This window comes from Onychostoma macrolepis, chromosome 12 (assembly GCF_012432095.1).
Source record: "Onychostoma macrolepis isolate SWU-2019 chromosome 12, ASM1243209v1, whole genome shotgun sequence".
NCBI classification, from domain to species: Eukaryota; Metazoa; Chordata; class Actinopteri; order Cypriniformes; family Cyprinidae; genus Onychostoma; species Onychostoma macrolepis.
The window spans coordinates 1,535,476-1,679,654 of NC_081166.1; the positions used below are offsets into that span (position 1 = coordinate 1,535,476).

At 35.0% G+C, this 144,179-nt stretch overlaps 6 protein-coding genes and 1 long non-coding RNA gene across 11 annotated transcripts in view; 3 read left to right on the forward strand and 4 right to left on the reverse strand.

The window, feature by feature from the left end:
- The window catches only part of LOC131550871 (A disintegrin and metalloproteinase with thrombospondin motifs 14), a 62,189-nt gene extending 37,811 nt beyond the window's left edge, over positions 1-24,378 (forward strand). For both annotated transcript variants that reach the window (XM_058793346.1, XM_058793347.1), the window contains exons 7-22: positions 1,064-1,169; positions 3,624-3,767; positions 4,789-4,921; positions 5,114-5,227; positions 6,293-6,441; positions 6,520-6,692; positions 8,556-8,689; positions 10,633-10,756; positions 12,259-12,339; positions 13,452-13,615; positions 13,695-13,860; positions 14,882-15,014; positions 16,488-16,695; positions 21,805-21,934; positions 22,557-22,652; positions 23,444-24,378. In XM_058793346.1, coding sequence (XP_058649329.1) covers positions 1,064-1,169; positions 3,624-3,767; positions 4,789-4,921; positions 5,114-5,227; positions 6,293-6,441; positions 6,520-6,692; positions 8,556-8,689; positions 10,633-10,756; positions 12,259-12,339; positions 13,452-13,615; positions 13,695-13,860; positions 14,882-15,014; positions 16,488-16,695; positions 21,805-21,934; positions 22,557-22,652; positions 23,444-23,886 — 2,498 coding nt within the window. In that variant the 3' untranslated portion in view covers positions 23,887-24,378. The remainder of the gene's footprint in view (positions 1-1,063; positions 1,170-3,623; positions 3,768-4,788; positions 4,922-5,113; positions 5,228-6,292; positions 6,442-6,519; positions 6,693-8,555; positions 8,690-10,632; positions 10,757-12,258; positions 12,340-13,451; positions 13,616-13,694; positions 13,861-14,881; positions 15,015-16,487; positions 16,696-21,804; positions 21,935-22,556; positions 22,653-23,443) is intronic.
- A 3,642-nt stretch (positions 24,379-28,020) lies between these two features.
- On the reverse strand, positions 28,021-35,281 carry star2 (steroidogenic acute regulatory protein 2). Of its 2 annotated transcripts, none has more exons than XM_058793396.1 (7): positions 35,201-35,281; positions 35,014-35,118; positions 32,495-32,631; positions 32,246-32,401; positions 29,387-29,571; positions 28,702-28,795; positions 28,021-28,284 (listed from the first exon to the last, which is right to left on the reverse strand). In XM_058793396.1, exons 1-7 carry the CDS (start codon positions 35,262-35,264, stop codon positions 28,195-28,197), a joined length of 831 nt encoding a protein of 276 aa, XP_058649379.1. In that variant the 5' UTR covers positions 35,265-35,281; the 3' UTR covers positions 28,021-28,194. The 2 variants fall into 2 exon arrangements, with proteins under 2 accessions (XP_058649379.1, XP_058649378.1); XM_058793395.1 differs by having other exon boundaries at positions 32,246-32,404.
- A 15,796-nt stretch (positions 35,282-51,077) lies between these two features.
- tbata (thymus, brain and testes associated) lies at positions 51,078-68,068 on the reverse strand. The gene is made up of 9 exons (XM_058793393.1): positions 67,944-68,068; positions 67,497-67,712; positions 65,376-65,531; positions 63,589-63,683; positions 61,509-61,673; positions 60,049-60,130; positions 55,658-55,811; positions 52,969-53,003; positions 51,078-51,181 (listed from the first exon to the last, which is right to left on the reverse strand). Exons 2-9 carry the CDS (start codon positions 67,705-67,707, stop codon positions 51,132-51,134), a joined length of 948 nt encoding a protein of 315 aa, XP_058649376.1. The 5' UTR covers positions 67,708-67,712; positions 67,944-68,068; the 3' UTR covers positions 51,078-51,131.
- Positions 68,069-70,968: 2,900 nt separating this feature from the next.
- Positions 70,969-80,904, forward strand: qrfprb (pyroglutamylated RFamide peptide receptor b). Its single transcript, XM_058793382.1, has 6 exons — positions 70,969-71,427; positions 74,730-74,888; positions 76,098-76,159; positions 77,560-77,799; positions 78,807-78,900; positions 79,986-80,904. The coding sequence occupies exons 1-6, from the start codon at positions 71,067-71,069 to the stop codon at positions 80,366-80,368; spliced, it is 1,299 nt and encodes a 432-aa protein (XP_058649365.1). The 5' UTR covers positions 70,969-71,066; the 3' UTR covers positions 80,369-80,904.
- On the reverse strand, positions 76,026-77,650 carry LOC131550911 (uncharacterized). Its single transcript, XR_009273658.1, has 3 exons — positions 77,539-77,650; positions 76,475-76,542; positions 76,026-76,164 (listed from the first exon to the last, which is right to left on the reverse strand). It is a non-coding gene; the product is annotated as an uncharacterized LOC131550911 (long non-coding RNA).
- A 1,083-nt stretch (positions 80,905-81,987) lies between the features above and the next one.
- On the reverse strand, positions 81,988-116,954 carry polr3a (polymerase (RNA) III (DNA directed) polypeptide A). Its single transcript, XM_058793334.1, has 32 exons — positions 116,802-116,954; positions 115,824-116,093; positions 115,510-115,645; positions 115,277-115,414; positions 114,395-114,566; positions 114,143-114,297; positions 113,790-114,029; positions 111,765-111,927; positions 111,475-111,611; positions 110,511-110,614; positions 109,997-110,138; positions 107,215-107,355; positions 107,066-107,135; positions 106,824-106,951; positions 105,312-105,450; positions 104,393-104,557; positions 102,702-102,874; positions 102,394-102,505; positions 101,299-101,417; positions 100,652-100,789; positions 100,189-100,359; positions 98,784-98,897; positions 95,765-95,851; positions 95,601-95,683; positions 95,183-95,353; positions 91,860-91,953; positions 88,964-89,056; positions 88,547-88,711; positions 86,161-86,325; positions 84,902-85,033; positions 84,666-84,798; positions 81,988-82,643 (listed from the first exon to the last, which is right to left on the reverse strand). The coding sequence occupies exons 2-32, from the start codon at positions 115,865-115,867 to the stop codon at positions 82,495-82,497; spliced, it is 4,173 nt and encodes a 1,390-aa protein (XP_058649317.1). The 5' UTR covers positions 115,868-116,093; positions 116,802-116,954; the 3' UTR covers positions 81,988-82,494.
- Positions 116,955-124,992: 8,038 nt separating this feature from the next.
- The window catches only part of LOC131550873 (zinc finger MIZ domain-containing protein 1-like), a 47,724-nt gene continuing 28,537 nt past the window's right edge, over positions 124,993-144,179 (forward strand). The window contains exons 1-3 of one of the 3 annotated variants that reach the window (XM_058793351.1): positions 125,025-125,124; positions 140,008-140,075; positions 142,297-142,398. The gene's annotated coding sequence lies outside the window, so the exon portion shown is untranslated. Of the gene's footprint in view, positions 125,125-140,007; positions 140,076-142,296; positions 142,399-144,179 lie in introns of all 3 variants that reach the window. The other 2 variants (XM_058793350.1, XM_058793352.1) reach the window with 2 other exon arrangements.

The following is a 144,179-nucleotide window of genomic DNA, read 5'->3' on the forward strand; positions in this document are numbered from 1 at the left end:
TTCGGGTTGCAGCCGCTTCTGCGCTTCTATATGGAGGCAATAGTGGAGAACTTGTGAAAATATGAACTAAGTTGCACATATAGAGAACAAAATGGGAAAAATAAGTGGTGTAAAAACACATTTACCGCTAGTAAATGTCACAAATACTTGAAATTGAGTTAAATGTGAAAATGTGAAGCAAGACTGAAATACAATTTTCTTGCAAAACATACTCTATTCTCCATTTAAAATGATCTTCATTTGTTTTTTTGTTTGTTTGTTTTTTTAATTGCACCAATGTTAATATTAAGTTTTTTCAAGTTAATTTCAATTACTTTTATTTATATTTTATGATGATGAATGAAATATATATTACCATTCAAGTTTTTTATTTGAAGGAAATTAATACTTTTATTAATCAAGGATGCATTAAATTGATCAAATGTGACAGTAAAGATATTTATAATGTTATAAAAGGTTTCTATTACAAATAAATACTTAAATAAATACTTTTATTCATCAAGGATGCATTAAAAGACATTTATAAATTAAAAAAATTCTATTTGAAATAAATGCTGCTCTTTTGATCATTCTATTCATCTGTGAGTAATGATGATGAAAATTCAGCTGCGCATCACAGAAATAAATTGCAGTTTACAATATATTCACATTGAAAACAGTTCATTTAAATTCTAATAATATTTTACAATTTTACTGTATTTTACTGTATTAGAAGATACTTTTGAATGGTGGTGTATGTTTATAATAAACAGCAGCTCACTTGGTTTTGGAAAAAAGCAGCATAGCAAGGAAATCAGAGAATGGCTTCTTTTTTGAAAAGTCATATTTAAAGTTTCCGTGATATTCCGTTGCTAACGGAACAGTGAAGTGATTGTGTCAAAAAATTGAGTTGGGTGTCCACGTTGTGTGTGCTGTTATGTGTTTGATTTGACAGTGACCCACGACTCTTTGAACGGGAAGGAATCTTAGACTTTCCAAATGAAACTCACCTGGCTCTGATCTGACTTCTAGAATGTCCCGCATTCCAGTTCATCATCGTTTCCCTTTGATCTCCGTCACCCAGGTTACGCCCCGGTAACGGGCATGTGCCACCCGCTGCGGAGCTGCACACTCAACCACGAAGACGGCTTTTCCTCTGCCTTTGTGGTGGCGCACGAAACCGGACACGTGTAAGTTTACATCTGCTTTTCAGTCCCGACTGTGAGCTTGCTATTAGTGTTTAAGATCGTGTAGGTAAAGCACAGCACGTTAGCATGCATTTACAGTAGTTGCTTGAGTGTCATTCAACAAGCAAGTTTGTATTTGGTGTAATTCAGCAAAAATTTTAATTGGCTAAAAATGTGCTCACCCTCAGGCCATCTGAGATGTAGATGAGTTTGTTTCTTCATCAGATTTGGAGGAATGTCTCAGCAATGGATGCTCTGCAGTGAATGGGTGCCGTCAGAATGAGAGTCCAAACAGCTGATAAAAACATCACAATCCACACCACTCCAGTCCATCAGTTAACATCTGGAGAAGACAAAAGCTGAAACAAATCCATCAAGACATTTTTAACTTAAATACGAGTCCATAATCCATAATAACGCTTGATCTGTGCAGATTTCTCTCCTGATTCAGTCCAGACCACTTTTTCACTGGAGGAAGCATTATTATGGATCATAGACTCGTATTTAAGTTAAAAATGTCTTAACGCTGGATTTGTTTCAGCTTTTGTCTTCTCCAGATGTTAACTGATGGACTGGAGTGGTGTGGATTATTGTGATGTTTTTATCAGCTGTTTGGACTCTCATTCTGACGGCACCCATTCACTGCAGAACAAGCGATGGAAAAACACATTTCTCCAAATCCGATAAACAAAAACTCATCCTAATCTTGAATGGCCACATTTTCAGCAAATGTTCATTTTGGGGTTAATTATTTCTTTAAGTTGCAATTGTGAAATGTTGCCTGCACAGATTAGTTTTGCATGCATTTTGTCAGCTGTTTGTGAAGAATGGCGATAAAGCTCTGCCAGGAAAAAGCTACTCATTCGGCTAGTTTATGAGGCATCATTTAGTGTGGTGGCACGAGCATGATAAAATACAAAAAGCATCTATTGTATGCCAAATATGCATGAAAAGCAGAAAGAAATGAGAAATTGCATAGCATGTCCATTGCATTATGATCAAAATTAGTTGAATGCACTCTGTAATTACATCAGAAGGAACATCCCTGGAGGACATGAACATAGTATGAACATGTACTGCTGAGATGAATGCTGCTCAATAGCGCCCCCTGTAGAACAGAGCTCTGCCATGAGAAAAACTGGCTCCTTTTGCCATTTTGCAAGATGTTTTATATTTTCCGGTTCATTCCAGGTCTTAAGTAACTCCTCTCCGCTCAGCCAGTTTGGAGAACAGACATGAATCATCTTCTGTTCTTCACTGTGGTCTGTTTCCTCATAATGTGATTCATCATCAGATTTAATGTTTGTTGTGTCTCTATGAACACTGACAACAGTCACATGAGCTGGAAGCTCTTGTTTCACAGTGAATTCATGATGTCAGCAGAATCCAGTCAGTCTCGCTCGTGACTGTACTTGCAGAAACGCTCTCCTTATAGTCGGATGTTCCTGCGCTGCTGGGAATGTTGAGTAGCTGCTTTAAGACTGTAGTTTATCAAGCTGTGTATAGTTTGAAGTGGTTTGAGTCACATAAACACTGTAAGACAACCACTTGACTTCCATAATCTGATGTATTTTGAATAAATCAGGATACTGAATGAACAGAACTCTACAGTAGGTTGAGACTAGAGGTTGTTTTAAATGATGAATTGATTGAGTGTTTCTATATGACTCATGGTTAAAAGTAAGATGGATTGATGAGCTCAGGTTTTATTAACGGCATTAAATTTTGATGTAAATGAAGATCAAGACAAAAACTTTTTTATTTTCTTATAATGCTCACAAATGAATAATAAGAATATTAGAAAATACAGTATAAACATTACTGTTCATTTTTTTTTAGGATTCATTCAATTGATTAAAATTAGCAGTAAAGGTGTTTATAATGCTACAAAACATTTTTACTTAAAACTGATTGTTCTTTTAAACTTTCTGTTCATCAAATCATTTTATCAGCATATTAGAATGATTTCTGAAGGATCATGTGACTAAAGACTGGAGTAATGATGCTAAAAATTCAACTTTGCATCACAGGAATAAAACACATTTTACAGTATTTTTACATAGAAAACATTTATTTTAAATTGTTTCGCAATATAACTGTTTTTACTGTATTTTTCATTAATAAATGCAGCCTTGGTGAACAGAGGAGAAAAATCTTGAAAGCTTACCCAAACAAAAAACTTTTCAATGGTTGTATAATTTAGCTGACAGCATTTGATTTGATCACAAATTAATGCTAAATGCAACTAATAAAATAATTGAAAAACATAGTAATAAACAACTCCTAGAAATTTTACACTACAAATAAGCTACACAGAAAATTCTGTGCAGGAACGAATCAGTGTGTCATTATATAGTCAAAATGAACCGATTCACTAATATGATTCTACCCAACATTACAGGACGCCCTGTTTGCTGAAACTGACCAGCAGTTTGCTGATTGTGTTGAATGTTTCAGGCTGGGAATGGAGCATGATGGCCAGGGGAACCGCTGCTCGGATGAGACCAGTATGGGCAGCATCATGGCTCCGCTGGTCCAGGCCGCGTTTCACCGCTACCACTGGTCCCGCTGCAGCAAACAGGAGCTCAACCGATACATCCAGTAAGAAACTGTTCCTTACATCTGCTCTGATCCTCAGTATCCATCGCTGAAGAGGATTTGGGAGATGAAGCATGAGTATGGAGTGAAAACGAGTAACATAATCTCTCCAGAGAGAAAGAAATGACATTAATGCCATTAAATCTGACACTGTGAACCTTTACACATCCTCATGTTGTTTCTTTTGTGTTCAACAGAAGAAAGTCATCTCTTATTAGAACAATTTCCACTAATATTAAAATATTATTTCATTGAACAATAGCTGTTAATATTTAAATACAACAATAGTCATTAAACTTTAAATCTCTTAATTAAACAATAACCATTGATATTTAAATCTCATAATTGAACAATGGCCATTGATATTTTTATAGCTATTGATATTTAAATCTCATAATTGAACAATAACCATCGATACTTAAATCTCTTAATAGAACATTGGCCATTCATATTTTATTAGCCATTCATATTTAAATCTCATAATTTAACAATAACCATTGATATTTTAATAGCCATTCATATTTAAATCTCTTAATAGAACAATAGACATTGATATTTAAATCTCATAATAGAACAATGGCCATTCATATTTTAAAATCCATTGATATTTAAATCTATTAATAGAACATTGGCCATTCATATTTTATTAGCCATTGATATTTAAATATCTTAATAGAACACTTGCCATTGATATTTAAATCTCAATAGAAAATTAGCCATTAATATTTTAAAAGCCATTGATATTTCAATCTCTTAATAGAACAATAGCCATTGATAAATCTCAATAGAAAATTAGCCATTAATATTTTAAAAGCCACTGATATTTAAATCTCTTAATAGAACAATAGCCATTGATATTTCAATCTCAATAGAAAATTAGCCATTAATATTTTAAAAGCCACTGATATTTAAATCTCTTAATAGAACAATAGCCATTCATATTTAAATCTCTTAATAGAACAATTGCCATTTATATTTAAATTTCTTGCACTGCAGAGCACTGATACCGCTGTATTTCTTTCAGCTCATATGACTGTCTTCTGGATGATCCGTTCGAGCTGAAATGGCCTAAACTCACAGAGCTTCCCGGGATAAACTACTCCATGGATGAGCAATGCCGCTTTGATTTCGGTGTGGGGTATAAGATGTGCACCGCAGTAAGTCCTCAAGCATCTTTCTATCTCTATATTTAGCTCTGATCTGTAAATATAGACTCAAGTTCAAGCAGTTTACGATGAGATGGGCAACATGAGCTTGTTTAATGTGCATCTGCAGAGCTAAATGTGGAGAAACCTATTGCATTTTGATGAAATGTGATTCCATGAGTTTGTCGCTCTCTCTTCCTCCAGTTCCGTACGTATGACCCGTGTAAGCAGCTGTGGTGCAGCCATCCTGACAATCAGTACTTCTGTAAGACCAAGAAGGGCCCGCCGGTGGACGGGACGGAGTGTGCACCGGGAAAGGTGAAACTGCACTGATTCTTGTCAACACCACCAAACAATTGAATGAAATTGGCATATCACATTTTTCACACAACCTTTATAAAATGTTTGTATATTCAGTCGGCTCAAGAACAAAATGACCTTGCTTTGGAGAAATCAGCATTTGGAAAATCTCACATTAGACTCTTTGGCAGCCAGCTATTTGTACTTGGAATCAAAACCAACCATTATCTAAATCCATAAATTGCTTTCTTACTCAGGCGTGTTTGCGAGCATCAGACTTTCATCAGATCATGACTACTGATCATATTTTAATTTTCAAATTACTTACTGTTGCTCAGAACAAAACCAACTTAAATTTGATCTCTTAATAAATGTATAATTTATCTCTTACTTGAATAATAACCACCAATATTTAATCTCATAATTGAAAATTAGCCATCGATATTGAAATCTCTTAATTGAACAATAACATTGATATTTCAATCTCTTAATTTAACAATAGCATTGACATTTTAATTACATAATTGAACAATAGCCATTGGTATTTTAATCTCATAATTGAACAATAGCCATTAATATTTTAAGATGAATTGAACATTAGCCATTGATATTTGAATTACATAATTGAGCAATGACATTGATATCTGAATCTCTAAATTAAGCAATAGCCATGGATATTTTAATCTTATAATTGAACAATATCCATTAATATTTTAAGATTACCTGAAAAATAGCCTTTGATATTTTAATTACATAATTAAACAATGACATGGATATTTGAATCTCTAAATTGAACAATAACATGGATATTTTAATCTCATAATTGAACAATAGCCATTAATATTTTAAGATTAATTGAAAAATAGCCTTTGATATTTTAATTACACAATTGAACAATAGCCTTTGATATTTTAATGTCATAATTGAACAATGGTCATAGACGTTTTAATTACACAATTGAACAATAACTATTGATATTTTAATCTCTTATATGGCTACGAATATGGTGATATGTTTAGGACACAGTGTTCATGTATAGTAATGATTGTGGGTTAGTGATACTAGTAAATGCGTGTGTTGCAGTGGTGTTTTAAAGGCCACTGCATCTGGAGGTCGTCTCATGAGCCCTACGGTCACGACGGAGGCTGGAGTTCCTGGGGAAAGTTCGGCTCATGTTCTCGTACCTGCGGAGGAGGCGTTCGGTCCCGCAGTCGCCAGTGCAACAACCCTGTGTGCGTTACAAACCTGTTTACACCAGCACATGAATGAGTGAAACTGCTCTGTTATTCATTTCCTCTCTGTCTCTGCAGACCTGCGTATGGAGGCCGTGATTGTCCAGGGTCCACGTTCGATTATCAGGTCTGTAATACAGAGGACTGTTCCGGCCCATACGAGGACTTCAGAGCGCAGCAGTGCGTCCAGCGCAGCAACAAATACCACAATAACATAAAACACACGTGGCTGCCGTATGAACACCCTGATGGTGAGAGAAATGCAGCTAAATCCATTTTTTTCACTTTATATATTAATATATTTATATTTTCATTCTGGAATTGATTTCCTGGAACTGGGATTCCCAAACATTTTTGTCAGCCGAATATCTTGAAGTAATTGAAATTAGTTAATATTTTGCTATTTTATCAACATTGTATTTTGTATATGTTTCTGCTGTCAGTTAACGGTCACATGAGGTGCAGGTAAACAAATAAAATATTCAAATATTATAAAATAATATTATAATAATATTATAATTATTCAATTATTCAATTATTTTATATTAAAGTATTATAATATTCAATCATTAAATTATGAAATATTATTCAATTATTAAAATATTATAAAATTGAACATATTATAAAAATAAAATAATTATTTCTTTTAGGCCTTTATTTCAATTGCTTTAATTTTTTAATTATTTATTTTAATTAGAACATTACATTTTCATTTACATTATCAGCTTTTCATCAATTCACAAACCACAGTTTGGAAACCCTGTTCTGGAGCATTTTAGCTTTATTTTTCTAACCTTAAAAAATCAAAAAGTATGTTGCTTGAACCATGGTGGTTTGTGGTGATATTTGAACAGAATTGTACAAAATACCTCCACCAATTAAATGTTTGGGGTCAAATTACAGTGTTACTTTTATTCATCAAGGATGCATTAAAAGACATTTATAATTTAAAAGATTCTATTTGAAATAAATGCTGTTTTTTTTTTTTTTTACATTCTATTAATCTGTGAATCCTGAAAACTAAATCTATCACAGTTTCCACAAAAATATTGGGCAGAACAACTGTTTTCAATGTTGATAATAATCAGAAATGTTTCTTGAGCAGCAAATCAGCATATTAGAATGATTTCTGAAGATCATGTGACGCTGAAGACTGCAGTAATGATGCTGAAAATACAGCTGCGTCACAGAAATAAATTACAGTTCAACAGATATTCACATAGAAAACAGCTGTTTTAAATTGTAATAATATTTAACATTTTTACTGTATTTTTGATCAATTAAATGCAGCCTTGACAAGCATAAGAGACTTAAGGGACTTTTTTTTTTCTTTAAAACAACTTACTGACCCCAAACGTTTGAAGGCTAGTGTAAAATTGTAACAAAAACATCTGTTTCGCTCTGATGTTATTTTTAAAATGTCTGGGGTATTTCTGTCACTTTTGCTGCCCGGTTCATTTCTGCTTCTGATGCCTGGTGATGAATTAAATCTCTCTGAAAGAGCAGGACTCACTGTGACCCTAAAACCACTGAATTCACCACATACACAAGACACTGAGTGGGACGCGGGAACACAATGTTCCTGGCAGAAACCAGATAGAGAAAATAAGGAGCCTGTGAGAAAGACAGACCAAGAAGCAGAGAAACATGAAGAAAAAATGCTCCATACATCCACATATACATCGATATACTGTGAAGGCATTAATTATGGTCACGTCTCACTATTCAACGCGGCTGACTCTCATTGTGCTTCTCTTTAGCATATTGATATGAGTCATGGCTCACCTTGAGACACATTTCTCTTTTGTACATGTCTCATCTGCATTTCATGAGCTGTGAACTCTTGACAGTGAGTAGGTGGTCATTTAGCAGACATTTCTACTCACAGCAGGACTTTAATTACAGATACAGACTATATGAAATGACTCCGGTCTTTTAGTTCATGTCTGCAGCTCATCTGCACTCACAGTCACTGTTATGTAAGCTGAAGACTGTTGGCCTTCATATGAAGAGATGAGCCCTTTGATATTCTCTGCTAATAGATCTACACAGGACTTTTTTTGTGAACTTTAAGGGCGAGATGTTGACGTCTCGTGGCTGTTTGTGTATTTCAGAGGCTCATAAGTGTGAGTTGAGCTGTCGCTCTAAAGAGACGGGCGAAGTCGTCTTCATGAACCAGGTGATGCATGATGGGACACGCTGCAGTTACACGGATCCGTTCAGCGTCTGCGCTCGAGGAGAGTGTCTGGTGAGAATCGTATCAAGCACATAAACACAATACTGATATCTGATTCATTCGCTAATACTGGTTCTTTTAAATCATTGCATCTGTTTAGGACGTTAAATATAACTTATTAAATATATTATTATTTATATAACTTACATAAATATATTATTGATCCAAATAAATAAATAAATATATTTTATTTTATATAAAACAACATATACTGCATGCATATATAATAGTCTCTTGTGCTCACTAAGGCCCCATTTATTTTAACAAAAATACAGTAAAATTGTCAAATATTTTTACAATTTGAAACAGCTGTTTTCTATGTGAATATCTGTTCAATTGTATTTGATTGCTGTGATGCGCAGCTGAATTTTCAGCATCATTACTCCAGTCTTCAGTGTCACATGATCCTTCAGAAATCATTCTAATATGCGGTAACACTTTATTTCAATAGTCCACTTTAGACATTCTACTAACAGTGAGTAACTTTGCAACTACATATCAACTAGCATTCATTATAGAATTAGTAGACTGTCTACTTAATATCTTCTAACACTTTATTTCAAGTGTATGTAAACTTATCCTACTAACCCTAAACCTAACCAAACAGTCTACTCTAAGAGTTAAGGTCTTTGCACACTGAGTCCGAAATACTAAATACTTTCGTCCACCATAAAAAAAATTTGGACCAGGTTAAATTTTCTGCGTTTTCGCACCCATAGCAAGCATTTTGACAGGAAAGGATGGCGAATACAAAAAAAAAAGAAAAAACGCACACTGTAAAAAATGACCGTGATATTAACGGTAAAAAACTGTGAAAATGCTACAGTAAAAACCTGTTAAATGGTTAACGGTAAGTTCCCCTAATATATACGGTGAAAAACTGTAATAGACATTTCAGACAATTTTACAGTGAAATACAATTTTTGGAAGTGAAAAAGAAGGTAAAATTTACAAGGAAAAAAAACGTAAATTGACGTTCCCAGAATTCCCTGCGTTGCATTTCAAATTTTGTTTGAATTTGATATTTTTTCTTTGAAATAACTATGTTTCTTCTTAGTTTTTTCTTATCAGTTATTTTTATTAGGGTTGTATGTTACATCTAATGTTGTTAAATGAATGTTTATTGCATATTTCAGTTTAATGAGTCTCACCATGATGGTGTTTAGTGCTTGTGTGAATGACACTGTGCACCTTCTATATATGTTATTATTTAAAAGCTGCTTGTGATGGGCTTTGGTTCATCATGTGACTTTCTCATCACCACCTGCTTTTGGTGGTCATCATTGTAATACAAAGGTACAAAACAGATTTCAGTACTTCAATAGGTTGGTATATTAACATTATCTCAGTTAATGAAATTACGGTATATACCTGTAAATTTAAGTTAAAACCGTAAAACCTAAAATGTTGCTACCGTATTTTTTACGGTAGAATTCCGGCAATTGCCGTTTTTTTACCATAAATTTTACGGAATTTTTTTTACAGTGCATACAAAAATTTCGGACTCAGTGTGCAAGGACCTTTAGTTTAGAGAATTAGCTCTGCTCAATATTTTTGTGGAAACCATGATACATTTTATTGTTTAGGATCCTTCGATGAATAGAACAGCATTTATTTCAAATAGAAATCTTTTGTAATATTATCAATGTCTTTACTGTCACTTTTGAGCAATTTAATGCATTCTTGATGAATGAAAGTATTTCTATCTGTCATAAAATAAAAATCTTACTGACCCTAAACTTTCAAAACTTGTTGAATATATGACTGCAACAAGTCTGTGAATGTGTTTTGAAGAAGTTTGTTGAAACGAACTTTACAAATAAATGTAGTTGCAGTGATTCAAACACAAACTGACCTCAGAGACACAGTATTGATTGAGCACGCCTTCTCTTCAGTGTGTCTGACCTGTTTAAGTATGAATGAATGAATCTCTCCTGTCTGTCTCTTCTGATCAGAACGTCGGCTGCGATAAGGAGGTGGGATCGTACAAACAGGAGGATAAATGTGGTGTCTGTGAGGGAGACAATTCACACTGCCGAACCGTCAAACTCACGCTCACCAAAACCCCGAAGAAGACAGGTACAAACTCACACAGAGAGCAAACACATCCAGACGAGCCTGACGAAAACACGTTTCATTATTTACGACAGTAGCGTTTACTTCAATCTTTCCCTTTGGCTCAAAAAACACACGCCTCGAGACAAACACAAGTCCAATTCATATTTCACTTCACTTTCTTTCTCTTTTTGTTTTGAATCTCTGAGCTGATGTTCAGCTCCTGCTGAGAGCCTGATTTATCAGAGAAAATGTGAAGTACAAAGAGTTTTATTTTACCACAGTAAAACAAACTCCTACTATTTGTGCATTTTGTAGTATATAGACTTTATAGTATAACTATTAAAACATTTTCATTAATTCATTAATAAATTTCATTAATACCGTATAGTGAAATGTTCTTTATAAATAAATAAATGAAATGAAATTTAGATAATACTAAATAAAGTAATATAAATATTAGGTCAAAAATTTGACTAAATACAAATTTAAATGTTGTCATGGTATCTAACTGAAGTAAAATATGTTTACAAAATTATTAAAAAGCATTTTTGTTAAAACTGAAAAATAAAGTATAAGTATTAGTTTGAAAACAAAAAAAAGGCAAGGCAAGTTTATTTATATAGCACATTTCATACACAGTGGTAATTCAAAGTGCTTTACATAAAAGGAAGTGAAATAGTCATTAAAAATAATAATCATCACAGCAATAAAAACAAGGAATTAAAAAAATTAATAATAATCATCACAACAATTAAAAACAAACATATAAAAATGTATTTAAAATGAATTTAAAACAGTCAAGAATAGAAAATGATTATAAAATACAATGCATAAAATAAATAATGAAAAAATAAAAAAATTAAAATGAAAAATAAAATGAGTTTAAACGGAATACTAAAATTACAAAAAACTGAAATAATTTAAAATTAAATCAAAATATTAAAAAAATAAATAATAAAAAAGGGAAAAAATAAAAATAGTTCATATTTAACTCCAAAGACATCTAAATAATGTGATTTTTTTGTTTCTGTCAAAGTAATGAAAATTTGTTGTAAAATGTGTTTATTTTTGTGAAGATTACTTCTTTAGTGCTAAAATAGGCTTCATTTGCTTTAGACAAAAAGTAATGTGTGATTTTGTGATGAAATATAAGCAGGACCTTTTCTACGTGAGGTTCATCTATCGAATTGTTTCTTGTCAAACATGTAAAGTGCCTCGGGCCAAAAGAAATACCTCTGAACCTCTGAATCTCCACAGCATCTTCATATTTTCATGTCTGGATGAATCTCACGAAAGCAATTTCACTTTAAAATCAGAATAATGAGATAGATCTTTTTGGCACAGTAGTGAGAATTTGTGTGGTAAAATGTGTTTTATTATTATGCAAATAACTTCATTAGTGCTAAATATGCCTCATTTGCTTTAAGCAAAATACAATTTATAATCTTTGCATGAAATCTGAGTGAAATATTGGCTTGTTTCTTGTCAAACGTGATGACTTGAGCTCTCGCTCTGTCTGTTAGGTTTGCTGAAGATGTTTGATATTCCTGCTGGCGCTCGGCACATTGTGATCGAGGAGAATGAAACGTCTCCTCATGTAATTGGTGAGTTTGTACCTGTGCATCTTTCAGTAGAAATCCATGCTTTTCTCCAGCGGCACAAACCCAGGGCAGCCATGCATCCTATTGAGACCAATTACTGCCTTCCCATCATGCTTTGTGTGCCATGTGTCCCCAGCATCTCCCAGCTTGGCTTAAGCAGTTTGTTCTAATGGTTATGTTTGTATTTCTTTCTTTTATTTGTAAGAAAGACAGTATGCACATGGGTTGATGTTGTCTGTGTTCAGAATAGCATACTATTTGTGTACTTTGTAGTATATAGACTTATAGTGTGGTATAGAGCAGTGTTGTTAACTAAAACCAAAACTGTGGTTTATGAATAAATGAAGTGAAATTAAAAATAAAACTGAAATAACAAAATATGCATATTAGATAAAATCTAAATAAAATTTAGAAATGTTACCTTAACAACTTACTGAAATAAAATTAGTTTAAATTGAAGTACTAAATTACTAATACTGAAATAAAAATTACTTGAAACAAAATAAAAGTATAAAAAAACTAATAAAAAGCAAAAAACATTACTAAAAATTACTAAAACTTGAACTAGAACTGTAAAATTTAAAATATGAACAAAAACTAATATAAGATATAACTAATATTGGATAATAGATATTTTTAAACAAAATTTAATTAAACATTTAAAATAGAAGATAAATATGTGATATACTGTAGCATACTACAGTTTGAAGCGTTTATCATTCTATAATGCTTGCTGTTTTTAAAAACTGCACAGTATCAGAAAATTACTAAAACTGAAATATAAACAAATGAAAACTATATAGTAATATTTAAAAAAAATACAATAAAAACTGAAAATATAAAAATTAATTCAAAATATTAAAAAACTGTAGCGGTATCATAAAATATTATAAGTAAATATTATAATTTTAAACAGAGATGATGTAATGTTGCATACTATATATACTAGTATATACTACACAATGTTTCATCTTCAGCCCTTCTCTGTTAAAATAATTTTCTCTGTTAATAAACAGAATCCCACAGATGCTGTTAATAGAGTTTAAGTCGTATTGAACCCATAATATTCCTCTAAAGATGTTCCTTTCTCTTCTGTCCGTGCATGTGTTCCTCAGCCGTTAAAAATCAGGTCACTGGGAGTTTCATCTTGAACGCCAAGGGAGAAGAAATCACGTCCAAGACTTTTATTGAGAACGGCCTGGAGTGGGAATATTCGGTGGCAAACAGCAAAGAATCGCTGAAGACCGTCGGGCCGCTGCACGAAGGCATCGTGGTGCTGGTAAGAGCGGCGTAACGCGGATGGAGTTTGATTGAGTCGATGCTGCAGGTGTTGAGTTTGAGTTTGTCGCTCTGAACAGGTCGTTCCGCAGGCCGAGGACACCAAGATCAGTTTGAGCTACAAATACATCATTCATGAAGATCTTCTGCCGGTCATCACCAACAACAACGTGCTGCTGGCCGAACTGGACACGTACGAGTGGGCACTGAAGAGCTGGTCGCAGTGCTCCAAACCCTGCGGTGGAGGTGTGCCATTCAACACCATCTGAGATTTATTACAAAAGTTTGGAATAATTACGATTTCTTATGCTTAAAGAAGTTTCTTATGCTTACTGAGGCTGCATTTATTTGATTAAAAATACAGTAAAATTAAAGCAACTGTTTTCTATTTGAACAGATTTTTAAATGTAATTTATTCCTGTGATGCAAAGCTGAATTTTCAATTATGAGAAAAAAGTTGCACTATTTTTTATTCCGCAGTGGAAAAAGAAACAATTGAAAAGAAAAGTCAGCACTTGAAGATCTAAACACGCAATTGTGAGAAAAATGTCCTAACTTCGAGATGTTTTTTTTTTTAATTGTTTAAATTTTTGTAATTTTGTTTGTGTTATTAATGTGTGCTGTGCTTTTAAGTATTAATGTGGTTGTATTTATGTCACCAGTGTCAAAGACAAATTTCTGCTCTGTGACAAGCAGAATGGACAATAAAGTTAAACTAAACTCAGCAATTGCGATTAAAAAGTCCAAACTTCTAGATGTAAACTCACAATTACGAGAAAAATGTCCTAACTTTGTGATTTAAACTCGCAATTGCGAGAAAAGAGTCAGAATTCCGAGACATAAACTCAAAATTATGAGAAAAATGTTCTAACTTTGTGAGGTAAACTTACAATTGCAAGTATATACAATCAGAATTACAAGTTGTAAACTCGCAATTGCGAGAAAAAAGTCTGAACTTAAAAATGTAAAGTCTCAATTGCAAGAAAAAGTCAGAATTACAAGTTGAAAACTCCCAATTGCAAGAAAAAAGTCAGAAATTTGAGATGTAAACTCGTAAGGAAAAAAAGTCAGAAAGTCGCAATTTACCATTTTTATTCCATGGCGGAAACAAGCTTTCATAATTTTTACTGTATTTTTGATAAAATAAATGCATCTGGGTGAGCAAAAGATACTTCTTTAAAAACATTAAAAATCATAATTATTCCAAACATTTTACCAATAGTGTATGAATGCACTTTGTAAGTACTAACGCACACGAGTTCCTCAGGTGTCCAGTACACTAAATACGGCTGTCGGAGGAAGAGCGACGGGCGTTTGGTTCACAGGAACTTCTGCGAGATCAGTAAAAAGCCCAAACCCATCCGGAAACGCTGCAACACCAACAGCTGCAGCCAGCCCACGTGAGTCCCGCACCAGCATTAAGAGTCACCTGAGACTAGACCAGTTTTCAGTAATGCGATATATCACGATCATATCACGATATTGTTATCGTGGGCACTTCAAAATGCCGTAAATAATTATTTATTTCAGATTATTCCGATTTTTGAATGCATTTTAAGAATACTTTTCTCATCAGCTGGTCACAATGCACAACACCGCTGTATGCTGCATCAAATCTCATCTGATGTAAACAAGCACGATGAGAAGCGCATGGCAGAACGAGTGAAGGAGACGCGCTGAATGAAAGCGCACATTCACTCTCTGACAGCAGATGGCGCTAAACAGCAGAAATGCAGCTGTTACCACGGAAACAAAGCAGCTGCACTACTTTCTGAAAAGTATTTAAATTATTTAAATAGCCGTTCAGATTTTTGTATTCGCTATGGTGTTCATCACAGCACTGAATAGCCTACTTAAATACTTAATAGGCTATTTATTTTCAAACTTTTTCACATTTTAATCTGGACAACAACATTGTTTGAAAATGTTTTGATTCTTTATTGTTCGGTCACACTTTACATTAAGGCTCTGTTAGTTAATATTAGTTAATTCATTAGTTAACATAAACTACCAACAAAAAATTCTTCATAACATTCATTAATCTTAGGTAATTTCAGTATTTAATAACACAGTATTTAATCATGATTAATCGCATCCAAAATTAAAGTTTTTGTTTACATAATAATTAAACACAGTACACATTTATATTATTATGTATATATAAATACACACACATACAGTATATATTTAGAAAATATTTACATGTATATACATTTATGTATTTATATTATTATATTTAATATTATATATAAATACATTTAATATATAAACATAACATATTTTACTTAAAAATATACATGCATCTTTTGTATTTATATATACATAATAAATATACACAGTACACACTCATATATTATGTAAACAAAAACTTTTATTTTGGATGTGATTAATCGTTTGACCGCACTAGTTCAAATCAAAAGTTGCAACTCTGTTATTTAAGCTAACATACTCGAGCTAACATGAACTAACAGTTGTATTCTTTAACAAAGAATAATAACTTCTGTAGCAAATATAGCTATTGCTCATTATTAATGTTAATGCATTAACTAAGGTTAACTAATGAGATCTTATTGTAAAGTGATACCTATTGGTCTTTATAATTCTTTTGCACTTCAGTCTGTGGGAATTTTTTTTTTACTGTATAAATATTTTTGTGTGTTGCTTTATTGTATTTCAATGTTCAGTTCTTTTTGTTACAAGAAAAAGGAAAATACTGTATTACGACACAATTTTACAACTAAATTTCAATATCGCGATAATACTGTTTACTGCAATAAATGCATTAGCAATTAATCGCAACATGAAAATCTGACACCGTCATATGCCTTCCTGAGACCCGAATGAAGCCTAACGAGGTGTGCGTTTGAGTGCAGGTGGGTGGTGGAGGAGTGGGGTCCGTGCAGTAAATCCTGCGGGAAGCTGGGATATCAGTCTCGTGTGGTCCAGTGCATGCAGCCGCTCCAGAACGGCACCAACAGACCCGTTCACACCAAATACTGCAGCGAGGAGCGTCCTGAGACCCGCAGAGCCTGTAACACCAGCGCTTGCCCGGCCCAGTGGAGGACCGGAGCCTGGTCACAGGTGAGGCTTTGTTCACAGGGTTTCTGGGCAAGTCATGTTTGGTGCCTAAAACCCCCTTAAAGAGGTCATATGATGTTGCTAAAAAGAACATTATTTTGTGTATTTGGTGTAATGCAATGTGTTCATGTGGTTTAAGGTTAAAAAAACACATTATTTATTATTGTTGCTCCTCTATGCTCCGCCTTTCTGAAACACGTCAATTTTACAAAGCTCATCATTCTGAGAAGCGAGGCGTGCTCTGATTGGCCAGCTATCCAGTGCGTTGTGATTGGCCGAATACCTCAAGCGTGTGACGGAAATGTTACGCCCCTTACCGTATTGTGATGCCGTGTCCCGGCACGACGAGACTAAAACAATAAAACCCATTATAAACGAGGCATTTGTTGCATCCAGTGGGGACATAATTACTGATTATAATGACTCATGATGTCTTTGGTAATGTTTACACGGCGCGATGCAACGTGACTCGTAAACATTACCATGTCTGCATTTCTGATTGGAGAATTAGAATTAGAATGCTTTATTGTCATTGTACACAAGATACAATGAAATTGCAGAGCTTCTGCGTAAGGTGCGTGGTACATAATAGACAAAAGAAACTAAAAAGAAATATACATGATACAAAGAGATGTACAATTAAAATATTTAAGCTAAGACAAGAGAATAAAGAGAATGAAAATAGAAAGAATTGCTTGTATATAAAAATAAATGAATAGTAAGTAACAGCTTGTTAAAATGATTATAGCACTGATATGAGGTAGACTTCTGGCTCTGAGTAAAACTATTACACAATATTACAAGTATTACACAGTGCACTGAAGGAATGGGGGTATAAAAACATTGCACTAAAAAGTGAAGATATTGCACTGGAATATAATGCTGCACTGCACTGAAGGAATAAAGATATAGAAAAACATTGCACTAAGAAAAAAAAAATGGAGATTGCACAGAAATATGATACACATATAATTCACATATTGCACTGAGTAAGATGGGAGGGGGGGTCAGTGCATGTCAGTGTTCACTGCATGTGTGTTCAGTGTGATTATAGCTCTGGGGAAGAAGATGTCCTTGAGTCTGTTTGTCCGTGATATGATGCACCTGTAGCACCTGCCAGAGGGCAGCAGGTTAAACAGGTGGGAACCAGGGTGAGAGTGGTCTTTTTCAATGTTCTGAGCTCTGCTGAGGCAGCGGGAGTTGTAAAGGTCCTTCAGAGAGGACAGCCAATGATCCTCTGCATGGTGTTAATGATCCGCTGGATTCCCTTGAAACGACAAACAACAAGTGCTACTCTACACAGCTCAAAACTTGTGGTTGAATAGTCAGTGGGAAATTCTTTAAATATGAAAACATACTTACAGGCTGTGAGTCAGAAGTGCCAGACTGTCCTTGCACAGTTGGAATTGCCCCACTTTATAGAAACAGTCTTTGAGCAGCTGGCAGGCTACTCTCTCCCAGGTTCAGGAAATAGTCCTCCGTTAAAATGCGCTGCACACACTCCAATATTTGTGTTGAACTGTTCTGGAACAGTGTTGTAAATACAACTTAACCACTGACTTCTAGTTGTATTCTCTTTTGGAAGCCCAAACAAAGTAGTTTCGCTTTCACAACGAAACACAGTGTCTCCACGACATGGTGCCGGCAGCAGCAACAACAATACAGCAAGAATAAAAGTCCCGCCTTCTTTCATTGCGTATACGTTTGGGCGGTGTTTTGCAAATCTCCCCACACCGTGACATAGACATGTGGGGACGCGTTTGAATGAGCCGTTTTAGGAGGGCGTGGACAAGTCTTAACTTTTATAAAGAATATCTCTTTGGGTTTGAGACTAGTTTTTAGGAAAATTTTAAATCGCTTCATATGACCCCTTTAATTGATGTAAAAATCACTGTAATGCTTTTATTATTAAACGGCAGCAACAGCAATATAGTAAAAGACAACAATAAATAGTTGCATTCATTAATTTTAAAAAAATTGGAAAAAAAAAATTAAATGTGAACATATTTCATTTATTATTTTCATTTGTTTACATTAATATAGAACGTGCATCACAGGTGTTTGTTTATAAGTATTTAATGGCTTTAAACACAAACTGATTTTCTTCCTCAGTAGTTTTTGTTTTCTAGTTGAAATATCTAAATATTCTTAAATTGTGATACATATACTTATACATATAATTTATATAAATATACTTGCATATGCATCATATAATTCTGTTTGGTTATATAGTTTTGCATTTATTTATGTTTTCATTGTTTTCATTTGGTTTAGGTTTAGTTTCTAATGTCTAGAAGTATACATTCTTGTATTATACTAGTAGTTCAATTTCTAGTATTGTTATGTTTAAAGTTATGTAATACAAATAATAAATTCCAAATATGTTATTGACATTTTGCATTTAATATTTATAATTCATAAGTTTAATTTATAACCATAATTTTTATATATTTTAATCAATACATTATTTCATTCTTAATTAAATGCATTATTTAAGTTTGTGCATTTTAGTTTTTGTTTTCATCAGTCTATTTTTTTATTCCTTAGTTTTCCTTTTCTCAGTACATTCTTAGATTAAGATACATTTATTTGATGTAAATCATATTTTTTCAAAATTAGCTGAGTTCATGCTAAGAACAAGAACATATATCTGCCAACTTGTTTTCCCTGGTAATTAAATAGATTTTTCTGACCCCTTTGACAGATATTTTAATTTTAATCAGTTTCTCAGAAAACAAGACTTGAATGATTTGCATCTCAATTAAATGTATTTTGAGTTAACAATGTTTAGATATTTGTGCTGAAAAATGATGAAATACTAAGAAAAACATCACTTTTCAAAATAATATTAATAATTAATAATATGAATTAAACAATAATATTAAATTAAAATATATTCATTTAATGATTTCCCTACTTAACTTTATTCTGGGGACATATTTGTACCAATAAATAATCTGAAAAAAAAATAAAAATCCCCAAAAAATGTGGGGAATATCCTTATTTTTTTAAGTTTTTGTTTTGTTTTCAGTTTTTTGTTATTGTTGTTGTTTTGCAAAAATGCAGAAAGTTTTCTTTTAGAGTTAGTGTGTTTGTTAGGTTATAGTACTTATAACTAGATATATTTGAAAACAGTGGAGGTCTATGGAATGGTGTGTGCGTGTGTGTGTGTGTGTGAGAGAGAGAGAGAGAGAGAGAGAGATTCAGACGAGCTCATTCATGAGAAATTCACAGAGCTGGAAGAAATGGTCAGCTTTGTGCTGGACTGAATGAGTGTTTCTGTTGTAAACGCTGTATATTTTGGAGCTCATCTGCAGACGTGGTTGTGAAGTTTAATGGTGTGGAAACTGCAGCACAATGGAGTTTAGACTAGTTTTGTGTCTTTAGTTTTCAAGCTTGAAATCCACTATTTTTTCTTGTGACGTTGCAAAACTGCAGCGTGAGGGAAATGACATCATGTGTAGAGTTTAACGACAGGATGATGAGAGTTCATTAGTTAAAGCAAACAGATGAAAGATTTCCTGTCAAAACACTGACAGTAACGACACTCCTCTCAACACGGCAGAGGATAAACGCTTAATATGACAAGCCATCACATACGCACACACACAGACACACACACACACACTGTCTGCATATAAGAGATAAGGAGACACTGAGAATAATTTAGATGATAATCACATAACAGAATTATAAGTTAAATATTTAAGTTAATTCGGTAAATACATTTAAATATTATTAAAATAGAACCATAAAAATAGGAATAATGAAAATACAATAAAATACATTTAATAAATTATATCTATTAGTATATATAATGTGCATTTATTATATTTGTATGAGTATTTATACATTTAAAATACTGCATGTTCACCATAAATCTGTTTAGTTATTTAGTTTGTATTTGGATTAGGTTTCATTTCTAAATTTTAGTAGTATACTTTTGTATTATTTTGTAGAAATGTTTCATTTTTTAATGTTTTGTAAAATGCTCCATTGTTTAATTTCTGGTATTGTATTTTTTAGGTGCTACAAATATGAAATAAATACATATACAAATACACTACTGATTTAAATAAATAATCAGCATTTAAGATTTATAATTGAAAAGTTTCATTTCTAAATGTAATCATTTTGTAATACATTTTTAAAAATTAAACTAAATAAAAAAATTAAACTTAAAAATTAATTTTAATTAATTAATAAACTTAATTTTTTTTATTATTGTTAAATTAGTATTTTATTGTTAAATAAAGTTTGAATAACAAAGTGTATGGTTCCAAATGCAAAGAGAATTTTTAAGTGGTAATATTTCTTATCATTAGTCCACAATTTCCTGTGAGTTAGTATTAATTTCTAGAAATGTCATTTTTTAGCTTCTATTTTTTAGTATTGTTATTATTTTTAAGTATTAAAATATTAAATATACATACATGTACACTACTGATTTAAGTTAAATCATTTGCAAGATTTGTAATTGTAAAATTTAATTTATGAATATAATCATTTTGTAATACATTTTAATTAGTGCCTTCAAACGATTAATCGCATCCAAAATAAAAGTTTTTGTTTACATAATATATGTGTGTGTACTGTGTATATTTATTATGTATATATAAATACACAAACATGCAGCACATATTTTACAAATATTTACCTGTATTTACATGTATATATTTATATTCATATAATTTATATCATATACAAATATAAGCGTAACATATTTTTCTTATATATATATATATATATATATATATATATATATATATACAAGCATGTGTGTGTATTTATATATACATAATAAATATACACAGTACACACTCATATATTATGTAAAAAACTTTTATTTTGGATGTGATTAATTGCAATTAATCGTTTAACAGCACTAATTTTAATACATTAAATAGAAATTATTTGAATTGTTAAATAAAGGGTAAATAACTATAGTTGTGTTTCTAAATGCAAAGTTCATTTTAAAGTGGTAATATTGCTAATATCAGCTCACTGCGAGTTTGATGTGATCAAGAATGTGGCAGTAAAACACAAATTCGCACCCAGACCTCCTCATGATCTGTAGGTGTTTCCTGTCTGAATGTGATGTGTTTCCTGTAGTGTTCGGTGAGCTGCGGTGAAGGGATCCAGCAGCGGCAGGTCATCTGCAGGCCGTCTGAAGGCAGCTCTGGACAGTGTGACGCGGACAAACCCGAGTCCGTGTCCGTCTGCAAGCTTCCTCCCTGCACAGGTCAGTCAAACACTGACAAACACCAGGACAAAAAGAGCATCTCTTACTCATTCACCTTGTTTTCTCCTTTTGGAGTTTGACAGCTTGACGGAATTAATGTAAATGTTTGTTTGAGCAGAAATTCATATGCTAATTTTTAGTGCTGTCAAACGATTAATCGCGATTAATCGCATCCAAAATAAAAGTTTTTGTTTGAATAATATATGTGTGTGTACTGTGTATATTTATTATGTATATATAAATACACACACATACAGTATATATTTACGTCTATATTTATATTCATATAATTTATATTATAAATATATTTCATATATAAACATCCTGAAATGTATGCATGCATGTGTGTGTGTTTATATATACATAATAAATACACACAGTACACACACATATATTATGCAAACAAAAACTTTTATTTTGGATGCGATTAATCGCAATTAATCGTTTGACAGCACGACTAATTTTATATTTATTTACACAGTAATTTTAGTCATTTAAGCAAAAGCTTTTTTCGGTTTTAAAAGGCATACATAAATTCAGATGTTTTCAAACTAGTCTATCTGACACTGCAGTGACTTCCTGTCTGACAGGAAATGTGACTTTGTGTCATTTTTTCCCCCAGGAGAGCCGTCTTTACCCAGTCCCACTAGAGATTTACTGGAGAATCTGACCACTGAGGAGGAGAAATCACCGGGAAACACTCTGGATAAAGTCTCTAGTAAGTGACTCGTCAATACAGACGCTGATGGATTATTGATCAGAGATCCGCTTCTGTCCGTTCTCTTATTTCCACCAAGCCTCTATTAATTTATTCAAAAATATAGTGAAAAACTGAAATATTATTATAATTTTTAAAAAAAAGCATTTCTATGTGAATATCTGTTCAAATGTAATTTATTCATGTGATTCAAAGCTGTATTTTCAGCATCATTACTCCAGTCTTCAGCGTCACATGATCTTCACAAATCATTCTAATATGCTGATTTGCTGCTCAAGAAACATTTCTGATTATTATCAATGTTGAAAACAGTTGTGCTGCACAATATTTATGTGGAAACCAACATTTTATTTTTCAGGATTAGATATTTTCAGAAATTAGAAATAAAAACAGACAAAAATGAAAAGAAATAAATACTAAATTAAATAAATATATTTTATTATATACAAATTGTTGTATTCATTTTATTAGTAATTAAATTGTATTCATTTTATTATTGAAAATCGTATGTTATTAATTATTGTATACTTTAATGAAATGAATGAAAACAAAGATAGACAGATATAGTTTATTACATTTATTTTATTGTATTTTTATTCGTCTTATTATATTAATTTCATTCAAATTTGTTTTATAAATATTATTAATTACTGTAAATGTAATTGTATAACTACTAATTTAAATAAATATATTAATATGTGTATTTTATAAAATGTATTTTATTGTATTTAAATTATTCCTATTGTATTTTATAACAATAAATTTATGTTTCTGTCCCGTCTCTCCTCCAGACGAGCCGTGTCTGGGTGATAAGTCCATCTTCTGTCAGATGGAGGTTCTGGCGCGCTACTGCTCCATCCCGGGTTATCAGAAGCTCTGCTGCGAGTCCTGTAACAGGAGGCTGGGTTTCAGTACGGTTTCTCCAGACGTTCATCCTCCCTTCTCATGGCTTCCGGATTTCACCTTCCCTCCTCTTCCTCAAACGAGTCCCGATCCGACTCAGACTCAGACGCAGACGTCTGTATCTCCGTCTACAGCGGCTCCGCTCCTCCACACCACTAAAGCAGCTAGCAGGAGACCTCGGCCCACTTCCTCCAGCCCTAAAGCGGACGAGTTCACTTCCTTTCCGGAGTCTGTCACCTCGCCTCTACCTCCAGACACACTCCAGATCCAGAACACCACTGCGGACTCGCTCGCCACGACTCACGGAACCAGGGACTCTCTGGTCACATGATCCCTCACTAACCGATCACACAGCAGCAACTGGTTACCTCAGAACGAACCGACATCACCCACAATCCTCTGCTCCGTGTGTGGAAACGGGAGAAACCACGAAGGTGCTGTTATTGAAATGCTTCCGGCTCAATCCATGCTGTTTTGTGTCTTCAGGACTACTAGCGTGTTTGTGGCTGTAGTACGTCATTATTCGCTCGTGTAGATCGTAGCTGTGTTATTTTGAGGCTAGCTGCGTACGTTTGCTTTGTAACTCTGATGTAGTTTTGTGATGGCTTTCAAAAAGAAAAATAACGCGTTCATTTCTGCAGTTCAAAATAATTGACATAACACTATTTTCCTTAAATCCTTTTGCCGTTTGATGTGATTAATTACAGAAACCTGTGATTAATTAGTGTGGAATACAGAGTCCCACAATGCACTTGACTTGAGCTTTATTGGGATTTTAATTTCTGTTAAACTCGTTATTTGACCTGCCTTCCAGAAATTCAGACATTTTACAGAATCACGATTAATCGCATCCAAAATAAAGTTTTAGTTTACATTATATATGTATGTGTACTGTATATATTTATTATGTATATATAAATACAATAAATACACACACATACAGTATATATTTTGAAAATATTCACGTTTATACATTTATATATAAATATATATATATATATTCATAATCTTATATTTTATGTTATATATAAATATTTCATTTGTAAACATAACATATTTTTCTTAAATATATCCATGCATGTGCGTGTATTTATATATACATAATAAATATACACAGTACACACACATATATTATGTAAACAAAAGCGTTTATTTTGGATGCGATTAATCGCGATTAATTGTTTGACAACACTAATATATATATATATATATATATATATATATATATATATATATATATGGAGAACTTTAATCAAAACTGGACTAAAAAAATAAAATAAATAATTTGAAGTTGAAGTATTAAAATTACTAAAAGTAACACTAAAATAACTAATATATATAAAACAGATGAACCCTTTAAAGTGAATTTGAAATATGTTAAAATAAATATTATATAAAATACTGTTATAGTACGTAAATAATAATACAACAACACTGGCCTGTATTCTATTTTGTTCATAGCCCTTAATGTATTTCAGTCGTATTTTCATACTTTTTGCTCATGTTAATGAAGCTGATCTACACAGATGTACTGAAGAGTTACAGAGCTAGTGTTCTCGTGGTTCTCGCCGCCTCCTGGTGCTCCTGATGTGACGTCACTCACCTGTGAAACAACAGCAACCACCTGCAGTCTGTGTGTTTGATTCTGTGTTTGTGAGCTTGCATCTGCTTCTGAACTGGGTGGTTTTGTATATACTGTAAATAGTTGCAGGTTTTCAAAGGTGCGAGAGCGTCAGGTCTGCCGTCTCTCACGTGGTTTAACCTAATTTCTGTATTGTATAGTACTTGTATATACATGAATGAGAGCTTTAAGTGTTAATATTTATTAAATTTTTAAGTTTTAGGATGATGAAATACATGAAAATATACACATTGAAAAGAAAAGTGGAGTTTTTATTTCAGATTATTTGTTTATTTGCACATTCAAAACAGATTCTCTGGAAACGTCAGGTTTAACCACCGCAGATGATTTTTTACTGGATTAAAAGGTAAAGGGTAAGAATATAATTTTATACATGAAACACAAAACTAACATCTGAGATTTCTGTTTCTCTAATTCCCTATCAGCAAACAGTATGATTAATATGAAAGCCATGAAAAAAAAAAAAAAGGTAATTGCAACTTTTTTTTTTCAAAAAAAAAAAAAAAATCTGAATTATTTTCTTTTTTATAAATATGAATTAATTGCAAGATATAAACTCAATTCTGAGAAAAAAAAGTCAGAATTTTAAGTTAAAAAGTCGCACCTTTTTATTTATTTTCTTTATTCTGTGGTGTCCAAAGACTAAAGACAAAATGCTTATTGACAGGGCATTACGTCTGATTTGTATGTATTAATAAAACAAATATTAATGAAACCATGATGCAATTTTAAAATGGAGTATCCAAATGTGTACTAGTAAGTCTGGGTTTTATTGCAGCAGCAGATCTGAACTGGTTTTGATTGATTATGACGTCTGGTGGGACGATGATGGATGCAGACGGATGTGAGGGAAACTAATCAATCTCCATTCATCCCTGCAGAAACTCAAGTTATTTTATAACTGTTCCTAAGTTCAATATAGATTTGTTTGCATTGATTTTTAATGTTTAAAAGTGCATCTGTAATATCAGCCAGCAGCAGAGCTCAGAGACACACTCGTGAATTCAGTTCATCATTTATACCCATAACATAAAAATTTACTGTGAATCTGCAGTTTTAATCATTTTGAACATTTTAAACTTTCATGCGATTTGAGTTAGTTGCACATATTTATTCAAGAAAGTCAAAATTATTCATTTTTAATTATTTTTAGTAGCATTTTTAATAAATGTTTTAATACAAAAATTAATTTTATAGTATATGTATAGTGTATAGTTCATCCAAAAATGATATTATAAACAGATCATATGATAAAATCTTAAAAAAAAAAAAAACTTTATGAAAAAGCAGCAGTGATTTAAACATTGGATTTAAATTATTTTGAATATTACTTTTTAATTATTTTTAAGCTTTTTAATAAAATAGTTTTTAATACAATTCTTTTTTATATTTTTAATTTAAAAAAAATGTTTTTTTAAATGTATAGTTCATCGAAAAATGCTGCATGATACTTAAGAGATTTGTGAAAATTATTGACATGAAGGTCGATGATGCATCTTTCTGTATTTTTCTCAGTGAACGATTCCTTTAAGTTGCTCTAAAAAATGAAGTGCTCTGACCCCGGAGCGTGTTATAGGTTCAGAGCTGATTATATTGTGGATTTGAGGCATGCTTAAAGTCCTTTCAGCCGATTGAATGGAGTCATTGTCCTCGGCTGATGTTCTTCAGCTCTCTAAAGGCCATTCTGCTGATTTTCAGAGACTATTAGAGATAAAAGTTCACTCTTGAGATTGTCTCTTTAGAGTCTCTTCAGCATGTCATTTGTCCTTTTGAAGTGTTGAATCCGCAGTGAATCACGTCGAGTCTGTCAGACGATCTCTGTCTGTGTGCTGTCACTGCGAGCTCGGATGTGTGAGTCTGCATGATAACAACACGTCTGGATGATTCCCAGCTGAAGGTTAAAGGAATAGTTCACCAAAAAAAATCATTTGGTCATTATTCACCCAAATCCTGTTTCCTTCTCTGCAGCTCATTTAAACTTTCATTATTGATTTAAGTATATGAAGTACAAAATCGGACGCAAAATACAGAATTAGAGTTATCATAGTTAACTAAAAAAAAAAAAATTATTGAAAAAACTTATTTTAGCAATTTGCCGAGGCAATATTTCTCATTTTTATTTAGATTAATCTGATGTACTAAATAAACTGAAAATTAAATTAAACAAAATAGACATATTTATGAAGAAAATTCAAATTTAAAAAATAAATAAATACATTACTAAAAGAGAAATCTAAATAAAATAAAATAAAAATGTGCAATATTTAAAAAATATATATATTAATAAAATGATAGAAAAATAATGCAGCTGTGAAAAACTTTTTATGGTCATTTTATGTGGTCAAATCAATTTCATGCGTAGTTGCTTATCTTTTATAACTTCCAGCTGAGTTTTTTTTTTAAGGGAAATTGTGAGATCAGTCGCAAAACAAACAAAAACAGAATTGCAAGATGTAAACTAAGAATTTAAAGCAAAAAGTCAGAATTTAAGTGACTTTACCTCAGAATTGTATTTGCGACTATGAAACAGTATAACAGTTATCTAAAACAATGTTTATATATATATATATATATATATATATATGTATGTATGTATGTATATAAGCTAGTAACATTAGGCAACAAAAACTAAAACAAAATTTTATTAAAAAATATATATATATATATATATAAATAAATGAGAAAAAAACACTAAAACTAATTCAAAATTACTAATACACTAATAGTTTAACTAAAATTAAAATGAAAACAGAAATATAAAAATAAAAAGAATACAAATATAAAAATGTAAAACACATATATAAATAAAATGACACTCCTGTGAAAAATATTTTTTATTGTCATTTTATATTGTCAAATCAATTTCATATAGTTCTACTCTGATAAGATGAGTTTGATACTGTTGGTCTGAGGTGTATGTTGCATGTTTGTCTTCCTATATCGTCGTCTGCCGTCGGTGTTGATGTCTGAATCTCAGCATCTGTTGTTTTCTGGGTTTTAAGCGGCCAGCCGGCGCCGCAGGTGTTTAGTGAAGTCCGCTTGTGCTTGAGGAAGAGCCTTGTTCACTAGTGACTGCGGGAGCCAACCCTGAAAACACAAGGACACGTTCAACACACGACTGCAGAAATACATCTGGGAAACTTCTACACTCAAAAATCAGTAGTAATATCAAAGAGTAAATTAAACCTAGACTTTAACACGAGTGAATTTTTACATTAAATTTTTACAGCATATTAAATCTGCTGTAAAATCTAGTGCTGTCAAACGATTAATTGCATCCAAAATAAAAGTTTGTGTTTGCATAATAAAATAAAACAGTTCACACATATATTATGTATATATTATTATTTTTTTAAATATATACATGTATGTGTGTGTATTTTTATACACACACACACACACACATATATATTATGTAAACACAAACTTTTATTTTGGATGCAATTAATCGTTGTGATAGCACTAGTAAAATCATAAATCATAATACATGTGCATGTTTTGTACCTTGACGTCCACGTTGAGCAGCCAGATGAAGCGACTACAGTCGGGTCGGTCCTGAAGCGGCTGCAGGATGATGCAGGTGGGACCGTCTTCAGCTCTGAACACAACAAACACCAAACAAACACTTACAGGCGGTCTTTACATCAGAAAACACTATCAGATTATGTCTGGTTAACTTCTAATTTACTACTAATTTCTAATTTAACTTCTAATTTACTACTGAAAAAAGTAAAACTGTCATCGGTTATTCACCCTCATCCATCCAAACCCATATTAATTAAGCTTAAATGTCTCATAAAAACAAAAATGGGTGGTGATTTATACTGTTGTGCTAAGAAAACATGAAAAAAGCGCAATAAATGTCGTGCATACGGCTCGTGCGCTAGTAGGCAATGTAGAGTCTTCTGAATTAATATTACAGCTTTTTGCGACAAACAGCTAAATATTAGTCTAAAAAATTCTCAAATCTCAAAGAAGTGGCGTTCTGATCATTTTGGAGGATAATAAACTCATTTTGCAAACACATTTTGCTTTTCACAGAAGAAAGTTAAGTCACGTGGAACAACATGAGAGTGAATAAATTAAATATTTTAAAAGCAAGATTCAGAATCGCTCATAAAGGCTGGATAAACGCATTGCGACACTTTAATGAATGTTTTGAACACATCCTCCATTGCTTTGTGTTTACCTGACAAACCCCGGCTGAGGCAGCAGAGACTCCAACCGCGTCGCGGCTCCGCCCAAATAAACACGTGACTCGCGCTTGGACCAATGTCTGACGCTCAGAAAGTCCCGCTGGCCAATCAGGTTTCCCGCCGTTTCCGCCGAAACCTCGTGTGTAACCATGGTGTTTCTGCCCACGTGTTTCAGCACCTGCAAAGGAGTTGGTTTACTGCTGAGTCGGACTTTTCTTATTTCACGGAAACAACGCAGAAAGAATCTAAACAGAACAAAAATATTAAAAAGTGAAATTTACGTTTTTGTTACAATCTCAAATGGACACGTCCCGTTCAACATTGCAACTCATGGTTCATCTAGAATTCCGAGTTTCCCACTTTCGATGAAAATTCCGATGAAAATGCATTCCTTGTATTTTCTGAGAACTCCAACTTAAAACGTTTTACTGCTTAAAACTAATTCAGTGCACTTAAATAAATGCATGGTTGCAAGTTATAAATTCCAACTCTTTTATTTAATTAAAATCTTTTTGGTTGGCAACATTATTTTGATTAGTTCTGTTTGCATAATTTTGATAATTACACTTAATATTGTGTGTAATGTAAACTCAAATTTAATTAAAGGCAGGGTAGGTGATTTGGTTCAAAAACATTTTTCGTTATGCTGGTTGAAAGTCTTTTCACATCCCGATAGTAATCACTAAGTTACGTGGTCTAAATTTATCTATAAGTATTTAAACATAAAATGTTTGTCCAATCAAAATGTTCGGTCCGAACGTTACAATAGGCTGTTGTGCCTGCCTGTCAAATATGTATTTGCATACCTCTGCTGCGCACCCTTTTTGCGCAGGCATGATACGTCATCAGCGCATTCCAGCAAGAATGAAAGGCACTATTATTGTAATATCATGTGCTTCGTACTGTAATGTTTTTACCTTTAAGTTATAATAACTTGATAAAATGTCTTGTTTTAAATAAATCAGGCAGTAGATTTCTAGTTCCCAGCATGCTTTGCATAGAACCAGAGAATTTTTATGTGTGTTTAGTGAAGGGAGAGATAATGTATGTTTGACTTGGGCATTTAAAAGAGTTTCTCTTATGTTGAAATTTTTGTTGAAGCTACACGAGGGTAAACATTGTAATGACTCTGTGAGCAATGATGCACTAATGCCAGTGATTAGTGATATCTTACTTCTTCATTCGATTTACATGCTACATGAGTTACATTTAGCATGTGTTAAGCTAGCTGTTGATTTTATGCTGTTGAGTATGTGTTTATGCTACAAAATAGTTCCTCTAACTCAATGTAGTTTGTTTGTTTGAGCATAATTTCATTAAAAGTTGTCATAACTCAAAAAAGATGCAAACTGTTAATTTTTGCGTTAATTTGGAAACATATCTAATGTCCCACTAATTACACTAAAAGTTAATTAATAAGGTATTTGTATACTTGCTGTATTGTGGTTGTGTCTATTGATTACACAAATTACACAGATTTATTTTGCCATTAAGTGTGTTGCAACAGAAATGCATAACGCAAACATATAGTTTGAGGAAGTGAACATCTCCGAGCAGAACGTCCAGATAGTCATCTAGTAATTATGACATGGATTGAACGCAGCATTAATCACAGAGCCGCTGACCCGAGGACACATGAACACGACCTGTTACATCATGCATGTTTAGCTTATTATCTGACAGACATGCAGCTGCTTGCAAAAGATATTTGTCTTAAGATGCACAAGTTACAGACAAACTAATTACATGCAAGTTCTTTCATTTTGGACTTTTCTACCATATAGTGTGTTTTCCAAATAAACGCCTTGTTTTTCTATCTGTTCAGTCTGTTTTCTGTGGCTTACAATTTATAATTTACAGCCATAGGTGTGGAGAATCAATGTATTAACTTATTATTCATAATGCAATATTTATGAATAATTTTCTTATTAATAAGCACTGCTGCAAGAATGACAATTAGAACAATTATAGAGCATCAAAATATAACACATGGCAATTTTGCCAAATATAGTTGAATTACAGTAGTATAGGCCTAGTATTACATCATTTTTGTTTCATATTTTATTTATATTATTAACACAAGTAGTCTTAAAAGTAGATGCTGTGTGACCCTCACGGAGGATGAGAGAAACCTCATCTACCTCTGATCTGAACACTTCTAGCTCTATTGATTTATCAAGAGAGAATATTAAACAGCGCTGTGTACTTGAGAGCTGCTCAACAAGCCAAAAATCATCAATCCAGAGCTCCTGACACTACATTTCATACAGTCAGTCTCTGCATTGGAAACTGAAGCTGTGACTCTGCTGTTTCTCCAGCTACAGGATCACTAACAGCTTCTTCTCTTATATACTAGATGTGTTACAAGAACAATGTTTTTGAAAGAGGTCTCTTCTGTTCACCAAGGCTGCATTTATTGATCAAAAATACAGTAAAAATTGTGAAATATTATTAATATATAAAACAGCTGTTTTCTATGTGAATATCTGTTAAACTGTAATTTATTTCTGTGATCAAAGCTGTATTTTCAGCATCCTTACTCCAGTCGTCAATGTCACATGTCCTTCAAGAAATCATTCTAAAATGCTGATTTTTATCCGATTATTATCAATGTTGAAAACAGTTGTGCTGCCCAATATTTTTGTGAAAACCGTGATACAATTTATTTTTTAGGATTCACAGATGAACAGAAAGTTCAAAAGAACAGCATTTATTTGAAATAGAAATATTTTGGAACATTATAAATGTCTTTACTGTCACTTTTGATCAATTTAATGCATTCTTGATGGATAAAATAGAAAATATATTAAAATATCATTGAAAAAAAGTAATAAGAAATAAGTATGTCTTACTTTGATGCGCCTGATGCTGGGGTTCCATTCGTGCATCTCCTCCATTCTGAAGAACAAGATGTCGTGAAGTTCCTCCGGAGACGCGTTCAGTTCGGCCTCTAATCGGAAAACCTTCCTGTTGCCCGTGAGAACTTTACTATAGATCACATCTCCATTCTTCTGAAGGAAAAAGACATTCTTAATTTCCTGTGAGAGCACATTCAGGAGATCTGCACACCAAGAGAACATTTTACATTCACAGACAATCACCTCGGCTGTCTCCAGTTTCCATCCGTCCTCAGACTCCACGATCATCAGAGCTTCCTCCAGAGCTGCTTCTCCTTGTTTCAGATAAAACACGTCCTCATCGGCCAATGCAGCCGCCCTCTGCTCTGCTGCCTCTGTCTCTGAAGACATTCATATACAAGTTATAGGATTTTGAAACTTTAAAATAATAATAATAATATACAGTCATGGCCAAAAGTATTGGCACCCTTGGTAAATATGAACAAAGAAGGCTGTGAAAATGAATCTGCATTGTTAATCCTTTTGATCTTTTATTTTAAAAATTCACAAAAATCTAACCTTTCATTGGATAATAAGAATTTAAAATGGGGGGAAATATCATTATGAAATAAATGTTTTTCTCTGATACACATTGGCCACAATTAACGGCACCCTTTTATTCAATACTTTTTGAAACCTCCATTTGCCAGTTTAACAGCTCTAAATGTTCTCCTATAATGCCTGATGAGGTTAGAGACACCTGACAAGAGATCAGAGACCATTCCTTCATCCAGAATCACTCCAGACCCTTTAGATTCACAGCTCCATGTTGCTGCTTCTTCTCTTCAGTTCACTCATGTTCTACAGGGTTCAGGTCAGAGGACTGGAATGGCCAGCAGAAGCTTGGTTTTGTGCTCAGTGACCCATTTTTGTGTTGTTTTTGAGGTTTGTGTTTGGATTATTGTATGGCCCGTTATAAGATTTCTAATAGAGTCAGTCACTTATTGATTTTTTGTCTGTTGGTATTTGATAGACTCCATGATGCCATGCGTCTAAACAAGATGTCCAGGACCTCCAGCAGAAATATAGGCCCACAACATCAAAGATACAGCAGTATATTTCGTTGTACACATGGGGTACTTTTTATCCCTGTGTTCACCAAACCCATCTTGAGTGTTTGCTGCTAAAAAGCTAATTTTTTGTTTCATCTGACCATAGAAGCCAGTCCCATTTGAAGTTCCAGTCGTGTCTGATAACTGAATATGCTGGAGTTTGTTTTTGGATGAGCGAGGAGAATTTTTCTTGAAACCCTCCCAAACAACATGTGCTGATGTAGGTGCTGTTTGACAATTTTTTTAAGGTTTTCTGACCCGAGACTCAACTATTTTCTGCAATTCTCCAGCTGTGGTCCTTGGAGAGTCTTTATCCACTCAAACTCTCCTCCTCCCAGTGCATTAGGACGATATAGACACACGTCCTCTTCCAGGCAGTTTCATAACATTTTATGTTGATTGGAAATTCTTAATTATTGTCCTGATGGTGGAAATGGGAATTTTCACTGCTCTAGCTCTTTTCTTAAAGCCACTTCACTAATTTGTGAAGCTCAATTATCTTTTGCTGCACATCAGAAATATATTCTTTGGTTTTCTCATTGTGATGGATGATTAAGGAATTTGGGCTTTGTTTTCCTCCTATTTATATTTCTGTGAAACAGGAAGCCATGGCTGGATAATTTCATGTTCATAATCACCCTGGAGTGCTCAAAATTGTGAATATGAATGGGAATATACTTCAGAGATATTTTACTCATAAGAATTTCTAGGGGTGCCAATAATTGTGTCCAGCGTGTATTAGAGAAAAACATTTATTTCATAATGATATTTCCCCCCATTTTAAATTCTTATTATTCAATGAATGGTTAGATTTTTGTAAATTTAAAAAAAATAAAAGATCAAAAGGATTAACAATGCAGATTAATTTTCACAGCCTTCTTTGATCATATTTACCAAGGGTGCCGATATTTTTGGCCATGACTGTATATATATATATATATATATATAATTAGGTATAAATATTTCAGATTCTGCAGTATTTCTATGTGAGTGATCTAATGTAAGTAAATGAGTGTGACTAATCATGTGACAGATTTTCTTACATCATTAAATCTGAAGATGCTTTTTGGATAATTTTAAGTGTTTATTTTTCTTACTCTGTTTTCTTATTTTTTTATTTGTAAGAAATTAATATTTTATTCATCAAGGACACATTCAATTAATCAAAAGTGACAGAAATCTTTTGGAACATTATAAATGTCTTTACTATTTCAAATAAATGCTGTTCTTTTGAAATTTCTATTCATCTGTGAATCCTAAAAAATAAAAAGTATCGCAGTTTCCACAAAAATATCGGGCTGCACAACTGTTTTCAACATTGATAATAATCAGAAATGTTTCTTGAGCAGCAAATCAGCATATTAGAATGATTTCCGAAGGATCATGTGACACTGAAGACTGGAGTAATGATGCTGAAAATTCAGCTTTGATCACAGAAATAAATTACAGTTTAACAGATATTCACATAGAAAACAGCTGTTTTAAATTATAATAATATTTCAAATTTTGTACTGTATTTTTGATCAAATAAATGCAGTCTTGGTGAGCAGAAGAGACTTTTTATGCTCACCATTTTAAAAAATCTTACTGACTCCAAACTTTTGAACTGAACTGCACCTCTGCTGGAGTATTGGATGGAAAGCGAAGTTAAATATGAATGCACTGACTCACTTCCAGTCCACCTCAAAGGGCTCCATCCTGGATGGGCGATTTGTCCTCTGCTCTGCAAGTGTGCGATCTCCTGGCCGAACGCCACCAGAGCTGCTCGCTGCAGACCTGCAGGACGTCAAAGGCACCATAAATAAAACACAATACAAACACAAGCTCACGCATCGAGCTGAAGCTTTGGGTCACACACCTGCCATGCTCCGTAGATGTGGGTATGTGATTCCACAGCAGAGCTTCAGGACGGCTGGCAGCATGTTGGCTCCCACTGAGATGGCGAGGAGGAGGAGGAGGAGGAGGAGGAGGCCGCGGGACGCTTTTATAGAGCCGCTGAAGGACAGAGACGAAGATAACGGCTCCATTTACAAGATAGGATTCAGTTCGGCTTTGCCTCCAAGGCCACTTTCAAGAGGAACAAGAATGTAGGTTTGCACTGTTTAAAGTCACTGGAACCTGCTAGACCTGCTATGATAAAATATGAGAGGAATAGTTCAGTTAAAAAAAATCACAATTCTGTCACCTTCATGTCTGTCAGATAACAGCTGTGGGTTGATAATACAGATTGTATTTATTCATTATTAAAAACATTGTAGGATCTCCTTTGAACAGAACAGCACATTCCTTAGCAGAAATTAAGGAGTCTCCTCTCTGCCATCTGCAGGTCGTAAAATTAGTTAATGGTCAACCTAATGCCGATTGTCTAGGCCAGTTTCCTGTCAAGGCCTGGTCCATTATCCCTTAAACCTAATTCAACCAACACAGAACAAAGAACTTCTTGTCTGGAAATTTTCCAGCAACAGATGCTCCTGGATCCCATGACCGTTCAACGCATAAATTAATAATCTAATCAACAAAAAAGATAGATTTACATTGACTCAGATGCTCAGCTGATCTCCACAAAAGTGACCCCTTTGACCGCAGGAAGACACGCGTTCTTTCTCTATTTCACTCAGAAAAAAATAACTTGAAACTCAATGAGTTTCTTTTAAAAGGACAATCAGTCATTTACTGCTGCTATTAGAGCAATATATTCACTAATAATTGTGTTTTATACCTTATATATGCTTGATGAGTTTATGAGGAACCATGCTATTTTAAATCTATGCATTATAACCACGTTTTGGTAGATAAAGTTAGTAAAGGTACGCTATATATACAAGATACCTGATGTTTAGTGTTGCGTGAAAGCTTATTTTATTTGCAATTCCTAGAGTATGTTTGAATCAAAAGAGTATGTTTGAATCCTGAGTATTCATAAAAGAGTAGGCGAGAAATAGTAGGCGAGTGCACTAATTCTCGCTAGATTCGGGCGTATGTATACTTAAGTTGAATCCTTATATGCCTAGTCACCTACTATGTAGTAGGGAAAAAGAGTATGTGAAGAAAGAAGTACGTTCGAAAACTTAAGTAGTCATAAAAGAGTAGGCGAGAAATCCCTGGATGTCCTACTACTTCCGTCCAGATTCTGAAGTGCCCACGCGAGAGAGGATATGCCATCATCCACCAGGGCGGAGAACAGCTGTTGAGGGTGCTACCTCAACATGTAAATGCAGTATTGAGCAGATAAATCACAGAGGTGACTGAATCTTGTCTGGATGTTCCAGGGACAGATGAGTCACATGTGTGTTTATCCGGTGAAGAGTGACTGATGGAGGAATGCTGCCATCAAAGGCTCAGTGTGTATACTACTGAAACGAATTAAACATCTTTTAAATCTCAAGTTGTAGTTTATTTTAATTATTGTAATTTAAAACAGAGCTATTACAGCACTTTTCTGATTCTTGATTTCTGTGCATTTGCAGCAGATCTCCTGTGGTGGAGCAGGACCTAAGGTGGTGGCAGCATTTGTGAGAAAAACAAGGGGGCAAACCTGAAACAAAAATATAAAGTAAGATCATTTTGTTACTTCTAATACAGAAATCAAATTACATTGTGTTGTTAAAATGATTGCTTTTGTATTGTGTTTGTGCATCTTTGCAGGATCTGAAACTGGTGTGAGCAGTGAGGATGGAGAAGTCCACAGCAGCATCCTGGAAATGGTCCAGTGCCAGGGCCGGATGTTGCTGTGGTCTCTTCCTCCTCAGTGACCCCAGAGCCAGCAAGAACATCTAGAGAAAGGCCAAAAGACATTGAGGATGTGATTTTGGTCAAGTTTGTCCTGCTGGTTTCTGTTCATACAACATCAGTCAATGGAGCCTGATTTTCAGAAGCTTCAAAGTTTCAAGTTTTCAGTGTTTTCTCATGTAGAGCAGGCACACAAATGTTTGGAGCAGACACAGCGATAGCCAGATTGTCCCGCACATGTTCTCTCGCTCCTGCTTCAAGGTTGTGTGGCTCAGGGGGGCCATCATCACGGTCTTCCTCATCCTCTCTGTGCACTCAGGCAAGGACAGCCTAAATGTCCCTTTCCCATCCATGACCATATTCCAGTCTGACAGCAGCAATGAGGGATGTGATGGACGGCAGAGACAGGTGAACGTGGGCACGGTGGTCAGCTGCAGAACTGGCACAGCTGTGTTGAGATGGCAGTAGGATGTGGGTTCACCGCCTGTAAATACATAATTGTTAGAAAAATAAGTTTGAATAAAATTCCTAAACGTAAGTTAGGGAGGAGCGAGCCCATCTAATCTTTCAATCAACAGCCAGAGTATATAAGCAGCTGCTTACCTCTCTCCGGTCTCAGCTGCTCTAGCATCCCTCCACCTCCCCAATCTCCACCTTCTTCTTAGGTACCTTGCCCTTTGTAATCACCTCATATCATGTCCCTGGGGGTTTTATCAGAGCTCGAGTTGAAGCTGCTTCATCGAGCCACTCATCAGTGGACAGCAAGCCAAATAAGTTTACTCTATTTCCTAATGATTATATGGGCAAACGAACTCGTTAATTCATTCTTTTACTCATTTATTCATGTTTTCTGTTGTTGTCAGTAAATAAAATATAATTATTTCATTATCATATGCATTAATTCATTGCTTGAATGAAAATTGAGATGTATTCACTTTGGCTGCATTTGTCTAATGTATATTCATGCATACCTATGGCATATGACAAAAATGACATTTTGCTTGTTTTACTAAAACATTTTCAGTAAAAAAAAAATAAAAAAAAATATATATATATATATATATATATATATATATATATATATATATATATATATATATATATATATATATATATGTATAGTGAAGGATCACCGACAAGAAGGATCATTTGCCTGGCTGCTCACCCCGACTTTTTTTTTTTTTCTGCTCTTCCTCCTGTATAGGTGCGCGCTCCTCCCCCAACTCCTTCTTCAGAGATGGATGAACTCCTGAAACACCTCACCGATGTTAGCATCCGCCAGCAACAGATTGCCGAACATCTCGCCACACGGCAAGGCCAGACGGAACAAGAGATCGCTGCCCTCAGAGCCGCTAACCCCCCGTATCACCTTCGGATCCCCGGGTGCAGGCCGTGAGGCTCCTTCCGAAGATGACTCCTCATGACGACGTTGAAGCTTATCTCCAGATGTTCGAGACGACCGCGACTTTGGAAGGTTAGCCGCCCGCGAACTGGGCCCGGGCACTGGCTCCCTTATTAACCGGCGAAGCTCAACGAGCGTATTTCAGCCTCTCCGCAGCTACTGCTGGCCAATATAACGCGCTCAAGCGCAAAATCCTTGCCCGACTGGGTCTATCGGCCGTATGTGCAGCGCAACACTTCCACGAGTGGGAATATAAAGCCCGTCTGCCGGCCCGGGCCCAAGCCGCCGAGCTTACACGACTGGCACGACACTGGCTGTTGGAAGGGGATCCATCAGTGGCGCAGGTGATGGAGAGCGTCGTGGTTGATCGGTTCCTCCGGGCCCTCCCTCGCTCCCACAGACAAGCGGTCGGCATGAGGAACCCGACCTTGACGTCAGAGTTGGTGGAAGCCGTGGAGCTGGCGGATGCAACCCAACAGCGAGATGTGGGGGAGAGAGCGCCACCATTTCGCCGGAGGGTGAGCCAGGAGGGACGAACCCATGCCAACAGAGCCTCCCACACCTCCCGCTCGAACCTGGCTGGCAGGCTGCATCGTGCATCGGGACCTGCCCGCCGGGGCACCGGAGACCAAGGTAAAGGTGGATGGAAAACCGTTCCGGGCCCTCCTAGACTCGGGAAGCGCAGTAAGCCTCGTCCAGACGCACGTTCTAGCCCCTCGCACGGAGTGCAAGACCTCACTGCCCATAACTTGCGTCCACGGGGACACTCATCAGGTTCCGGCCCATCGTGTGACCATCTCGGCTGCTCCAGGCACCTGGCCCGTCGAGGTGGGCGTAATGAGAGATCTCCCCGTACCCGTCCTGATCGGCCGAGACTGGCCTGGATTTGACCGCCTTCTGGCGACCCTCACTCAGCCTGCCAGCCCTGGAGGGGGCCGATGAAAACAACCAGCCCCAATGAGGCCGCGACGACACACCGTCCTTCTAACCACGGATAGCGGGAGAGATGGTGAGTCCCCTTCCCAAAATACTAACATCTTCTATGATGTATTCCAACAGGTGACGGGAGGGGGCTCTTTTGGCTGAGCCCAAAGGGAAGACAACCGGGAAGACAACCGGCTAAAGCACTGTTGGAAGCATGACATACAAACCCCTCTTGGAGTCATCATCCGGCAGCAACCTTATCGGGTCCCTGAGGCTCGTCGGCAGGCTATTGAGGCAGAAATCCAACAGATGTTGAAGTTAGGGGTGATTGAACCACCCCGCAGCCCATGGTCCAGCCCCATCGTCTTGGTCCCGAAACCCGATGGCACCCTCCGTTTCTGTAACGACTATCGCTGCCTGAACGAGGTTTCCCAATTTGACGGCTACCCCATGCCTAGGGTCGACGAGTTGCTGGATCGGTTGGGAAGGGCCCGGTACATCTCTACCCTAGACCTCACCAAAGGCTATTGGCAGGTACCGTTATCACAAGACGCCAAGCAAAAAACTGCCTTCTTCACCCCTAGCCACTGGCAGTACCGGACCCTTCCCTTCGACCTTCACAGGGCCCCTGCCACATTCCAAAGGATGATGGATATCCTCTTACGGCCCCACCAGTCATACGCCGCCGCATATCTGGACGACATGGTCGTCCACTCCGAAACTTGGGAAGACCACGTGGAGAGGCTACGGAGGGTGCTGTCGGAGCTCCGGAGGGCTGGACTCACCGCCAACCCCCGCAAATGTCATCTAGCACTCTCCGAAGTGAAGTACCTGGGGTTCCAAGTCGGGCGGGGCCTGATTCGGCCACAAGAGAAGAAAGTGGAAGCCGTCCGCTCCGCCACCAGGCCGAGGACGAAGACCCAGGTACGAGCCTTTTTGGGGTTGGCGGGGTATTATCGCTGCTTCATCCCTAAATTCTCCTCTTTAGCCGCCCCTCTGACAGATCTGACCAGGAAGGGGCAGCCGGAGCAGGTACAGTGGACATCCGCAGCCGAGGAAGCCTTCCGGGACATCAAGGCAGCCCTGACCTCCGAGCCCATACTCTGAGCCCCAAACTTTAGCTTCCCCTTCCTGCTACAGACGGATGCCTCCGATACAGGGCTTGGAGCCGTCTTGTCGCAGGTCCAGGCAGGTGAAGAGCATCCGATCCTGTACATTAGCCGAAAGCTGTCCCCCGCCGAGAGGAACTACGCCGCAGTCGAAAAGGAGGCCCTGGCCGTCAAGTGGGCAGTCCTGGAGCTGCGGTACTATCTCCTCGGCCGAAAGTTCACCCTGGTCACCGACCATGCGGCCCTACAGTGGATGGCTCGCGCCAAGGACACCAACGCCAGGGTGACTCGCTGGTTCCTCGTGCTCCAGGACTTCCACTTCGACGTGCGCCACCGGGCCGGGCCGGGGCCGCAAACGCCAACGCTGACGGACTCTCTCGGATATGGGCAGCTTTCGCAGGTCTGTCAGGGGTCACTCCCCACCCACCCCCTATTTCTCCCCTACTAACTCACATTCTCAACAGGACCAGGACGACGCTTGGGGGGGGAGTGTGACGAGCGTCCCCATTATTCATCAGCGTTGCCCTGGAAACGGATCAGGAACACCTGCACTCCCTCATCACCGGCCGCTCTGTCTCAGCTGGGGCTCGTTAACGGCCGGGCTATAAAGCCACGCCGAGCCAAGCCACAAGTGAGTTCATTGTCCATGAGACGAGAGCTAACGTCATTCTCTTCTTTCCCTCGCAGACAGCAGCAGCTGACCGAGCGGCACTCTTTCGAGCACAGGGATTACCACGGAGCACGATCCCACGCCCAAGGAACAGGAGGAGAGAGAGCACTCACGGCACCGAGGCACCCATTCACTTGACACACTCCACTTACCACAAATAAATCCACCCTCCGGGGCATTTATTTTGCACCTTCCTTGTCGTGTGATTCTTCACCCCGTGACAATATATATATATATATAATGATGCTATGAGGTGTTAGTGCACCTCTCGCTTTTATCTTTTTTTTTCTTCTTTCTTTCTTTTATTGCACAACTTATAATTGCATACAAGATCAGGGAAAGATGGTTATATCTTTAACAATAAACAATCATTATGACAAAAAGGAAAACATAAACATAATGGGTTTGCGTACATCAAAGTATGAGACTACATACACAGAAAAAAAGCTCAATGACAAGGTTAAATATCTTTTAATAATCATAATATTCATTTGATCAAAACACATCAAAAATGCCATTTTTATTGGTGTTGTTTTTGTTATTTATAAGCCTGAGGGATGAAACAAGACTTAAATTCAACAAGAAACATCAAAATATTTACAGATTTAAACCTGAATTAAACCTGTCACTCGTCGCTTTTAAGTTGTTGCGCTTGTTATAATGTCATAGGTCACATGATAACGTCAACATGGCGGATCGCATTCATACTCAACGAGATTTGGCTGTAGAGTACATACTCTTTAGCACTTGTTAAGTAAGTACTTATTGAAATTAAGTACCTACTCATTGAGTATGCGGTTTCGAAGTCTTTCATAGGATTCTCTTCCTGAAATGGCTTTCTATTCTGGTGGACATCACATAATGTGTTGACCAGCGGATAAACAGTGGTCATTGTTAGTTACTGTCATGCAGCTCTTCTGAAATCTTGCCTGTTAATACAATACTTTCATTGCTTGTTAGCTGCTCAAGTCACAGTGAGTGCTGTAACAGATGTTTTTGGAGCTCAGCCAGTGTTTGAGCATGTGGTCAGCAGGTGAAGTTCAGTGTCCTCGTCATTCATCCTCACACAAGGACACCTGCTCGCTGATAACGGAGAGATGCACTTCATCACACAGCACACAGTTGGCCTGAGCGACTGGCTGACACCTGACCTTTAGTGTGCATTGGTATTAGAGGTCATGTCACATGACCTGCACACATTAATCAAACACGACCTGCATCCATGCAACAGAAGCAGGTTCTTTACTGCATGATCATTTCTGTGCAAAAATGATTTATAAAGCATCTGTTTAACATTAAATGGAATCTGATCGTCCTTGATCTTCAGAGATAAAAGAACAAAAAAACAATGCAAGCATGCTGTAGTTTAAGAAGAGCTTTTATTCACTGTAAATAATGATTGCTGTGATTCAAGAATAAGTAATAATTACATATGGAAGCCCGTTTCCACCATTCAATAAAAAAAAATGAAAAAAGGTAATCTAACTTTTCATCTCACAATTGTGAATTTTAGTTGTTGTTTTTTAAATGTACTTTCTTTGTTTTATTTATGTTTTTATTACCGTACTTGTAATTACAGTACATAAAGGCATTAAAATTTGCATTGCAAATTTTCTGAAATGTTGTTGAAATATGCAAATGAGGCATTATCTAATTGAAAATGCACTAACTTTCACAAATTTCCAGAAAATAAATTTGAACACTGGATAAAACCAGGTTCAAAATTTTATTTTATTTGGTTGACATATTAGAGTTAAAGATTTTTTACAGATGGGAATTTGGATTTCTATTTTTATCACTTCATAAATCAGAAAATACTGTCAACAGAGAGAAAAAAAATACATTTTCATGATGTGTTCAGGAATAAAATGTTGTAATCAGGCAAATGATTTATGAACATTTATGATTTGTTTTATGTCAGTACTGGTGAAGTGGAGAAAAACGTTTAAAAATTTGTATTTCAATTGAAATCTACAGATGCAAATAGATAAAGTACAAAAATAAAACCAGGTCAATGACATATGAACAAACCCTTCAGTAAAAACCTTCAGAATATAGAGAGGAAAGTTTTGGTGTAAGTACTGCTGAAGTGGAGGGAAAACTGCCTTTAAAAGATTATTATTATTATTAAAACAGCTTAAAGCAACACAAAAGTCTCTCTCAGTCCGCTGCTTCTAATTATTCATTAATCTATTCCAGTTGAAAATAATACGGTTGCATAAATACTAAATGCAGCACATGTGAAATCTATTAATTGATTGAACCTTCAAATACTCAGGTATATTTACTTCATCAAAGACATTAGTTCCCTTTTGAGGTGCTAATTAAAGGGCTCTAACATCTCTGCTTGATATCGTTTATGACACGTTTTCCACATTTATGATGTTATTAAAGTTTTTTGTGCATGAGACAACATGTTTTATGACTGTTCTGTACCCGTAAAATTAAACCGGCTGTATTTACTCATGCAAGAGCTGAAGGGTAAATCTAGCTTTTATTCGCTCAATCCTTTAATTACAAACTCTATGTTGCATCACATACAGTATGATGACAGATTATTAAATCAATCAGCACTGAAATGCATAATTTTTTCATGTTGCAGTAGAGAGAACAAAACTGTATTTTGCATTATAGTTAATGAGAACTGTATTGTAAAACGTTATTAATAATCCAAAAAAATGAAGGATCTTTAATTTGTTTATGCAAAATATTATTTGATTTTTTTTTAGGTATAATGTGAGATGTGTGAGATGGTTTATTGTTGAGTTTCAGTGGATTTACAGTAATGCTGAAGTGACTGTGATTTTCTCCAGGAGGGTTTTAACACTAAATCCAGTCTCATTCACAAAGCCCTTCTGGATGCCGCAGGACATGTTTTGCTCTTTCGTCCTGTGTAGTAAATCTTTAATTGAAAAGCTTCTGTTTCAGCAGGGAACCGAATACAAGATCTCAGGGATTGAACCTGTCAGTTTGATCAAGGATGCAACATTAATATGCGAGTTTGAAATGTTCTAGAATAGTTGCTTGATGTTTAATTGATTGTCTTTCAAATATTTATTCAAGTTATTCATGGGTGATATATATATACACAGTGGGGCAAAAAAGTATTTAGTCAGCCACCAATTGTGCAAGTTCTCCCACTTAAAAAGATGAGAGAAGCCTGTAATTTTCATCATAGGTATACCTCAACTATGAGAGACAAAATGAGAAAAAAAAAATCCAGAAAATCACATTGTAGGATTTTTAAAGAATTTATTTGCAAATTATGGTGGAAAATAAATATTTGGTCAATAACAAAATTTCATCTCAATACTTTGTTATATACCCTTTGTTGGCAATGACAGAGGTCAAACGTTTTCTGTAAGTTTTCACACACTGTTGCTGGTATTTTGACCCATTCCTCCATGCAGATCTCCTCTAGAGCAGTAATGTTTTGGGGCTGTCGCTGGGCAACACGGACTTTCAACTCCCTCCAAAGATTTTCGATGGGGTTGAGATCTGGAGACTGGCTAGGCCACTCCGGGACCTTGAAATGCTTCTTACGAAGCCACTCCTTCGTTGCCCGGGCGGTGTGTTTGGGATCATTGTCATGCTGAAAGTTTCATCTTCAATGCCCTTGCTGATGGAAGGAGGTTTTCACTCAAAATCTCACGATACATGGCCCCATTCATTCTTTCGTTTACACGGATCAGTCGTCCTGGTCCCTTTGCAGAAAAACCGCCCCAAAGCATGATGTTTCCACCCCCATGCTTCACAGTAGGTATGGTGTTCTTTGGATGCAACTCAGCATTCTTTGAGTTTTTACCAAAAAGTTCTATTTGGTTTCATCTGACCATATGACATTCTCCCAATCCTCTTCTGGATCATCCAAATGCTCTCTAGCAAACTTCAGACGGGCCGGACATGTACTGGCTTAAGCAGGGGGACACGTCTGGCACTGCAGGATTTGAGGCCTTTGTTACTTTGGTCCCAGCTCTCTGCAGGTCATTCACTAGGTCCCCGTGTGGTTCTGGGATTTTTGCTCACAGTTCTTGTGATCATTTTGACCCCACGGGTGAGATCTTCGTGGAGCCCCAGATCGAGGAGATTATCAGTGGTCTTGTATGTCTTCCATTTTCTAATAATTGCTCCCACAGTTGATTTCTTCACACCAAGCTGCTTACCTATTGCAGATTCAGTCTTCCCAGCCTGGTGCAGGTCTACAATTTTGTTTCTGGTGTCCTTTGACAGCTCTTTGGTCTTGGCCATGGTGGAGTTTGGAGTTGGACTGTTTGAGGTTGTGGACAGGTGTCTTTTATACTGATAACGAGTTCAAACAGATGTCATTAATACAGGTAACGAGTGGAGGACAGAGGAGCCTCTTAAAGAAGAAGTTACAGGTCTGTGAGAGCCAGAAATCTTGCTTGTTTGTAGGTGACCAAATACTTATTTTACTGAGGAATTTACCAATTAATTCTTTAAAAATCCTACAATGTGATTTTCTGGATTTTTCTCATTTTGTCTCTCATAGTTGAGGTATACCTATGATGAAAATTACAGGCCTCTCTCATCTTTTTAAGTGGGAGAACTTGCACAATTGGTGGCTGACTAAATACTTTTTTGCCCCACTGTACATATATATATATATATATATATATATATTAGTGCTTTCAAACAATTAATCACGATTAATCGCATCTAAAATAAAAGTTTTTGATTACACAATATATGTATGTGTACTGTTTATTTATTATGTATATATTAATACACACATACAGTATATATTTTGAAAATATTTACATGTATATACATTTATATGTTTATATTATTATATTTTATATTATATATAACTATATTTAATATGTAAACATAACATACTTTTCTTAACTATATATATATATATATATATATATATATATATATATACATGCATGTGTTTGTATATATAAATAATTTTTAAAAATAATTTATTTACAAATTTAAAATGTTATTATATTTATAGTAAATCTATATTTTTCTAACATGTCTGATTTTTCCTCATTCCATCAGCTTAAATAAATGTGAATAAGATGTTCATCGAAATGTAAACATTAAATAAAATTGCACTTAATACTTAACCCTGGTTTCATCATGAACGATCAATCAGTGTGTTTTATTCTAAAGTCTTTCATAGGATTCTCTTCCTGAAATGGCTTTCTATTCCGGTGGACATCACATAATGTGTTGACCAGCGGATAAACAGTGGTCATTGTTAGTTACTGTCATGCAGCTCTTCTGAAATCTTGCCTGTTAATACAATACTTTCATTGCTTGTTAGCTGCTCAAGTCACAGTGAGTGCTGTAACAGATGTTTTTGGAGCTCGGCCAGTGTTTGAGCATGTGGTCAGCAGGTGAAGTTCAGTGCGTCATTCATCCTCACACAAGGACACCTGCTCGCTGATAACGGAGAGATGCACTTCATCACACAGCACACAGTTGGCCTGAGCGACTGGCTGACACCTGACCTTTAACACGACCTGTATCCATGCAACAGAAGCAGGTTCTTTACTGCATGATCATTTCTGTGCAAAAATGATTTATAGAAGCATCTGTTTAATATTAAATGGAATCTGACCGTCCTTGATCTTCAGAGATAAAAGAACAAAAAACAAAAAAAACAATGCAAGCATGCTGTAGTTTAAAAAGAGCTTTTATTCACTGTAAATAATGATTGCTGTGATTCAACATTAGAATAAGTAATAATTACATATGGAAGCCCGTTTCCAACATTCAATAAAAAAAATTAAAAAAGGTAATCTAACTTTTCATCTCACAATTGTGAATTTATTTCTTAGAAGTGCAAGTTTATATCATGCAATTATAAAGAAAAAAATGTGAGAAAAAAGTCACAATGACTTATATTTTTTATTTATTGTTGGAAATGAGCTTCCATAAATAATGATTGTTAATCTATAATTAAGTCAAGGTTGAACATTATATTTTTTTAATTTATCATAACAAAAAAAAAAGGTTTTGAGAAATGAAAACTAATGGCAGCAACATTTTTTTACACTGCATTTTCCACACTATATAGTTATATATATATATACTCTTAAAAAGAAAGGACCAGTTTTGGTTTCAGTGAACCTTTCAGTGAACAGTTCTTAAAGAACCGTTTTTTCTTAGTGTGAAGAACATTTTAATAATCTAAAGAAGCATATTTTCACTGTAAAGAGCCTTTGTGCAATGAAAAGGTTCCTGGTAAAGGTTCTTAGTGGAACCATTGATGCCAATAAAGAACCTGTACTTTTGAGTGTGTGTGTGTGTGTGTGTGTGTGTGTGTGCATATACAGTGCTGCTAGAAAGTTTGTGAACCCTTTAGAATTTTCTATATTTCTGCATAAATATGACTCAAAACGTAATCAGAAGTCCAGAAAGTAGACAAAGAGAACCCAATCAAACAAATGAGACAAAAATATTTTCTTTGTCATTTATTTATTCAGGAAAATGATCAAATATTGCATATCTGTGAGTGGCAAAAGTATGTGAATCTCTTGGATTAGCAGTTAATTTAAAGGTGAAATTAGAGTCCGTCTGTGCAGAGGTGTTTTCAGTCGGTGACTATCAAATGTCAGTACGTCACCTGTTTTATTCAAAGAACAGGGATCTATCAAAGTCTGATCATGTTTGTGGAAGTGAATCATGTCACAAACAAAACCACGGAAAAAGAGTTGATGTTGCTCATCAGGCTAGAAAAGGTTACAAAACCATCTCTAAAGAGTTTGGACTCCACAAATCCACAGTCAGACAGATTGTGTACAAAAAGACCAGTTACCTTCCCGAGAAGCGGTCGACCAACAAAGATCACTCCAAAGCAGAACGCATAATAGTCTGCGAGGTTGCAAAAGTTCTTAAGGGTAACTTCTAAGCAACTAAAGGCCTTTCTCACATCGGCTAATGTTCATGAGCCCAGCATCAGGAGAACGCTGAGAAACCATGGTGTGCATAGCAGAGCTGCAAGAAGAAAGCCACAGTTCTGCAAAAAGAAAATTGCTTGCTAAAGATCATGTGGACAAGCCAGAGGACTATTGGAGAAAGGTTTAATGGATGGATGAAACCAAAATAGAACTTATTGGTTTAAATGAGAAGCTGTTATGAACACACTGCATTCCAGCTTAAGGATCTCATCCCATCTGTGAAACATGGTGGTGGTAGTATCATGGCTTGGGCCTGTTTTGCTGCATCTTGGCCAGCACAGCCTGCCATCATCGATGGAACAATGAATTCTGAATTATACCAGCAAATTCTAAAGGAAAACGTCAGGACATCTGTTTAAGAACAGAGTCTCAAGAGAACGTGGGTCATGCAGCAAGACAACAACCACAAGCACACAAGTCATTCTACCAAAGAATGGTTGAAGAAGAACAAAGTTAATGTTTTGGAAAGTCCAAACCTTAATCCAATTAAAATATTGTGGAAGGACCTAAGCATTGAATTGAATATAGAATTAGAATTGAATTTGGGTAAATAATGTAAATAATATCTTGGACAGGCTTTTGACTGGTATTGTGAGATTCACCCATGAATAACTTTAGAAATCAGATATTATTTATCATTCTTTAAAAGAAAGTCAGTTATACATCAAGCTCTTCACATTCACGTATTAATGTCACATCTTTGATCAAACTGATGCATTCAGTCCCTGAGATCTTGAAGTGAAACAGAAGCTTTTCAAGATGACATTTACAACATACATTATTGCAAAAGAGCAAAACATCTCCTGCTGCTTCCAGAAGGGATTTGCGCATGAGGTTGGGTTTAGTGTACACTGAAGTGTGCACTTCTGAGGGCTCATTTCTCCCGGATCATTAAATGCACTGTTTTGGGTCTGAAACAAGCTTCCTTTGAGGTACAAACACTGTCTGTGAGAAGTCATAAGATAAAATATGACTAATATTCATGTCTTCTGAAGTTACATAAGCCTTTGTGTGAGAAACAGAGCTCTATATTGATGGCCAGAGTGTGAATCTGTCTGAAACACAGGAGCGAGTGTAAAAGACTTCAATGCACTGACAGAAAGAGCTGCTTTTAGACGTTCATGCACTAATGCGCTCGGTTTTATTCCTGATGTCTGATTTCCCAGCACTCGTTCTGATTGCATCCGCGAGGTAAAGTTTAGAAACTGACAATTCAATTAAAGAAAGAATAAAGCATGCAAAAGATGCTCCGCTCTGCAGACTTTCATTATTCACTCCCCTAAAATCACAGAAAAAATGTCACCTCATTACAGAGGGATATATGATGATTATACAGTCTGAATAATGAGGTACGAATAGAAATGTAAGGGTGAAGATGACAACCCTCCATTACAGCCGTTCTCATTCCACAACGTCCGTAGTGAGATTGTGCCTTCAGTGGTGTTTGCACTAAAAGAAAATCAGTTTTCTTATTTTGGCAACAGACGCAACACATGATCAGGTCTGAGCCCGTCGCCGTGGTTACATGCATGTAGAATCAGAACCAGATCAGAACAGCAGCTGCTCAATAACTCACTCATGGGAAATAAAACAATAGCGCTGCTGTTTGTCCTGAACGCCGATGAGATTAAATGTTTGCTGCATCTCAAATGAGAAAACCCTTGCAATCTCACACGAGTTTCAGAGGAGCATCAATATTGTCTCGGACTCTCCTCAGATTTGCCAAAGTCTGCAAACAAGCTTCAGAGATTTTAACATGGAGTCAAACACTGCAAGAGCAAACTGCTTGGACTGTGATATGCACAAAGAAAGCATGTTGTTATAGCAGGTTGAGTCATTTTTCCCCGAAAACACTAACTTAAAACTAAAACTTACTGACTTTGCTCACACATAGTATAACACCCCCTAAAAATGGATAATTTTAGTACTTTTTTGGGGGGGTTCTCCACCCTTTTACACTTGTTTTTCCTTAGTTAAAAATGATCACCCTTTAAAAAAAAATAAATAAATAAATTTCTCGTCACGCAGGCCTCATTGATCTGAGCTCATGTACTTCAGGTTTTGAGTGAAGATTGCCAAAATTATGAACAAATAAAATTATATATATATATATATTAAGAGTATCCAAAATATATATTTTTTTGTTTTTACATAATATGTGTATTGTATATATGTATAAATACACATACATGCATGTATATATTTAAGAAATATTTACATGTATATTCATATTTATGTAAGATTTATATTATATATACATGTATGTGTGTGTTTTTATATAATATATACAGTACACACACATATATTATGTAAACACAAACTTACTTGATTAATCACAATTAATCGATTTAGACAGCCCTAATATATACATATATATAATTTAGTTCGCTAATCACTGAGAATCATAGTGAATCAAGTTGTATGACTGAAATCATGAGTAGTTTTACATTTCAGTTTTTAGGGGGTGTTTGGCGTTGCAAATATTTTGACATTTGTGTTGCCAAAGCAAATGCAGCATTGCTGCGTACAATTACAACAGTGAACAATGAAAATAGTGTTATAGCAACATAACATTCATGGGTAAATGATGACAGAATTTTTGCCTAACAATACTTTAACTGAATGTTCTGGATTCAAAACATGATTATCAATTATTTTAAATTAATACCATATACCAACTGTGATTACAATAATGCACAGTAATGGAAATTGAAGGTCTTCTAGAAGAAATGTGCAGCTCATATTTGTGTTAAAGCACTTCAGTATATTAAATCTTCCATGCAAATATTGTTATTCAAGCTCTAAATTGTCTAAATTGTTTAATTTGCTGCCTGACTCATGGCATTTCACAAGAGACGTGACTCCCATAGAAAATAAATACGCTCAAGAAAAATACCTGTTTGTATGCTTTATTAACAGGAAATGAAAAATTAACATTGCATTGCACTACGATGCTAAATGAGCTAATTACTTCATGAGGTGCAGATGTTGTGTTCATGACAGCAGCGGCAGCAGCAGCATTATGTGTTTTCTGGGTACAGCGTGAAAACTTCTGCCTCTCCGAACCGCTCTAGAACAGAAAGAGACGCTCAGAGACAAACAGCATGGTGATAGAAGGCTAAACAAGAGCTCTGTTCCAAAACGTAGGTGATGTTGTTAAAATAGGTCAGTCCAATTAAAAACTGAATGTTTGCCTTCTGTTTTCTTAATTTATTTTTATGTTTATCAGAATATACTAAAGCAGCATTGCACATATCCTTCAAGAAGACATCACATAATGCATCACACTGAATGTGTGAGAAAAAAACAATTCAAGATGACTCGATAGCAATGTCAATTATAAATATAATTCATTCAGTATTTAAAAAGCTCTAGTTCAGTTCTATTATATATGACATTACCCATTGTTCTCTACTGTTTTTGTACTGTCTCTGTCTACTTTTCTTAAAGGAACAGTTCACCCAAAAATTAAATTTTGCGGAAAATGTTCTGCACCCTCAGGCCATCGAAGATTAGGATGAGTTTGTTTCTTCATCAAATTTGGAGAAATGTGTGATTGCATCAGTGTCTCAGCAATGGATGCTCTGCAGTGAATGGGTGCCGTCAGAATGAGAGTCCAAACAGCTGATAAAAACATCACAATAATAATAAGTCCATAATCCATAATAACACTTCCTCCACTGAAAAAGTCGCACATCAAAATCCAGCCACAAATTTGTTTAGAGCTGTTTTGGCTTGTAAGCGCTGCTTGATCTGTGCAGATTTCTCTCCTGATTCAGACCAGAACACTTTTTCACTGGAGAAAGCGTTATTATGGATTATGGACTCGTGTTTTAGTTAAAAACATCTTGATGGATGTGTTTCAGCTTTTGTCTTCTCCAGATGTTAACTGATGGACTGGAGTGGTGTGGATTATTGTGATGTTTTTATCAGCTGTTTGGACTCTCATTCTGACGGCACCCATTCACTGCAGAGCATCCATTGCTGAGACACTGATGCAGAGACACATTTCTCCAAATCTGATTAATTTTCTAATTTTAAATGTAATTTTGAACTATTCCTTTAAGGCTGGAATACACAATATATTTTAAAACACTAGGCATCACAGCCCACTTTGTAAGTGATTACAGAGGAGCAAACACTACCAACAACAAACAAGAAACGTGTGCATAGTTGCTAGGAGACACAGGACAGATGAAAACAAAGTGTGTTCTAAGATTGTCTCAAAATATCAAAAACATTCAATCTTCGCTGACTGGATGGAATCATAGTCTGACACTAAAAACCAGAGTCTGTGTCCAACATACTCTATTAGCGTCAACTCCTCCAGACTGCAAACTAGAGAAAAATGTGGGCAAAATACTTAAAAATCTACTAACACTAGAAAATAACAATTTTTAACATTTGAATAATCTAAAGAACATCTTGTGCATTGTAAAGGTTACATGAATGTTAAAGCTGCAAATGCCAATAAATAAACCTTTATTTTTAAGAGTGTAGCTGTCTATGTAAACATTAGTCCTCCATCTCAGTTCTGAAGAGTCACTTTCCTACAGCGTTTAGTTCTAGTTCCACTTCCACTTAAATCCACTAATTAAAGTCTTTGAGTTGACTTGAAAATCCCAGCCAGGTGTTGAAGCACATTTGAAACGTGATTCAGCAGGAAAGTGGCTCACAAGAGTTTGAAATGGAGCCAAATTGTCTTTTAATAAAAGCTGAGAGCAACATTACTCTTCTCTGCCAAAACCAGCCCACGTGGAGTCATGAACTCAATCTCTCAGAATGACAACGGCGTATTAATAACGGTCCAGTTCACATCAGCACACAATACATCTGACGCAAGTACAGAAGCCTCACCTGGTTTGACCTGTAATGTCTCTTCGGGATGTGAACTGTGCAAATGAAAGATAATAAAGTCTTGAAACATTCATAATCATAGTCATATCACCATATGATGATAAGAAAAATAGGGTAATACTTCAGAATACTGCTCCATCATTAATTAATAACTACTCAGGAATAAATGAGTAACACGGTATTGACATTGTAGTAACTAATATTAACTAACAAGAAACTACAATTAACAAATTAGTCAGCGATAGCACTACTAGTTCATGATTAGTAATTATCTTTCAGAAGGAATTACTGTCCAAAAACAACCATTACAAAATCCTCAAACGCTTACAATGACAACTTTACTTGGGAGTTATCATGCTTTTCTGTTTCAAATAATTATTAATTATTAATGAAATTTTTAAAAATTATATTTTTTTGCTATTATTTGTGAAATAATAAGCAAAATAACTTCAGATATTATTAAAAACATCAAAATTAAGTGAGTTTGTGTTTAAAACAAGAAAAATATCTGCTGACAGTGTCATTAAAAAAACAAAAAAACACTATACGATTATTTTTCTGACCTCAATGACATATTTTTGCTTATTTTAAGCATAATCTCACTTAATTTTGATTTAAGTTTCTAGATAGATAAATTAGATTTGTATTGGAAAATAAAAAACAATAACAAAAAAGGGGAAAATTGAGTAAGAAATACATTTTTGCACTGTAGAATTAATTTCCATTTGCATTATGAAACTGTTTTTAGTTTTTTCTCTGAGAAGTATTTACAAAAATAGTACTGATTAGCTAATTTATTAGTACTGATTAGCTTATTTGTTAATCAGAGTTTCTTGTTAGTTAATAGCAATGTTGAGTGTAATGCATTGCTAAGTAATTAATTACTGTACCTTGAAAACGTCATATAAGGGATTACTCTTAATATTTCTGTAATTTAATTACAGTTACTCTTGATGTAACTGCATTAAATACTGTATATACTACAGAACAATTCTACATAAAACATCAACACAATTTTCTTTGCTCATTTTAAGAATAATATTGCAATTTTATATTGTTTATTTGAATGAACAAAAAGAGCATTTCATGTCTGTCCTTGTACTGTTGAACTGGTTGAGGCTGATATGTGATTTAGAAAGTAATTAATAATGAGTAGTGCAATACTTTTTAGAGAGAGGAATTAGTACACTGCATAGATAGATAAACAGACAGACAGACAGATGGATAAACAGACAGACAGAGAGATGGATAGACAGACAGACAGACAGAATGAATGAATGAATGAATGAGGCATTTATATAGCGCTTTATTGTGTATTGCAATACACCCAAAGCACTTTACAATCATGTGTGGGGGTCTCTCCTCAACCACCACCAGTGTGCAGCATCCACTTGGATGATGCGACGGCAGCCACAGGACAACGGCGCCAGTGCGCTCACCACACACCAGCTACAGGTGGAGAGGAGAGAGTGTCGTAGAGCCAATCAAGTGGATGGGGATTATTGGGAAGCCATGATTGACAAGGGCCAGTGGAGGGAATTTGGCCAGGACACCGGGGTTACACCCCTACTCTTTACGATGAGTGTCATGGGATTTTTAATGACCACAGAGAGTCAGGACCTCGGTTTAACATCTCATCCGAAAGACGGTGCTTTTTTACAGTATAGTGTCCCCGTCACTATACTGGGGCATTAGGACCCACACAGACTGCAGGGTGAGCACCCCCTGCTGGCCTCACTAACACCTCTTCCAACGGCAACCTAGTTTTCCCAGGAGGTCTCCCATCCAGGTACTGACCAGGCTCAGCCCTGCTTAGCTTCCATGGGCAACCGGTCTTGGGCTGCAGGGTGATATGGCTGTGGCCAGATCAGACAGACAGACAGACAGACAGACAGACAGACAGACAGACAGACAGACAGACAGACAGACAGACAGACAGACAGACAGACAGACAGACAGACAGACAGACAGACAGACAGACAGACAGACAGACAGATAGATAGACAGACAGACAGACAGAGAGATGGATAGACAGAAAGACAGACAGACAGACAGACAGACAGACAGACAGACAGACAGACAGACAGACAGACAGACAGATAGATAGACAAACAGACAGATAGATAGACAGACAGACAGACAGAGATGGATAGACAGAAAGACAGACAGACAGACAGACAGACAGACAGACAGACAGACAGACAGATAGATAGATAGATAGATAGATAGATAGATAGATAGACAGACAGACAGACAGACAGACAGACAGACAGACAGACAGACAGAGAGATGGATAGACAGACAGACAGAGAGATGGATAGACAGACGGATAGACAGACAGACAGAGAGATGGATAGATAGACAGATAGAGAGATGGATAAACAGATAGATAGATAGATAGACAGACAGACAGAGAGATGGATAGACAGACAGACAGACAGACAGACAGACAGACAGACAGACAGATAGATAGATAGATAGATAGATAGATAGATAGATAGATAGATAGATAGATAGATAGATAGATAGATAGATAGATAGATAGATAGATAGATGATTGATTGATTGATTGATTGATTGATTGATTGATAGACAGGCAGACAAACAGACAGATAGATGATGGAATGATGGAACAGTATTCTACCAATAATATAAGACAGCACCACTAAACTCTGCTGGAAACACGTACATGCTCTTCCTGCAGCTGACAGACGAGTCGAGGAACACGTGATCAGGCAGATCTTCAGACGTCAGAGGCAGAAGTTCAGATCCAGATGTCTGCTGGGTCAGAGAGCTGGAGTCAGCCATGGCCTGCTGGAGTAACCCCTGAACCAGCTCTTTCTCTGAGAGCAGAAACACATCTAATGAGCCTTCATTGGCACATCCTTCTGCAGGACACAAGCGGCCCATGTCCAAGTGTTAAACTCACAGATGTTTCCATAATGGAAGCTAATAGGATAATTTGTGCTGCCCTGCTGTGTTTGTACTGCATTATGTATTTTTGTTGGTGGTGGTGGTGATTATTTAAAGAGATGATCTCGTGAGGAACTTGAATAAATTGAGGCAAAGTGCAAACAAAACAGTTTTTTCTCATGACTAATTAAACGCACAGAAATATGCAAGCCTGTTTTCGTCACAGGATAAAATCGTATGTAATTGTGACTTTTTAATCTCACAATTCTGACATTTTTCTTTTAATTCTGAGAGGAAAAAGTCAGAATTCCAAGATATAAACAGAATTCTGTCTATCTCTTGCAATCCTGGGTTTATATCTTGCAATCCTGAGATTATATCTCGCAATTCTGAATTTATATCTTGCAATTCTGAGTATATCTCTCAATTCTGAGTTTATCTCTTGCAATCCTGAGTTTATCTCTCACAAGCCTGAGTTTATCTCTCGCAATCCTGAGTTTATATCTCACAATTCTGAGTTTATCTCTTGCAATCCTGAGTTTATCTCTTGCAATCCTGAGATTATCTCTCACAAACCTGAATTTATATCTCACAATTCTGAGTTTATCTCTTGCAATCCTGAGTTTATAGCTCGCAATCCTGAATTTATCTCTTGCAATCCTGAGTTTATCTCTAGCAATCCTGAGTTTATCTCTTGCAATCCTGAGTTTATAGCTCGCAAGCCTGAGTTTATCTCTCGCAATCCTGAGTTTATATCTCACAATTCTGAGTTTATCTCTTGCAATCCTGAGTTTATCTCTTGCAATCCTGAGATTATCTCTCACAAACCTGAATTTATATCTCACAATTCTGAGTATATCTCGCAATTCTGAGTATATCTCATAATTCTGAGTATATCTCGCAATTCTGAGTTTATCTCTTGCAATCCTGAGTTTATCTCTCACAATCCTGAGTTTATATCTCGCAATCCTGAGTTTATCTCTTGCAATCCTGAGATTATATCTCGCAATCCTGAATTTATATCTCACAATCCTGAGTTTATCTCTTGCAATCCTGAGTTTATAGCTCGCAATTCTGAGTTTATCTCTCACAATCCTGAGTTTATCTCTTGCAATCCTGAGATTATATCTCGCAATCCTGAATTTATATCTCACAATCCTGAGTTTATCTCTTGCAATCCTGAGTTTATATCTTGCAATCCTGAGATTATATCTCACAAGCCTGAGTTTATCTCGCAATCCTGAGTTTATATCTCACAATTCTGAGTTTATCTCTTGCAATCCTGAGTTTATCTCTTGCAATCCTGAGATTATCTCTCACAAACCTGAATTTATATCTCACAATTCTGAGTATATCTGGCAATTCTGAGTATATCTCGCAATTCTGAGTTTATCTCTTGCAATCCTGAGTTTATCTCTCACAATCCTGAGTTTATATCTCGCAATCCTGAGTTTATCTCTTGCAATCCTGAGATTATATCTCGCAATCCTGAATTTATATCTCACAATCCTGAGTTTATCTCTTGCAATCCTGAGTTTATAGCTCGCAATTCTGAGTTTATCTCTCACAATCCTGAGTTTATCTCTTGCAATCCTGAGATTATATCTCGCAATCCTGAATTTATATCTCACAATCCTGAGTTTATCTCTTGCAATACTGAGTTTATAGCTCGCAATTCTGAGTTTATAGCTCGCAATCCTGAGTTTATCTCTTGCAATCCTGAGTTTATATCTCGCAATTCTGAGTATATCTCAATTCTGAGTTTATAGCTCGCAATACAGAGTTTATCACTCGCAATCCTGAGTTTATATCTCGCAATCCTGAGTTTATCTCTTGCAATCCTGAGTTTATAGCTCGCAATCCTGAGTTTATAGCTCGCAATCCTGAGTTTATATCTCGCAATCCTGAGTTTATATCTCGCAATTCTGAGTTTATATTTTACAATTGTGAGTTTATCTCTAGCAATTCTGAGTTTATATCTTGCAATCCTGAATTTATCTCTTCCAGTCCTGAGTTTATCTCTTGCAATCCTGAGTTTATCTCTTGCAATCCTGAGTTTATAGCTCGCAATCCTGAGTTTATCTCTTGCAATCCTGAGTTTATCTCTAGCAATTCTGAGTTTATATCTCGCAATCCTGAATTTATCTCTTCCAGTCCTGAGTTTATCTCTTGCAATCCTGAGTTTATCTCTTGCAATCCTGAGTTTATAGCTCGCAATCCTGAGTTTATCTCTTGCAATCCTGAGATTATATCTCGCAATCCTGAATTTATATCTCACAATCCTGAGTTTATCTCTTGCAATCCTGAGTTTATAGCTCGCAATTCTGAGTTTATCTCTCACAATCCTGAGTTTATCTCTTGCAATCCTGAGATTATATCTCGCAATCCTGAATTTATATCTCACAATCCTGAGTTTATCTCTTGCAATCCTGAGTTTATATCTTGCAATCCTGAGATTATATCTCACAAGCCTGAGTTTATCTCTCGCAATCCTGAGTTTATATCTCACAATTCTGAGTTTATCTCTTGCAATCCTGAGTTTATCTCTTGCAATCCTGAGATTATCTCTCACAAACCTGAATTTATATCTCACAATTCTGAGTATATCTGGCAATTCTGAGTATATCTCGCAATTCTGAGTTTATCTCTTGCAATCCTGAGTTTATCTCTCACAATCCTGAGTTTATATCTCGCAATCCTGAGTTTATCTCTTGCAATCCTGAGATTATATCTCGCAATCCTGAATTTATATCTCACAATCCTGAGTTTATCTCTTGCAATCCTGAGTTTATAGCTCGCAATTCTGAGTTTATCTCTCACAATCCTGAGTTTATCTCTTGCAATCCTGAGATTATATCTCGCAATCCTGAATTTATATCTCACAATCCTGAGTTTATCTCTTGCAATACTGAGTTTATAGCTCGCAATTCTGAGTTTATAGCTCGCAATCCTGAGTTTATCTCTTGCAATCCTGAGTTTATATCTCGCAATTCTGAGTTTATAGCTCGCAATACAGAGTTTATCACTCGCAATCCTGAGTTTATATCTCGCAATCCTGAGTTTATCTCTTGCAATCCTGAGTTTATAGCTCGCAATCCTGAGTTTATATCTCGCAATCCTGAGTTTATATCTCGCAATTCTGAGTTTATATTTTACAATTGTGAGTTTATCTCTAGCAATTCTGAGTTTATATCTTGCAATCCTGAATTTATCTCTTCCAGTCCTGAGTTTATCTCTTGCAATCCTGAGTTTATCTCTCGCAATCCTGAGTTTATAGCTCGCAATCCTGAGTTTATCTCTTGCAATCCTGAGTTTATCTCTAGCAATTCTGAGTTTATATCTCGCAATTCTGAGTTTATATTTTACAATTGTGAGTTTATCTCTAGCAATTCTGAGTTTATATCTTGCAATCCTGAATTTATCTCTTCCAGTCCTGAATTTATCTCTTCCAGTCCTGAGTTTATCTCTTGCAATCCTGAGTTTATCTCTTGCAATCCTGAGTTTATAGCTCGCAATCCTGAGTTTATCTCTTGCAATCCTGAGTTTATATCTCGCAATTCTGAGTTTGCATCTCGGAATTTTAAGTTTATAAGTAAGTTCTGACTTTATTCTGACTTTTTTCTCTGAATTCCACAAGGAGATGTTTCCTTATTGTACATATGCAGTGTTGCACATGCATGAAGATGTTTGATTACATAATTGCAATGAAATAATAATTAAAATATTAACAGCAACTGCATTTTATGTTTGCATAAGCATCTCTAGCATTTAAAATTTAACAAAGAATTTTCTATTTCAAAGATCAATGTGAAGTCAACAGGGATGTCACTTATTTATATAAAGCTAAAATATTCTGAGCAATTCACTTTATGACTGTGTTTTTGAACACATCTTCTTTTCCTTTCCTCAGGTTCTTCATAATTTCATGCATCTCCTGAATATCTACAGTGTTTGTAAGTTGCATTAGAACAATAGAAGCAAACTTTGAAGCCTTTAGAAGTCATCAGTACTTTCAGTCTGTCTTCTGGGAAGAACTTCATTTTGTCAGTGTTTAGGATAGTAGCATGAATGCTTTAAATGCTCTTTAAAGCAAAACATTCACCATGTGTCAGTTATTTGGTTAGCTGCTAATAAATCAATCAATTAAATCAAAGGGAAAATGGTCACCTCTGACACTCGCCAACAAAAGCCACTGCTGAACCATCGAGAGAGAATCAGTCTGCAGGATCTGACACAAGAGCTCCAGCACCTGAGAAATACAGATTGCATTGAGATATTATTATACAAAGTTTCAGTAACTTTGTTGTCTTTTGTGTTAGCTTTTTATTCATTTTTATTTCCATTTTAGTCAATTTAGTACATCAAGTTCAACTAAATAAAAATGAATGAAAATGAGAATAACTTTAATAACCCTGGAGAGAGAGAGAGAGCGAACACACTGATACCAGCAGCTCATTCCCACAGGACTGAATAAAAGCAGCTAACCAAATATTGAAATTATGGAATGGTAATTAAATATTTGAATTGCTTATTACATTTCTTTGGCATGCAGTCTGTGCCCGTTTTCCTATTCATCATATCTTAAATCGAAAATGAGCAAACAAGAAGAGCTTCAGGATCTGTCCTCACACACTGTGTTCTGAATTATTAATTCAATTATAGCTTAATTATCAGCACACTGTATAGATTGCAGACTTCATTGTATTTTCATAATTTCAATTTGCAGTTTGCTACATGGTTATCCGCATCATATTGCATGCTTAATTCAGCAAGTGCAATAAATATACTTTTTACTCCAATTTTGTATAGAAATGTATAAAGTTTTGGCAGTCTGATCAAATAAGTCAAAGAAAACGACCACAGTTTATTCATCACAAAGAAAAGTTGAGTACATTGCATTGAGAGTACAAATATCATACTCTTTCAGCCAAATGTTTGGACTAATTAAGAAAGAAGTCTCTTCTGCTCACCAAGGCTGAATTTATTTAATCAAAAATACAGTAAAAACAGTAATATTTCAAAACAACTGTTTTCTATCAGAATACATTTTAAAACTATATTTTAATTTGTTGCTATGATGGCAGTAATAATGCTGAAAATTCAGCTTTGCATCACGGGAACAAATTACATTTTACAATATATTCAAACAGAAAACAATATAATATTTCACAATATTTTGTATTTTTGATCAAATAATTCAATCTTGGTGAGCAGAAGAGACATCTTTCAAAAAAAACTCTAAGAAACCTTAATCCAAACGTTTGACCAGTTGTGTATTTCTGCTTGGTATTTTATTTGAGTCCATTCATGCACTTAATTTGTTCTGAAATGCTTTGCAAGAGGCAAATTAATGCTATTTCGTATTGCAGAGTGTTTCCATAGAGACGTAACTTCTGACGACTCAAAAAATCAATTGAGTTTTAACCTTAATTAACTGTAATTAAAGCAAATTATGACGTGACCTGAACACCACATGCAATCTGTCGTATAAATCAGGTGATGCCTTTACAAATATTAAGACTGGCAATTTTAATTAAAAAGGTTGGAATTTATGTTACTATCAAGCTGTGCTGTGCACGAGTTCAGCATGCATTCAGAAGGTCAGTAAGCCAGAACAGGTGAGTTACCTTGAGCTCCACTCCCTCCAGGGTTTGCGTCTGCCATCGCTGGGCTCGTTTGTGTGAAGTCCTGCTGCTGCGCTTCTTCCCTCCCCAGGACGAGGCAGGGATGATCCGGCCGGACTGCGCCGAATACTGCGTCTTCCTGCGAGGAACTTCCTCATCTGACCGTTTCTTTGAGTTTATTCACAGACAAACACAAAGACTGGCTGAATTCAGGCGTCTCCAACAACATATACAGTATATGATTCATTCTGCATCATCTAATATAATATGTCCATTCATCCAGATCAGAATGTTAAACACAATGCATGTGAATCAATCCACCTTTTTTCAAATGAGCCTAATGCATTTTAAATTATGGGAGGCACCTCCTGTTTGGGGAAGTTCTACTCAAAAAGACTGAAACAAATCATTTCAAATCATAAAGATGTGCTACAAATAATCCTTATCTATCAGTTTGACTGAATGAGCTGAACATTTTCCTTCATTTTGTATTTTCAGACGAAAGGAGAATGTATAACAAGAATATCTGTGGAAGATCTCTTTTCACTGCGCTGCATTATTATCCTCATTATTTTCATTTTTCCTTTACAGTGTGCTGCACTCTCAGAAATAAAGGTACAAAAGCTGTCACTGGGGCCGTACCTTTTCAAAAGGTACACTTATATGTACCTTTAAGGTACCGAAATGGACCCTTTAGGTACAAACATGTACCTTTTGAAAAGGTACCGCCCCACTGACAGCTTTTGTACCTTTATTTCTGAGAGTGTATAACAATACTAAAAAAGACTAAATATACTGCACATTTGTGCTCTGCTTTCCTGATTTAATTTACAATATATCCCATGGATAATGAACTGGAATGCACAAAGGATATCTGTTTTTTTCTTCCCAAATACTCTTTCAGGTTTGTTTTCACAGGGATGCTTTAAATGTAAAGGTCTCCTCTTTTTGCTTCTAATCCCCATTAGCCGTGTTCACTGGAATGTGGAATGCTGTATATTTGTTATCTGTTAAAATGACTGAAATCATCTTGAAAAATGATAACACACAACATAATGTAGCTTGTTGTACCCAGTTTTTGAAAATGCTTATTATTGCATTCATAGAGCAATTGCTAATTGTTTACAGTTTAACAGAACTTACTCCCATAATTCACACAAAGTTGACAATATTAGAATTTAAACTCTAACACAAAATCAATCAAATCATGCCTTTGTTTTTTTAAATTAAATATCTTGGCTGATTTGATTATGATTTCAGCTATTAATAAGAGTGCAGTAGGCCTAATTTCTGCTTTGTTTTAATACAGTTTATCATATTTGAATCAATATCACAGAATTAAAAATGTATGTATAAAATCAGTGCATCCTAAAATGCTAAAAAACAAAACAAATCAGTGAATCAATCAAATCAATAAACAAACAAACATTGTGCATTGCATTGCATTAAATGCATTTTTTATCAGTTCATGCATTCACTAGCAATCACACCTATGACCTTCTACAGTCATTTCATGAAATCTGATTTTTATTTATTTTTCAGATTTCAAGTCATTTGGGAAGTAAATTTAAAAAAAAAAAAGAAAAGAAAAGATGCACAAGATATTGGCCTAGAATGCAAAATGTATAAAATCTTACATATTAACAAGAAATGATTTTGCATTATGCACCAAAACCTGGTTAATATCTGACTCTGTTACTGTACACAGTCTGAAGAAACGGATCAAATTTCTGGATTGTGTGTGTTGTGCTCAAAGCCTCTTGTGCTCTCCTGACAGCTGAGTTTTGCATTGCGGGATGTGCCATTGTGATTTAAAAGCGTAAAAAACAAATGTTTGATGTAGGTGTTACAGCAGGAATGAAGTAAAGCTTTAAAGCTTAGTGTGTGGATGAATTATAACGAGCACTGGGCTTTACTGCGGTTCGGCCGAGTGCTTCACTCTTAAGATGAGAAGTTTCTATCATCTCTGCTGACAATCACTCCATCCTTTCAGAAACGCTGCTTTCTCTCTTCCTGCTCATGCGGTTCTGAATATAATTCATGCATAATTTGTGATGCCTACAGCAAGTAAAAGGTCAAGTACCTCTCTCTTGTCCTGCTGGGTCTCAGCCGCCGCTGAAAGACTGACTTTAGTGGCCAAATCCTTCAGTTCCTCACGCCAGCTTTCAGAAATCAGAGCTGTGGAAAGACATGAGAGATGAAGGAGAGAGGAAGAAACAGAAATGAGAATATTGAAAAGGGAAAATGAACACCTATTTATATTTTAGGATCATTTTCTGGAGGTTTTTTTTTTTTAATTTTTTTAAAGATATTCTAAATAGCTAAATGCTTGGTAGTAAAAAAGTATTTTAAAAAAAAAGAAAAAAAGGAAAGGTACACCTAACTCATATATAAATAATAATAATAATAATAATAATAATAATGCAACCTATTTCTCTTGTTTGTTTGTTTTTATGAACTAATGAACTAATCCTGTCCAACTAAAATGACCGTTTCTGAAAACTTAAATACCTTTGATATGCTTTTGAATTTATTTATTTTATTGGAATAGACGTTCCAGAAGAACTACAATCTTACATGTTTTTGTTTGATTTTCAATGCCTAAGACATTATATGAGCATTGCAATATTTGCCTCTTAAAACTAGAGGCCAATGTGTTATTAAGATGCACCTAAAACTTGAACACCCAAATCTCAAACATGGTGATGATCAACAAATATTAATTAAGTTGTATATATGTGACCCTGGACCACAAAACAAAAATTTTTCGAAATTGACGAGATACAACTATTTGAAAATCTGGAATCTGAGGGTGCAAAAAAAAATCTAAATATTGAGAAAATCACCTTTAAAGTTGTCCAAATGAAGTTCTTAGCAATGCATATTACTAATCAAAAATGAAGTTTTGATATATTTACGGTAAGAAATTTACTAAATATCTTCATGGAACATGATCTTTACTTAATATCCTAATGATTTTTGGCATAAAAGAAAAATGGATAATTTTGACCCATACAATGTATTGTTGGCTATTGCTACAAATATACCCCGGCGACTTAAAACTGGTTTTGTGCTCCAGGCTCACATATAGTAACCATTTAGTAACTGAACATTAGTTGTTGTTGTTTTTTCAAGTTACAATGTATCAATTCATGCTTGTGCAACATTGTGCAACATATACACAGTATACATTTATTAATTCTAAATTAAGCCTTAAAATCTCAACCAGCTGTTTTGGCACATCTGGCAGAATGTTTATTTCTCATGATACTGAAAGTGATGAAAGTGATGCATGTATTTTTTATGCCGAAACACTTCCTTCTATCCCAGTTTTATATTCAAAGTCAAACAAAGAATAAGCCATGCATTGGTGATTCTCTGTAAAACATTCAAAACATTGAAACATTCATTATGCGCATATATAACTACCTCCACAAACATACATTTCTTATTTAAATCTCTTTCTATTTATTTAGTTTTCTATATGTGCATATTTTCTCAACCTTTTTTTTTTTTACATTTTACAAGAAGAAAAAATATATGCATATATACCTACAATAAATAGAAGTAGAAGTGCGTAAAAAGTCGTAAAAAGTAAAAATGTTGTCATTCTGTTTGATGCATCAAATGTTGTTTTCACTCAAAAAAACGTAATTTTAACCTAAATTTAAGTTCCTCACATAAAATGACACAAAAGGCTTTTCTGAGCTCGACAGATTGTGAATATTCAGGCTAGCATCTCCTTTTGTGTTGCCTGAAGAAATAAAGTCATATGGGTTTGGTGCAACATCAGGGTGAACAAACATTATTTTTGGGTGTCTGAAGTATCTCTGCAACACAAAAGCAGCGTTTAGTGTTCGGTATCTGTACCTGCTCGTGGTCCAGAGCGATCCGAGCCGATCTCAGGAGTGAGAAACGCAGAAGAACGGCTCCCAGACACTTGACTTTTAATGAGCGGATGCGGGCAGAGCGGAGTGAAGCCGTACCAGTCATCATTCACCGTACAAACCAGCTTACCATTCAACCCTGCAGAAAGAGGACACCATTAGAAATCTGTGCTGGAAATGTAATCAGTCTCCCAGGATTCAGCGGGGGATCATGCAACCATGCATCCATGCAAGGCCTGATCAAACACTGTATTAAAATGCATTGAACGCCTGCTGTGGCCAAAGCTCTTCACAGGATCACAGTAAGGCAAAGTTATGAACAGCTGCTAAAGTAAAGGAAATATTCAAAGGTAGGCGGAAAGTCATCTGTGATGAGAATCTGCGAGGTGTGAGATGCTCGTGTCGCAAATAAATCATCTGTTGCCCAAAGCAGCACCTCACCGCACGCTATCAGAGCGCCGCATGAATATCCAAAGACACCGAGGCCTGTTGGTGCTTGATTTCACTCCATCACCATTGAATACGGTCTAAATTAGTAACTTGTGGGCAGGTTTTTAAACACACACCTGCTTATTCACACTTTCTTGCAGTCAGCGTGAAGAACTCGCCGTTGGAAGTATGCAAATCAGTCACATTTGTTGGCGAGGACAAACTGTGTGTTTATGCAGTAACTCTTCATTAAAGTCATTCAGAGAACAGATGAACATGCTGGCACTTTCCTCGTATGCGGGGCTTTTATAGATTCAGGTGTCTTTATTATGCTAATAGCCTAAAACCTCACAAAACGCCTTCTATGTCAACAGTCCTGCTGCTACAGGCATATTTTACTGTGCAGTGAGTCTCGAGTGCTGTGACAACAGGATAAATAAATGTTTTGTACTAAATATTAATCTTGCAGGCATTTACCGACCGCATGCTTTTAATCGCAAAATATATGTTCTCCTTGCTTTTATCACTCATTACGTGTCAACACTTTCTGTCACTAATGCAGTGTCATGACAAGTCTAGCATTTACTGTAACATTAAGAATGAATTTAGAGGATGTTTACAACTGACTGACGGCTCCATCTAATGAAGAAAATCTGATGGGATTGAATAATCATATTTTGCACACATGCATTAAATGCAAAAGTTGCTTTTTTTTTTTTTTTTTTGGTGTTTTTGGACCTACATGAAATAAACGAAATTATCTACACTGTAAAAATTATTTTCTTCCTCAGTATTTTTATCTTGTTTTTTTCCCAGTACAAATATCTAAACATTTTTAAATCAAGATACATTTAATTCAGAATCAAAATGACATAAGTCTTGTTATCTGGAAAAATATATCAAAATTAAGTGAGTTTATGCTTAAAATAAAAAAAAAAAATAAAAAAAAAATGTTTGCCATAAAAGTAAAAAAAACTAACTTGTTTTCTCTATATTTATGGAAGTATATATAGAGAAGTATATATATATATATATATATATATATATATATCTGCCACACTGGCAGATATTTAATGTTTGTTTGGTCAAAATCTTTTTTTTTTTTTTGCAATTTTTTACTTGATATATAAGTTGTTTATATATAGTTGAGTTGATATATAATTGTGACACTGAAAGACACCTTAAATGAAAAACACTTAAAATTAAATTTAAAAATAATTAAATACACAAGAGCTTCAATATAAAGTCAATATGAATTTAATAATGCCTGATACATTTTTCTTACATATCTGAAAGTGCTGAAACACACACACACACACACAAATGTGAAACCTGAATATGAATATATTTTAAATGCACTGTTTCTTTCTTTGTGGCCATATATAGCTTGATGTAAATACATGTTCATATATATTTTAATTTAATAATACACTACAAAATTTTGAAGTTGCCCATCCTCATGCATGATTACAGTCAATCCCTCACTGAAAAATTGCTAACTAGCTCTTTAACCTGTTAATTCCTTGTAATTGTGTAAATAATCAAGGTATTATGATTAAAAGAAGTGTCTGATCTTGACCAGAGCAGATTTCTGAAAGCTTTTTGACAAATGCAAGCATGAACGTGTTTTTGAACATGCATGCAGACGCAGGTCTATGTATCCGGAGCGGCTCACCTTGCATATGTCTGACTCTGTGAGGATGAGGATTGTGTCTGGAGAAGAAGGAATGATGGCTGAGGCTCCCGAAGCGAAGGCTGCCTCTAGTGGAAGTCCTGCTCGTGCCCGGCGTCTCACACAGCGCTTTCTCCTGACGCACAGACTCAGGACTGAGCCGCAGGCCCGACTGCGGCGGAGCTTCATTCACCTGCTCATCCGAAGTCTCCATAATCTCTGGAAGGAAAAATTAAAAACCTTCCAAATGCACAGTCCTGCTCACCAGGAGTCACAGAGATAAAAGCATTTCCACTCATTTCCTTTGACAGACAATACTTCATCCTTTTAGCAATTTAGACACACAAAAGTTCTCTTAAAATGTATTTCAAGTCTTCATTCATGCAATAATCAGTTTTTGTACAGGTAGTGTAATTTATTATTAGGAATACTCTGAAATACACAGCTCACCTCAGTTCACTGTGTTCCTCTGATGTTTGCTGTCGTTGCCTGGAGACTCTGAACAAAGCCAGACTAAAGCTCCAATAGCAGAGCTATTACGACTAAAACAACTCAACCTACTCATTATTTTAAACCGTGAGTGCAAGTAAATGCATTAACCTTTAAGTTTGTGCTCTGAGGCACTTCTAAAAACATCCTTCAGATTGAAGTATCTGATCATTTTTTTAAGAGAAATGATAATAAAGAAAATCTAAACCACATAACATACAATTTTCACATGTTAAGACCTTCTATCAGTTGTATGCTTGTATTTTTGTTCATGCATTTTTTTTAATTTAACATTGCGGTGTATACGAAGGCCAGAATAAACAAAGAAAAGTCAATCGACACAAAGCATATATATTTGTTTGCCGCTCAAAGAATCAATCAGGTCATGTCTCTAAACTAACCACTGCAATGCAGTGTCACATTCTGATGCATGGCAATTGTGAGCTCCACTTTTGCACGTCATGAGCACTCAGCTGCAATTTTCTGCACCACATGTAGTGTGTTCTTCTGAAGTATCATCACCACATATGCTACTGCATGAAAACACACTCTAATACCTCAATTTACAACTCCTCTGAGATAAATTGGCCCATGCAGACAGGACGCACAGAAGTAATTGGAAATTACTTTTTGTAAAGCAACAAAGGCACATTTCCCATTAAACATATTAGATAAACTATTATATAACAAATTTAAATGAACACAACCATGTCCACCCACCACACAACACGGTGGGAAGGCAAATAGCCTCAGTCTGCTGATTGCATTATCAATTTTCACACAGACTTGACTGACAAACACAGAATGTCCCCTAATGTTCCTGCTATTTAATGTCTAAATGTTTAGGGAGAAAACAATGAGTTGTATTAGCAATGCTTAAAAGTTTAAAAATGTCATTTCCAACAGATCTCTATTTTAATTGATATGACAAAAACAGCTTAATGCTTAAATAGCGCTGCTCCCAAATACTAAAATATAGAATTATCTTTTTCCTGATCACTGTGCAAAAAAGTGTTTATCCTATAGTTTTGTCTTGTTTTCCAGTGCAAACGATTATAGCCTAAATAAAGATACATTTACTTGGAAAAAAATAAATAAATTGAAATTGAAAGACTAAAAAAGAACAAATATCTGCCAATGGGCTCAACTTAATTCAAAGGAAAAACAAGTTTTCATTCCCCACTGACAGACATTAGTTCTTGTTTTAAGCATAAACTGCTTAATTTTGTTCAGTTTCTCAGAAAACAAGACTTCAGGTTCATTTTGCATCTCAAGGATATTGATTTAATGGATTTACTGGAATACAAAAATACTTGTTTTTCTGCAGCGTCTGCAATGTTTAATTAATACCATGAATTTCTGCTATAAATATAAGAACTTTTAAGACCCACAGAAACCCCAAATAACTACGTAGTACCAACATATGGTATACCAAAACATGCTAGTCTAGTCAGCATGTGACTGGAAATGTTATTTGAAATCCCATCTGACATTTATTTCACATTACTACAACTTTTAACCTAGGAATTCAATTTGAATGTTATTTAACGTTTAGTGGTAGAAAATAACGAAATTAGGAACTGAAAATTTGATACATGTTTGTTACCATATTTTAATAACCAGTGTTTGGGAAGGTTACTTTGGAAATGTAACAGGTTACAGATTACAAGTTACCCTATCTATAATGTAACAAGTAGTGTAACTATTTTAATTACTTTAATGAAGTAATGTAACTGATTACATTTGATTACTTTTTTATTACTTCTCTAAATTTCTAATGCTTTCAACTATTAATCATTTTCAAACATGTAAACCAGGCAGGGTTAACCTTAGAGTAGTGCTCAACACTGATTACTGTCAGACTTTCAAAATCCTTCATCACTTGAATTAAGATTATAATTATTTCATTTTAAAGCACAGCCACCACAAAATCAGACGTACTAACTTCATTCTGAGGTTAAATACAAATTTTTGAAATCAAATCTTTGCACAGCTATGACAGGAAACACTGGCATCTAACAATGCCTTGAAACAATTAATCTTAAAAAAAATAAAGCATATGCATAAACTCAAATAAGAAACAAAACAGTTATCGAATAAGCATGTATCCTATTCTGTGTCCTAAACTCCTGAAACACTGGTGTCTTATATTTTAGAGCAGTCACTGCAGTTTATGAAAGAAATCAATTAAATCTGTATGTGGGTGTGTGTGAAAAAAAAAAATCAGATTTAAATGTATAATTATACTCTAACAAGGACTCCTTAAAATAAATTGTAACCTTATTTTGTAACGAAATTACATAATTTAGTTGCATGTAACTAGTTACTTCCCAACACTGTTGGTAACAGGACGTATCTCGCGTAAAACACGCGAAATGTAAAAAAAAAAAAAAAAAATTGGTAACACTTTATTTTGATAGTCCACTTTAGACATTCTACTAAGTGAGTAACTTTGCAACTACATATCAACTAGCAGTCATTAGAGTATTAGTAGACTGTCTGCTTAATATCTTTATTTTGATGGGTCCACAACATACAACATACCAAACCCTAAACCTAACCTAACAGTCTATTCTGAGAGTTAGTAGACATGTAGTTGCAAATGAATGAGAATTAGTTGATATGTAGTTGCAAGGTTACTTATAGTTAGTATTATGTCTACAGTGGACTATCAAAATAAAGTGTAACCAGAAAATTAACCATGGTTTTATTGTAGTAATAGTGTAGTAACCATGTTTTTTTTTTTTATACCATTTGTATAACCACAGTTTTGCAACAAATGCTATAGTTAAACTATGGTTACCATGGTTTAACTATAGTTTAAAAAAATATACATATAGGATGACTTCATAAGGTGGAAATCAAACCTTTAAGCAACATTACAATGTTGGCCAAAAAAAAAAAAAAAAAAAAGTACTCTATTCTTGTCAGATACAGTACACACTAGCGCGCGCGCGCTGGCGCTCCCCACAGACGCGCACGAGCAGCAGAAGGAGCAGAACATCCCAGTTCCCTAAACCTCAGCGGATCACTGGATTTCGACTTTTTCTCTTTCTACGTGATCAGTATAAACTGGAAATCGACATGTCCTCTTCTACAGAGATGACGGCCACCGCGAAGATCACTCCGGAGGTTCTCCAGGAACTCCTGCAGTACTACAACCTCTCCCGTCAGGAATTCATCCACACATACAACATCCAGCCTCTGGTTTACATCCCAGAACTCCCAGCCGGAGCCAAAACCACGTTTGTCGTGATGTACGTGATTATTTTCGCGCTGGCGCTGGTGGGGAACAGTTTGGTGGTTTATATCGTGGTGCGTAAACGCGCGATGCGCACCGCCACCAACATCTTCATCTGCTCTCTGGCCGTCAGCGACCTGCTCATCACCTTCTTCTGCATCCCGTTCACACTGCTGCAGAACATCTCTTCTGAGTGGCTGGGAGGTCAGAATCACTTTAATTAGTCGTTAACAAACAATATATGACGATGGGTTGTTGACAGGTTAGAAGAGTCAAACACTGGAAGCCTGTGATGACATGCTACTTCACCTCAAACTATTCAAACATTTCATATGTAGGCTATTATTCTACAGTCAGTGTTGGGGAGTAACTAGTTACCTGTAACGGAATTACGTAATTTAATTACAAAATATATGTAATTAGTTACAGGGGGGGTCTGACCCCCCCTCCCTAAAGAAGGCTTTATCCCACCTGATGGGGTCAGATAGAAAGAAGGCTAGCCTTCGCATAATATGGAGATTTACTTGTAAATATTAATATGCATTTCTATAGCCCTGACTGATTTTAAAATATAATTTTGGCAGCACCTGGTCGGTTGAATAATATGCTACAGCGCTCATTCAAAGACGGAGCAAGAACACCTAACATGCATGTGTAGATTCACTCAAGTGATAAAGTTTAACCTCTTCAAATTAATGCTGTTCAACTGAATTTATGGAGCAAACTGTTTGCTAATAACATTAACAGCACCGCTGGCTAAAATACAAGCGCGCGGAAAGTTACTATAACATAACACTGCGTGTTTTCTTTCAGAATCATCATTGTTTTTACCTAAAAATGAAGATAAAGTAAAGGTGTGAATGATTACATTTTAGACACATTGTCAGTAATTTCACCAATGAAAATAAAGCCCTAGGAGAAGTGTTGTGCGTCTTTGATCAACACACAGCGGTGTTTCATTAATGAATCCACGTTTTTAAACGAATCGAGTGAATCAATGACTCAGTGAACCGTTCATAAAGGCAGTCACTTGATTCGTTTCTGAATGAATCAGCCATTTTGAACGAATCGATTGAACTAATGATTTGCCACCACCTACTGGGCTTTAAGTTTTATATTTAGAGTATCCTTTCTTTTTAAAAATAACTTCATATTTCACTATTTAGCTATTTGTATTTTTGTATGTTGAATTAAAATATTTCTTTCTAAAGCTACTTATATTGCAGCTACTTTTTTGTAATGTCTATTCAGTGTTTTTTTTCTAACACAGTGATAACTATTATCTTTAAAAATAACTTTATCTTTAATCGGCACATGATGTGCATGTTAATTAATAAATCTCATTCATTTGAGATTCATTTGATTAATTAATTAGCACATCATGTAGGCTAATTAATTAGATTTTTTTTTTTAAATAATCACTTGACAGCACTATTTAAAACATAAAAATGGTAAAATCTGAATATTTTCACACAAATACCCACATATAGATTTGATTAGTGACTGCTCTAAAATATGAGACACCAATGTTTCAGAAGATTAGGACGCATGCTTATTCAATAACTGTTTTATTTGTTTATGCATATGCTTTATTTTTTAAGATTTTTAAGGCATTGCTGCCAGTGTTTCCTGTCATAGAAAGATTTTATTTCAAAAACAGTATCATAGCTATTAAACTATTTATTGTTATGATATTAAATCTGTATTTAACTAGTGACGATAAAAAGGTCATTTAAAATGGGAAAATGTAATTAATAATTTAAATAATTTAAAGTGAAACATGACATTCACATTCACAGAACTTCAATACATTAAATTAAATATGTTTTATTTATTTTTTTAAATCATTATTTGTAAATTTTATATTTTTACTTTTATTTATTAAATACATTTAATTTATATTTTCACATCAATTTTAACCTAATCTTGATGCTGGAAAACGTGCTGTCAACTATCCAGAACTACACACACACACACACTAAATTATATACTTTATATACACAAAAACACCACTATGTATTATGATAATACTATTATAATAGCATTTTTCTGTGGCATGTCAGATAGCACCATGGTATCATGTTAAATACCTTGGTATATGATGTAAATACCATGGTTTACAAACATGGCAATCAATCAGTACCACAGTTTGTAAAAAGAAAAATATGGTATTACCATCGGACAGCAGCTCAGTGTTTTATAAGGACTGTTTTCCTGTGGGCTTTAATTAAAGAGATGCTTCAGGTCTGAATCTAAATTAGGATTATAAGAAGTGTGGAGCAAATACACGGCAAACATTTGCTTCTCTCATTTTTATATTTATCACTGCATTAAAACATGGAATTTTACAATGTAAACACAGTATAAAATTACAGCAAGAAGTCATTAGACAAAAATATACACACCCGTGTATAGAAACACATTTACTGTCACTGTTGTGAGAGACGGCACGCTTTGGCAAGTTTGTCTTCATGTCATGGTGACAACCAATGAGAGTGCAGACAGTGCAAGTCATGCTAATTTTCCCATAAAACTGTAAATTATGCAGTGCTGAAGTCTGTATTCTATGCACATTCAGAGGTCTTCAAATCAGAACTTACTTTCTTCACCATGCGCTTGAGTTTCTGCTCTCCTGCATTAGTATACGTGTCAATGGACGTGAATGGAGCGCACCTTTAATCCTCAATAATTCAGGGTTTTGTGCTGCTTTCCTTCCCTCTGGACAAACGTTCTTCTGCAGTTAATCACTTTGATGGCTGGTCGTGCTGCAATTGCATATTATATATGACTTAAAAAAAAAAAAAAACCTTAATCTACAAATGCACAATCAATCAATTAAGATTTGCATAAAAGAACAAACATCTTGTCATGTCCTGAGAGCTTTTATCATGTACGAAATAGTGATATTTCATTAATGTCCAGGGTTATCATCATTAACAAAAATTAAAACAAAAACATTTTTGCTACTTGAAATAAAACAAATGGTAACTGAAAAAATTTAATAAATATATATATATATATATATATATATATATATATATATATATATATATATATATATATATATATATATTATAAAGAAAATAAAGAAATAATGAAGAAAGTAATTAATTTTAAAAAAAACTTACAAATAAAAAGATAAAAATGACAAAATGTATCAAAATTTTAAAATTAATATTAAAATGGAAAATATGAAAATAAGAACATTCTAATATTACTAAAACTTTAAAATCAAATGAAAATGGAAAATACAAAAATTACAAATATTATAAAATTTCATAAAATACTTGAGTCCACTTGACCGATTAACAGCATTCATAATAAACAATTTCTTTAGGGATTTTGAGTAAGTACTGTTTGAAATAAGAGCTCATTTTATTAAATTACTATCACTAAATTGTATTATAAATATCAGCTGTGTCTAGTATGAGTTGAGCACTACTGTAAAGTGTGCTTCATGTGTTCACGCTGTGTGTATCTTGTGTGTTTTTGTGTTGTACGTGCAGGGGTTCTAGTATGTAAGACCGTTCCTTTTGTGCAGACCACGGCCATCGTCACCGGCATCCTCACCATGACCTGCATCGCTGTCGAGAGATACCAGGGCATCGTCTATCCGCTCAAAATGAAGAGGCAGTACACGCCCAAACGAGCCTACAGAATGCTAGGTGATCTGCACAATTCAAATAAACCTGCAGAAAATCAAGCCCTAAAAGTCAACATGAAATCAGATTTGGCTCTAATGCAAAAGAAGAAAGTTTCATTAAAATGTATTAACTTGCTCCAACACTGAAACGACTTTCTATTCAGATTGGCATCACAAATCCCTTTTACTTTTCATATTTCATTTCAGAAGGCAGCTTGGTTTAGGTAAGTGAGCAAATGTCTCTGAAGCTCCCGGTGATCTGTCTAAACTAAAGTAACTCCCATCATGCACTGCAGCGTATCGAGATTACTAAAGGATGGAGAACATGTCATTAAATCCACCGACTGCTGTGATCATGTGATCAAAGGTGTTCATTTGGAGGTCTGTGGACTGATATAGAGAATTTTCTTCAATTATTAAAAAATGTCCACACATTTCAAAGTGTTTGAAATATTCGTTATAGATTACAACAGTTTCTGACCACTTTCTCAGTGGCCTGAATTCCAGATTTTCTTTTTTTCCCCATTCATTTTCTCTCATATGGATTTTAAAAAAGTCTTTGTTAAAACATTGAAATTAAAACAACAACAAGCAGCTATGAAGTGAACCACGACATTAAAAATTAGAAAATTAGACAAAAGTACAAAATTTTGAACTGTTTTAATGAGAGAAAGAACTATACCCATGAAGCATTGCTAATAAAAAAAAAAAGTTTTATATATATATATATATACAGTATATTATGTACTGATCATAATATTTATTAATAGCAAATGGAGACTACTTACATAATTTGTGAGCAGACACAAATGAGTTCTTTTGGTGCAATTTTCTGATTACTGGAAATAATCGCAGAATCATGGGTAATTACTCTTAAACATTTTTTTTTAAGTTGTAATAATGCACACTTGATGACTAATCAATGACCTCACATCTCACAGCAGGTCTGTTTTTAATGAATTCATGTTAAAAATCAATTCCCCTACGGAGAAAATAAGAGCAGAAGACCATCATTAAACATGTAAATCTCTCTCTGCTGGACAATGCAGTGACGCAATGAAAGCATTAGCTCATTTGCATGTGAAAATGTGAAGTGTTCACCCGAGGGCTTTTGTCTGGATATCCTCTGATAGGTTCATGAATACGCAGCGCTGCATTTCTGTTCATCATTAACAGCACAGGCTCATGGGACAGAACCCAGTAATGATCTGATTTATATACGTCTGTGCAGGGCTGGTGTGGATCGCTGCTGTCATGGTCGGATCACCGATGCTCTTCGTGCAACAGCTAGAGGTGAGCTGCATCTCAAAATAAACAGAGAACAGCCAGATTAAGTGTTTAATTACAATCACAGTTAACCGATAGTATTTAACAAGTGCAAGGTTAATTGCTTTGACATGTGAAAAAGATCATTTAGTCAAGCTTGACCGTCAGCAGATCAAAGATACTGATGCCACATCAGTCTGTCCTTGAAATATTTGGAGATGAAAAAACGAGTGACAGTAGAAGAGATTCGCTCAAGTGCGGTTCACTTCTGAGAGTCTTATCGCAAAAGTTCATGTGTTATTCATTGATTTATCTGAGTTCACCAAACGAGTCATTACTCACCCTCGTGTCCTTCACAGCTGCAGAACACTTCTGAAGAACTTTACGCTGATTTTTCCATCTAATAACATCTGTCAAGTTTGGAAAGTTACAAAAACATAATAAAACTGTCATAACAGTAGTCCCAGAATAGTGTTGCATGATAAATAAGATGAATATGCACATCAATTCTAGATTCGAAGTTAAAAGAGTAGTTCACACAAAAATGGAAATTTGCTGAAAATTACTCACCTTCAGGCCATCCGAGATTAGGATGAGTTTGTTTCTTCATCAGATTTGGAGGAATGTCTCAGCAATGGATGCGCTGCAGTGAATGGGTGCCGTCAGAATGACAGCTGATAAAAACATCACAATAAGCAATAAGCACTCCAGTCCATCAGTTAACATCTGGAGAAGACAAAAGCTGAAACAAATCCAACATTAAGATGTTTTTAACTCAAATCCGAGTCCATAATCCATAATAACGCTTCTTCCAGTGAAAAAGGGGTCTGGTCTGAATCAGGAGAGAAATCTGCACAGATCAAGCAGCGTTTACAAGCCAAAACAGTCCTGGATTTTGATGTGAGAGACAACAGGAGATAGACTTTTTCACTGGAGGAAGTGTCATCATGATTAGTTTCAGCTTTTGTCTTCTCCAGATGTTAACTGATGGACTGGAGTGGTGTGTATTATTGTGATGTTTTTATCAGCTCTCATTCTGACGGCACCCATTCACTGCAGAGCATCCATTGCTGAGACATTCCTCCAAATCTGATGAAGAAACAAACTCATCCTAATCTTAAATAACCTGAGGGTGAGTCATTTTTTCCTCAAAGTTTTCTTCATTTTTGGCTGAACTATTGCTTCAGAAGTGGTTTGCAATCACAATAAAGGTGCTGTAATCAATTTCAGTAATTTTGCAACTTCCACCAAACACATAGTTTCTTGAAAAATATCTAAACATATAAAAAGATTGACAGTTGGAGAGCATGGGTTGACTTTATTTAGAAGACACACAACTCCAAAATAAATAGCTTACAGCACATTTAAACTCGTGCATGCTCCATGTGAATCCCAATTAGGTTTACTCTCTTATCTGTGCTCCTCAGGTGAAGTACGACTTCCTGTACGATCATCATCACGTGTGCTGTCAGGAGCGCTGGCATTCGCTGCTGCACCGTCAGGTTTACACCACCTTCATCATGGTGGCACTGTTCCTGCTGCCGCTGGCCGCCATGCTCTTCCTCTACAGCCGCATCGGCATCGAGCTCTGGATCCGGAAACGCGTGGGAGACTCCTCCGTCCTCAGCACCATGAACCACAGAGAGATCAACAAAATCTCCAGGCAAGTGTCCAAACAAACAGAGACCTGCTGTTTTACAGTCAGCATGTTCCCAAACAATTTTACCACCATTTTCAGTTTATCCATTTTACTGTTTTCATTTCCAAATTAAACGGGTAAATAAAATGCAAATAACTTTCTTCACCTTCGATATGGCTTTCATTTATAGCTTTCCGACATAACTCTTTTCACATGTTTCCATGCAATCAAATTCTGGTGGTCAAAATCAGGCTTATTTGCTGAATAATATGGAATAAAATTACTTTTGAAGCCATTATGTAAAATGCATTATTTAGGTATGCATAATGCATGTTAAATGCAGTGTCTATTCATAAAAATACAAAAAAAAAAACTCGCTAAACTAAATAAAAAATATTAATTAAACTAAGTTAAAATCCATTATAATATTTGCAAATTCCTTGGATTAGTAAATTGTTGCACAATATGGGGAAAAATTCTTAATTGCAATTTTTCTGATATAAAATTTCTATCGAGGTTACCAAAAAAAAAAAAAAGTAGACTGCTTGTTTGTAGGGCTGCACAATTTAGCTAAATATTTATTATATATAATTATGGCAATGAAGTAAAAAAAAAAAAAAAAATCATTAATAGCAATTATTATTTTATTTATTTAATCTAATTAATTACACTGTGCGTTATGATATTTGCAGATTTCTTGTTGCATCTGAAATTGGTTGTTTGTCATGTTTTAAAGCATTATACTGTCTAAAGGTGTAACAGAGAATAGATGAGTATTATAAATGCAGTTACAGTTTTACGAGATCATACAATGCATTATAAGGTGCATTACAATGCATAATTAATGCATTCAAAATACTAATGCATTGTATATATATATATATATATATATATATATATATATATATTATGACGTCCATCACGACATAGAAAAACTCATTTACACTATGTATATTGCTTATTAATAAACTAGTAGTTATGTAGTTACAGAAACATACCTTCACAGCTGTATTTTGTTGTTGTTCAAACAGGAAGAAGAAACGTGCCGTCAAAATGATGATCACTATTGTCCTGCTGTTCACCGTCTGCTGGGCTCCGTTTCATATCGTGCACATGCTGTTTGAGTACAGTAAGTGTGTAATGCAGCATTTATTCCAGTAATTGGTGTCACATGATGTGTTAGAATAAAAGGCTTGAACGCTGAATTGTCCTGAACAGAAATCACAGCAGCTCGGTGTGAATGAACTGAAATGCAGTAGTGAGATGATCACACAAGGCACATTATCCTCCGCGGCAGCTGGTGTAATTATAGTATCCTGTGGTTATGTGGCGTCTCAGTAACAGACCGGGTCACTCGTATTCGAGGCTGAACCCACAATCAGCGATAACAGCCCAGATGATTAATTAATAGATGAACACCAGCCACCACGCACAGGGTTAAGAAGGTCAAACGGTTCTGCTTTATATGATTTCCTCTCGCTGCTCGAGCACAATAACAGCACCATACTGTAAGTTCAGAAATTCCTGAAAATAATACCGATTATCTTCTGGGTAACTGGTACTGCACATTAACACACAGGCTGATTGGTTGCTGTGACTGTGGCTGGTTTGGATCCTCATTATACTTTTATCACTTTATATCTGGTTAGGACACAGTTCAATCAGTATCAATTTAAGTTTGAGTTTCAAGACTAATTAGCACTCAACACTGTGAATAAACACTTCAAATGCAATAACACTTGAAGTCTTAATGTAGGGCTGTACATTTTTTTCATACACTCATGGCCAAAAATATCGGCACCCTTGGTAAATATGATCAAAGGCGGCTGTGAAAATTAATCTGCATCGTTAATCCTTTTGATCTTTTATTTAAAAAAAATCCACAAAAATCTAACCTTTCATTGGATAATAAGAATTTAAAATGGGGGGAAATATCATTGTGAAATAAATGTTTTTCTCTAATATACATTGGCCACAATTAACGGCACCCTTTTATTCAATACTTTTTGAAACCTCTAAATGTTTAACAGCTCTAAATGTTCTCCTATAATGCCTGATGAGGTTAGAGACCATTTCTTCATCCAGAACCCTTATGATTTCCTTCTATTTCATTCTCAAAATAACCTTTGTTGGTGATTAACTGTTAATACGAGCGGTCCAATAAGAAAAAACCTTTTAACTAATGAATCAAAAATGTGTCTGTTATTCATTCAGACGAGCTGGAGAAGAACTACGACGAGGTCACGGTGAACATGATCATCGCCGTGGTCCAGGCCATCGGCTTCTCCAACTCCTTCAACAACCCCATCGTCTACGCCTTCATGAACGAGAACTTCAAGAAGAACTGCGTGGCCACTCTTTCTGTGTACCTGCAGCGTCCCGTCCAGCAGAGCCGCGCCGTGCAGCGGCCCGACCTCAGCGTGCACTTCTCCAAACACCTCAAAACAGAGGCCTTCAGCAGGAACAACGCCATCCCGCAGCAGAACCCAGCGCTGATGTCTTCACAAGGAGATCTGGAGATATCCACGGCGTTCACTGAGCAGAACGTCAAAACCGCTTCCTCTCAGCTTCCATCCAGCAGCTCCTGCGTCAAATAAACTCAATACAGGCGGATGAGAGCGTCATTGTGATCCGATGACAACAAATCTGATGATCATCAGCACCGCGGTCGGATGAGTTCAGGATAACAAGTCCACGATGGGAGATGCAGATCGAGAAAGAGACGTGCTGGAGGGTCATGAGCAGCACAATGCAAAAACAACAGACTGACCTCACTTAAGGAGCGCAAAGATCATCATTCTGTCATTGTTTACTCACAATCACGTAATTTCAGACACAGACGCTGTTGTTTTTTTCTGTGGAACACAAAAGGAGAAATTCTGCAAAATCTGCCGCTCCATAAAACCACAGTTCACAGGCTGTCAGAGTCCACAAATAAAGCAAGCACCGAGCCTAAAGGGACATGGAGATGAAAAAATATTTAATAAATACATGGGAGGAAAAATAATATTTTAATGCTTCCTCTTAGGGACGTAAAAGTTATTTTAGATTGTTTTTAATTATTTATTGAATATTGTGAATTAAATTTGTAAAACATTAAAGCTGAATATAATAATAATCTCAATAATACTAAAAGAACACATTTTTATTTTTGAGTTTTTTCTTTTAAAGGTTTAGTAAAATTACATTTTTGCTATTTTTTAAGATGGTTTTGATTAATTTTTCATTTAAAATTTAGGTTTAGTTACTTTAGTACATCAAGTTAAACAAAAAAAAAAAAGATGTATCAACAGGAACTAGCTGAATTAAAAAAATATTTATGGTTCATTTTAATTTAGTTAATAATATATGTATATTTTAAGTAACAAAAGGGATATTATAATTTTAGTTAACTATAATTCTAGAATGCAAAAGTTTATTAGGGGAACAAATGTTTTGCAAGCAAATGCAAAAGTTTTGAAATATAGTTTTTCCTCCCATCTCATATATTAAGTATTCATTATGCACAATATAATGCATAAACAACTGTAACCAAAGTGAAAATGCATTATAATATTTGCAGATTCCTTGTTACATTTGAGGTTGTTTGTTGTGCATTTTATTGCATTATACTTTCTAAAGGCGTAACAATGAATATATGAATATTACAACTCTGATCACAATTACTCATGTTATCATACAATGCATAATAAGGTACATTAGAAGTCATAACTAATGCATTCAAAATACTTTCATAATGCATTATATATGAAGGCTTCAAGTAAAGTGTTGGCACTATTTCTATTTCTTCACTAAGTTTTTTTTAAGTCTTGAATAACTAATAGAGATAATACTCCACTGGCAGCTCTGCTCTTCAGAGGCAAACTGATTTCCTCGTGTGGACTTTATATAGAAATGTTTGAACATTATTTTAGAGCGAAACCATTTGTGATGAACAGCTGGGACTGTTAAATGATTCATGCTAATGACAATGAACTAACGAGTTTAAACGGTGAAAATGTGCTTGTTAAAGTTGTCGACTGTGTTTTTTGTTTTTGTCGTCTGTAACAGATTCACGCTCCATTACAGGTGTGTTTTAAGGGCACTTGCATGCGCTGATGGACAGGAACTTGTCTGTTTTAGCGATGAATCTCAGTGGCTTGATGTGTAAAAGCATGCGATGTGCAGGGTCTCAAATGCATTCACAGCATCTGACAGTTTTAATAATGCACCGAAAATAAATAACACGAAAGAATGTGCTGCTGGTGTCGTCGTAATGTACATTTTATTCACACCTGATACATATTTACATTAAACATGGATGTCAACCATGCCTGTTTGAGGAAACGGCAGCAGCACAAAGAAAACGAAACCAAAACTGCACACATATAAATTAGATTTGATTACTAATCTATAAATACAAGTGCCTCAATTAAACTTAATCACTTGGCCTTTAACAAGTAAAAAATAGAATCTGAAATGAGAAAATAACAGGGCTGAACGTTCACAGGAACCCCAACATAAAGGCCTATTATCATCAAGATAATATCAATCATCAGTGATTTCAGTTTTACTGGAGATGCATTCATCAGATCATCATTCCCAACGTTTCAAATGGGAAACACTGTTTTGGTGAGGCCAAAAACCCTGAAGGCACAAAAACCTAAGAGGTGCAGAACAGCTGGAGATCTGCAGCAAACGCTCATTACGCTCCACATCACAGCCGTCCAGACGCGCCAGCGGTTTATACGGCCAGAGGGATGTGGAAATCAGGACTGTCAAAGAGCAAAGGTCTGCGGGGAGGATTCGGCTCCTTCGTGGCGCTGTGTAAAAGTTTAAAGAGTCCAGTGCCGATGTTCATGGGGATTCCCATTATAATGCATTCAGAGACACCTGCAGAATGACACCGAGAGAGGGGAAAGAGTTCAGTTTGTAGTCGACAGTTGACATCCAAAAAATACAAATAAATAAATAAGAATGTAATAAAAGATAAAATTAATTTAAAAATATGGAATAGCTCAGTTTGCACTGCTAAAAACAAAAAAATTGCAGGGTGAATCTCGCATTATTAATAAATTAAAAGCAGTGCAACAATGTAATCATTATGTGAAAATACTTTAAAACTGAAATATTACAATTAAACACACACACATATATACATACATACATACATACATACATACATATATATATATATACATACATATATATATATATATATATATATATATACACATACATATATATATATATATATATATATGAGAGAGAGTTTATTTTATCAGTTTTTGTTTATTTTTAATATATTCAACTTTAAAGTTTGCATTTTTAAAATGTATTTATTTTAGTGGTGGGCATAGATTAATTTTTTTAATCTAGAATCTCACTGTAATCTTGGAATTAATCTAGATTAATCTAGATTAAAATGGCTCATTTGAATTCTGCCAAGTAGATCAGAATAAGTTCACTAGTAAACAACTAGCAGTCATCAAGAAGCAAACATAATATGGTGGTAATTCGTGGTGTCGTGGTAATTAATAGGCTAATTAATTAAATTATGTAATTTAAAATGACATAAGGTAGCCTACCTAAAGGCTTTTGCGTTTTTTCCCGACATAAAAATAAAGGGGATTTAATATTGATAATAACATTGAAGACATTGTATGATTATTCCTTAAAGATAAGGTTTTAATAGTTTTAGTAGTAGTAGTCTATTACGTTCTGCCCAATGTCTTCAAGTGAAACCGAACTTTTATTTTGACGGGTTGCCTTGAATACCTTTACATTTCTGTGTATATGATATGAGGATAGTTTTTCTCAAATGAAACGCTCGAATGCTCATGAAGTGACTCTCAGAGCAGTTCTGGAGATGTTGTTCATGTATTTATGTCCTCATTTAGTGAGACGACAGACGTTAATATCACCGCAAGCGTCGCGCGCTTCTGTATGAGTGAACAAACCCGCGCGTCTGCGCCATACATTAACACAGAGACACGCAGAAGTCATATTTAAATAGACGTTTTGCAGCTTAATATTTACAAATAGGAGTGGGAGTGTGCTCACTTGTGTGTGCGCTTACGTTTGTTTGTGTGTGTGTGTGTGTGTGCGCGAACCGGGGCGGAACTCCGCTGTGCGCGCGATACAGAGAACGCTACCATGTAAAGTAGAGACAGAAATGACACGCCGTCGTGTAAATAAGAAAAATAACATAAGGCTATTTAGTTTGTTTAATAAAAGAACAAGGTATACACCTGTTCTATAGGGAAGGTAACATTGAATGACTTCTTTTGTGGTCTGGCGCTATAGAGAAAATAAAATTAAATAAAATCAACTTGACCTTCAAGGGGGGCGGGGGGTGCCGTTGGGGGGGCCGCCCCCCTAAAATAATGGTAGGGGAAACACTGAGATTTCCATTGGGAAGCTTCTTAAAAATAAATTTTCCCTGAAGCAAACCCGGCGGCTTCATAGCTGCATCCATGTTAGCACGCATGCACACAGGTTCGAAGACTCGTTCTCGCCCCCTACAGTGCAATTCGGCTAGGTATACATCCACGCTAAAATATCAAGGTGAAAGTCATCATAGCTTGCGTAATAGACCCAGCTCCCAACCCAACTCTGAGAATAGATTAACGGCAATATTTTTTTTAGCGCCTTATTTACTTTGAGAATGAAGAATGGGAATTAGGCGTGAAAATGTATGAATAATGCAAAAAAAGGTCCTAAAACAGTCTTAGATCATTACAGCAATTTAAATATATATATAAATATATATATAAAAATTAGAATAATTATTGATATTCATAGGAATATTTTTCAGGAGTGATACTGAGAGGCTTTTGATTGACTCTGCATGTCATTTCTTTGCTCATGAATTGATCTTTTCCGTCATTATGCATGTTGCTGCTCATCACTCACCGCAGACCGAGTCTTTCTGTCCGAAGTAAGCCGCATCAAACAGATGATCCGCCGTCTTCTCAAAGGACGCCAGCATGAGAACACTCTCCTTCATCTTGGCCAGACCAAAGCGGGTGATGCCCAGAATCTCACCCTACGACCCAAGAGACGCTCTCATCTCACTCACGGTCATGAATCCATCACTCAACATCATTATAATGCATCACGATCTCCTTCAGCAGCTGAACCGCACTCACCTTATAAGACATGAGATCCGCCAGCAGCATCACGTGTCTGCGGTCGATGCTCATACCGTGGTTTACCATGGTGTACTGGATCTCGTTAATGATGGTGGATCTCGCCGCTTCGATGCCTAACGTCCTCTCGACCTGAAGAACACGAACAGATCATCATAAACACTACAGCTACGAATAAACATCTTCAAACACAACAGACAAGCTGAACATAACAGCTGTGCATCTTGAAAAAAAAACAACAACAATTTTGCTGATTTGCAAGAAACATTACTCCTCATATTACCTTATCTGATGATGCGGAGTTCAAAAATATCAATAAAATTTTCCATCATGTGCAGTTTTTACAAAATAAGAATTTAAAAAAAAATTCAAATTGCATATGTATCAGCTTCAATGCACTTAACTCAACAAAAGCAGTCAAATGTACAACATTCGGGTTTTAATGACTAAAGAAGGATTTAAAACATTTAAACTTTCAATTTTTGCAGAGTGGAAAAATCTGTTCAAATACTCATTATACAATAAACATGAGTTTATAAATAAATAAGCTTTTTCACAAAATCTATAATATTTCGGCATTGTATAGAAGCAGTAAAACAACCACAGATGAAGCAGAAAACATATGGCTCGTTTGCATTTTCTAACCTTGAAATCAACATTAGGCATAAAATAATTACGGCTGCAAAGTTTCCAAAAATTTGCTAAATTATCCTGCAAAACTTTCCAAAAATTTTTAATTTTAAAGAAATCTACTGGAAATTTTCTGCCACTTGGCAACCCTTAAACTAATGTCATGCATGTGAAAATAGGCTGAGAATTGAACAAATTGTTGTAATGTGGCTCAGATTCAGACAGGATTCACGTGTTTGCCTTCTTCACCTTACAAATGGTTGTAAAAAGCGAAAATGCTATGAAATGTACCATTATTTTTGAGAAAATATGACCTGCTCCACCAAAACTGGCCATTTTTAGAATCAGTCATCAGCAGAGTTTACAAGTCACGTTTTGGCAACGGTACGGTTCGCTTGGAACCTCGGCCGAGGTGGTACTAAAAAAAGTACCAGGTACCAGGTACTGCACCCAGTGGAAAACCTCCCAAAAGTGAGCCGTATTGAACCGTACCATGCAGTGGAAAAGCTCCATAAGAGACTGCTGTTTAAATGTCACACTCTGAAGGAGACACTGAGGAAAGTGAACAGCTCGATCCGTGTGTGTGTGTGTATCTCTGACAGTCAGACTGGGATGTGGGCGGTCCGTACCTCGTACGTGTTGTTGGATGTTGTTCTGTTGCCGTTGACGCCGTGTGTCGCCATGACAGCCCTGAGATTATCTCCCTCCACCAGCAGTTTGAACTTTTGTTTGCCGCTCTGTTCATCGATGTGAATGACGGCACGTGACACTTCAGGGATGCCCTGGACCACCACCTGCACACACACACGCACACACACACACGCACGCACACGCACACACATTCTGATCTATTAACAATAGACTGATATCTGCCAAACGCACTAATAGGGCCCTATGAAATCCATTTTTATTTTTCACAAATTCCGTTTTCATGTTTCTGGACTATGTTTTAATGGTAAAATTTATTAAAATCATGAAACACATACAATTGTACATTAATTTATTCAAAGTTAAACAAAAATTACATGTTTAGGGACCTATGAAATGCTTAATTTTTTTTTCTCAACATATGTTTCCAAATTCTGTGTTTTAGCACGTCTAATTATTTGAATGCATAAAAACAACTTAATTTATTTGAATTTATTCTTACAATAGCCTTATGCAATGTTTTTTTTCCCCTTGGAAATTGTTGTGTGTATTTAAATTTTTCTGGTTATCAAATGAAGGCATAAAACATTAATTTCAGTTATCTTTTAAGTGTTAAATTAAACTATGTTTTTGGCAAATAAAGGGGATTCACTATTAAAAAATGAAGTTTTAATAATTTTTGTAGTAGTAGTATGTACATTCTACTAAACAACAGTAATATATATCTGGCACAATTTCTTTAAGTTAAACCAAACTTTTATTTTGACGAGTTGCCGTGAATACCTTTACAGTTCTTTGTGTGTATGATATGATACTAGTTTCTTTCAAATGAAACTGTGAAATGGTCAAGTGACTCTCAGAGCAGTTCTGGAAATGTTGTTTATGTATTTAGTGAGGCGGCAGACGCTGAAATCACCGCAAGCATCACGCGCGCTACACAGTATGTGCGTAGTAAACAAAACTGTAGGTCTGCGCCAATTATTCACACTGAGACGCACAGAACATACAGGATTCATATTTAAGTAGTCTTTTTGCAGCTTAATATTTACAAATACTAGTCTATATCATGATTTGATTTAAGTGTAATGACCTACTTTTGATTAATTCTTTCAAACTTTGACCAATTCCGCGTTATACAGTAAATTCCGTTTTTATGACTGGATTCCACGATTCCGTCCATGTTTTCTGCATCGTGGAAATCATAGGGCCCTACACTAATAATGCCCGATATTTGGCTAGTTTGGGGTGATCGGCTGAAAACAGGCCAATGTCTCGATTAGCAAATACACAAAAATATATATGGTCTTTTTATAAAATACATTTTATACATATACATTTAACTAAAGAATCCTGCAAGCACTTTAATCCCCCCCCCTTTACTCATACTGCACAAAAAGTAGTTCAATAATGTTGAATGTTACAGGGACTGATTATTGCAAATACAGATCCCACTGTGTTCTGGTTAAATAATTTTATTTATTTTTTGCTAAGGTTTGCATATGGTGGTGTGTTCTTTTATTTTTCCTAAAAATATATCCTATTCCTAAAACAAGAAAAATCACAATATGTGGCCTTGCTTATAGTATCGTAATGTATCGCACCATATCGTATCGCAAACCCTGTATCATGATACATATCGTATCGCCAGATTCTTGCCAATACACAGCCCTATTCATTTTTAATACTTTTAATTTTTATTTAGCTTTGAATTTATTTCAGTTTTAGTAATTTCAGTACTTCAACTTAAACATTTTACACATTTAACATTTCAAATTTAATAAATTAATATATTTGAACATAAATGAATTAACAGTAAGTTTTAATAGTAAGTTTGCTGTAAAAAATGTAATTGTTCAAAATTAAATTGTTGCTGGTTCAGGATATCTAATGCATTACCTATTTTTAAGAAATTAAACCCTTTTAAAGTGCTACATATAAAAATACTAATATATATATATATATATATATATATATATATATATATATATATATATATATATATATATATATATATAAATAAATAAGTATAGGGACCAATTCTCAATATTAACTAGTTGCTTATTAGCATGCCTATTAGTAACATATTGGCGGTTTATTAGTGCTTATAAAGCACATATTCTGCATGATCATATTCTGCATCCCTAACCCAATATCTAAACTTAACAACTACCTTACTAACTATTAATAAGGAGCAAATTAGGAGTTTATAGAGGCAAAAGTTGTAGTTTAATGGTTTGTTAATAATAGCAAGCACTGGACCTTAAAATAAAGTGTGACCTTTTTCTTTTTTTCCAATAGTACTTGGTTTATAGAGACAATTATGAGGGAAATAGGGTCAGTGTCTAACACTGTGGCGTCAGGACTGACCTTAGGAAGCTCCTGTTTGAGCGACTGCAGGACGTAGTACATGGAGCTCTTGCTGTTTTCTCTGGGAGTCACACAGACCACAGCTTCTCCATGAACCGCGATATCGCCTGGCTTCACCCGCAGCTTTGACGTACAGATGGAGTATCGCACTGTCTCTGCGTTCACCTGAACAGAACCAACAACAATACGACTCTATAAACCTCTGCAGAGGAGGATCATCACTGTGTCAAGAAAATCAGTCATTTAAAATCACTCAACAGGAACAGCTGCTGAGGGAGAGAAAATACAGTAATGACAACAGCAGAAGTAGCAATATAAATGAGTGAAAATCCAGAGACCGATAAAAACAGATGCTGGAAGAATCATTTTTAATTCCAGTCTGTCATAAACAGATAATTATGATCAATCTGCTGTTACCTCCAACCTCAGAAGACGAATCCTCTCGAGTGACAGCTTCACCAGGATGAAACAATCATCAGGCAGGAAAACCTCCTCGATGTACTCGGAAATCTGATGGAAATGAATAATCAATTCACTGAATAATCTGAAAACAACAAGACAACATAATACACAAACCACCAACACAATGGCTCCGTCTCAAAAAAATGTATGCACTGCCTTCCCGTCTACTGTAATGGGAATGTTTTCTCCACAAAGGACATGCTCAAAATAGCTTTATAATTTAGGTAAAAGGGATCCTACTTTTCCTGAAAGCCTTACAATGTCTTTATATTCCTCTCAAATTTTTGGAGCAATTTCTGTGACATTAAAAATGAATGAAATGCATTTCGATGCAGAACCCTGCAATTCAGACTCACTCAGATCAAAGGTTATTCTGCATCCCTTCATTACAAACAATCTGACACCCTTTTCAATCATGCGCATACTGAATAAAAACACAGAAACATATCACATGCTACAAGCCAGAGAGGCCATCATTTTCCCACACTGCACTTCAAAAACAAATGCATTTTCTGAAGTAAAAGTGCTATTTGTTCAAGCAAAAATGTTCACCCCCACAATCCTAGGGCATTCTGAGTGGTTGCCAGGGTGCTGCTATGCAGTTGCTAAGGTATTCAAAGTATCTTCAATGCATTGATACAGTATGATGTTCTGGGTGGTTGCCAGGGTGTTGCTATGGGGTTGTTATAGTGTTTTGAGTTTATTTAATGCACAGCTCTGCATTCAGCATTGTGTTCTGGGTGGTTGCCAGGGTGTTGCTAACGTGTTCTGAGTGTTTTTAATGCATTGCTTTGCAGTTGGCGTGTTTTGGGTGGTTGCTGGGGTGTTGCGTGTGTTTTTAATGGATTGCAACAGCACGTGTTGGTCATTAAGTTTTTGGTGGTTGCTAGGGTGTTGCTAAGGTGTTGTGAGTGTAAAGTGTTGCTCTGCAGTTGGCATGTTTTGGGTGGTTGCCAAGGTGTTGCTATGGCGTTGCTAATGTGTTCTTAGTGTAATTTAATGCACTGCTCTGCAGCTGATATGTTTTGGGTGGTTGCTAGGGCGTTGCTAAGGAGTATAATATAGGAATATATAGGCCTATACACTAAATATATTCCACTTAAATCATTGACAGATTGACCAAACAAAAGAAAAAAAATAGTGCTGAGTTTTGGTTTATTGTGACGCGATCTAAAGTTCAAGGAAAGGAAAACGAGACAGCAGAAAGTATTTTTCTTTATTTTACAAAAGCTTGACAGTTTTGAATGATGTCTTGCTTCTAATTTGTATAACCAACCAGCTTTGGTATGACCATATCATGCCGGCACCTCATGCGCACAAAGACACAACATATTTTTGCGACATTGCAACCTGTTCATTATCAAAATTTATACTACGGGGCCGTTGAATGCTTGAATCTGATTGGCTGACGAACGTTCTAAGGTGTGCAATTATTTTCAAGGAAACACACGGCGAACATAGTTCCAGGCAGCTCTTGACCACATTACATGTCCATATCACTTCTCCAAATGATTTGCGCTATTTCAAAGGTCCTTACAGCCTAAAACAACAAAAGAACCAAAACCCACAATGACACTGGCCAAATAAATAAATAAATAAATAAATAAAAGCAAACAATAGGATGAAATCGACAAATCATTTCCATGTTTTTGCCACAAAATTACATTTTATTATGTACGGAAAGCACATACATAAGAAATTATGTTTTGGAATTAGCAAAATTGGAGGCGTTGGATGAGATGCGGAAGAAATAATCCTACTTACAATAGTGTTTTAAGTAGAAAAACTGGACAAATGCCTCGAACTATATAATCTGATCGATGCCTTGAGGTAAGCCCGTCGTCAATTATTCCTTACAAAATACAGTTAAACAAACATAAAAAGCTACACTGCTCAGTTGTACAATCTGTTGCATTCAGCGTGACCAGCGCCTCACTGTGCTGATATGCGAAGGATGAGGTTCGATGCGAGTGAAGTACAAAGCCTATTACATAAAAAATTATATTTAGCATCCAGACACGTCGCGATTATGTAAATATTTGGATTCGTGCCGAATGAGAGGTAGGCATCAGTTTCACCTTAATTTATCTTCAGAGGATTTGTTGAGGAGAGAAGGGAACTAATAGCGGTGTTTATAAAGTTTGTAAACATTCTGCTTTACCGGCATTTTAGCCTACATTATTTCTAAATTTAATAATAATAAAATGCGACGTGAGCCTATAAGCGACTTTTTTTCCTAGCGTTGTTTAACAATGCAGCAAACATTTTTAAATACCTTGAAAAAATACTTTAATGTCTTTAAAGCGTTAACAGATTTTTTCTTTTGTTGAATAGGCTACATTTGGCCAAAATCTAGAAAGGATGATGCTGTATTGGCTATGACCAAGCGCAGTGGGTTAAGATACCAGATCTCCTGTTTTTTTCCTTCTTTTTGAGTAAAGAAAATGCTGTACTTTATTATTACTACTGGCAAAGAAAAAGTTGTTTTTCTACTCAAACCGGTATCGGAATGGTAATAATACAGAGGAACGTAGGAACAGAAACGATAAAATACAGATTCTGCCCGGAGTGAACCGACTGAATTTTTGTTCCCGGTCATGAGTGTTTTTAATGCATGGCTATGTGTTTGAAATGGTGTTCAGGGTGGTTGCCAGGGCTTTGCTGAGGTGCTTTGAGAGTATTAAATGCACTTTTCTGCAGCTGGCATGTTCTGGGTGATTGACAGGGTGTCACTAATTCAATGCACATCTAATTCAAATGGGTGCATTTTAATTTCTCTCCTAACAGGAAGCATGAACAATAGCAATACTAATGCAATATTAATCATCAGCACAAGTCAAACTCCACACACCTCTCCCAGTAGAGTTTTCTCAATGCGTCCTTTCACCAGCCGAGCGAAGTCTGGGTCAACATCGGTATCCAGGTTGGCACTTATGATGGGTGTACTGAGACACAGAGAGACTCATTAGCAATAAGAACATGAGTTACTGCAGCCATTAATCATCTGTGAAGCGTCAACAGCCGCAATCACGCCGGAGCTGCACGCCAACACTCCTCCACCCGACTGTGAAGCAACAGGCGGTCCTCACAGCCCGCGGCTTCTGCCTCTGATTGACAAATGAGTTTTCCTCCTTCAGGGGTCGAGATCAAACTCTCATGAATCGATGGCACTTGTGTCAGCCGCTTCACTTATAGTCACCTGCACGTCTATAATTTTCACAGGGTCTTTTCTAGAGTCTAGAAATTCTGTATTGCTATTTTGTGTAGGTTGTTTCAGGTTTTATTCCTCTGATGGGTCAGTTTCAGGTCTGTTTAACCCTCTGGGTTCGACAAACGCGTATACACGTTTTGAGGCAGATTTTCCTGATAAGGCCGAAATGAGCTTGAATAACTCTGCCATTTTTGATCGTACAGATAAGAGCAATACACCATTCGAATCTGTAAGGGGTCTACTTTTATTTGTATACACTCATAATAACAACTAAACTTTGTGCTTTTGAAGAATAAAGAAAACAAACAGGGTGTGCTCTCTGTCTTCTCCGTCTACGCGAACTGTTTTTAGAAACGCGTCACTAAAATGATCTGTAACTCAGCAAATACTTCACACAGAGACATGAGAGTTATATCTATAGAAAGCTTGAAGTGTCTACTTTGAAATGAAGCAAGTCGAAAACAAACATTCTGTGATGGAGTAATCAGTATGAAACCAACACGATGTTCAGTCTGTCCCGTCTGACTCATTATCTCTAATGAGATCCCGCCCTCGCGCGGCTCGCGGCCGTTCATATGTAAATAGCCGCGTGGGACGTGCGCACATGCAAACGCCCAACACAAACAAAGAAGAGATCCTCATCGCGGCTACTGTTACTGTTCGCGCTGAGTAAAGGAAGGATTTCCCTCGAAAGAACACCACGATTTCATCCAGCAGAGGAGATCAATCTGATGAGTAAGTAATGTTTCTTTTTTGCATTAGTTAATGTTTTATTGTGACATAAACTTGAACAGATTTACTAACAGTTAGTTGGGGTTTTCCCAAACGACAACATGATGAATGCTACGCGTCTAAGAATGTTTAGACCATGTTTGTTATTAATACTCTGTTCACAAATAGATTTTAATAGCGTGCTAAACAATAATAATTCGTTTCTCAGATATAAAATATCATTTTTTATAGTACAAAGTACATCCTTTTATTGTACAAAGCATGCTTGAGTCTGTGGCTACAGAATCATATCATAGGCTACTATAAAATCATACATACTAGACTATACGACTACAAAATCATAGTTGGGTTTTTCCCAAACTATAATTCCTGACTACAATGTTTGAAATCGTGTAAAACATTTTTAATATGAGGGGCAATTAACTGTATTTAAATCTCTTACGGCGCGATGATGTTTTCATGCTCTATATAAAACAATAAAAGTAATATAAGTGTACACTGTAACATGATGAATGCTACGAGTCTAAGTATGTTTAGTACATGTTTATTATTAATAGCCTACTCTGTTCAGAAATAGATTTTAATAACGTGCTAAACAATAATTAGTTTCTCAGATATAAGATTTCTTTCTCTTTTTTATGATAGTACAAAGCATGTGTGAGTCTATGGCTACAAAACCTATGAGTATATATATATATGTGTGTGTGTATATATATACATACATACATACATACATACATACAGATGTTCCTGATATTAACATGCTCACAAATGTTTTTTTGTTTGTATTTTATTGAATCAGATACCAGCACCAGATGTATCCTGATGTCTCTTCAAACTGTTTTCCTCTGAGAGCTGTACCAACATCAGATGTTCAACTACACTGATATTCTATGTTAAAACAAGCTCCTTTTCTACTGATTATGTTTTTTCTTCTTGAATCCATGGAAAGAAGTAGAAACACTTAAATAACACACGTAAATATCAGGTATGATTTACTTGTTTCACTTGTTGAACAGAATCTGTTGCAGGAATGACTCAAAGTCTGTTCACATCTCTGTGGTTAGATCAGTGTGCACAATAATGTGTCTTTGACCTTCATTATGTATGTTTTTATTATACTGTGTTGTAAATAAAATACAAATAATTTTAAAAATCCTTTTTTCAATCTCCTCACATTCTCTCTTACCTGCCTCACAGTCACACTGATGGGCCATTAGGGGCCCATAGGGGAGGGCCCTTTGTCTCTCAGGTGAGACTCACTTAATATTCATGGCCATTGCCACTCCCTCGCATATAGACCCTCGATCACAAAACATGTCTTGAAAATTTTAAATCAATATATTATTTTCTGTGAATGAGTAAGCAGAATGATTTTCACATAATTTTGAAGTAAATATTCTAGCCTACAAGACTGATTACTCAAAAGTCTTGTTCAGGACTATTTAGTGTGGGTTTTAAGGCCTTATTTCAGCTACATTTTTTTTCCCAAAACTTACTAACCACGCATAATATGTTTTTTCTAAAAAATGCAAGCATGTACATCCATCTTGGTCACATATTATTGTAGCACAGTTTGTGCCAAATACAAAAAAAATTACATGTTGGTCAATAGTATGTTTTAAGTAGCTGAAATAAGCACAAATATCAGGGCATGTCAAAACATCTCAAGGGCCCCAAAATGACCTCAGACCCCAGAGGGTTAAAGGATTTGAGGTTGGCTTATGGTTATGGCTTATAAAATAATACTGCAGTATTAACCATGGTATATCAGATGGTAATACCATAGCACATTACCATACTTATGTACCATAGCATTTATATGGTACTCAAAGGTATATCAAAAAATAGTGAAGAAATAAAGAATAGTAAAGTTAAAAATATATAAAATAAAAATATTTACATATTTTTGAGATATGGACAGGGAGTAAAGAACAAAAATATAAACGAAATCATATTAATTATAATTTTTATTAATAAATTAACTATAAATGATTTATAATTTTTATTTTAGATTAAAAATTAAATTAAAACAATATAAAAGATTCACTATACTACTTTTCCAGCGTTTATAAACATAATTATAAATAACAATTAATTATTTTTATTTATTATACTAAATGATTAAAAGTTATATTCACTATAAAGAAATTCTACTCACAAAAAAAAAAAAAAAAAAAAATCCCTGATATTTCCAGGTTTTCCAGGTGTATCAGGGTTTATGAAGTCACCTGATGTTTTTGGATGCATTTATGATTTCTTTGATTCTCGGGACTCCCAGAGTGATGTTCATGGAAGCGACTCCAGCGAAGTGAAACGTCTTGAGGGTCATCTGAGTCCCCGGCTCCCCGATGCTCTGAGCACACAGGGCCCCGACAGCAGAGCCCGGCTCCATCTGCGCCCTGAGCGTCAGACAAATCACGTTAAAACCATTTCTGTCTCTCAACAGTGGTTAAATCATCTCAGGATCTCATTTTAGCCGTAGAAGTCATTGCATAAGCGTTACACAACTGGAAAGAGCCTGACATGGTCAGTAATGGTGCAGCTCTTTCCGCCCATCACAGCAGCAGATTACACACAGCTCATTAGATGAGCATCCGTCTACTGAACCGAACAAGTGCAATTAGAGCTTGTGTACCACTGTGTTACCTCATATATTTGTCCCTGCAGGTTTCCAGAAACTTCTCCAACTGGGTCGGAGTGATTCTGTCCAGTTGGTACAGAACTTTAGGCTGTAATGAATGAGAAAACAGGCCATCAGCCACAAGCATATAAACACACAGAAACACACTCATATGAAGCTGAGCTCTCACCTCTGTTGTTCCGTTGTCGTTGATGCCGTACTTGTCACGTGTCTTTTTGATTTTCTCTGAAACTGTTTTGATGAACTTTTTGATTTCCTAGAATTTCAAAGCATTTAGAAACATTTACAAGAACACAATGAACCTGTTATGCAATGCAGAGCTCATTAACTGCAGCAAAAACATTCATTAAAATAATTCAGCATTGCACAAAAGTAGAAAATAACATATTATTGGATTAATAGAGTCGATCAAGATATCACCTCAAAATCAAAAGAAAATTTTTAAACTATTTCATGTGAAGAAAACTGAACTTATTTTGAGGACTAATAGGATTTTATGCATTCAAAATCTCATTACTGTAACACAAAGAAGAAAAATAAAAATGCATTTAAATTTTAAAATACATCCAAATAATGTAGTATTTATTGCACTGTAATTTTTATGTCTTTATTTTTGTCAATTGAAATAAAGCTGAAATAATATAAATACTATTAGATGACTTAAACTATACACGTTATTAGTAATGTTAATTAGAAATGTTGCCTTGGAAAATAATAAATACAGTAAATTGTTTAAGTACTAAAATTTTCTAAACTAAACTGGATTGAAAAAACTAAAATGTATAATAAAAAAAATTATTGGTAAAAGCACAAAAAAAAAAATAAGGAAACAAAAATTGAAAATATAAAAGTAAACACTAATTTAAAAAAAAATTAACAAATGCTATATTAGTATATAAATAACACTAAAATAACACTGATTTAAACTGATAGATAAATAAAGGAATAAATACATAAAACAGCATTTCTAGGTATGATTTTCATTAATGTATTACAGTAATGAAAATATAATAAGAATAAAAGTAAAATATCTGAACAATCACGGTAATGAATGCTTGGGGAAAAATATGCTTAATAATAAAAAAAATAAAGCATTAGGAAAAAAAAATCAGCTAAATAATTTCTCTTTTGATTTAGGGTGCAATATGAGCCAAAAATGTCTGCGATACTGATATTCACCCAGTTACATATTTCAACGGTGCAGTGAGTTGCAAAGTGAACGAGGAATACAAATTCACCTGAAAACCTGTTTGACTGACAGTGTGCAGGATTAGTGCGTGTTGATCAGCACCAGCACAAGTTATAACACTGGTTACTACAGTAATTCATGCTGAAATAAACACACATCTGACTCTCATATCTAGATATGAACAAACCCGATCACTGTCACACACGTCATGCGTGCTGTACTGTACCTGTAAGTATTTGTCACTGCCAGTGTCTGTCAACTCCTTCAAACGAAAGACACAGACACTGACCACATCAAAAAAAAAATTAACCCACAGTAAAACGTTTTAAATGCGACATGGCCATGGATGGTGGAAGTTTAACTCATTTGCAATGAGCTTTATTTGAGAGATGTGTCCTCTTGTACCACGTGTTGTTTAAATGTTCTTGTGAACAAAGTAAAAGCACTCGTGTTTCTTTGAGAGATGAGTGCGTTTCGCTGCTTGGAAAGACATGCACTCATCCTAAAGCGCTTTGATAAACTGAGCATTCAAAGAGTTAAGGAGCTTTAGGGGCTTTAAGAGGACTGAATGAAATGAAAAAGGAAATGTGTTTTCTTTGTATGTTCTGGCCTCGAGTAAACTTCCTGTCAGATTGTCATTCATCATTTTTCTGTTGTTTGATAAATTGTTCAATTTCCTACAGCTGTGGAGTTTGGTGGTTGAATCACACATTTGAGATGTGGGTAAAATCACAGCGGTGGATCAAACTAGCCATGTTAATTTGGAGAAATATTTTAATTATTTTGATTTAAAGGAGTAATTCACTTTAAAATGAGCGGCGCTCTGTCATCTTATTCTCACCCTCATTTGTCTCATTTCTTCTGTGAAACAAAAGTTGTTAGGCAGAATGTTCATGCGGCTCTTTTCCATACAATGAAAGTGAAAGTGCCTCCAAAAACGGCTAAAAGCATCATAACAGCAGTCCATAAGTCTATCAAGTCTTCTTAAGCAGTGGACCTCAATCTTTTTGACTTCAAGACAATTTTAAGCAGATTATCTTTTTCTTACCCAAAACATTTTAGGAGATGCAGCATTTACATAATCCTATGAATGCACTTAAAAAATACAGATTCATTCATCAAAATCAAATCAAATCTTATTGTGAATCAGATTTAATCGTTCTGAATTTGCATCCTAATTGACAAAACCTAGGAATCGTGAATTGAATCACTTTCACACCCTACAAGAGAGCCAATATTTTCAAAAATTATATTTTAAAATAACACTTATATAAGTAATTATAACATCATAAAAAGCCATTTTTATGGGATAATTATTATTTTTACTCTCAAATTAGAATTTCTCAGCACTTTCTACATAATAAAATATTTTAGAGTTTGACTTTTCCAGATCTAGAAATCACTCTTTTAAGATTTTGAGGATTATTATTACTATTATTATTATTATTATTAACTCCTCACAAATTACAATTTCTCAGCACTTTCTATCCAAAAACATATTTTAGCGCTTAATAAATAAGTATTTTTAGCAACATAATAATAAATATAAACTTTTTAGCGACATAACTAGAAAAGATTATATTCCTCAAAAATTGTCCATGACTTTTCCAAAACTAGACATCAAACTTTTTACATTCCATCTAGGTTTTCCAAGGACGTGGAAAACAAAACAAAACAAAAAAATCTGTTGATGAGGGGATAAAAAAAAAAAAAAAAAAAAAGGTAAATTATATTTAAAAAAGCAGTTTTAAATCATTTTAAAGCTTGTTTTGTCTTATTTTAATCATTTTAAACCACCTTGCAGCCTCCTGGTTGAGAAATACCAATCTAAAGACAATTTCAGCCTGTTCCTCGCACGTAGCATCATATGACAGACCCTCATCGGATTTCACTGTATGGAAAAGAGCAGCTAACCGTCTACTTTTTGTGTTCCACTGAAGAAACAAGCTGGGTTTGGAACGAGAGATGAATCTCTGAAGACAAACGAGCATCGTCTCACCTCCAGAAACATGTCTTTACAGCACAGGAAGTCTTTTCTCTTCATGATGGAGTCCGAGGTTAAGATCAGCTCGTTTCTGCTCAGCGCAGGCTCACCTGGACAGCCGTAAACCGCCTGAGAAAACACACAATATCAGCGTTAAAGAAGAGAAAACACTCTTTAACTCTCAGATTCAGAGGAGCGAGAGAGAAAATAACACACAAAGTGCTCTTCAGCAGTCCCACAGAGAGTGTTTCTGAATCCCAGCGTCCTCCAGCACCATTTCAGTCAATTAGGACTCCACAGAAAGTGGTAATCAAGTTTCAGAATGTGAATGGAGACAAAATAAGGCAGCGGTGATTGTAACTGATGGGCAGCTAGTCTCTCATTTCACAAATGTCAGTTCACATTTTAGCAGATGCCAGCATCCTGTGATTGCTCACACACGAGCAGAACCGCGTGACAAAAGAACAAACCAGACTTTAGTTTCTCTGAAGAAAACAATGAACAAAAACCATGATCAGTGAATTTAGGCCCTATAACTTCCCTACAACTGTATAGCAAAAATGTAACAACAACATATTTATGAAAAATTAAATATAATATATATACATATACACACACACACACATATATATATATATATATATATATATACACACACACACATATATGCGCATGTCATTTTATTGATTAAAAATCGAGAGAAAGAGACCTTTAATATATACAATAAACCTTTCATTTTATTTTATTAATTGATTAAATTGTAAGTGTTATGAATTAATTTGATTATCACCATTTTGATGCTAAATTTGTATTAGATCATAAAACACAGGATCCGAAAATATTTAAAAAATAAACAATTTGTGAAAAATAAAATGGATTTCATTATTGCTAAAATTGCAATCGTATGTTAAATTGTTATTAATTCAATTGGTTAGACATGCTTTTTATTATTATATTTAAAAAAGTATTTTTTTTTAAATAATCTATCTACTATATTTCATGAGGAACAGCTGAACCATTAAAAAAATAAAATTGTCACTTAAATTTGATCTGTTCCTCATAAAGCAGCATACTATGAATTGTTAAAGTTTTATGAATTAAATTTAACAGGCATGATTTTTATTATTAAAATAAAACGCTATTATATTTAATTAAACTATTAAAACAGAAAAAACTTTTTTAAATGATGAACTATAAAAAATAAATAAATAAATTAAATAAATAAAATTGTCACTTTTTTGATTTGATCTGTTCTATGCACAAGGCATCATACAGCCATGAATACTGGTTCATATTGTGTGAAAATGAATTTAATAAACACGTTGGTGTATGTGTTTTGGATGATACACGTTGTACCAGACCTAACGGGGTTTAACCAAACATTTAACCAGAGTTTCTGTATGCATAATCTCTGACGTACTCTGATGTTGTCGAGGACTCTTTTGAACTCCAGCGGTTCGTCTTTTCCCTCCATGGCTGCGGGGTCGAGTCCGTCTCCGCCGTAGATGAACTGTATGATGTCACCGGTGGAGCTGCGCACCGTCAGATCGTACTGAGAGCACAAGTCCTCCAGAGACTTCACCAGACGCCTCTGAACCACACAAACACCACTCGTTAGTTACCCATAATTCGTTACTAACGGCAAATCTCAATAGGAGAGACTTTTGCAACCCTATAAAGCTACTGTATCATCTTTGATAAGCTTTCTTTTGCTCTTTCATTTCCGAAAACAATTGTTTTGGACTATTATCATTTCACATGTCAGGCTTTACAGAGTTAATACAAGCTAAAATGTAAAAAGTTTACATGCATGCATAAATCTGATACTTGTACTAATTGCATCATTATACAGGAGGTAAACAGAGGCGTATTTGCTGTCGGACCTGCATGTATCCGGTCTCTGCTGTTTTTACGGCCGTGTCGACCAGACCTTCCCTACCAGCCATAGTGTGGAAGAAGAACTCGGTGGGGGTCAGACCAGAATAAAAGCTGTCTGCCACAAAGCCCTTCGCAGCAGGGAGCTGAAACATAAAAGAACAATCACACAAACATGATGCTTTTATTCCACACAGCCTCTGGTTTAGGTCTTCTTTAACCTCAGATAACTTTTAAAGTTCTGAAGCGTTTCCTCAAATCCAAAAGAATTGTAAAAGCATGCTAAAACATTCATCACGAGTTAATTACATTTTTATAATGAAAATGGACAAAACGTGCACACACCTTGGACTTGCTAATGCAAAGATTGTTAGCAGTCAACTGAATAATGATGCATGTATTATTTCTGGCAAATGTATTGTTTCAAAATTTGGAAAAACTAATTAAACAGTTAAATCTACTCAATAAAAAGTGCAGAGCTACTGTAATCTCTCCTGTGCACCTAGACGACTGCTTTGTAATAAAAAAAATGGACTGCAGACAATGGACTGCTGTAATTGCTGTAAAAGCTGTTGTAATTGAAGAATCAGTCATGCATACAGAAATAAAGGGATAAACAAAAGAAAAGCTGCAGACTCGAGTGGGTTGTTCTTACTTTGGAGTGTTTTTCAAAGTGAGGCAGCGAACGGTTCTCAAAGCCATCGGGAACACGAGAGCCGCTGATGGCCTGCTGCCCGACGCACGCGATCATCTGTGAGATGTTAATGAATGAACCTGGAGACGCAGAGATGATTTTAGAGTCATGTGTTAATCATCTGTGACTCACAGCCTGTACTTTCTTTATGAATTCTGAAATTTCTGATTGATTAGTGAGTATAGACTGTATAGGCTTCAGTTAGGGTAGATTTTGTATTTATTCTGACACAAAAGGATCATGAGGCAGTGAGGGCCAGTTCACTTGTTGCATATTTGGTAATATATATATATTTAGTGTATATAATGCATAAATAAATGTTAATATAAAAATACATGATTATATAAAGTAATATCTATATACAGACACTATTTTGTATTATTTATATTATATATTTAGAAATACTTACATTTATATATACACACATATACACTATTTTAAAATGACAAAAAAAGAAAGAATAACAAATACTAAACAAAATACTAATAAATTAATAATGTTTTCATTAATTCAAATTCTTACATATTTATTTACATTTTAATATGAACTTTTAAATTACTAATTAATTAGCACCACTGAATACTAAAATTAATGAAATTATTCAATATATATATATATATATATATATATATATATATATATAATTTGACAAAAAAATTAACAAATACTAAAAATACTAATAAATTAATAATTTAATGTTTTCATTTATCAAAATTCTGACATTCACATTTTAATATGAACTTTTAAATTACATTTAAATTACAATTAAATTTTAATCTCCATTGAATACTAAAATTAATGAAATTATTCAATTTAATATATACATTTATATAATTTATACTTTAAAATAATAACTATAAAATGTATAAATATTTTCGTTTAACAAAAAAAATGTACTAGATGACAAAAAAAAAAAAAAAAAATCTGACAAACACTAAAGCCTTAAGAAATGTTTGGCACATTAAATGGACCATGTCTGTCCATCAAATCTTTCATTGGGATAAAAATGAAATGCGTTATCTACTCTGAGGTCCGTTATGGAGGTTCTGATGGTACCTTTGGATCCACACAGAGCCATGATCAGCGGACTGTTGCTTTTGTCCAGTTCTCTCAAACACGCACTGCCAGCGTGATCTCTGATGACGGACAGCTCCTTCAGGATCAACGCCTGGTTTGAACACAGATTAAAATAAATAGCAATTAACATTAAATTAAATTAATCAATAAATTTATTATAAAAAAAATTATAAAAACAAAAATAAAATACATATTATAAAAACAAAATTACACTTTTTTTTTTTTATTGCTTTTTATTTATTAATTTATTTTTAAATTGAAAGACTGACTCATTTCCTCTCTCTCACCTCCAGTGTTTCCTCTGCGGTGCAGCCCGGCTGCTGCTGTAACCTGCCCGTCTTCAGAGCTTCGATATACTCGTCACATTTCTTATAGCCAGCGTCCAGTAGTTCTTGTTTGGCCTTCAAGAGTCCCTGTCCAGGCGTCACATCTCCGATCCCAATGGAGAAACCTCGATTCGCTTCAACACAGGAGTCACAAAAACATCATCACGACTTTAACCAAGCAACACAACCAGACAAATCAGACCAGAGACGGGGACACACACTAGGGTTGGGTACCGAACTCGGTACTTTTAAGGGTACGGACCGAATTGCGTCGGTACTACCGAGTATCGATTCTCATTAAATCATTCGGTACCAAATTTCGGTACCTGAGAACGCATTTGGCCGCTTACGAGAGAGACAGAGAGAGAGAGAGAGAGAGAGAGAGGGAGAGACCCTGTGACTTGTCACCCCTGCAACTCTTTAAAACACAACACACAGGGCAAACCGAAATGTTCTGAAGTGTGCTTACATTTCTAGGGTCATATGACGCGGACAGGATGGCGGAGTCCATTCATATAAACAGAATTTACTCTATAGCGCGGAATGCCACGGAATTCATAATTTTTGGATGAATAAAAGAATGTCTGTCACTTAATTCGAATCGCGATAGTGTATGTGAATATTAAAACGCAAAAAGACGGTTTAAATATGAATCCTGCATAATCCGTTAGCCTCGGTATGTATGAATGGCGGAGACGCGGTTTTGTTTAATACTGAAGCACACATGAACTCGCGGTGATTTTCGGCCTCTGCATCTCACAACATGAACACATGAACTTACAGTCACTTCATGAGAATTTTACCGTTTCATTTGAGAAAACCAGCATCATATCATACTGTATACACAGAAACTTCACGGCAACCTGTCAAAATAAAAGTGCGGTGTAACAGAAATATATTACTCTTGTATTACTTTTGTACAGTATAATGTACTTCTTTAAATAAAACAATTAAGTGATAAAAAATAATTGGTAACACTTTAGAATAGGGAACACTAATTCACTATTAACTATGACTTTTCCCTCAATAAATTCCTAATTTGCTGCTTATTAATAGTTAGTAAGGTAGTTGTTAAGTTTAGGTATTGGGTATGATTAGGGATGTAGAATAAGGCCATGTAGAATAAGACATTAATATGTGCTTAATTAGTACTAATAAATAGCTAATATTGTAGTAATATGCATGCTAATAAGCAACTAGCTAAGAGTCCCTAAAATAAAGTGTTGCCAAATAATTATTACAACCACATTAACCACTTAATTGTAGAAAAAATACAATTATTATTAAAACTTTTTCTACCATGTATTAATATTAACAGTAAACCTGTTTGTTTGCCAAAAAATAAAAGGGTTTCATTTTCATTTGATTAAAAATAAATAAATGTTTCATGCCTTCATTTGATTATCAGAAAAAATAAAACAAGAATTTCTGGAAGAAATTGTAGGGCCCTATTGTTCAAAATGTTGAAATTGAGAGTTTTGGACTTATTTTTTCACTGAAATAAATGTTTTTGTTATTACACAGAGAGTAAAGTACCGAAAAAAGGTACCGTTGGGTACCGGTACCGAATTTCAGGTACCGATAACGGCACCGTACCGGTTCAAATGTGAACGGTACCCAACCCTAACACACACACACACACACACACTCACAGAGATAAACAGGAGCCAGACGGGCGAGACGTGACATGGCATCTGCGGCCTCCTGCTGACCCCAGTCTCGCAACAGGATGTAGAAGATGTTATTCTTGGATCCGGATCCCAGAGTTCCTTTATCCATGCTGCCGCACATCAGCTCACTGTTCTGGATCACCACAACTGCACGAAAACACACACATGAACTTCACAATTTTGTGAAATCTAAACAGTTTTAATTAAAGTTCCCTTAAATGTTTTTTTCATTTACATTTTTCAGAATTCAGGGTTTTTTTTTTCCTTTAAAATTTTTCTGCATTCTGTTTTTTTCAGTTTAATTTTTTTGCATTCCGTTTTAAAGGTAAATTCATATTTAGTGATCAAAAAGTGTAATTAATTGAGATCACATATACAATTTTACGACAATTTATTAAAAGTTTCAAAACTTTTTTAGGGTACTATGAAATGAGGTTTATTTTTTTCCAAATTCTGTTTAATTTATCTTTATTTATTTATTCTGTGATGCCTATTTTCATTTTTCTGGATTAATGATTTAACACAAATTTATTATAAAAACAGTGGTAATTCAAAATGTTTCTTTTTTTGGACAACAGACTGTTAAAATTAAAACATGGAAAATAAATTGTGTGATATTCACAATTTTGAATATTAATTTTTTCACATTATTTGTACCACTACTACTACTTTTAAAAGTAATATAGTGATATATATCTGTCCTTCAAGTTGACCCAAACGTTTATTTTGGCTTTTGCCAAAACAGCTAAATTCCATAACATTCTGTGTTTTACAGTAAATTCCATTTTCATGACTGGATTCCATGATTCTGTCCAGGTTTTCCACACTGCAGCAATCACAGCGTCCTACAAACGCAAGCATATGTGATGTATCTAGCGCTCAGTGCTGTCGGGTCACTCACAGGAATCATTAGCACACAGATCCTCCCCTTTCCCGCAGTACTGTTTGCCTTTGGTGCGCAGGTTGGCCTTCACCAGAGAGCTTTTACTGGGCTTGAGTATCAGACTGAAGATCTGCTTCCCCGTCCACAGCCTGATCGGCTACAACAAAACAACACACACAAAATAAATAAATAAATAATCACTGTCACACTCACAGGTCAACTGCATTACACTTTCAAATACTTGTGCACAAACTCATAAAAAATAAAAGCTCAGGAAATGGTACTCATCCACCTTAAAAGGTCAAAATAAATAATACAAAAGCTTTTTAAATGTCTAATAATTTCATATATGGTTTGACATTTTTGCAACCCTGATGAGAAAAACTTCGGACGTCTGAAAAAAGATTAAAATGTTATTTTCTAACTCTAAACATTGAAGTAATTTAATAATATTTGATATTCTAATATTATTAAAGACAATACATAAATATCATACATATGAAAATAAGTAAAATGTGTTTATTTGTATTATTTCTAATAATAATAATTTCTACTAATAAAAATAATAATTATTATTATTAGTGATAATTGTCATTATTTTTCTTATTCGTTGCAAGTAATAGAAAATTTTGTTTAATGTCACTAAGGAGGAGACAAGTGAGACTAAATGTTGGTTTGTAGTTCTTGATAACTTTTACTGCCCATAAATAATGAAAAAAAAAGTTTTATTGGATATTTTAAATAAAGATCTGACATTTTTGCCACCTTTGTATTTTCGATATCTGAATAAAGATTAAAAGGTTATTTTCTTGTAATAATATATAAAATTTATTATATTACATAAAAATTACTAAATAAATAAATAAAAATGCAGAAACAAATTAAAAAATGCTTTGTTATTTTTTCTAATAATAATAAAAATAATCACTACGAATAAAAAAATTAGAGATATTATTAGTTGCAAGTAACAGAAATGTTTAATGTTGGTCTGCAGTTATTAATCATCTTATAGTGCCCATTAACAATGAAGTGAACAATAAATAAATACAATTTGTAACAAGTTTGAATGGTTCAGCTTGATACAGTCACTAAAATGTGTTTAAGGTTAGAGAAGGTTGGAAAAAGAGTGACTTTGATTGCTTGTCTTTCCATCATCCTGTAGAAAAGCTCCAAATGATGTCACTTCCTGTATTCTAACGTGGAAATCCAAAAATCGATTCCAATAGTAAAAAAAAAAACAAATCTAATAACTAAAGGTTAGACTGTTAATGCAGTTATTACTCAGAGCAAACCAAAAACTCTGAGAGAAAGGCGTCAAACAACCACCAAAGACACAAGCAATTTAAACTGAAAATTGTCTCTCCAATAAAGAACATTTCTTTTGTCTAAAACAACTCCAGACAGCCTTTATGAGGTGAGAATCAGCACCGGAAAACCCAGGTGCAATTTTGTCATTTTCACCCCATAGAGCATCAATTCATCCTTTATGATGGACAGAAAGAGAGAGAGAGAGCGAGAGAGGTTCATCACCTTCAGAATAGCAGGAGGCGGGAGCGAGATCTTGATTTTCTCGTCTTTTCCCACCAGAATGGAGGCGACGATCTGACAGGTTTTGGTTCGGTCGAAGAACGTGTCTTTGAGCGTGAGCAGGTACGCGCCTGTTACAGAAGACACACCTGAACATCAGCAGTCTAACAGCGCCATCTACAGGCAAGACAGAGAATATCAGATGCTGAAATCTGATTGGCTCAGGAGGAAAACGCAGCACTCACCTGTCAGGAAGTCCTGAATGGCTGCGATCAGCGGCTCACCGTTTCGTGGAGTGACCAGATTAGCCTTCGTCTATGTGAGGAGCACAGGAAGAGTTTATTTCATTATCAGACGCAGCTCAGATGCTCTGATCGATATGTTTCTCACTCACCCCCATGAGCACGAGCGCTTCAGCTTTGGCCTCCTCCGTCTGCGGCAGGTGAAGGTTCATCTCGTCTCCGTCGAAGTCAGCGTTGTATGGCGTGCAAACACATTCGTTAAAACGAAACGTCCGATGAGGTTTCACACGCGCCTGGAACAGAATACAGGAGAATTATACAGAAAGAGTCACAAAGGCTGCGTATTCACACCAATTCCATGAATCCTTTTAATTGTGATTCACAACAAGCTCTTGATTCATTTTGATTCCGATTTCAGTTTGTTTGGATATAGGTACAGTACATGACAAATTTTATAAAGGAAAACAATTTCTCAACTACTACTGTAATTTATTCTGTAATACAGAGAATTTTAGATATAATCCACCAAAATAAAAAAAATTAATAAAAATTGAATAAATGCTACACCAACATTTTAATTGCACACAAGGCAGTTGTTATATCAGGTTTTTAATTACATAATTGTTTACTTTAGAATTGAGATACTATTATTGTTTTCATTATAAAAATATATTTGTATTTTATATTTATATACAGTGAGGAAAATAAGTATTTGAACACCCTGCTATTTTGCAAGTTCTCCCACTTAGAAATCATGGAGGGGTCTGAAATTGTCATCGTAGGTGCATGTCCACTGTGAGAGACATAATCTAAAAAAAAAAATCCAGAAATCACAATGTATGATTTTTAACTATTTATTTGTATGATACAGCTGCAAATAAGTATTTGAACACCTGTCTATCAGCTAGAATTCTGACCCTCAAAGACCTGTTAGTCTGCCTTTAAAATGTCCACCTCCACTCCATTTATTATCCTAAATTAGATGCACCTGTTTGAGGTCGTTAGCTGCATAAAGACACCTGTCCACCCCATACAATCAGTAAGAATCCAACTACTAACATGGCCAAGACCAAAGAGCTGTCCAAAGACACTAGAGACAAAATTGTACACCTCCACAAGGCTGGAAAGGGCTACGGGAAATTGCCAAGCAGCTTGGTGAAACAAGGTCCACTGTTGGAGCAATCATTAGAAAATGGAAGAAGCTAAACATGACTGTCAATCTCCCTCGGACTGGGGCTCCATGCAAGATCTCACCTCGTGGGGTCTCAATGATCCTAAGAAAGGTGAGAAATCAGCCCAGAACTACACGGGAGGAGCTGGTCAATGACCTGAAAAGAGCTGGGACCACCGTTTCCAAGGTTACTGTTGGTAATACACTAAGGCGTCATGGTTTGAAATCATGCATGGCACGGAAGGTTCCCCTGCTTAAACCAGCACATGTCCAGGCCGACTTAAGTTTGCCAATGACCATTTGGATGATCCAGAGGAGTCATGGGAGAAAGTCATGTGGTCAGATGAGACCAAAATAGAACTTTTGGTCATAATTCCACTAAACGTGTTTGGAGGAAGAAGAATGATGAGTACCATCCAAGAACACCATCCCTACTGTGAAGCATGGGGTGGTAGCATCATCTTTGGGGTGTTTTTCTGCACATGGGACAGGCGACTGCACTGTATTAAGGAGATTTTGGGAACAACCTCCTTCCCTCAGTTAGAGCATTGAAGATGGGTCGAGGCTGGGTCTTCCAACATGACAATGACCGAAGCACACAGCCAGGATAACCAAGGAGTGGCTCTGTAAGAAGCATATCAAGGTTCTGGCGTGGCCTAGCCAGTCTCCAGACCTAAACCCAATAGAGAATCTTTGGAGGAGCTCAAACTCCGTGTTTCTCAGCGACAGGCCAGAAACCTGACTGATCTAGAGAAGATCTGTGTGGAGGAGTGGGCCAAAATCCCTCCTGCAGTGTGTGCAAACCTGGTGAAAAACTACAGGAAACGTTTGACCTCTGTAATTGCAAACAAAGGCTACTGTACCAAATATTAACATTGATTTTCTCAGGTGTTCAAATACTTATTTGCAGCTGTATCATACAAATAAATAGTTAAAAATCATACATTGTGATTTCTGGATTTTTTTTAGATTATGTCTCTCACAGTGGACATGCACCTACGATGACAATTTCAGACCCCTCCATGATTTCTAAGTGGGGGAACTTGCAAAATAGCAGGGTGTTCAAATACTTATTTTCCTCACTGTATTTCATTTATATTTTAATTTTATTTAAAGTTTTAATAATTTTGTTGTTGTCATTTTTTCTAAGTCTGTATAGTTTTTATTATTTGTATTTCAGTTTTACTTTTAATCATTTTAAAAGCAAGTTTAACTAAATGCTTCCTTGTAAATGTTTTGTTTTTAGTTAGTTTTTGTAATATTTTACTTCAGTTAACATTTATTAAAATTGAAGTAACAACATTTTTTTTATATAATAACCCTGGTTTCTACTCCAATTTGTTGAAATGTAAACATTTAAACACTGGCTGTGGCTGTAATAAAAACATACATTAAATAATGAAGACATCACCAACCGGCAAAGTATGAATATGCTATATAGTTAATACATTTATCAAAATGTTCCCCTCTAGAGTTGCTTTTTTGTAGTTGACCATCCAGTTTATGAACACTGAATGTCTTTCTTGAGATAAATGTGATGTTAGGTGACACTTTTCATAAACTGTTTAATAATGACTTCCTGTCCATCCAAAGATCAATTTCTGGATTTAAGAATCAATATCGGTTCATCAAAATAAAGGCTGATTTAAATCAATTAATCAATATTGCAAGGCACTTTCTTTATTTCATCAAGACAATTTGATTTACTGTAATTCCATATAATTTCCCTTTTTTTTTTTTGGAGCAAATGAGAAATAACTCACAATATGAGCCATGATGCTGAGTTTGTGCAGAGACGGCTGCCGGTTGAAGAGGACGATATCGCCGTCAATCATGTGTCTCTCAACCACGTCACCGTACTTCAGCTCCTGAGCCATCTTCTCCCGATTACCGTACTTCAAAAACCTGAAACACACAGCCAAGACATTCACGTGATTAACAAATGGCGAACAGAAAAGACGTTTTAAAGAATGTATGAACAATGATTTATACCATCAAGCATTTTTGTGCTATAATCCTATATCTTGAAGCTGCACTGAAGTGCATCACTAGTTCAATTTGTGATCTATTTTAAAATTGGACAACCCTCAGCTGTCGTTGTTTGGAAAAGAGCAACATTAGCATTCAGCTAAACATCTGCTTTTGTGTTCCACATAAGAAAAATAAAGTCAAACTGGTTTGCAATGACATGAGGGAGAGTAAATGATGACAGAATCTTCATTTTTGGTTGATTTTTGAATAGAGTAAAAAGGGAAGATAGAGAAGTGTGTATTTGACCTCTTCATCTGCATGTGTCGCTGCTGTATAAAATTTGCTCCTGGGTGAACATCAGGACCGTTACGCACCAGCTTCCTCATCAGTTCAATGTTGGCTTTATTCACCTGAGAGAAAACATACAACACCAGCTTCATTACAGCAAATTTTTATACCATGTTTTAATTTTAATAGTAAACCTCTAAAAAAAAAAAAAAAGAAAGGAACTGTTAAATTTCCATTTGATTACATTTTAAAGGATTATTTAAAAGGTTAGTGTTTTATGCCTTCATTTGATTACCACCAATTTTGATAAATTTATATTCAGGATATACAGAAAAATGAAAACAAACGACAACAGAACTTCTGAAAAATAAAACATTTCATGGTGGCTTATTATTGGCTGTATGTGTGTAAATAAATAAACAATTAAAATTAAAATAAATTAAATTGATCGTTTAAATTAATTATTTAAAATATTAATTATTTTTTAAATAATTACAATTTAAGCCATTAATTATTTAAAATCCAGAAAAATTAAAACAGATGACAATATAATTTCTGAAAAATAAAACTAAAATAAATAAATAATAAATTAAACAAATAAATACAGTTTTAACATAGGCCTACACTTTTTTAATTTAAACCAATTAATTAAACCATTAATTATTAAAAATGTTGAAAAATGCAAAAGGAAAACAGAACTGTGGGAAAAAAATAAAACAGATTTACTTGAAAATTTTATTTTGGTTAAACTTTTAATAAGTAGTGTTAAACTATATGATTCATGAGCTCAATTAACTAGACGTGCATTTTGTTTATTCTAATTTATTTACCCAAATTCAGGAAAAACTGAATTTGGGAAAAAAATAGAACAGATTTTATAGGGCCTCACATAAAGTAAACATTATTTTGCCAGCTGTTTGACTAGTAAAAATAAGTAGTTGTGCAGATCCACCGCACGTTTCAGCAGTAACGCTGCTCTGACCTTCTCCGGGTAGGTGAGGATTTTGGCGACGTGCACCGGTACAGCGACCTCATCGATCCTCAGGTTCGGATCGGGAGAGATGACAGTTCTGCCTGAGAAATCCACTCTCTTTCCAGACAGGTTACCACGAAACCGCCCTGAAAATAGCAAAACAAGGCAAGCTGATGTGGCAAATCGATCCTGGAGGCATCTAATGTCAAAACAGCCCAATATAACACTGCCATTTCTGCAGAGACTCGTGGGAAAGGCTGGCAGTTCAGCACAGCCCTTGAGCTCTCAGCAGGTCGTACCCTGTTTTCCCTTGAGTCTTTGCACAAAGCCGCGGGTCCATTTCTTGGGTGCCATATTGAGCGGGATGCCCGACAGCTCGCTGTTGATATAGAGAGCGCACTGGAGTTGCAGGAAGTCCCAGTCCTCCATGATCATCTGCGTTTTTGCTCCTGACATACGGTGCTGTGGGTGAACACAGACAATTACGCCACAACTTATTTACAATTCACAAGCTTTAACCTATTAAGCTACTGTATCATATGTGACCCTGTACCACAAAACCAGTCTTAAGTGTCAATTTTTTCTGAATAAATAAGCTTTCCATTGATGTATGGTTTGTTAGGTTCGGACAATATTTGTCTGAGATGCAACTATTTGAAAATCTGGAACCTGAGGGTGCAAAAAAATCTAAATATTGAGAAAATCACCTTTAAAGTTGTTCAAATGAAGTTCTTAGCAATGCATATTACTAATCAAAAATTAAGTTTTGATATATTTATGGTAAGAAATTTACAAAATATCTTCATGGAACATGATCTTTACTTAATATCCTAATGATTTTTGGCATAAAAGAAAAATTTATAATTTTGACCCATACAATGTATTTTTGGCTATTGCTACAAATATACCCCAGCGACTTAAAACTGCTTTTGTGGTCCAGGGTCACATATATAAATATGCAAATTTCTAAGGCCTCTAAATGATCAACAAGATCAAAACTTTGCTGTTAAACTTGTCGCGCACAATCTACTACATTGCTTCTGTCGTCTGATTGATAGTTTAGAGTTTTTTAACCAGTAAATGGTCTTTTAGTGTAATTGTGCAAATGTTCAGCTTCAGCTGGTGCTTCACGTGTCTTTTTGCCGTCAAATCTTGACTGATTTTTCTCAAGTAAACGTCAGAATAACTGCAGTAATATTTCCTAGACTGAAGCAGCTCAGCTTTACTTGATTCTCCATCAATCATCTTTTTTAGAAAACTCAGTGCGTCTGAAAATCTGATCATCAGGATCTTTCGAGGAGCGTTTGTTTCCAGAAGCTTTACTTTCACTGTTCCTCAGCAGAGGAATGATCTTCATCTCACATCTTCTGAGGAGCGTTTATCTCTCAATCAGCACTGGATTGCATTGCATTATATGTTTGGATAATTTCAATCTCATCTTACTAAGACACATTATTGGAGATATAGAGGGATGACTGATATTTATATCATTTTATGTATCTACTCTACTGCTCATTAATTTACATTACAAGCATTAGAATTACATCAGTTTTTATCAGCATCTGCACCAAATTGCATATTTTTGCTCATTTTGAGTCACTATAGAAATAATTGTGTCTAAAACCTCAACAAACTGTTAAAAAATGTAGGGTTTTCTGACTATTATTTAATCTGTCAGGCTTTATAGGGTTAATAACCTCCTGATTGGCCAAACAAGACATTGGGCGTCAAATATTTACATATAATGGCAATGCAAAAATTTCCTTAGTCTCTTATTTTCATAGTGCAACTCACTGATGCCATCCTGTGACTCAAAACAGTAAGAGACTCCCATACGAACAGCCTCTGAGGACTTATTTGCTCAACAAAGCTATATCATTCACAAATTTTGTTTTAGATGACAAAAATTATCATGTAAATTGAATTACATTTTTAACTGTGTTGAATACTTACATATCTTGATTAATCATTTGATCTGAATCATTTAATTACTTAGCAGGTGCTTTTATCCAATGCCTTTATTTAACTACAAATGGATGGAAAAGACAGATTTTTGTATAATTACAAAGTACATTGGATCATTTAATAAAGCTTTGCACAGTAGATCTGAAACAACTAAATGATAAAATCAATAATCGACAGAAAATCTGATTATTGATTAATAATTGCGTCAACACACTGCTCAGAAAACATATGCCAGTCATGTCACATTACAGTAGAGAATATCTCATTTAGGGACAAAGCACATGATTAATCCATCCAATAATTGTTAGTTGCACTGCTGTTTGGCATCTCAAACAAATCTAATCATGTGACCTGCGTACCTTCTTGATGACATCATTGAGAAAGATGATTTCTGTTAACTTCATGGTCAGATCATCCTCATTAGTGCCCGATTTGAGGTCGCTGACGACGGAGGGCCGGATGCAGAGGGGCGGCACTAACAGGCGTGTCAGGATGAGGTCAGCGGGTTTCCCAGACTCTGGATTCATCAGCAGAAGAGGAACGTCCTCGTTAGGAATCCTCCGGAAAAGGTTCAACGAGACCAGAGGATTGAGATTTTCCTGAATGACAAGAGAAGAGGAAATACACAAACCTTAAGATATATCAGATAAGGGTGAGTGATTTTATAGAAACCACTATTTCACCAGCAGTGCTCTCATTGGTGGATATTAACCTGTGCTCTGGTCAGTAGTGGCTCCACTTCTTTATTGTGCTCGATGGCAATATCAAACGACTGGAGGAAATCAGACACCATGGGATCGATGACCTTCTTTGTGGTCTTGTACTTCTCATGAATGATCTTCAGCAAGCCACATTTCTTTACAGGGCCTAAAGAGACATTAGGCACTTACTAATTCAAGCTACTGCAACTTTAATCACATTATAATAAATAATCAATGCGGTATTCATCCATCCGTTGTTTTACCATTAAATGCGCTGCAATGCACACACGTGGTCTTCTTCCTGCATTTGTCAGAGATCTTCTTCTTGAGGCCACGCTTCTGCAGGTACGCCAGTCCAGGTCTACGCAAGTAATCCAGAAACTGAAGTTTTTCCTCTTTGGTGAGAAGGATGTGAGAACACGTCTTACAGATCATCTGAATGAAAGAAATAACACAACTATATTTAAAGAACACAACTAATAATATAATACAAATCATTATATTCTATTTACAAGAATGTGTATGGTATTACAATAATACGGTATTATAAGAATACAACATATATCATGACAGAAACATGCAACAACAATCTCAGAAAAATATAAATTGTATTTTTATAATTTATATAGTACTAGATTTTATAAATCTATAATATACAATAACATAATACAGTTTAAGTGATAAAATATGTAATAATTTGATTTAAAAATATTTATATTCTTATGATTTACATTGTATTACTATTATTATTCTAGGTTTTGTGGCATTTAATATAAAATATAATATATATTTAATCAAATAAAATACAATATAAACAATACAAATCAAATATATTAAAAATAACATTTATATATAAATATTAATTTTACATTATGATTCATATTGCATTTTATATTATTATTACATTTTGGTTATTAAAGAATCTTATATTCTCACATTATGTTTATATTACTTTATGTCAATCAAATAAAATATCAAATTACATAATATAAATCCTAAAAGCATACATATAAATATATAATATAGAAATAATATAGCATATTAATATAAAACAAAGATCTGGGCCATATTTCAATATAAATGCGATATTGAACCCGACAGAAAATCTGATGTAAAGCACTGTTTCTGACACATTCTGCACTTGCCTGCAGGATCCCAATAATGGCTTTAAAGTATCCGACATGAAAGCAGGGCAACTCCAGGTCCAGATACCCGTAGTGACCGAGACAGTCGGCCAGGTTCTTCCCGCAGGTTTCACATGGTCTGTCCTTCTCGCTGGTACCCTAAACACCAGAAAGATGATTAAGCCTCTTTTAATCATTTAACAAGTCATTTTTCTGCTTTATTATGAATGTAGTATTCCTATTTGCTTAGTCACCATGCGGTGGTCCAGGACTCCATACTGCAGCGGTGTGTGGCTGGTGTCTTGGCTGTAAAGGTTCTTGCTGACCACCTGAATATGAGCCTGTTGTCTCATCTGCTCTGCTGACTTCATGCCAAAACAGATGTGACTTCTAATAAAACAAGATAAACAGACATCAATACAGCTTTTACATGCATGAACACATTTACATATGCATGCATAGTCAGCTAAACAGATAGACAGACAGCTAGTTTGATAGATAGGCTAGCATATTTGTGTGTCAAGTTCTGATGAAACATGTTTATCCTGCATGCAAGTCTCCAACTTACATCTTTTTGGCCACATCCGTCTCTCTAAACTGCTCCTTCACCATGACTGCGGCGCGTTCACGCAGTCAGCGTGGAAATACAGTGAAATAAATATTAATAGAGTGATATATGCGTAAACTAGAGAGTTTAATGAAGGTCTGATCCTTCTGCCACATGCAGCTCCGCTTTGACGTCAGTGAGCGTCCATGCGTCTCTCATGAAAACCGAGCGCGTCACGACGCCTCATCCGCGCTCAGCGCCACCTGCCGACGGGGAGGCGCTCGGTTATTTCTGGATTTAAGCAAAAAACAACAACATTAACTTTACATGTAAATGAATGTGAATTATATACATTTTGGAGTTTAGTTGTATGTATTTCTAATGGTATTACAATCAGTGTCCGCAGTAAAAGGAGGTTATTTTTAGAAAGAACCAGCAGATGTCACCGTTTTCTTATTTATACAGTGACAGACAAGGGTAAAAAAAAAAAGTTAAAATATACAAAATCAATATAAAAATATTTTTAAATACACACATCAATATTAATCAAATAAATAATTTAAAAAACCTTCTAATGTAAAATAAATAAGATCGAGCGGTGCCAGTTCTCCTGATATCAATCATTTCAAGTTATTCCATACTGATTATGACTGAAAAACCATCAATAATTACGTTCAATGAGACTTATGAACACAGGAAAGCCAAGCAGATGTTAATTAGCAATATGATTCATTTATTCAAGTGTCTGATTTGCATATTCGAGCTCTGTTTGACACTATTGAACTCCTGCAAATCTGATGCTAAATTAACAAGTGCTTTCATTTTAAACCTTCAAGACGTCAAACGTCCTCACTTGTTGAAAATGCTCATATATGTTTATATGTCCCTCTAATAATGTGCACATTTCTGTGTAGGTTAAGTTTACTTATCTATAAGCAAACATTTATTTAATTGATTTTCCTGTCATTTCTAACATATATACAGACATCACTCACTTACCTGCTGTCTGGCTCATTTTATCACTGAACCAAAGAGTATAGAAGCCCAAGGGATCATGGGAAATGCCTCCAATCAGGGAGAACTGAAAACATAGCTGAATATAGTATGAAGTGGATCACAAATATAAAACTCTAATGTTTTGTAATGTAGGTTTTCTGTGATGCTGGATTAGCGGCGGTTGCCAGTGAGGAATTTGAACGTTCAGTTTGCCGCCAAAATAACGGTTAATCGCTCAACCGCAGCTCAAGCTGATGTCGCTGAAGCCTCTCTCTGGAGATGGAGAAGACTTCCAAATACACTTGAAATACATTGTTAAACCTCAAAACAAGTGTATATTCCCTCTCTCCGTTTACAGTAACTGAACTAGCGGCGTACTGCTTGGTTTTTCATTCACAACGAGTCGCTTTCCAGACCCTTCACGCTCTCTGTTCCTCTGTGGTAACGAGCTGCTAACCTCCACACGATCTGATGAGTCCATCACAACTTTCATAAGTAACGTTACAGCAGTAAACAAAGGTATAATCACTATTTAAAAATCTGTTTGTTTACATTCTGCCTTACATGTCTGCTCTAGCTTGAGTAGTAATTTGGCATTTTGTAGCTATTATTAGCTCTCGTGATAATAGAATGATTCAGATTCCAGCCGTATCTGTCGGTCTGCCGATAGGTGGCGCTGTTTGATTGGGGTTTGTTTACAGCTAGTTTTGCAAGGACATACATACTATCCCTATCCAAATCAAGCTTTATATAATAGCTTGACAGTGTTAAGATAGTCAGTATTAACGCTACTTGACTTGACTTGCTACTAGACTTGCTCTCTATTCATTATTAACTGCTTGTTTTCTATTAAAAAAACTAACTCTAGCTTCTCTATTGTTTTTCTATTCTATTTATTCCTTTTCTTTTTATTTATTATACAATTAACAAAAGCAAAAAGGCCTCTAACACTAGCTTGCTCTATTCTTTTTTCTATTCTGTACGTTTTCTTTTTATTTATTATATAATAATAAAAAAAAAAAACCTTGCTACGTGTACTGCCTTAGGCTAACTGAGACTTGTTATAGCACTTGCGTATAATTGCTCTTTTGTTGATTTTGATTGCTTCCATTGTCCTCATTTGTAAGTCGCTTTGGATAAAAGCGTCTGCTAAATGACTAAATGTAATGTAATGTACTGTACAAATTTGTTAATAATAATAATAATAACATAAATAATTCTTACTATTAATTATTTATGATATATTAAGGTAATTTATATTTCCTCATATAGAGCATTTAGGTTTTTTTTCAATTGCTTACAAACATTTTCAAAACATTGCCTTTTGAAAAACTTTTTTTTTTTATTTACACACAAATCCAAGAATTGCACACACAAAATGCAAAATGCCTCACATCTCACAAAAATGAAGCTCTGCATTCAAAATATCATGAACACATCTCAAAAGCAAACATTTGTCTTACGTTGCAAACACCTTTGCCATAACATTATATTTTTGGATTTATCATATACACACAGTTATTCAAAACCTAAAGTTCTTCTTTCATGAGCTGCTATGTACATATCTGTACAAGACTGAAAGTATTGGCAGAGATGTTCAAAAATTCACGAAAGCAAGATTGAAACCAAACCTTTTTTAGTGTAAGCTTTCATGGTTGTGAAAACAGTATTACACAGTACGAAAAAAAGGAAATGCATCAACCATAGTTGTGTAGATGTGTATTTATAGGCCTATTCTAAAGCCATGATTGGTTGCTGTTTGAAAAAGAAAATCAAGATACTTCCTTTTAGATTTGTGTGTCAATTGAGTCAAAGGCTGAGAATTAGTGTATGGTTTTGCAGATCTTGTGTGTGGTTCTGGTGCTTGAGAGTAGATTTTGAGGAAAGATTTTGTGTGTAAGCAGTTTTAAAAAAGTGTAATCTTGCACTCACCATATCTATAGTAATATGCTTTGTTTTGCAGTTGTACAGTGGATTTCAATGGAATGTGATTTCATATTCGTGTTCAGTCTGACTCCACGAATCTGTTAAACAATTCACATGCACATGCTTTTAAAAACCTTTTAAAATGTCCAGGAAAGGCTCTGTCTCTGTCTTACAGCAGTGTTCTCTGAATGATGCAGACAGCTAATGGGATCCAGCAGAGAGACTAAAAGAGATGTTTCCAGTGTGGAATAATTTAATTTCTGTGTCTATGTCAGTGAACGTGCAATGATATATTCATCTGTAGTTTGTTTATGGCATCTGTTGAGATAAAGGAAGCTTTAGTTAAGTTAACGGCTGACTTACAGGATGCAGAGTCTCATTAATGTGCTTTTATCCACTATAATCGTGTAATGATTTACTGTAAATGCATTTTAAACTGCACGTGAGACTGGTTATTGTAGTTTTTACTGCAGTGAATATTGCTTTGGTTGTGTTGATTTTTGAAAGCCTTGCAAGTCGTCTTTTGGATCTGTGTTCAAATTAATTTTGTAGAGGAAATGATGAATAAATAAAGTGTGTGTGTTGTGAGTATGTGGATATAATGGCACCGTATGTGGGGGATGTGTGGATAGGAAAATGCATGTGTGTGTAAAGCATGAGTCAGTAATGGACACTCCGAGTTGAAGGAGAGGTCAGGAATATGAAAGGCAGTGTGTGTCAGAGGAGAGGAGGGTTATAAAAAGGCTTTTATCACGAGAGCACTGACCATTACTGCCTCATCACAACACCCTGTGTGTGTTACTGTAACTCTGATTGTGTGCATGAAAGTAACTAATGATATTTTCACACAGCAGCACAAAAGTCCTGCTCAATGCTTTACTGCAACACATGCATCAACACTTCAACACTAATCAATATTTTGTTGACTTTTCCTGCAAATACTTTAGCAGCACCATATCATAAATTATATGTTATTATGCAATTACATTTTTCACATTATGGCAAAAAGCTGCTTTGAAATATAATTTTTTAAATATAGTTTTAATATAAAATATAATATTCTAATAAAATATTAATTAGCTGAAATTTAGGTTAGCTAATAAGAATAATTATTTAGCATTTTTAAATGAATTTTGATGCTTTTGAAGCGTTAAAAAAAAAAAAAAAAATTATCCAAAGCAACTTGCGTTTAAGTTATGCATCACATGCATTCAACTGTATCACGAGACATGACCCAGACACCTGTAGTCTGTGTATGTGTTTCAGGTAGGTGCTTTGTTAATGTCGTTACTGAAGGACACCAATCCTCTCCGGGAGATTAAGGTCAGTGTGTGAAGAGTCAGTGACATATGTTAGCATTTAAGCTTTAGTTAGTGTCTGTGCAGCCATTGTGTGTCCTGAAGCTTTACTGTGCTGGTGTGAGATTCAGCTGCTGAAACAGCTTAATTAAATTATCATGCTTTATGTTATGGTCATTATATTAAATTAATCAAATTAAAAAAAGACAAAACTCCAGATTAGTATACACACATGGTCTAAAGATACACAAATTATACTGCACAGTGCACAGTGTGTGAATTTTCTGTATAGATGGAATAACAATGTACTGGAATTAATGCAACTCCTTCACTTTACTATTTTTAAAAAGGTCTTAAATTGGAGCAAGAAGTTTTTTTTTATTTATAAAGCTATGATTTAAATGTTGCATGCACAGCATGCAAAAAAAAGAAGAAAAAAATAATTTTAAACAGATTTCTTTTGTCTTGTTTTCTAATATAAATCAAGATTAATCTTTTTTTGTTTTCAATCAATCCTTTTTGTCCAAATTAAATCAATTTACTTGAGATGCAAAAAAAAAAAAAATGAAATTGAAAATATTTTTTAAAAAGGAAACATTTTGTTTCAACATTTTACATTTTCAGTTAGTTTTAACTTGATGTATTAAATTAACTAAACTAAAACTGATATAAAAATTAAAACTATATAGAAATTTAAAAAGCTAAAACAAAACACAACAAAATTACTTACATTTTAACTCAAATAAAAACATAAAATAAAAATGAATTCAAAATATTAATAAAAACTATAACAGTATCTTGATACTAAAACGACACTGGTTGTATTTTCAAACTTTGAAACAGATTCATTGTGTAGACATTTACATTTAGAGAACATTGTTATGTTTCCTTTAATTTATTCCTTACATTTTCTTTAATTGGTCTCAAAAACAACTTTAAAAAAGTCTTTAATTTACCTTCATAAAACCTGCAGAAACCCTGTATAAATATCATGCAGTATCTAGTAAGCTAGTATTGCACTCAGTATAATTTAAGTCACTTTTAATTTAACACATAATTTATTTAAAGCTGCAGTCCGTAACTTTTTTGGATTAAAAATGAACCGAAATCAATATTTGTACATAACCAGCCAGTGTTCAAAAGTATCGCCTTACTTTAGCCCGATTCACAACGGTTAACTTATAATAATGTTTTCTAATTTGAGTGATACGGGTAGGTTTTCGCGGGAAATTCGAGCACTGCGTCATTACGTCACGTCTGTAAACATAAAGAAGTTGTCCCGGCTAGTATGCTATCGCATGTGAGGATCCTGCAGGAGGCAGATCGTTTATAGCCTTTTCTCACAGCAGCTGGAGTAATTAAATGTGTCATTTTGATGGTGGATTGTAATCCAGAAAGGATTATGTGTTTATGAAACACACGTGAATGAAATTAAATTATATTCCAGTTTTAAATGTGCTTCTGATTACAGATAGCCTGGGATTACACAAGATTTGTATTTTAAAGAAAACCAGTTCAAAGGGAGCATAGTTTGCTTTTTGGGTTAAAAGAATTTCTTAATATGAAATTCGAAAGGCATGACAATTAGAGATTAGACTGTACAGAAATTCTACACGCTAATACACACTATACTCATTGTCACGCAATGCTGATGTTGTTAACATTAATAATTTGAGAATAAAGTATAACAATAATAATAATTTGCACGGTTAGATGTGATATGAGCTAACCGATCGTTAGATTTAATCACCATTGGTAGCGCGATTTATTGTAATGCTTTTTCTTCAGTTGGTCAGAACAAACGTGGCAGACTTGTTACTTACTTGTTCAGATGGCAATATACGGTGAAAATTCTTATTTGGGTCATATATTCCAAGATGTAGGCTAGAATCTGTGATTCCTAAGTACAGTATCCACACCGGTGCGGTGACTGACAGACTTACATACTCCTCAAAACATCAGATTCATCCTCGCTGCAGCCGTGCCGGAGCACAACCCCACGCACGGAAGATAATTCTGCACACAGCTGCAATTACAGGTTTTCAAACAGAGATGGTGACAAAGAGGCAAAACTTACAGACTGCAGCTTTAAGCATTTAGAAAGAAAATCTGGAAACTGAGTGAACATCTCCATGCTGATGTAAATGCATATTTTTTTATGAAACAACCTTAGTCTGTCAAAACAATTTTGTGCCTGTGGTTTTTGAAGGGTCATATTGCAGATGTGGTTTTAGCATCTAACTTATCTTCATATACTCATGCACATGTGATGCTGTTCTGTCAGCCAATCAGAGCTCAACCTACAGTTGCACCAGAGGAAGCATCAGATTCTGTTTCCTGTGGTGTGTGGCACTTTATCGCTCATTAGAGCTCAGCACACCTGCATGGGATAATATTCATAACACTTTTACGTTCTACGCGGCAATCTGCGAGATCAGGACCTGCTGCAGGCTATAAATAACAGCTGAAGAGGAAATATGAACGTGTGTTTGCATGCTGTCTGCTTCAGCATGTGAGAGAGTTACTCTGACTGACATTTTATTAATTGATTCAGATCATGGCCCTTTGACGAACCCACGTTTAAATCTGCTCAGCCACACCTGAGCGCAAATACACAAATGTGCTTCTAAAAATATACCCGCATGCAAATCATGTGTGTTATTCTGTATAAGCACGCTTCAGATCAAACCAAAACATTTAAAGGGATAGTTCACACAAAAATGAACATTTTGTCATTGTTTACACTCTCGTCATTCTGAGACTTATTTTCTTCTGTGAAACATGAAATGAGATTTTAAGCAGAATGTCAGAAGCATTTCTTACAATGAAAGTGAATGGAAACAGACTTGAAACCATATTTTGGGATGCTTTTATGGTGCTTTTTTGACTTCAACAGAAAGAACGTCATACAGGCTAGGAACAACATGAATGACTAAATGACCAAATTCTCATTTTCAACAGTCAGCTGTTCAGTGCAAAGACATATAATGGCTTAATTACTCACATGAAGCTGTTCAGCCCAGCTTGCATGTGTAAAACCTCATGCATAAACCCAAACAGCAGTGATGTGAACGGCTTGAACGCATGTCACGTCTTCAGACTTCAGGTCCGCAGGCTTGTGTATATTTGCATATGTGAAGATTGCAGAAAGGCTGCATGTGCAGATAAGTGGAGACAGGCAGAAATCAATGCAGATGGTGACCTTTAACACAACTTGTGACCCTTATTGTTCAGTCCTGTCTTTCATACACACACACATGCACGTAGTGGCTGGGAAACATGCACGCCTAAACCAAACAGAAAAGTGCTAATTCATAAAAATCTATGTTCATAAAAATATGAATTTGTATATATATCTAAATGGATTACACTGATCGCATGAGACATATGGAATGATTTTTTTTTTGCTACTTTTATGGTTCCTTTTTGTCCTTTTAGGAGCTTGACAATGTGTGTGTGTGTGTGTGTATGTCTGTATAATTTTGAAATGTTATATACATGTGTGTGAAGTAATTACATTTTTATACATATACAAAATATAACATACTATATATATATGTATATATGTGTTTGTGTATGTACAGCATAGCCTACATTTTCTTTAAAAAACATATTTATTTTGATAATGTTTTTAATTGCCAGAAGCTGCAGTGTCTGAGTATCAGGTGCCATTTATTATATTGATAAGGAGCACAATGGAAAGAAGCCTTTGACTTCTGACAAGCTGAAATGAAATCTTCATTCCAGGTACACTGCAAGTACATAAACCTGTCAAGATATGATAGGGACTCTCTCTCTTTATCTCTCTCTCTATCTCTCTCTCTCTGTGTGTGTGTGTGTGACGTCAGCACTCAGTCAGGCTGCTGCTGCCGCGGATATCAAACATGTTCTTTGTTACTCTGAGCTTTACACCGGAGACCCGCAAAACCCGGAGACCGGAGCACGTGCGAGGAACGATTACTACCACTTCAGTCTGGAAGACATGACAGTAGACACACAAATAACCTTAGCCATATATATTTTATAACAGATAAAATGTAATGTTATCTGTTATAAAATATATATAACAGATAAAATGTAATGTTAAATTCATAAATCACACACACACACACACACACACAAATATTTAATAGATGTATATTTAGATGGCTATTTTAAAATAATTTATTCAATTAAAGTAGAGAATTCAACATTTGAAAGGTTTTAGATGTGTATATAGGTTATATAATGTAAATGTATATTATTTATGTACATTATTATTTTATTTATTAACATATATAGATCAATTAATATTAACTATATATTATTGATGTACATAATTTATTAGAATTTTATGTATCCATATTAGAATATATGATATTATATATATATATATATATATATATATATATATATATATAAGTAAATATTATTATTAGGCCTTTTATTCATTTACATTATGGTTACTATATATAGGCTACAGTATATGTGTGTGTGTGTGTGTGTGTGTGTGTGTGTGTGTGTGTGTGTGAGAGAGATGATGCTGTTGTTTCAGACATCTGTGCTGAAACAGCAAGAACCAAAAACCTTCCTGCGTTTCTCTAGTTCAGTAAAACGACACATTCATATATATCGTGTCATGCATTTAAATTTTTATTAGAATGTTACTTTGTTATATATATTATATAGACACATATATATTATGTTTATTTATTTACATTTTTATATTCATTTAAATGCTACTTTGAGATGTTTATATATATATATATATATATATATAAATTAATGATGAAGATGGAACATTTGAAAACTGCTCTACTTTTAAACGTCTATGTAGATGTTTAAAAATAGAGTGGTTAAACTGTGTTTTTTTTGCTGCTTACACTTGCACAATTTGGGTCATTCATTGTACACTCGACGCCCCAGAAGTATTTGGATTGGTTTTCCGCCAGAATCCAGGATCTTGGAGTCCATGTCGTGTTTTCCATCCGCCCGCAGCGTGTCTGTGGAAATAGAAAGAGCTGGATGTAATGTGACACTGGAGCAGAGAGATCATGAGAGAACACAACATACTTCAACAGCGCGGCGGATATTATCACTCCTCCTCCGGCGGGATTTAACCGGTAAGAGCCTTTTCAGCTTCGTTATGGTTTTGTTCTGGTTTCTGGTTCTGGATAATGAAAGAGTTGATCATCTCCATCCTGCTGGATAGGACCGGGACTCGCGTGCAGTCCGGCGGGATCGCGATGCGCCGTGATTCGGATCATTCGGCCGATTCGGATCATTAATTGATGTTTGGATGATTCAGGCGATTCATTCTGCTCGGTTCTGGCGATATTACGCACACATATGCGTTTATTCCATTCATAAAATCCCGCATTTTTCACTGCATTTGTTAAATGTTTGCGCATGCACTTTTACGTTAGTCCTAATTTTACTATCATGCTTTTATTTACACAAATAAGTACTTTATATGTTTATTTTGTGTTAAGATTTGTTGTTGCATTCGTCTGTACCATAACAGTTATAGTAACACGCACAGTGTAAAGTGTTACCTCAGTTTTCTTAAAGTGAAAACACTTTTAAAAGTCATAAATGTGTGTTTTTTGTGTGTGGGTAAAAGTTAAAGCAGATGTGTGTTTGTGTGTGTGTGCGTGTGTGAAGATGCTGTTGTTTCACGCCTGAACATCTGTGCAGAAACAGCAAGAACCAAAAACCTTCCTGCTTTTCTCTTGTTGAGTCACTGACCTGCCCTTAAATTCCACTTTACTGTGAGTGGACTTTAATCACCAGTGATTGTACTGAGTTGCATAATGTTCTATTTGTTCTATTGCGGTTTGTGCATAATTAAAAACAAACTCGGTCATCATTCTTGGTAAGCGTGCTCTTGCTCGGAGAAAGGAGTGATGTAAGCCATTGCAAGCTCTGATCACATCTCTGGTGTGTTTGTGCACTCGCTGTCCAGAAACAGGAAGACCAGACTTGAATCTGAGGAGGTATTTTACGGCCACGCTCTATCCGTCCTCCTTGACGGGCCCCAGAGAGTGTGTAGCGAGGGGGTCGTCTGTCCTATTCAGCTGTAGATGTGGACAAAAGACACATTGACACTGAGCAGTGTTGTAGCACGTGTGTGTTCGATCGTTTGTTAACTCTACTTTCAGTCTTTACACACACTGCTGTGAGGCTTTATCAAGTCAACACTGGTGGAAATGTCATTTTGATTGAACGCGAAGGTAAATTGTTGTGTTTTACCAGGGTAAACATCCTCTCGTTGCTCTGTTTGGAGACACTAAAGCGGCTTCAGTCGTCCAGAAGGTGAGAGAGGTCTTATTTTGGCTGTGTTTTGGGTGTAATCTGCGTTGAGATAATCTATCTTGCTCCGCTGCGATGAGACGCCTGCGAGTCGGTCTACATCAAACACACACACACACACACACAGGGGTCAGGTCAGATGGCTAGCAGACATCCAACGCTAAGATCTGTGGAAAGGTCACTGACCTCTGCCTTCGTCCAAAAACACATCCGTTTGCACAGATGCCACACAAACACACCACCACCTAAACAATATCCTGTTTAATTATATACAAATAATTTACTAAAGGCGTTTGATTGCTAAATGACACATGAATACATGCACTGATCAAGCACCAAATATGGCTAAAAATTGGCTTCATGGGAAGTACAATGTAAGTTTATTTGTGTGAATTTATTTGTGTGAAAAATACAAATTTATATACATATTGACGCGTGTGTGTGTGTATATATATATACATATACAGGTGCTGGTCATATAATTAGAATATCATCAAAAAGTTGATTTATTTCACTAATTCCATTCAAAAAGTGAAACTTGTATATTATATTCATTCATTACACACAGACTGATATATTTCAAATGTTTATTTCTTTTAATTTTGATGATTATAACTGACAACTAAGGAAAATCCCAAATTCAGTATCTCAGAAAATTAGAATATTACTTAAGACCAATACAAAGAAAGGATTTTTAGAAATCTTGGCCAACTGAAAAGTATGAAAATGAAAAGTATGAGCATGTACAGCACTCAATACTTAGTTGGGGCTCCTTTTGCCTGAATTACTGCAGCAATGCGGCGTGGCATGGAGTCGATCAGTCTGTGGCACTGCTCAGGTGTTATGAGAGCCCAGGTTGCTCTGATAGTGGCCTTCAGCTCATCTGCATTGTTGGGTCTGGCATATCGCATCTTCCTCTTCACAATACCCCATAGATTTTCTATGGGGTTAAGGTCAGGCGAGTTTGCTGGCCAATTAAGAACAGGGATACCATGGTCTTTAAACCAGATACTGGTTGCTTTGGCACTGTGTGCAGGTCCTGCTGGAAAATGAAATCTGCATCTCCATAAAGTTGGTCAGCAGCAGGAAGCATGAAGTGCTCTAAAACCTCCTGATATATGGCTGTGTTGACTGTGGACTTCAGAAAACACAGTGGACCAACACCAGCAGATGACATGGCACCCCAAACCATCACTGACTGTGGAAACTTTACACTGGACCTCAAGCGACGTGGATTGTGTGCCTCTCCTCTCTTCCTCCAGACTCTGGGACCCTGATTTCCAAAGGAAATGCTAAATTTACTTTCATCAGAGAACATAACTTTGGACCACTCAGCAGCAGTCCACTCTTTGTGAATCTCCCCCACATTTTTGAATGGGTTTTGTTTCACAATCCTCTCCGGGGTGCGGTTATCCCTATTGCTTGTACACTTTTTTCTACCACATCTTTTCCTTCCCTTCGCCTCTCTATTAATGTGCTTGGACACAGAGCTCTGTGAACAGCCAGCCTCTTTTGCAATGACCTTTTGTGTCTTGCCCTCCTTGTGCAACGTGTCAATGGTCGTCTTTTGGACAACTGTCAAGTCAGCAGTCTTCCTCATGATTGTGTAGCCTACAGAACTAGACTGAGAGACCATTTAAAGGCCTTTGCAGGTGTTTTCAGTTAATTAGCTGATTAGAGTGTGGCACCAGGTGTCTTCAATATTGAACCTTTTCACAATATTCTAATTTTCTGAGATACTGAATTTGGGATTTTCCTTAGTTGTCAGTTATAATCATCAAAATGAAAAGAAATAAACATTTGAAATATATCAGTCTGTGTGTAATGAATGAATATAATATACAAGTTTCACTTTTTGAATGGAATTAGTGAAATAAATCAACTTTTTGATGATATTCTAATTATATGACCAGCACCTGTGTATATATATATATATATATATATATATATAAGAAATGTTACCAAATAAAATGATTAAGTGTGAAAAAATATTACAAAATAAATAAAATAAAATACATAATAATAAAATACAAATGATTATTATACAAATAAGGAAGTGCAGTTTTTGTAATCCAATTAAGTGCTAAACTGAAATAGTAATACATTTCTGTCATAGATTCTTTACCTTACGAAATTGGGCAGTCATATGTTAATGAGCTCATGGTTGATAATCATTAATCACGATTCTTCATTTAAATTCAGGTATGACATTAACAATTATAATACTTATGAATTAGACAAACTTTGTACTTAGTTTCTCTCTGTCTTGTCTTTCTTTCATGCACAAACACAGACACAATACCATAATATTCATGTTACTCTATCAGTCTGTAGTCACTTACATTAGGGATGGGTTACAATCGTTAACTAGTTGTCGATTAGTGAGCTTCAGTTTTTTTTATTTCTTTGGATGCTTAATTTAGCTTGTTGACATTGTGCTGTTATATCTGTAGAAAGTGTAAAACCCTAGATGTATATTCAAATTGATCACCACACTACCTGTGACTCCACCATTTATTAATTGTTGTCCTCTGTTACTGTACATGCATCAGACAGATGTGTTTGGCCATTTCCGAGTGTTTCACCTGTGCTGTCAGGTGTGTTTAGGTCCTGTGTTTTCAGATATGTGTTTTCACATTTTCCCGGGCTATGAGATGTGTGTTTGAGATTGGCGCTGTTTGTGAGAGCCGTGCAGCTCGTCTGCAGTCTATCAGCACTCATTGGCTGAATTGAAAGTGTCTCTCTGTGACTCGGTGCACTCAGCCAAATGGGTTTGATACACCAGATCCTTGAGGAAAATTGAGAAGAATTGCCAAGCCGGTGTCTGAGTGCACCGGATCCAGCTAATGGACGTCCAGAGGCCGACAAAACAGACCTTTACGAGTTCGTCCTGTGAGAGAGATCCTGTAATCACTGCACATTTACATCATAGACAGATTATACTTTTTAAAAAATTTTATTAGCTATCGGTATTATTATAATAATGCTAATTGTACAGATTAGACAAATAATTATATTGTACTGTAAATAAACAAATTAATATTCTAATGTTTAATAATACATATTATTATTATTATTATTATTAAATAGTACTAATGTACTGTAAAGTAAATGGAATATTTCATAAAACATTATTTGTTTAATAAAGTAAATAGAATAAAAATATAAAGCGTTATTTTAATAAATTAAATATATTAAATATTGAAATTAGTATTTCATTATTATTTCATAGTACATTAATAATAATAAATTATTATTAATAAAAAGACTATAGTATATTTCATAAAATGTTGTTTGTATATTAAAATATATAGTGTTATTTTAATAAAAATCAAATATTTAAATATATTTTAGTATTCTGTTTTATTTCATAGTACATTAATAATAATAATAATAATTGTTGTTGTTGCTATTATTATTAAAACTTACTGCTGTACTTTGAAATAATGGAATATTTCACAAAATGTTATTTGTATAATAAAAATAAAATATAAAGTGTTATTTTAATACAAAAATAAATATTTAAATTATTCCATTGTTTTTCTTAATACATTAATAATAATAATGATATGATTGTTATTAAATATTACTATTGTACTATGAAATAATGGAATATTTTGTAACATATAGTATTTAAATATTTACATAACAGTATTCATTTTCTTTTATAGTACATTAGTAATATTACAAGAGTAATATATATTTTGTCTTATTTTTTTCAATTCCACATGTTAAGCAAGTCCTCAAGAAATTGGGCAGTCGTATGTTAATGAGCTCATGGTTGGTTTGAGTAAATGATCTGTGGACTAGAGATGTGAACGGTTGCGTATGTCAGATCCTGTTTTTGTGATCTTACCTGTCCGACAGACTGCCGTGGGTTCAGATGTTTCAGTCAAACTCTGTGACGTGATGCTGTTTGCTGTCCTGTCTGTTGAGCTTCTGAAAACAAGAGTGATTTTATCTGTTCGCAGCCGGTGTGTTTTCAGTCTGTGAGTCAGTACGAAACACTTGCAAAACAAGCACTTATCAGCTGCTGAGCAGAGGTCAGTGTGTTTTTAACTCTGATGTTATTGTGTGCAGTATTATGAGACACACAGACGCTTCTTCACTTGCACACAGAGATAAACATACGGCTGATTCCAGATCAGTAAAATTCTTCAATGATGTAATTACGATTATAAAAAAAAAAAAAAAGTTTAGTTTCAACAGCCCTTTTTATAGTCTTACTTAAAATGACTTAAATACTATAGGGGCTTAGCAGCAGCTATAGTTTGTTAGTATTTTATACTTAATTTGGTTGCCCTATTTATTTCAAAGTCTACTGAAATAAATTCATGAAAAATGGCATTTAATATTCATTAACTGTACTCTACCAGTCAAATATTTGTAATAATTATGCTTATGAAAGAAATCTCTTCTGCTCACCGAAAAACAGTAATGTTGTGAAATATTACTACAATTTAGAACGGTTTTCTATTTGAATATATTTTAAAATGTGCTGGCATATTAGAATTATTTCTGAAGGATCGTGTGATCCATGTGTAAATTCAGATTTGCATCTCAGGAATAAAATGCATTTTACAGTATATTTACAGTAATTTAAATTAAAATAATATTTCAAAATTTTGCTGTATTTTTGATCAAATAAAATTGCAGCGTTGGTGAGCAGAAAAGACTTCTTTCAGAAACATTAAACATCATTAAAAAAAAACACAGTCCACTTGTATGCAAGTCAGTGAGAGGCAATCAACTAGAAAAATTGACATTCATTGAAAATTTTTGCATTACACATGAGATGTGCATGGTAGAGTAGATCAGCCGAAGGAGGTTTTTGGTGTAATATATTGTGATTTGAGATGTTTTGAGGGCGATTGCTGGTCGATAGATGTGTTTGAGGGAGAGGGTGGGTCCGTACATGTTTGATCTTAATGTCTGTGATCTTCCATCACAAATCCTGAGCATCTGCAGACCCCTGACATGATGACGTCTCGCCTGACTGCGTCTCCATCACAATGAAATGGAAGCGTTCCAGTGCGCTGAACACTGGCAGATCACAGCCATTACTTTCCTTCATCCTGAAAGATGATCGTCTGTGTGTGTTTGCAGATAAAACGCAACGGAGAGTAACAGAATAAACAGCCAGACATGTGTGTTTCTGTAAGGGTGGAGCTGTTTTCGTCTCTCAGTGATCAATGATCGAGGTGCCAAAGCTCATAAAGTGAGGGAATGAAGCGATGGGAGGAGAAGGAAACAGGAGGAGGATGAAAGTCAGTCGCTTATGAGATCAGGACCGCAAAGGCATCCTGTGATTGTTCACACTGATCTGTCTTATGATTCATGATTCTAGGCGTTTTATTATTGTGATTAAAATCAGCTCCGTAGCTGAAGCATTGTTATGATACTGATTCATAATGCTGATAGTTGTGATTGGATGAGCTGCGTTTGAAGTCGTCGTATAATAGCTGGTTGTGGCACTTCAGTTCTATGTTCATGCAACAAATGTGAACGGTCTGCTGATAAAATACGTAATCGGTTCTTGTGTTTAGTGCTTTGGCAGGAATCGGTTGGGATCTGCATCTGGGTGAGTTGGGAATATTTCAATAGTGTTTCAGTATGTGAGATATGAAATCAGATCCATATATGGAGAAACTGTATGTTTAGTTGAGGATTTAGTGTCACTAAAAATAACATGTAGTTCACTAAAACATATATGAAAACCTAGCTTACTAGGCAGTGTTTCTCATTTTTAAGTGTAGAATAACAAACATTTAAACTTAATTTAAAAATTCAATAAAAATTACAGAAACACACAAGAAAATTACTAAAATGAAAACAGGAAAACTAAATCTGAATCATATTTAGATTTTTATTACTTGAAATAAAATAAAACCTTAAAAAAAAAACTTCATAAAAAATATGTAGACATATTTAAATATATATATATATATAATTGACAAAAACACACAACAAAATACTAAAACTTTAACTAAAATGAAAAAATAAAATATAATTCAGAATATTTATAAAAACTATCAGTGATAAAATAATAGCACTACTGTTAGAAAATGGTTTGATTTTGAAGGAAGAAAAATGTAAATTGTGACTTTATAACCATCAAAAACTTAATCTCAGATTTAATAATGAGATGTTTTATGTAACTGATCATCTCAGATTATTTGAGTTTTGCTAATTTATTAGGTTTTACAGATTATTTTGATGAAAGCTTACGAACAATGTCACTGAAGAATCATTCACAGTAAGACCAGGAACAGGAATCAAGAGAATAAACACGGTCAGCTTTGATTTCCTTTAGTTTTTAATAAGCGTTTGAGTATATGATGAAATTCACTTTATGAAACAATCACACACAGACTGAATAAAAGGGATATTTCAGACAAAAATTAAACTTCTGTCATCATTTACTCACCCTCATGTTGATCTAAACTCATATATGTGTGTGTGTGCGTACATTTTTCTTTTTTCTTTTTTCTTTTACATTTGTCTCAATCATAATTAGCAATATTTGCCAGTGTAAAAAACAAAAACAGCTTTATATTATTTGCCATATATTCCCTGAACTCAATAATGTCAGCATTTTTGCTTCTCAGCTAAATGCATCTTGTTTAAAACAAGACATAAATACTAATTAAAAAGGGGTTTTACTGTACAAAAGTTTGCAATGACCTTGTGAAGCAACATAATTTGTTGTCCTTATGACTTGTGCACTGTCATCTGAAGTCGTATGATAGTTTTGTGTTTGAAACAGAACAAAATATTGTTGTATGCAAGTTGCTTTAGTTAAAATTGTATGCAAAATGCAAGAATATATCATCTAAGTGCAAAATTTCCTTTTGTGTTCCTTATTTAAAAATCCAGCATACAGGTTTGTTTGAGTAAATGACAGCATTTTCTTTTAATGACCTTTTATCTACGCTTCTAAGAGGAAAAAAGTAAAGAAATATATATCATTTCCAGCACATGCGAACAACAAAAGAGCAGTCTGCGCAGTCTGAGCGCATGCACCGCGTGGATTTGCATGTGAACACAGGCGGATGAAAATGCACAAACAGTTGTTGAGCTCTGCATCTGAGAGCTTGTGATGTGTTAACCGGCTCTGAGACGTCATGCCGGGGCTCTTCTGCGCTTTCACGGTTAAACGGTTATCTGTTAACATTGTCTCGGCTCTGCACTCGATGATAATGCCCTGCAATCATTCACTAGCCTCTGCTAATACCCTTTTGTAAGCATGTAGCTTAGTGAAGCTCTCAGAGTCAGTGTGTTTACACAGCACACACACACACACACACACAGGCTCATTGTAATGGGATCTGATTGTAGACGTTACACGTTAATAATGTTGTTTCTCTGAAAGCTACTGAAGCTACTGGTCAGTTAAACGACCTCTTAAGCTGAAGCATTTAGCTTTCATTTTTTATTTACAAAAAAAACAGAAAAATTGCTTCAGAGTTTATTTGATTGAATTTGCATTGGTTTTTCTGAATCTTAAAACATGGGCCAAAAAAAAGTGTATTATTACTGTGTTTTGTCTGTGTATTTATCATCATGTATTTAGATTTTTATGTGACATTTTTATTAGTAGTTTTTGTATTGGCAATGCAGTATGGCTATGATATATTGCTCAGCCCTCTTTGACACTAACAGGACAGTATTAGGTGACAGGCCTCTGGACGTTTCTGACATTTATGAGGCTTTATTTGTACATTTGCGTTCTGCTCTAAACTGCCAGGAGCAGCACAGCAGGTCTGATCAGTAAAAAGCCTTCAGTTTGTTTAAAGCTGATGAAATGCAAATGTCTGTGAACATGAGTGAACTATAGTTTAGAGTTTAGAGAGAGACTTCTTCACTATTTCACATTAATTCTGCTGGAAAATAGAACATCCATAAAGATACATTTACATTGCATCAAAATTGCATTAAAACATAAAATATATATTTAAATATGAATATTATGTGTCTGTGTGTTAAATGTTTTCATATATTAAAAATAAAAAGTTAACCTGTAAATTAAATATATAATTTTATATAATTTTAATTTAAAATAATAATAATTTAATAATATTTCAAATAAAAATGTAAATAAATAATGTATGTTTTTAATGTAATTTGTTTCAAGGATAAATAACAATAATATATGCATATATTTACTATAAGCTAAAATGCTAATTATAACATTTTAATTAAATATTTAAATTTTATGCATGTGTGTGTATATATATATATATATATATATATATATATATATTTGTGTGTGTGTAAATTAAAATATATATAATTATATTTAGAGTGTTTTAAACGTAACTTGTTGCACATGTAAATACACACTGTGTGTGTGTGTGTGTGTGTGTGTGTGTGTGTGTGTTTGTGTGTGTGTGTGTTTTATATAGAATTGTTTCCCTTAATTTGTGTCATGCATAATTAGCCATTTTTGCCAGTGGAGTAAAAAGAAAAAAAATACTTATATTATTTGTGATATATTCTCTGAACTCAATAATGACAGTATGTCTGTGCATTTTTGCTTTCAAGTAAATGTGTCTTGTTTTAAAGTATTAAAAGGAAGGTATTTTTACTGGAAAGTGAGACATAAATATTGATCAGAAAGAGATTTTTGTGGTGTATGTAATCAGTTCAAGCTGATTTTTGAGTGAAGTGCTGTTGATAGATGATTTCTGAGTTACTGTGTGGTTAGTCCTCATCATGTGAATGACGTGAATGAATTCTTGTGCTCTTAGTCCTGATGTCGAAAGCCAGTAGTGATCGTATATAAGAGCACGAGTGAGTGTCTGCAGTCCAGCTGGACTTCAGCTTCCACGAGGACACAATTATCCAGAAGAGGAACCGAACAGCGACTGAATCATTCCCGAACCTACAGCAGGGAGATTTCATGCTGGCGTTTATTGAATCTGAAAATATGAGTCAAATGTTGTCATTTAAACATGGCATGTTTGATTGTAAGAGTGAGAATGGTCAAGAGCGTGACTGTCTTTACTGAGTCTATGTTGTGACCCCCTTTAAAAGCGCTGTTCTCGTCTGAAGATCTGCTGAAGGTTTGGCTCCAGGCGTCCGATCCGTTCTCCTGCCAGCTCGAGGAACAGATGCTCCTGCCAAAGATCTTCCCTGCTGTGGGCCACTGAGATGCTCTGGAAGATGCGAGGCGTGTGGCTGGCGTGTTTATGTGTGTCTGAAGAAGCTAACAGTGCCAGATGTTGTAATTCACTGCTTTATCTTCGTTATACCGTTTAGAGAAACTGGGTTTTTACAGAAAACGGGAGCGTTCGCAGAAGATGCCACTGCTGTGCTACTGATGTTTGGCAATGCAGTGATGGACCTAAATGTTAATGATATTGTAGTTGTTTTTTTTACAATATTATATCATAATATTATGTTATTCATTTTATATTAATATTAAAATACATAGTATAGTATTATATATAATATTAGAAACATAAATATATTACTTTCATATATTATGTGTGTGCTTCTATTCTAAAATAATAATATAATATTAGAAAAATATTAGTTTTTAGGTTTTATTTTCAGCCTGATGGTTTGAGTGAAATATAAAGTTGAATAGTCTAAATAAATGTTCTTAGTATTTGGTAAAGTTGTTTTTGTGAATATTTGATTAAAAATATTAAAAATAATTTTAAGGCATTTTTTTTCTTTCTCTTGGTTATATATATAAACCCTTGCTACGTGTACTGTGTTAGACTAACTGATACTTGTTAAATAGCACTTGCATTTAATTGCTCTTTTGTTGGTTTTGATTGCTTCTATTGTCATCGTTTTATAAGTCACTTTGGATAAAAGCGTCTGCTAAATGACTAAATGTAAATGTAGTATATAGATTTTCAGTTTTCAGTATATAAGGTAATCTTAATGTATGTCTGTAACCAGCAGATGATTACATTAGTAACTCATTCTCTGTTGATTTGTATGAACCAGGTGGCCCTGTGAGATCTGTTCATAAGTGTTTCAGCAGCTGTGTATGAATGGCGGTGTGTGTGTGAGGTGTTATTCTACTTAAAGAAATCAATTGCACTGCAGCTGGTACCTTCCTCTTTAGGTCTTTATGGCCTGTTTGCAGTTCTGACTCCATTGATTTTTTTCTCCTCCCTCTTTCTTGCTTCAGGCTCAGAGGAGCGTGTGATGAATGGCTGGAGGTGTCAGAGAAATCTGGAATTAGAGAGAGAGAGAGAGAAAGAGACTTTTCCTTTTCATTACGCTCTAATGCATCACCTCCACACACACACACACACACACACACGGCTCTCTTTAGGTCTGTAGGGAGGGATAGATGTGGGAATGATAGTTAGAGGATGTGTCGTTAATTCAGCGCTGTAAGCCGTGACATTCCCAGATACAGTACTCTCTTGCTGTAGGAAAACGCTTCGGCAGTGCTACTAACCAGCAGTGAGACAACAAGCTTCCAATGAAGTCATTTGTGCTTTCACACTGAAAGTGATGTTAGAATGTTCTGCACTGAGGTTTGTCTCTGTAGTTGTGTGCATTTAGGCACATAAACGTTAACACTTATCATTTGTGGATCATTTTAAGGGTGTGTGTGGGTCAGGGTTAAGTGCTCTACTTAGAACTACAGCTATATAGATGGATAAGTTATATGTAATAGATTCATATATCTATGTGCATATATTAATTCATGTTTATTTATATATTTATGTATAAATAAAAATATTAAACATTTATTCGCTTAGCAGAAATATTGAAAAATGTTTAAGTAAATTACATTTTATTTTAAACATAGATATTAAAAATAATAAAATATTATATATATATATATATATATATATATATATATTATATACTAGTAATTATATGTTATAAAATATAGACAGATAAATAGATACAAATAAACAATTTAATTTATATATTTACATTTAATTATATATATATATATATATATATATATATATATATATATAGTGTGTGTGTGTGTGTGTGTGTATACATTCATATTCATATTCAAAATAAACATTTATTAATTTAAACAGAAATATTTTATATTATTTATTTATATACAAATGTGTAAATATTTAGATTTAAATTATATAAATTTAAATACATTTTAGATAAATAGAAATATTTAGAAATATATATATATATAGAAATTTATATAGTTTATAAATATTTTATATTTGTAATATTTATATGTGTGTGTAAAATCACAAATGTATACATATTTAAATATAAATATGCAAATTTACATGTATAACTTTTAAAATATATATATATTTTTTATTTATGGAATCATGTACAATCACGTACAGTCGTGTATCACCCTGAAAAGGTTTATTTTGTGATAATGGCCATCTGACTGCACATTATCTACTTATGTCACGACTGCTTGCCGGATAACTAACTAAATGGACATGAAGTGCTGGTTGTTTCAGTCGGAGATGTGAGGGATCTAAATAAATCAGCAGTGATGTGTGAGGGTGAGCAGAGGGTCAGACCGCAGTGAACGGCTGTCCTTAAACACTGCTGCACACGCGTCTCCAAGACTCTCTAAAAATAACAGCCAGACACCGGCTCACATCCAGCGTCTCCTGCTGGAAAATCACTCTCGCCCAGATGAATTTAGCCCTGATTTTCTTCTGATGGACGGGGTGTTTGTTTGGACAAGTAAGAACTGATCCGCTCCGTCTGCTTCTTTTCTCTGTCCGTTTATGGCTCACTGTTAATAAATCACTTACTGTAATGTTTCATAATGATGATTTTGCTTTTGTTATGAAACCTAGCCTGCTTAGGCTCCCGACTCCGATAAGTCATTTGGACCAAATTCATTCACATTATTGCATGTACTCTTTATAGAGACGTTAGCCCCATAATGCATTGCCATAATGTATCCAAGATTGTCATTAAAAAACAAAAATTGACAGTAAGAATATTAAAGAATATTTAAAAGACTGAATACAAATATTAGACTGGATTGGATTCAACTTTACTGTCATTTTACAAGTATTTAATACAAAGCCAATGGAAAACAGAAGCATCTAAGCATATAAAGTGCAAATAAAGTGCAAATAGCCAGTATTACAGTATTATATTATACATATATTACAGTATATAGATATGTATACTACAGAAAATGTACTCTGAAACATCTTATGTTTTTAAGTAAGAGTTTTGAAAATGACATTAGTTTGTAATGCAGCTGTAGCTAATTACTTAATGTTTTCTTTCAGGTCAGATGAGCAACTGATGGATTCGTAGCGTTTTCCTGTTCGGTCCTGTGGACAGAACATACACAGGTAAGAAATCAGCCGTCTTGGGTCAGATTAAATAAATAAATAAATATATTACTATTTTAATAGATAGATAATAGAGACAAACAATTTATATATATATATATATATATATATATATATATATATATATATATATATATATATATAGTGTGTGTGTGTGTGTGTGTGTATACATTCATATTCATATTCAAAATAAACATTTATTAATTTAAACAGAAATATTTTATATTATTTATTTATATACAAATGTGTAAATATTTAGATTTAAATTATATAAATTTAAATACATTTTAGATAAATAGAAATATTTAGAAATATATATATATATAGAAATTTATATAGTTTATAAATATTTTATATTTGTAATATTTATATGTGTGTGTAAAATCACAAATGTATACATATTTAAATATAAATATGCAAATTTACATGTATAACTTTTAAAATATATATATATTTTTTATTTATGGAATCATGTACAATCACGTACAGTCGTGTATCACCCTGAAAAGGTTTATTTTGTGATAATGGCCATCTGACTGCACATTATCTACTTATGTCACGACTGCTTGCCGGATAACTAACTAAATGGACATGAAGTGCTGGTTGTTTCAGTCGGAGATGTGAGGGATCTAAATAAATCAGCAGTGATGTGTGAGGGTGAGCAGAGGGTCAGACCGCAGTGAACGGCTGTCCTTAAACACTGCTGCACACGCGTCTCCAAGACTCTCTAAAAATAACAGCCAGACACCGGCTCACATCCAGCGTCTCCTGCTGGAAAATCACTCTCGCCCAGATGAATTTAGCCCTGATTTTCTTCTGATGGACGGGGTGTTTGTTTGGACAAGTAAGAACTGATCCGCTCCGTCTGCTTCTTTTCTCTGTCCGTTTATGGCTCACTGTTAATAAATCACTTACTGTAATGTTTCATAATGATGATTTTGCTTTTGTTATGAAACCTAGCCTGCTTAGGCTCCCGACTCCGATAAGTCATTTGGATCAAATTCATTCACATTATTGCATGTACTCTTTATAGAGACGTTAGCCCCATAATGCATTGCCATAATGTATCCAAGATTGTCATTAAAAACAAAATTGACAGTAAGAATATTAAAGAATATTTAAAAGACTGAATACAAATATTAGACTGGATTGGATTCAACTTTACTGTCATTTTACAAGTATTTAATACAAAGCCAATGGAAAACAGAAGCATCTAAGCATATAGCGTGCAAATAAAGTGCAAATAGCCAGTATTACAGTATTATATTATACATATATTACAGTATATAGATATGTATACTACAGAAAATGTACTCTGAAACATCTTATGTTTTAAGTAAGAGTTTTGAAAATGACATTAGTTTGTAATGCAGCTGTAGCTAATTACTTAATGTTTTCTTTCAGGTCAGATGAGCAACTGATGGATTCGTAGCGTTTTCCTGTTCGGTCCTGTGGACGCAGAACATACACAGGTAAGAAATCAGCCGTCTTGGGTCAGATTAAATAAATAAATAAATATATTACTATTTTAATAGATAGATAATAGAGACAAACAATTTATATATATATATATATATATATATATATATATATATATATATATATACATATATACATATAACATTTAAATATTAATAAATGTATTAAACATTTATGCATTTAGCAGAAATGTATAATAGCATATTTATTTATAAATAAATAGGTAAATATATTTAAATTAAAAATGAAAGCATATACATTTTTTGTGTAAATAATTATTAAATATAATTTAATAACTCTAAATATATATATATATATATATATGTATTTAAATATATATGTCTACAAATTTAGATGGACATGAAATACATTCACAGGTAAAATTCAGCCGTCTTAGCTCAGATGGCCCTAACAAATGATGTTTTTATAAATTAAAGAAGGAATTTAGTTCTCAAAGTCTGCATGAGAAAACGCTCGTCAGAGGAGGGTTGTGGGTATAAACGCACCTTTGTTTTAGCTGAATAGAAGTCAGAACATGTTTGTTCCAAATACTTCATGAAGGTGTAAACGTAATGCGCATTGTTGCACAAACCAGACTCATTTGTTAACAAATTTGAGTGATTTGTGACAGTAACTATCATTGGAAAATGATGTGAAGTATTATTAAACAATGTAAAAACGATCAATCAGCTGTAGTTTTTATTTTTAAAACAATGTAAAAAAAAATGCGGAAAATGTATAACATCAAATGCAACTGAGTCACGAGCATGTATTGCAACACATGGCTGTGTGTGTGTTTATTGACCCATGATTCATGAATGTGTGTCTGCAGCTGGTGATGAATATTAGCTGGTATAATAGACTGTGTGTGTGTAAACGAGGCGGTCAGAACAGAGCCGTATTGTTGAGCGTGTGAACAGTGGCTATTGTGAGCAGCAGTGATGACCGTCTTTATCCCTGCATTATGAGCTCGTTTAGATTAACGTCAACATCAAATCAGAACGAACCGTTCCTGGTCTTGTAAAGAGAAAATTTGCTCAACTTTCCGTTTTCAGCTAACCTAACCTCTCATATTGATACACATTTTTCCATGCAGTGCTGACCTACATTTGTTGAATATCCTGTTTCACTCTGAAATACAGGCTTTCTGTGGGTCTTAAAAATAATAATTCATTTGCCTTTCCACAAATTAAGGCCTAAAAAGGTCTTAAATCCAAGCAGAAGTTCTTAAATTCATAGTCAAAATGAAAAATTATATTTTTTGCAGTGTGATCAGAAGGTACAGTAAAAGTTATTTCCATATTCTAGTGGTTGGAAGCAGTTTTTTTTGTAATATGAATGAAAAAGTAAAAGAGATCTGTCGGAAGTATGGCTAATACAAGACACTTAGAAACTATATTGGCAGGTTGTGTTCCATTCGTTTTCTTTACTTGGTCTTAAAAAATCTTAAATTGACCTTCATAAAACCTGCAGAAACCCTTGTTATATGTCAGAATATGGACGTAAAAACAGTGTGGTTTATAAACAGAGTAAGGAGAGATGACTGAGGATGATGGCGAAAGATTTACAGATCTTGAGCACCACTGACAAGCGTCTGATCTTGTAAAATGTGTGGTAAGTACTGCCGCTCCATAGTATAAACAGAGTACATGCGATCGTGAATCTCGAAAGCGAAAGTGAAACTATAACGCGATTGACCGATCGTTCAAAGCCCCGCGTATTAATAGCGGCTCCCTGATGCCCGCATTTTATATAAGCCTACAGTATAATTACCCGACGATATAACTGCGAGAGAAAGTATTGAAATATATATTTTCCTTCCTGCTGTGAGCTACTGAAATGAGCCGCACTGTGAAACAGCCAATCAGAGCAGAGCTCATTATTATTCATGACCCTTCCAAATAAGCCAATAACAAACCATTTCATTCTAGGGAGGACTCCTAGGGTTGTAAATGCACATGTAAAACCATTTCTGGAGATGTTTTGCCCTTACCTAAGCCACACGCCTTCTGTGTAGATATCAGAGAACAATTTAAAATACTATATCAATGCATTCTATGGCACCTTTAAAGCACAGAAAGATTTGTATAGGTGAAGTTGAGCGGGATGGTGATGTTCTTCCGAACACACAGCGGCTGACGGTTCAGATGTCCGTGTTCCTCCCTGCACCAGTTCCTGTCTGAGCCTGTAAAACTCTCTCTCTTCCTCTGACAGGAAAGGCCTCATTTCCTGAGGCTGATCTGAATCAGAGTCACAGAGGACGCACTACTGAATGAGTATTACAGTGAACAGAGTGAACAGGACGGGAGAACCTTGGTAATGCCATAGTTTATTAGCCATGGGAACCATCCCATGGTATATGAGTATGAAATATGATGTGTCATAGTATATACTAATGCTAATATACTAATATGCTAATACTAATATGAATATGTTAATCATCGAGTATGATGGTGGGTGAATATGGTATGAATATGAAAATTGTCCAGTATGGAGATGGTGTATAAATACGGAAATCGTCCAATGTGATGGTTTATGAATGTGGTATGAATATAGAAATCATTTTGTATGGTAATTGTCCAGTGTGATGGTGTATAAATACGTAAATCTTCCAGTTTGATGGTGTATGAATATGATAATTGTCCGGTGTGATGGTGTATGAATATGATAATTGTTTGGCGTGATGGTGTATGAATATGTAAATCGTTCAGTATGGTAATTGTCCAGAATATTGATGGTGTATGAATACAGAAATCGTCCAGTGTGATGGTTTATGAATAGGGTAATCATTCAACATGGAATTTGTTCAGCGTGATGGTGTATGAATATGGTATGAATATAGAAATCATTTTGTATGGTAATTGTCCAGTGTGATGGTGTATAAATACGTAAATCGTCCAGTGTGATGGTGTATGAATATGATAATTGTTTGGCGAGATGGTGTATGAATATGTAAATCGTCCAGCATGGTAATTGTCCAGTATGTTGATGCTGTATGAATATAGAAATCGTCCAGTGTGATGGTGTATGAATATGGTAATTGTGATGGTGTATAATTATGATAGGCTAATTTTCCAGTACGGTGATGGCGTATGAATACGGAAATCGTTCAGCATGATGGTGTGTGAATATGGTAATCATTCAATATGGTAATCGTCTAGTGTGATGATTTATGATTATGATTATTGTTCAGTGTGATGGTGTATGAATAATGGTAACAATTTAGTATGAAAGTTTAAGAATGTGCTTATCATTAGTAAAATGGAATTTGAATGTGATACTCATTCTCTATGTAGCCTATTGTCTATTTTTGCAGAAATCCATCTACGCAGATTTATTTATTTCCTCCATTTGTCATCTTTATATTTTTAGCCGTGGTTTTTAGTTTCATTTATGACTCAGTGACTCTTCCTGGTTCTTGACGTCTGTATGAATGTGACGATTGTAAATGTCTTAATCCAGTGCGTGTGTGCGTGTGTGTGTGTGTGTGTGTGTGTGTGTGTATGTGTGTGTGTGTGTGCACGTTTGTGTGTGTCACTCAGACGTCTGGAGCTTTAGCGTGCGTCTCGTCTGACATGCCGTCTTGTTACTGAGTGATGTAACACAAACGAGAGTCGTGTGATTGTGGAGGGTTACTGACGTTCACTAAACAGCAGGAAACACTCCCTCTGCTTCTCGACATGTTTCCCATCGTCCTTCAGTCTGTGCCAGGGATGTTTGTGTGTGTGTGTGTGTGTGTGTGTGTGTGTGTGATGTGGCCTGTCTCGGCACATCGTCTGTTAGTTATGCAAGTGTTCCAGCCGCTGCAGCCCGCAGTCTGATCGTTGCGAGTACGCGAGAGATCCCACATGTTTGCCAAACTCCTGCTGGTGCATTCTGGGATGCTTCAGTCTGGCTGTCTGCAGTGGCATATATACTGTTAATTTACACTATAAATATCACTCAGCGTCTGAGACGGATGATGTAAACGGGATGCACTGTAATATCATGTGATTATGGAATCGGCTCTCGTATTCTGACCTGGTTTCATTATTTTATAGCAGAAATGCTTTCTGCTCAAACACACACGTTTATCTAAATGTTGAATAAATAGCCGT

Coding starts and splice junctions, on each gene's coding strand:
- star2 (XM_058793395.1), bottom strand. CDS start 35,264: ATGCTGCCAGCCGTCCTGAAGCTCTGCTGTGGAATCACATACCCACAT. Junction 35,119..35,200: donor ACATCTACGGAGCATGGCAG/GTGTGTGACCCA, acceptor GACGTCCTGCAG/GTCTGCAGCGAGCAGCTCTG. Junction 32,632..35,013: donor CCCTTTGAGGTGGACTGGAA/GTGAGTCAGTGC, acceptor GAATGTCTTCAG/AGACAGAGGCAGCAGAGCAG.
- tbata (XM_058793393.1), bottom strand. CDS start 67,707: ATGGAGACTTCGGATGAGCAGGTGAATGAAGCTCCGCCGCAGTCGGGC. Junction 55,812..60,048: donor TTTGTTGGCGAGTGTCAGAG/GTGACCATTTTC, acceptor TTCTGCTCTCAG/AGAAAGAGCTGGTTCAGGGG. Junction 51,182..52,968: donor GACATTACAGGTCAAACCAG/GTGAGGCTTCTG, acceptor TTTCTGTTCTAG/AGCGGTTCGGAGAGGCAGAA.
- qrfprb (XM_058793382.1), top strand. CDS start 71,067: ATGTCCTCTTCTACAGAGATGACGGCCACCGCGAAGATCACTCCGGAG. Junction 71,428..74,729: donor CTCTTCTGAGTGGCTGGGAG/GTCAGAATCACT, acceptor TTGTACGTGCAG/GGGTTCTAGTATGTAAGACC. Junction 74,889..76,097: donor ACGAGCCTACAGAATGCTAG/GTGATCTGCACA, acceptor ACGTCTGTGCAG/GGCTGGTGTGGATCGCTGCT.
- polr3a (XM_058793334.1), bottom strand. CDS start 115,867: ATGGTGAAGGAGCAGTTTAGAGAGACGGATGTGGCCAAAAAGAT. Junction 115,646..115,823: donor ACGGATGTGGCCAAAAAGAT/GTAAGTTGGAGA, acceptor TTGTTTTATTAG/AAGTCACATCTGTTTTGGCA. Junction 111,612..111,764: donor AAGACTCAAGGGAAAACAGG/GTACGACCTGCT, acceptor TGCTATTTTCAG/GGCGGTTTCGTGGTAACCTG.